Genomic DNA, 144,179 nt, shown 5'->3' with positions numbered 1-144,179 from the left:
CCAACCCTAGGGTTAGACAGTTTTGGGTGCCTAACACCTTCCCAAAACTATACATAAACTTTGAGCCCATACTATGGTAGTAAGATCAAAAGGTCCTTCCTTAAGAGGATGCTATATTCATGGTTCTTAGACCATTATAAAACTAGGTGGTGACTCCCCCCCATTGTGTCCATAGTGGCGACTTCACTGGGGATTATGAGTTAATTCCTATGTGTCCTATGTCTTAACCTTAATAAAGGCTTATTTAATACTTTTTTGCACACACATCACTTGTTCTATTGTCCCTTTTGCCTCGATTGGTGATGAGTGGGAAGATGGAAAGCTCTATATGGGCCCAAGTCTTTCAAAGTTCATCCCACCAACTCACGATCTGTTCCATTACCTATGATGGGCTATGAGTATGTTAAAGGTTTGTCACCAATCCATAAAGGTCCACTTAGGCCCTCGGTTGGAATCAAGGCCCACTTAGTTGTGAGTGACCTACTTATCTATCCTTGTAGCTCTAAGGAGCCTACCTACACTTAAAGAGATCGTAGATCCTATCAAAAGAAGGTACCTTTTTATATCTCTTGTTTGTTCAACCATATATCTTGTGTTCAACCATAATTCTAAAGGACAAATAAAAGATGTAAAAAAGGGAAGGATAACCCTAAAGTTATGGCATACCCTAAGACAATTAGGATAAAAGAAAGGAAGTTCTCTTATGTAAGAGACTTATCCCTAAGTACAAAGGTATATCTTAACTTGAAAGGTTCATAAGACCATAGCCTAATTGCTATCATAAGCCCAAATTAAAAGGCCTTTTTGAAAAAAAGGACTTTGGGCCTAAGATAACATGTATGCTATAGACTTAGCATCCAACATCCTACAAAGTCGATATGAATTTCCCTAAATCTTGGGCTTCTTTGTTGTATTCCTAGGCCCAAAATGATGAGAACTTCATGGACCTTTAGAAGAATGCTACAATATATTCTAGCTAAAAGGCTACTTCAAAAAAATGATGATATTGAAATGAAAGAGAAGAGCTCAAAGGTGATGAATACATTGTAAGTCCATGTTTGAGACAAAGGGTTGAGAATCTCTAAGTACATTCTAATGAAAGCCCATGGGAGTAAGAAGAAAGCATTATCGTAAATGGACCAAAGCCCTATGAAACAAGGGGTAAGGTTCATGAGAGGAAATTGAGTGATTTTGTAATTGGGCCTTCATTAAAATGGACTTGAAGACTTTCTAAGAACACTTAAAAGTCCAAAAGGAACCTTTTAAATGAGACATGGACTTTACGAAAATGTGACTTCTTTTCAGGCATTGTTGCACCACCAAAGTCAAAGAAACACGTCCCCACTCCAATTTGGGTTCGAGAAAAGCACAAGAGGCATTTGGTCAAGATTGAGGACACATATCAAGATGAAGAAAAGGAGGAAGTATCTCAAGAAACAATGGCTGCCCTAATTGATGACACAACGGCACAAAAGATCCTAAAGGCTTTGTCAAACATGGTGATACCCTTAAGAAAATGGGAGGACGTCTCTCTAAGCTAGAAGAGGCTAGGCTAAAAAAGGCCGCACATGTGGAGATTCCCGATGATGAAGATGGAAAAGATTGGGATGAAAGAGACAAGGCTGATTATGAAAGGAACAAACAATTTGAGAAGCTTACTGCGAAGATTGTGGCCATGAAAGAAAAGATGGAGGAAATGCAACTAGCATTTCACAAGGTATAAGGGATGGATGATTGTTTCTATAACATGGGGAATATAAGCTCCAAAACTCGCATTGCACTACCTCCAAAGTTCAAGATTTCTGATGTGAAAAAATTTGATGGGACTGGAGACCCAAAGCAACATGTTAGGAGGTATCTAAGCATTGCTAAAATGAAAGGATTGGATGAGAAACAAACTTTGCATACATCTCTTTTTTCACTCACCGGGGAGCGGGGGGGGGGGGGTGCATCAAGGTGGTACTATAGCTTGGACCCAAACAAGACTAAGGTTTGGAAGGAGCTAGTGGAGTTGTTTGTGGATCAATTCATCTTCAACACCATGATTGATGTGATTTTAAGGGATTTGGAGACCATTAAGCAAGGAGTGGGGGAGACATTTTTCGAGTATATGACTAGGTGGAAAGGAAAGTTATCAAGGATGGTCAATAGGCCAAATGAGAAAGATCAAATCAACATGATTATCAAGAATTTTCTTTCGAGATATAATAGTAGGCTCTTGTCATCACCTATTAGTTCTTTTTGAGAATTGTGTGATTGTGGAACTAGGATTGAAGATGCCATCAACAATGGGTAATTGGAGAAAGGTGAGAGCAAACCTCCAATCAAGAAGACATATGGAGGAGGAATAGCCATTTCTAAAGCATCCAATCCTATGAATGTAAGTGCCATCATACCTCAACAAACCTTAGCCTACCTAAGCTTCACAAAAAAAGGCCGCCTAGAATTTAAAAGAAGTCACATTTTCGTAAAGTCCATGTCTCATTTAAAAGGTTCCTTTTGGACTTTTAAGTGTTCTTAGAAAGTCTTCAAGTCCATTTTAATGAAGGCCCAATTACAAAATCACTCAATTTCCTCTCATGAACCTTACCCCTTGTTTCATAGGGCTTTGGTCCATTTACGATAATGCTTTCTTCTTACTCCCATGGGCTTTCATTAGAATGTACTTAGAGATTCTCAACCCTTTGTCTCAAACATGGACTTACAATGTATTCATCACCTTTGAGCTCTTCTCTTTCATTTCAATATCATCATTTTTTTGAAGTAGCCTTTTAGCTAGAATATATTGTAGCATTCTTCTAAAGGTCCATGAAGTTCTCATCATTTTGGGCCTAGGAATACAACAAAGAAGCCCAAGATTTAGGGAAATTCATATCGACTTTGTAGGATGTTGGATGCTAAGTCTATAGCATACATGTTATCTTAGGCCCAAAGTCCTTTTTTTCAAAAAGGCCTTTTAATTTGGGCTTATGATAGCAATTAGGCTATGGTCTTATGAACCTTTCAAGTTAAGATATACCTTTGTACTTAGGGATAAGTCTCTTACATAAGAGAACTTCCTTTCTTTTATCCTAATTGTCTTAGGGTATGCCATAACTTTAGGGTTATCCTTCCCTTTTTTACATCTTTTATTTGTCCTTTAGAATTATGGTTGAACACAAGATATATGGTTGAACAAACAAGAGATATAAAAAGGTACCTTCTTTTGATAGGATCTACGATCTCTTTAAGTGTAGGTAGGCTCCTTAGAGCTACAAGGATAGATAAGTAGGTCACTCACAACTAAGTGGGCCTTGATTCCAACCGAGGGCCTAAGTGGACCTTTATGGATTGGTGACAAACCTTTAACATACTCATAGCCCATCATAGGTAATGGAACAGATCATGAGTTGGTGGGATGAACTTTGAAAGACTTGGGCCCGTATAGAGCCTTCCATCTTCCCACTCATCACCAATCGAGGCAAAAGGGACAATAGAACAAGTGATGTGTGTGCAAAAAAGTATTAAATAAGCCTTTATTAAGGTTAAGACATAGGACACATAGGAATTAACTCATAATCCCCAGTGAAGTCGCCACTATGGACACAATGGGGGGGAGTCACCACCTAGTTTTATAATGGTCTAAGAACCATGAATATAGCATCCTCTTAAGGAAGGACCTTTTGATCTTACTACCATAGTATGGGCTCAAAGTTTATGTATAGTTTTGGGAAGGTGTTAGGCACCTAAAACTGTCTAACCCTAGGATTGGCTTCCACTCATTGTGTCTTATGCCTTAGCCCTATTAAAAGCATATTAAATATTGTATTTATACTCACACACACACTAACATACATCTAAGCATACAATCATAGCATCAATTATCCTAAAACCTAATCATTCATCTATCATGGCATATCATAACCCAAGCCTAGCATACATGACATCTCATATCAACCTAGCATTCATCTAGCGTCATGTCATCACATCACATCCAAGGCAGAAGCATCTAAACATTAGATTAAGGCAAGAATATGGGTAACAAACAAACCATGTTATCATTCAAAGCATTGCATATAGGCTTACATATAACCTAATTTAAACATGTGAAAGGCAAATAAACAATAAACATAAAATGGGGACTAATATCTATAAAAAGTAATCAAAACAGAGGCATAACATGTGAAATAAGCAAAGAAAACGAAGCCAAAACCCGAATTAGGGTTTTTGGGCAGCAATATGTGTGCACATGCAAGGGCTTGTGCACATGGGTCAATTGCATACGTACGCATACTTTGACCTATGCACGCATGCAGAATGCATGCGTGCATAGGTTTACTCAGAAACCCTAGCCAAAAAACGCAGTAAGCACAAAAAATAAAGCAAAGAAACAAACAAAAATAGAATTAAACTAAAGAAAATGAAAGAAAAAGCTTAGAACTAATACCTCAAAACAGAAGCTCTTCATGCTTGCTTTTTGTTTGTTCCCCTCAGTTAAATCTATTTACAATCATACATTTCACAGCCTTTTGGCTAAGATTAAGTGTAGTATCTGTTCTTATCATTTTAAAATCTATTCACAATAAATAAAAAAGTGATTAGTAATCTTAAACTCAAAGATCAAAGCCAAAAAAGGTCTCAATCAAAAAAAAAAAAAATTTAACTTGGGGATGTTTTGTGAAAAACTCCCTCTTTGATTCACTATTTCTAGTGAATCTTAGCATTTTCGCTTAGGATTTCTATGTGTTTTGAAAAGGTACCATGTATGGTTAAATATATTGTGAAAATGGGGGTTTGGAACAACTCTTAGACAATGTGAAATTCATTCCAAACCTCAGTTTTTAATGTAGAAAACTTGCCTTTCATAGTTTCTAGAACCCTACATACACACGTAGGTTTGTGCCTGCATGCGCATGCATCATGGCCGCGCACACAAGTTGATTCCTACGCATGCAAGCCAAAGGTTTCCTTGGCTTTACTTTTCCAAAAATAGATTTATTTAGTCATTAAAAGTTATATCTTCCATTGTAACATTTCTCAAATCAATTTAACATTTGATTGGACCCTAAACCAACGTTGAGTCTTAGAATTTCAACATCATTAAGGAATGGGGACCCCAGTTGTAAGGGGTAAAAAATACAGTGTCTACACTAGCACATGTTTAGAACCTAAAAATCATTTTTATCGGCTTTATAACTTTTAATCTAAAACTAACAATTAGTCACATATAAGTGATTAACCAAATTCCATATAACAAGCACAAAGCAACTAAAGACTAAAATAAGTAAATAGCAATATGGAAATGCAAAAAATAAAATGCAAACTAGAGTTAAAAACAAGGAAGCGTTTAGGAAGAGGAAACCCGAGCCTTTGGGAGGAAAAACCTCTCCTCCTACCACATCGTAGAAAAATCTCCACTAGATGAATAGTTGCAATACAATAGACACTATGAACCTTCCAAGCCTATATCCCTAATGTACTTGAACTCTCCAAGCTCCTGCTAGCAACCAACTACTTGGAGTCATTTCTCTACCAAGCTTCTTGGAGACACTATCCTTGAACCACCAATGATATTGAATTTGAGATGACACCCTAAGTTTGCATAACTTCACTCATATCTCACAATGGTCAGCTATGTACCAAGGAGATGAAGGAAATAAAAATTCTCTCAATAGGATGACAAGGTTGATAGAAATGGACAAGGGAGGATGAGAGTGTTTTAGGTTCAAGGGAAAGGCTTTCTCTTTCTCTACAATGTGGGATGGATGAAATGTGGTCTAGCTTTAAGGTTATACTCATATCGTTCTCTATAGCCAAATGCAACATGCACAAAGTGTGTGTGTGTGTGTTGGATTATATGAGGTAAGCACAAAAAGCAAATTAGAAAAAAACAGAGCAATCTGTGATCTTGTAGTGACCTGGATAGGTTACAACTTGCCTAGTCAACAGTCACTCTAGATCTTCTGCCATGAGTCACATGCAAGCTATACAAGTCACATGAGGTTGCAAGTTGGCTCAAAATCATCTTTTACCAAAATCATCAAGGTTCAAGTACTTTCTATCTCAAATACAATTAAGCTATATAAAAAAAAAAAAAAACACACACACACACACACATTAAAAATGGAAGAAAATACATAAAATTTTGTCACTAAATAAATCCAATAAAAACATGGACTTTACATTCTATTTAAAAATCTTCTAACTTTAATGTGTCCTTACCAACTAACAAAGTAGTGTTAAGTTCATATTTTCTATATAATTGGTTAATCCTTTGACAAAATGCACTTTACTTGTAATTTGGTAGATCTAAGTTGGGTTTAATGTACCAAGTAGTATGTTGTTCAAACAAACCAAGTGGTATGATGAAAGACATGACGGTTGATATAAGAAACAAGTGAAGAAAAATTGTTTCATTAAATCTCGACACAAGCTCAACAGATGTTGCTATCGAAGATTAATGGAGAAGCTCGACACAAGCTTGATCTATCGAGATTTACAATTTCAAGAATCTTAGATTTGAAATTCGGCCCATGTTGACTTGAATGATTAGGGTTTCTCTTCTTACAACCATAGTCATATATAAGACTTATTTTAAAAGTCATCAAGTATGAAAATAGAGACTTAGAACCCATATACTCTGTGAGAAGTTACTATGTTTGTATGCCTTAGGGTTTTGTAAACAAGTGCTTCCTAATCTTCATCATTTATGAAGTGAAGAACTTTGCAGCCAACAATAATTAATGAAGTTGCTAGAGTTATCACGTACTACGATCTGTGTAAAGGAGTTAATCACAGATTGGAGATTTGTGCAATAAAAGAAAGAAAGCTGCTACAATATTAAGTCCAATTGGGTATTGGAGCAAAGGTTTGACTGTAGTTTGGTATTTTGGGATAAGCCAAAGTAGTGGTAAGATTTCACATACTTGTAACCACTTGATTATTTATTAGTAGATTCTTAGGAGTGGTGGCCTTAAATTCACTAGGTGGGGTTTTTGCCTTGCAAGAGGTTTTCCCCATTCTTCAACAAATCACCAAGTTATTTATTTCCTACTGCATATTAGTTATTTAGTAATATGTTAGTGCCTCCATGATTTGCATCTAATTTAACCTAATTAATCAACTTGGGTAATTGTCTGAGGTCAATCTATTTTAAATTAACACAAAAGAAAGGGTGAGGTTAACAACAATAGAGCTTGATCTTCATCCTCAATTTTAGTTTCTATACTTAACAACTGAGTAGTCAATCTATTAGACATATTTAGATTGTCTCTAATGTTAGTATGTTCCTTCATGCACAACTGATAAAACTCTTTCTTGAAGTTGTAACCCAGGGGGTTGGCCAAGTTAGTTGGGCTCTCGGTCTCAAGGTGCTTGTACTAGGTTTGACTGGGTGTGCTCCCCAGTTCGAGTCCTGCTACTAGCACTTTGAAAAAAATTTCTTGGGCCAACGCTTTACCCCTTCATGGGCCTACTCAACGCAAACAGTGATTAGTCTCTGGTTGAAAGCCTTGATGATACACAGTGTGAGAGCAAAAAAATAAAAATAAATAAAATAAATAAAATAATAAAAAATCAATTTGTCAATGACTTTGACATATATACTTTCTTTTAAGTTTTTCCACAATTCTCGAGGACGAGTCTCATTCAACACACTATACTTTACCTCAAGGGAAGAGGTGAACAAATAGTACTCCATTGCTTTCATCTCGAGCTCTTCCCCCATCACCCTTAGACATAGTAGCAAACTTCTTTGAGTTTCCTACAATGCCTTAATCAATCGTTGCAAAGCCAACGTGTCTTTGACAATGCTTTGCCCTAGAATAAAATTACATTTCGCATCAAAGAGCTCCACCTCAAACTCTATTCTTGGCATCACCAAAAACTCGAATAAATAGCTTTAATACTAATTGTTGTGAATTACACGAAAAACAATAAAATAGCAAGCACTAACACACTCAAGAATTAATAAGGTAATGCTAACTCCAAAGCTTACCTCGGTAGGCAATGCCAATCAAAATTCACTATTAATAATAGGAATTACAACCAAACATAAACTCTCCCAAAATAATCTCTCATGCAAAAATTAACCCAAAACCCCAATACACAAAGGTGCCCTCTCACTAACTCACTAGGAAAAGCTAGTCGTTACCTCTCACAAGACAAAGCTTTATTTCTCACACACTCAAAGCTACACCATCACTCTTTTTATAAGGAGCGGCATATGTCCTTAACTTCTTCTCTTTTCATTATGGGACTGACTCTTTTAATAGAATTATACTACCTCCTTACTATTCTTCTAGCTAATGTGGAATTTCAAAACCGATAAGGAATTATAAACTTCTCCTATCATGGATTGATCTTAACAGTTTTTAACTGCGGCTTGGTGGGGGAATGGATCAACCGTTAGTCAATTCTGATTTGGCAACTTCTATCCACCCCACATCCGTTTAAAAGATGTATCTTCCATAAGCATATGACAAATTTGGACAGCTTGGAGCAAAAAGTATTTGAGGGCCAAATACTTTGATTGTATGACCTTAATGGTGAAAATAAAACCCTTATCCATTGATTTATAAACCCATTGCCAATCCAAAGAAATGGACAAAAGACTTTTTACAAAATCAAAATCACCTCCCGAAGGGGTTTTTTATTTATCTTATTTTAACTCAATACTAATGGCTCAATATTGGAGAACCCAGGACAAACTAGCGTAGGTGGTCTAATCAAAGATAACAGAGGTTTTTGGATCTGAAGCTTCTCTACGAACATTGGTTTTACAAACATCGTGATGGCCAAATTCTGGACCATTTAGAGATGGACTCAATTTAACTCTCTATTTGAACAACCAGAAAATCATTATTGAGGTGGATACGGAATCAGTTGTGGACATCTTCACATCTTGTGCTAACCTAGTTTTTAATTCTCACCGTGCAATGCCCTAATATATGGTTGCAGATTTCTTCTCTCAACAATTTAAGGAAGTTTAGCTCCATCATGCCTGCCGGAAAGGAAACCACTGTGCAGACCTCTTAGTTTAGACTTGAAATAGATGTAGAAACCACTTGTAATATATTTAAATCCATCCTAATATTATTGTAAGCCTACTCCTAGTCTAGTCTGAATCTTTTGTTCGGCTTTTTGTGTGCTAGTTTATACACTGAGTTAATCACAACTTACAACATATTAATTTTTTTTTCTTATAAAATGCCCAAAGTTTAAAATATGGAAAGAAAATTAAACACATGGAATATCACGATAAAATAGATCACAAAAAGTGGGACAAAGAATTTGCTTTCATTATAAAGCAAAAATCAGTGGATGTATAGGAATTTAGGAATACAAAAATCTTGTCTTAATTTTTGTATTCCACTTTATACTCTATGTTGAGGGTTCTTTTTACATTTCTTGTACCTTAGACACATGTCTTAATGTTATTAGACAATGTTTTGTCCAGACTTTTTCTAAGAAGGAAGTTGGGGTTGACGCTTCTGCAGGATGGGTTCTAAGATCCCATTATGCCGCTACTAGTTTGTGCGCAAACATTGAGTCCAAAGCCCTGGGCATGATGCTGCAAATGGGCTTATTTTGTTGTTGATTTTTCCGAACTTTCTTTTGTGCAGTAAAGTTTTATGCACTTTTTTGCAACGTGAGTGACTTTACTCCATCTCTACTACAAAAGGAAGCTTTTTTCGGATTCTGCTACAGAACTAACTTTCTTTAGCTTTCTACTATGCTAAAAAGTTTTTTGCTGTGCAATAAAGTTTTCTGCACTTTTTAGCAAATGTGGATGACTTTTCTCCATCTCTACTGCAAAAGGAACATTTTTCTAGCTTCTGTTACGAAACTAACTTTCCTGAACTTTCTGCTGTGCAGCAAAGCTTTCTGCACTTTTTAGCAATATGGATGACTTTTCTCCATCTCTATTACAAAAAGAACATTTTTCCAACTTTTGCTACGGGACTAACTTTCCTTAACTTTTTGCTATGCAGTAAAGTTTTTTGCTATGCAATAAAGTTTTCTACACTTTTCTACAACATGAATGACTACTCTTTCTTTTCTGCCATGGAAATACTTTTCAACTTCTTACACATAAACAAATCTAAAACTCAAAGAAAATACCCATCAAGCAAATATTAGTTTACATGGGTTAGCATATCCTCAAATACATATACATACATATATGTGTATATATACTTATACGTATTAACATATATATATATATATATTGTGTGTGTGTATATATGACAGAATAATAATTAGTTCGTATTAAAAGAAAAACACGTAATAAGAAAGAAATAAGAAAGCTTCACCAAAAAAGTTTAGCTAGCATAATAGCTAACACGGTAAATATGATAAAAAATGTGCTACAGCAAAATAATTAGCACAAGTAAAGATTCCATGGTAGAATAATAAATACAGTAGATGTAGTAAAAGATGCCATAGTAGAATGGCTAATATAAGTTCCAACGAGTGAAAATCAAATGTATTTTCCACCAACATCAGGTGTGGAATCTTTTCGTGGAAAAAGGCTTCTACCATCAAAGTTATGCATTTTAGAGAATAGGCCTAAATGGCTACTAGTTGTTACTTTTTGGAGACTTCAAAGAGTGGGTTTGTTGAGAGGGAGGAAAAAGATGGCCTACTGATGTATGCCCCTATTTCTGCTGTGTTTTCTCTCTTCTTTTTACCACTTTCTATCTTTTTTTCCTTTTCTCCATTCTTTCTTTCTAGTTTTTTTTTTTTTTTTTTTTTTACTATTTTTTTTGCTGTGGGTCTCTCTTCTCTCAGTTTTTACTACCTTCTTTCCTTGGGTCCTCCTTCTCTCCACCTTCGGTGCCTTCCCTAGGTGCTTCTCCCCTTTTCATCTATGTCTACTACCCCTCTTTATAATGGGCTAATTCCATGGGATTTCTCCCTTTACCCCTTTGGCTTCATCCACTATTTTTGGTTTGTTGTGGACATCCCTTCAAGACTGCCCACCCATCCATTGGCTGTTCGACCACTACCACTATTGGGAAATCTCAGTGCATTCTCTTTCTTCCACTACCCATTCCATGAAAAATCTCTCTATGTTTGTTCTTACTATATACCTCTACCTCTAGGTTCAAATGAATAAGGATTAAGCTACCTCACCACCTACCTCTATGTCATGCGTCGAATGGTCCTAACTTTCTACTACCTCTTTTGGGGCACGAGAAGTAAGGAACTAGCTCTAGTGTAAGATACCATCCCAGTAGAGTATATTCCCAAAAGAAGCCACAATTGAAAACCAAATATAGGCCCCTTTTCCTACCCCCCACCAAACCACACCCTTTGAATTCCATGACTGTGGGCCTACCTCCCTTGTATTGGCTAGGTATAGGTTGGTAGTGCTCCGGCCCTTGTGTGCTTGCTCCGCTATCTTCTAATTTTGTATTCTTTCATTCCCACGCCGTTTCCGCTGTAGCAAACTGGTTTTGTTTTGTTTTACTGCATGTCTTTTTCTGCCTGTGTTTGTCCTTTGTGGAGGAGGGTATGGGCTGTTGGGCTTGCCTTGTTTTCTTTTGTCTTTTCTCTAATTTTGTTTTCTTTCTCATTCACACATTTTCTGCTACTGGCTTTGTCTTACTTATTCATGTGTTTCCTGCTATGTTTGTCATTTCCTTTGATTTGGATTTTCTTTCCTTCACGTAGTTCCTACTATTGACACTTTTTGTTGTTCCTTGTTTCTTTTCATCGTGTTTCTTTATATTAGTTTTCACTCCTATCCTTTTATAAAAAAGGATTTGGGCCTTTGTGGGCCAAATAGTGTTTACTGGATCAAAGGGTATTAGACCCAGTTGGCCTTACTCTGCCAAAGTCATTCTGCTGAAGAACTATATTTTGCAGTAGATTTGTATTCTACTACAAATCACTTTCCTTGCATTTCTTTCTTAGCCTAGGCGAAAATCTAGGCTTTTGTTTCTTTTATGTTTTTCTTTGGGCCTTTCTTGCTCTTTGATCTTCTTGATGGGCCTTTGGGACTTACTTTTTATTGGGCTTTTTTTCTCACAAGCTTTTGGGTACGAATTTGTAAAAACAAGCATCAACACTCTACCAATTACAACTTGACATGTATATAATTTTGTTTTTCCTTTTTATGACTTAGTATAAAATGGAACACAAAAAGTAAAAACAAATGATTTGTAGTCATCATCCCTACTCCAGACTATTTTGTAATTAATCCCTATATTAATTAAATTAAGTTTTCCTTTTCCGGTATAACAAAAAAAAAAAAAAAAAAATACCGAACTTGATAAACAAGATTACTATCAAGGTAAAACCGTGTTACCTAGTTAGCTTTTCTGTGTGGGCCTGTATGTTCCGTATAATGCAGCTTGTAATTTTTACTTTCCCACTTCGTTGAAAACTTGCTAGGGAAAATGTAAACCAAATGATTCGAGTCCGAAGGATGACGCACTCATTTTCACAAAGAATCTGCACATTCTCAATTAATTCATAAAGGGATACTTTTCTTCTAAGTAGAGAAACCCTATTCTCTTACTTTCTGAATTTTTGAAATATAATGTTCCAATGATTTGGGCACCCCTTTTCAAAATATATATATACCACGGTCTTTTTAATTATAGGGCATTGATAACCCCCAATAGACCTCATTATTGTCTAAGCAGGAAATGTCTAGACATAAAGAACTAGAAGTGCTCCACTTGCAAAATATAAAGGGTGCCCAAGGAACAAACAAAAATGCCCCCACCTCATCACATTTTATGATATTACTCACTGTTTTAGCTTTTTATCTTTTTGACAGAAAACAATATACATGAATCTTTCAATCATGAGGAGATGTAAATGACTAGAGTCATTAAAAGCATATTAATTAGATATTAATGAATTAACTTTGCAGTGTCATTAACTTGGACGATATCTATGACTACGTTTACGAGACTCTAAGTTTCTGTTCATTGCATATAAAAACTTCTCAGTCCTTGTTTGAAATTCCACTAATTATTATTATTATTATTATTATTTGAGTTTTCCATGCAAATATTGTTAAGTAAACCCATGTGAATATGAATGATTAACTAAGACTTAGTATATTGGATAAAATCAAAAAAGTAAACGATTAAAATGGTCCTAAACCTTCTGTTTTATTTTTAGTTAAATGGTGTCTCACTATATTAGATAAGTCCTTTATTTAAAATTTCTCCCAAGTGCGTGCTTTTATATGAGGTGTATTGATGGAGGGATTTACTAACGTATGCCCTTAGAGTATACATTAGAAAAACCATTTTAGGAAAACTTTTTTATATAAAAATGAAAAAGTAATTAACTGTTTTGACAATTTTTTCAATTTTCCATAAAAATTATCCCAAAATGGATAATTAATGGTTAATATGTGCACACATTAATCGGACCCATTGATAAAAACATTCTAATATATAATATGAAGAAACACCACTTAACCCAAAAGATTCAAACCTATGAGTTTAGACCAAATTGTGTTATATCAACTACTCATTTTATTCATTATTGTTCAATGTGGGATTTAGGGATTTCAAAAACATTTATACCCAACAATCTTATAGATTTTGATACCTTTTGTTAGGGAGATAACACCTTGGACACTCTAATTGAACAATTAATATAACAAATATAAAGACATCACTTAACCTAAAAGGCTTATACTTAAGAATTTAGACCCAACTATGTTACATTTACTAATTGTTCTTTAAAAAAAATGTTATATTTACTACCCACTCTTTTTTATTATTATTTAATGTGAGACTTTACTCACACCTAACCCAACAAATAAAAGCTAGTATATTTATTAATGTTTAAAAAAAAAAATTGTATCTAAATTAAGTTCGGAATATGAATATCGATCTATCATTAATTTTGGAACCAATGTTACGTGTATCCCAAGATCAGGTTCTATATATATTGCATGAAAAGGAGTCAAAAGCAATTTGCTGAACCCACTACCAAAGACTTTCAAATCATAAGACTTCCAAGAACCTGAATTTTTGTTTTTTATTTTTTATTTTTTATTTTTTTTTATTTTATGTTTTTTTTTTAAATAATAAGTATTTTTTTATTTTTTATTTTATTTTATTTTATGTTTTTTTTTTTAAATAATAAGTATTTTAATACACACAAGGAGAAAGAAGGGAGAAGGTTCCAAGAACTTGAATTTCAATTTTGAGATAAGTGATTAAATGATAATATTTCCAATTATTAACTAAAATATTTCAAAGCACATAGTCTTGGTCAACTTTTTGTTACTAGTAGATTGTTGAGGGCCCCATTGTATTTTTGAAAATGTGAAAATATGGAGTAAAGCTTACCTAGCTAGAAGTGCATATATTTCGTGATTTTAGCATGGGGACTAATCAGATTAGGAACATCACAATTAGTTTCAGTCTAATGTTGAAAGGTTAACACATACGACATATTAGTCAGAGAATGTAAAAGGACTTCTGAATTGGCTCTTTCTTCTATAATAATAGTAATAATTAAAGGTTTAATATTGAGCTTGAGCTTGAATTTGAGGTGTTCTTTTGTTAGACTTTAGCTTCTTTACGGGAAAAAACTCAGTAATATATATATATTTGATTCGTCTCACATATTTTCATGAGCTGATTAAGTTTTGCATTGACAAATAAATTAAGGGAATCTCTTTTCATGGAACTGAGGTTATTCGTTTAAAAATTAAAACTTGAGGCTTCAGACTTCCGAGAGCTTCATTCATTTTGCATGAGCTTATTTCCCCCCTTAAAACTAAAATGTATAAATTTTTTAAAGAATGATCCCTTTTTAAGATATAATTATATTTTTACACAATAAATAAAAATAAAATAATAAAAATTAGCTCGTTCAAACACACACTAAAATTGTTAGGGATGATTAGGATGCACTCAGAGGTAGTTAATTTCATTAGCTGTGAGGATTGGAGAATCTGTATCTCACTGGAAATAAGCATGGACGTGGTCTATTAAAGTTTTTACCAGCAGAATTTGTCCTTAGTAAATGGACTATGAAGGTATAAATGCCAAGAAGAAAAGATAAAATAAATGCAACTGGACAAAGTGCGGTTAAAGATGAGATGAAAGTAGTCAAAAAAGTCACTTACTGAAAGTCCATTATTAAACTTATGCAGAGCATGTTTTTTGGTCTACTAAAATGACAAACCATGATACTACACAAGTCCTACATAGACAAAGATGAGATGTGAACACAATCTTAGTCCATTACAACACTATATTTCCGATTTACCTCCTTTATTTGGTAACTAGAAAAAGTTATTAAGTGGGTTGTTGGAAGTGATATGGGTTTAAGACAAAAGGTCATTGCAATTTGCGCATCAAGAGAGAGAGAAAAAGAGGGTCAGAAAAAGAGCCAATAATGCTATGTAGGATAGCAGACAGAGGGTTGCTTTTTGGGTACTTGGGGAATAAAATGCTGTCTCTCTACGAGGATTGGCGTGAAGAGAGAGACTCCCTTTTTATCCCTCGACAAACAATCCAATATTGTTGTGTATATCTAATATCTATATATACATATATATATATATATATAAAAGATCAAATGATAAACATGAGGAAGGAAAAATTTTGAGACTTTCTTTTTCATCTCTCATCTCATTCTGCCTTTCCCCTTTAGTACTTTTTTTGAATTTCTGCTGGCCTTGTCTGTCCATTCAAAGGGTGATGTATAAAAAGGAGGGAACCTCTCTCTATGTATGTGTAAAGAAATTTTGAATTATGGGTCCCATTTGTGGACCCCCCCTTTTGCATAAAAATAACACATCGGAAATAAGAATCATATCGTTTTGGTTTCTGTTATATTATATCAAAAAAATACAGTACATGCATATTGCTATTGTTATTGCATTTTCAGTAGATTAAAAAAGTGTAGGAGTAGATCGAAATCTTCTTTTTCAGCTTTTCATTATCATGGGGAAAATTTATCTGATAGGTGCATCATGCCATCAAAGCCCTACTTGTTTATTTTGATTTTTCCAAGTTCCAACAAATGAAAATGATTATTCAAAGTGACCTCTTTTTATTCTTAATTGTCAATCAAACAAAAACCAATTGAAACATTAGAGAGTGCCCTTTATTAGAGGAACATTAGTTGGTACAAAAGATGGTGCAGAGTTAACTGTATACAGAAGAGAGAGAAAAAGCAATGAACTGTAAATAAAAAGTTGACAAACAAAAAAGACTATCTACAATTTCTTTAAAATTAAAAAAGAAAATGAAAAAGATTATTTTTTTTCTTTTCTTATAAAAAAATTTAAAAAGCCCAACAATAAGATGTATAAAGAAGGTAGTATGTTGTAGTCTGGTTCTTCTAAAGCTCAACTAATTAGCTAGCTCTTCTTTCAAAAACCAGACTGTCTCTCTTTCCATTTGAGGTAGTGTGATATCATTCAAGCCTTCAAACCCAAGTGGGTAGTTTCTGATTCCTCTAAGCACAAGAGAGGAGGTAAACCAGCTTTTCCAAAGCATCACAGTTTAGAAAGACTTGGGTTGGGGTGGTGTTGAGGGAGAGAGAAAAAAGATAAGAGAAGAAAGAAGAAGTTTAGTCCTCAGAAAAGAAAGTGTGTTTCAAAAAGGGGGTGGTGGGGGGGGTTGGTTTTAGCCAAGTGATGCGATCAGGAGCTTGTGCAGCGCAGCAGACCCTCACAGCGGAGGCTGCTTCAGTATTGAAGCACTCTGTCAGCTTGGCAAGGAGGAGGGGCCATGCTCAGGTCACTCCTCTTCATGTGGCTGCCACTTTATTAAGTGCAAGGGCCAGTGTTTTGAGAAGGGCTTGTCTCAAATCTCAACCACACCACACTTCACATCCTCTCCAATGCAGAGCTCTTGAGCTTTGCTTCAATGTGGCTCTTAATAGGCTTCCAACAACACCTGGTCCTTTGCTTCATGGTCAGCCTTCTCTCTCTAATGCTCTAATTGCTGCACTCAAAAGAGCACAAGCACACCAGAGAAGAGGTTGCATTGAACAACAGCAACAACAGCCACTTTTAACCATAAAGGTTGAGTTAGAACAGCTTATTATATCTATTTTAGATGACCCTAGTGTGAGCAGGGTTATGAGAGAGGCTGGTTTCTCTAGCACTGCTGTCAAGAACAACATTGAGGACTGTTCAGCCACTTCTGTGTTTCAGTGTTACAACAGTTCTGGTGGGGTTTTTTCTTCACCTTGTTCGCCTTCTCATACTGAATCACAAAGAGACATCATCAACCCTAGCACGTTCTGGAACACCCCTTTCTTGGCTTACTCTTCTGAGCAAAACCCAGTTCTCTTTTCCCCTCCAAAGAAACTTCCAACCAATAACCCTATCACAGGCTTCATAGCTGGTTCATCACCATCTGTGAAGGAAGATATCAAGTTGGTCTTTGACGTTTTGTCTAGGAAGAATAATAATAAGAGAAAGAACACTGTGATAGTGGGTGACTCAGTGCCCATAACTGAAGGCCTAGTGTCAGAGTTAATGTCAAGGCTTGAGAGAGGAGAGGTTCCTGAGGAGCTGAAATCAACCCATGTAATCAGATTTCAGTTCGCACCAGTTTCTTTAAGATTCATGAAGAAGGAAGATGTGGAAATGAAACTTTCAGAGCTGAAAAGGAAGGTGGATTATTCTCTTGCATCAGCTGGAGGAGCCATTATTTACACTGGTGACTTAAAATGGACGGTGAATGATGAGAAAGAAGAAGTTTCAGTCTCAGTCTCATCAACTTATAACCCAGTTGATCATCTTGTTGCAGAGATAGGAAGGTTAGTCTCAGACTTTGGCAGCTCAAACTCAAACGCAAAGGTATGGTTAATGGGAACTGCAAGTTACCAGACATACATGAGGTGCCAAATAAGGCAACCCCCTCTTGAGCTTCAATGGGCTCTTCAAGCTGTTTCTGTTCCATCAGGTGGACTTGGTTTAAGCCTCCAGGGTTCCAGGTTATTAATTATCGCTTCCTCTATATGTTGAATGTTGAATGTTCATGTCTAGCGTCTACAATCATTTACAGTATAGATCCGTAAAGCCTTAATTATACTCATTCCTTTAATTAAGCTTTATGCTATGTACTTTTTTCTTTTTTTTACTTTGGCTCTCTTTAGTCTATACTAGGCCAGAACCACTGACCAAAAGCATGTTTGGTGAAACGGACATCAACCAGTGTCCTTTGTTTTCCCCATGTTTTGTCTGCATATATAGCCACGGGACATCTACAAACCGATACCACCACCCCCCCAAACCCCCCCCAAAAAAAAAAAATCAAAGTTGGCTATTTTATTTTATTTTATATTTTTAATTTTAGTTTGAATTTTTTTTCCTTCTTTTTGGTGGTCTTTTATATATATTCTTATATTTTTTTCTCTTTTTAGAAGAGAACCTAACTTCCATATTTCATGACTTATTTCTAGCATATTTAACTTATGTACACTTTATTAAAGTTTTCTTTTTCTTTTTTTAGTATAACTGTACTTTTACTCACTTTATTTTGTAAAGCCAATAAACGGATGAAAATAAAATTTTTCAAATTAGCACCGAGTAAATAGCTTTTTTTTTTTTTTTTTTTTTTTTTTTTTTTTTTTAATTTTATTCCAATTTTTTCTTTTTAGAAATGGTTTTTTAGAGGGTGCCTTTAATTTCTTCATCCCTAATTTTTTTTTTTTTTCCCTTTTGTGTTACATCTTTTGTCTCTTTAAGAGTATTAGGATGGACAACTTAACCACATGAAATTAAATCTTATGTTCCAACAACCGATTTCTGCATTTAGAAAAGTTTCATAAAGTAGATATTAACAATACAACTTTATAAATTGAACTAACTCACCAAAGGCCTTGTAGCTAAATTCGCACATCCTCATGCACAAAGTGCTTGAGAGTCTAAAAGGAAAAGGGTTCAAACTATGGGATTAGCAGCATGTTGTAATTATTTCTTAAAAAATAAATAAAAAATAAAAACTCCACCACACCATAATGATAATAATAATCTTTTGCATATTTTGAATTATTCTCAATAGATTGTGACAAAAAAAAGACCTTTATAACTACAACAATTCATTTATAGTTGATTTCAAATGGCATAATTCGATCAAGTAAAGAGATCGAGGACAACCATTTTAGGTGTGGTGGCCTAGACAAATTCATTTGCATGTTTTGCATTGGTGTTTCCACTTTATTCTAATTGAATAGCTGATTCCTTAATCTTAGTACTAACACTAAAAATGAGGTGACTATGATGACAATTTATTACAAAATTAGTTTGTGAAATGAAATTTCTTTTTGAATATTTCCTTCAAAACTTTTTTTATTTTTTTTATTTTTTTCAATATGATTACTAATTTCAAGTTTTGCACTCATAATTTGCAGTGTGCTTGATTCAAAGCTAACTTTCTCTCTGAACCCATCTCAATTGCTGGAAACAAAGCCATTTAGTTGTAAAGAGGAACGAGATAAGCTCAGTTGCTGCTCTGAATGTGCCTCCAGTTATGAAAAAGAAGCTCAGTTGTTCAAATCTGGCGAACTAAATCTCTTGCCTCCCTGGCTGCAACCTCATGGAACTGAAGCCTCTCATAAGGTAACAATACTCATTGTTTTTCCAAACCACATCAGGTTGCTTTTAATTGCTTTCTGAAACGCTAGTTGTGGGTTTAATAAAGATAAGAGTAATGTTGCAAACAACATTTATCACAATTGCTCATATGATATACCACTGACATTAATATACCATTAATAACTTGTCATTTTAACAGTTTATATAAAAAATAAAACTTCTTTTCTTTTTTAAAGAGATTGACAGTTTGGATATCCCTTGTATTTGAAATTTTTTATTTTTACACTCATCTGCACATTTTCATGGTCAGGATGAATTGGTTGAGCTGCAGAGAAAGTGGAACGGGCTCTGCCACAGCCTCCACCAAGGCAGGCATGGTCAGAACCATATGAACTCCACTTTGTACAGCAGTCAAAGCTTATTTGGAAAGAACAAGAGCTACTCTTATGTTTCATCCTATCCATGGTGGCCAAGTCAGAACAGTGTCTTCCCTGAAGCCAATTCGATATCCTTTGCCGATTCAGCTTTGAAGTGCACCCACAGCTCCAATCTCGTGTCTCGACTCAGACGACAGCAATCCTGCACTATTGAATTCAATTTCACTGGTGATAACCAGAAACACCAATCAGCAGAACCGAGCTTGGGTTTTCTTAAAGACAATGATGGTCAGGAAGTGAAAATCACTCTTGCTCTAGGTAATTCTTGTCTGTCTGATTCAGAGAAACTGGTGGAAAGGAAAAGTGAACGAACAATAAAACGAGCTGATACATGTAAGGTACTACAAGAGAATGTGCCATGGCAATCTGAAACCATTCCTTCAATAGCAGAAGCTTTGATCGATTCCAAATTTTCAAAGCAAGAGACTTGGTTACTGATTCAGGGGAATGACTCAATAGGGAAAAGAAGGTTGGCACTAGCAATTGCAGAGTCAATTTTCGGCTCTGCCGATTTGCTCCTTCACTTAAACATGAGGAAAAGAGATAATGCAGAGACCCCATGTCCTCAAATCCTGGCCAATGCCATGAAAACCCATGGAAAGCTTGTTATCTTAGTTGAAGATGTTGATCTAGCTGATACCCAGTTCATGAAATTCCTAGCTGATGTATATGAAAGCGGAAAATTTGGAGAATCAAGCAAAAGAGAGGAGGGAAGTACTATAGGCCAAGTAATATTCATATTGACAAAGGGTGGTTCCACAAGCTATGAAAATAAGAATAAGAAAGATTGTGTGATCAAGTTGAACTTGCAAGTCAATGAAACAAAGCCCAGCTTGGGAACATTTAACTTTGATCACAAGCGCAAAGCTGAGTGGGATTTGTTAGCCAAGACTAAGAAAACTCCGAGAATGGAAGCAAAGGAAGATGCATCTTGTGTCGCTGGGGAGAATGGGAATATTAAGAAAGACTTCTCAAGGCAATCAAGCTTCAATAGTACTCTTGATCTCAACATTAGAGCCGATGAGGAGGTTGAAAGTGAGGGAAAACCAGGGGAGTATAGCCCCATTTCAAGTGATTTGACTCGCGAAACCACAACCGATCCTCAAAACCAACATGGGTTTCTAGAAATGATAGAAAACCGATTCATTTTTGATCGGAGCCCGGCTCGGGATAGAGAGATGATAGATCTTTTCTTGTCCAAGATCAAAAGTTCATTCGAGGAGATCTATGTGAAGCAAATTGTGGACAATTTTAGTGTGGAAGAGAGGGTGTTAGAGGAGGTGTTAGTTGGTTCTGCTTCTTTTCCCAACAGCTTGTTTGAAAAATGGCTGAAAGACATTTTTCAAACGAGTTTGCAAACGTTCAAAGTTGGTGGGAAGGAGGGTATAGAAGTTAGGCTATGTTTAGAGGGCAAAGGAGAGGGGTTCTTGGAGGACGGCTTCATGGGTTCATGTCTGCCTAAGAAAATCTATGTTTCTTTCATCGACTACTGATCTAATGGTTTTTCTTGTTTTTTTGGGGGTGGGTGTAAAATCTTCACAATTGAAATGGAAAATTAATGGCCACACTATCTCATGTAACTGCTCATTTTCATAATAGGATGTGCTTTTTGGCTTTTTATTATTTACGCTGTCATTATAGTTATATATTTTCTCTGAGGACTAACGTAAGGTTAAGCTTTAAAAAAAAATACAAAAAACAAAACAAACAATCAAACAAAGCATAAAACTAAAGTTGAGCTTTGGTTTACTGCTCAAGTGCAAAGCGCAATTAGCATGCAAGCTTAATCCTTTGAGCTTTGCTATAGACATCAAGTTTCATAAATAAAATTTCACACTCACAACTATGTTAAATTATTTGTGTAAATTTCCATGGTTCTATAGAATTTCTAAGCAGTTCTAGTGTCACAACTTGTGCTACAACTCGCTCATATGGCAAGTTGTGGTTGGTAGAAGGGTGTGCCCACATGGACCCACTATCACTCCTCCACCAACTACAACTCGCCACATATGTTGAGCCACAAGTTGTAGCACCAAAATTTTTCAGACTTTCTCTAAGAGAAATACTACATTTATAAACTATTTTACAATATTTTTATGAACTGTTAATGTGGTAAATTCTTACTAGTTCTCACCAGAGCTCACCTCTAACATCTTCTTCTTCTTTTTTCATTTAATAATAATAATAACTCATCACATCAGCATTTTGTAAAAAAATATTCTAAAATAGTTTGAATCTCTAAGATTTTCCTTCCTCTAATCCTTCACATAATATTGGGCTTGAACATATTCAAAATCTCTCTAGAGAATCGGTTTTCCTATAAACACTACAAGCCTGAAAGCATTAGAAAATTGAAACCCACAACATTCTAATAAACTAAACATATATAATTTAAGGAGTGATGGTTAAAAACTCATATTATTGGATGACTGGCAACAAATCCAAGCTTGGATGATGACTTATATATATATATATATATATAGGATTGGGTTCAAGTTACACCTGGTGTAACTCTAAGTAATGTTACACTACTCAATATTTTTTAATTGGATGCATTACAGTTATCATAATATATCAGAGTTCAAGTGCAAAGTGCAATGAGCATGCAAGCATAATCCTTCAAGCTCTGCTATAGACGTCGAGTTTCATAAAAAAATTTCACACTCACAACTATGTGAAATTTTTTGTATAAATTTTGGTGGTTCTAGACTTTCTCTAAGAGTATTACTACACCTTTCTCTAATCCTTCACATGGGCTAGGACATATTCAAAATCTCTCTAGAGAATTAGTTTTCCTTAGGCCTGTCCACGGGTCGGTCCGGGTCGGGTTTGTGCCCAACCCGGAACCGACCCGACCAGATCGGGTCTTCCAAATTTTAACCCGCCGCCGACCGGAGGGTTGATCGGATCGGATGGGTCGGAGCTTCCACAGAGTTCGAGCGGATCGGTCGGGGTTGATTATTTGGAAAACGGCGAGAATCCGGCGAAAAAAAGATGAAAAACGGCAGAACTCCGGCGAATTTTTTTTGAAAAATGGTAGAAATCCGGCCGATCTCTCCAGATCTAGCGAGATCTTGGTCATTTTCAGCAAGATCTTGGCTAGATCTAGCAAAATCTCGCCGGATCTAGCTTAAATCTTCCCAAAAAAATCTCAAATCTCGCTGAAAAAATGATAGGCGGTCGGATCGGGTTTCTCGGATTTGAGAGAAGGAGATCCGACCTCCGAACCGTTGATCTTGGATTTCGGAGAATCAAATCCGTCCCCGACCGCCGGAGTAGTCGGTTTGGTCGGCGGTGGGTCGGGTTCCGGTCGGCGGCAGCGGATTGGTCGGTCCGGCGGGTCCTTGGACAGCCCTAGTTTTCCTATAAAAACTACACGCCTGAAAGTATTAGAAAATTGAAACCCACAACATTCTAATAAACTAAACATATATAATTTAACGAGTGATTGTTAAAAACTCATATAGTTGGATGACTGCGCAAATCCAAGCTTGTATGATGACTTAAAAAACTAATCTATATATATATATATATAAAGAAAAATGTTAACGGATTCCCTTAGAACAATAGTTAACAATCCATTTAAAGAAAGTTTTTAGGGGGGAAAAAAAAAACAATTAATATTTTAACAGATTTTTTCATTTCTCATAAAAGTTGTGTCAAAAATTTCTTAAAATTGATTGTTAACTATTGCCTTAAGGGCACCCGTTAGCATAACCCATATTAATAGGTAAAGTTTAGAGAAAATCCAATTAGATTCTACAATTGAAGTTCAATTTTAAGTCATGTGTCCTAAATTATTTATTTTTAGAAAAAGTTTTATTTCTTAATTTTGGAGTCAAATGTGGGACTACATCATAAATATCCATCCAAGTGAGTTATTGTGTACAAAACCCAAAGAGTCTAGAATTAAAGAACATAAAAAAAATAAAAATTAACAATTTACATTTTCTACCTAATAATATTCTTACAAGACTTTTTAAAGAGTTAAAAAATATATATAAAAATGACTATCAATAATATTTAAATTATATATGTAAGAATTATATTATACATCTTAATGTATATTTTTTAAGTACATTCATGCATATGTATAGGGTTACAAGCTAGTATATTACAATGATAACAATGACCACAACATTATGCATGCAGTTATCAAAATATTCAGAGTTCAAATGATAATCCAATAAGAATAATGGCATCTTTTGTAATTCTTATGTCTATAATTTGAACCCAATATCCCTTCCACTGACTACCTATTATAAAATAATATAATAATAATAATAAATGATCATAATATTCGGACTTTCATACTTAAGAAATCACCCAACTAGAAAGGTTTCAGTGATCCGTTCCTCTAATAATAGGGTCCCATATGCTAACCGCATTTAAAACTTTATGTAAGAGCTTCTTTGTCCTCACGAGCATTTGAGTCACAAAATATGCGCAAACTGGTTATATGTAAACTTTTTCACTTTCAAGTATTATATATATTTTAGATGTCTTCTTATTGCTATTATTTTGTGTGATCCACTCTCATTATATTCCTAGGCATAGCCAACCTGAGCATAATTCCATTCTTTACTGTAAAGAGAGAGATTTTTTTTTTTTTTTCCTTTTTCTTTTCTAGTTCATTAATTTGAATTAAATCCATAACTCTTTACTTGCCCCCCAACTTGGTATGAGTACCCCCACTTTGCTAGGACAACTTTGCTCTCTAAGAAATTAATTGATAGTGTGTGAACGCACTTAGCAAGAATTTAATCTAAAATCTATGTATGATCCATCCATAACCATTAAAGTAAACTGATAATCCGAGAGTACCCACCTTTCTATACAGAATCTAATCCCTGCTTAGGTCATTGAGGCCCAAATAACATCTTTAATGGACATTAACAAACTTAACAATTTTAAACTATTTTTTTTTTATTCGTTCTAATATAAAGTAATGATGGAGTAGAACGAGAATCATTCATCTATTGATCATTGCACCATTTATTATTTAATGGTACTTAATTTAGATTAAATGGAAAACGAATTGAAAGAATAAGAAAGATATACTTTTATTCTCCTAACAATGATTAGTATTTGACACATTATACCGAAGCAAATTTCCTAACAATTAAAAAGTATAAAATATTGAGTGAAAAAACCAATACGATTTTAGCATAGAGAGGAGGTGGAACTCACACAAGACAAAGGTTTCTTAAAAAACTTTTTCTAAATAATGTTATCCCCGTTATTGTTTATCAGTCACAAACTTTTGACTGTAATCTAAGGCCATTCATATATTGGTCATTATTACCAAGAAAATTAAAAGAGCAATCACATATAATTCATTTTGCTTGCATACAGAGTCACTGATAATGAAACACAGCCTCCCATCCACTAAAGCCAGTGAAACTTTTCGGTTCAAATGTCATTTTTAAAATTTCTGTATGATTACTTTGACCTAAAAGACTTCATAATAGCAAAAGATATAATTGTATCGAACGGCGGACGTGGGGCCTGTCTTCCTATGATAGAACACTATCATGATTTCTATCTTTGTGTATTAGATTAAGATATGATAATCGAATTCTTGCACCACTTTAATAAAGTTCTCAAGTGTCCCAGTAATTTATTAGAAAAGTTTCGTTTATGATAGAGGAATGATGGACGTACTGTCAATGCCATTGTATTATGATATTATCAACTTATATACTCAATGCCCCATATAATTCCTTTTTCGGGCCCATTCAATTGGAAGATCTCAATTATTACATAAAACTAATATGCGATCTTGTGCATATGTACAAGTATAATTAAAAACAATCATAATTATACAGTTCAAATTATACATTTAATGAGAAAATGTTCAAAATATACTTAATATTAGCATACACCATACATTTCTAAAATATATAATGGTTTCTCATTATATATGATGATGCATAAAAATCGTTAGTGAGTTGATCGTCCACACACGCGCCAATGGGTGTACCTGAAGAACAAAAGAGAAGAACCAAACACAGAGCACTGGCATAGTGCCTGCCAAAGACCCTCCAATTATTAAGTCAGTGATAGAAGAATCTCCAAAAACTCAAGAGTGCAAGAGTTAGGGAGAATACATGTACCTCAAGAAGGTTAGGGTTTGTGGTTTATATAGTAGTGGAGAGCTGACCTAAATCCCTTGATACGGGGGGAATTTCCTTTATAGAGAAAAGGATCCCAAGATCTCGAGGACCCTCTTCCCATATACGGAGGATCTAATTGTGCGATAGGATCTTTGGTTGTTGTGTGCAAGTTATTTCCATATAGGGATATATAAATGGGTTCCACGTGAATCCCACATGGAATCCTAAGGCATTGGATCGTCAGGAAAAGGGTTGGATCATCATCTTACCTAACCCGAAAATCCTTGGGATAGGTGATTCCCTTGGGATTAGTTTGTAGGCATAAGGCCGACGATCAAGCTAGGATCGTTAGGCACCCCATGTCAATTGATCAAAAATTATCCTCATCAGTTGCCCCCTACTCCGTGAGTCGTCAGGTAGCCGAAGGGTCATGGAGTACACTATCATAAATGCCTTGTCTTAATGTCATGCATCATAAATAAGGGTAATTATGTCTTTTGCACTAGGCTAGGGATGCTTTCTGATTCAAGGCATTAAGCATAACAATGCTTCGTCTTCCATGTCAACCTGCCTTATAAATAATTCAATGTTGTTATTGTCCTCATTATTCGAATATTATCCATTTTTGATCCCAGAGCCCGTTCGTTGGTTTTCACTTCTTGTGCACACCGTAAGCGAGACCGCTGGGCTGGGCTAGGACTCGCTTAGGCTGACAACTTATTTGTATAGTGGGCTTGGATTTCTTACACTAGGTGGTTCTCAACACTGAGACCCAATGAGATCATTTTTTCTCTTTTCCACTGTCTAAATTACCCTACTCTTTGCCCTCTCCCCTTTTCTCTTGTTCTCTCCCTTTTTTTATCTTTCTCTTAGTGAACCCTCAACAACCTTTTACGTTCCTGTGTTCCTTATATTTATAGCTCAAATTTCGTGGAAAGGCTATGATTATCTTTAGGTTTAGTGCCACAAGCGGTCCAATGTCGTCACTCATAAATGGGTGGTTAAGTGGGAGTGAGAGGTGGTGTGAGCGGCCTTGGAACTTGTTTCCCCCCACTTGTAAGTATCCTCGACAGTGGCGCTTTCTGCAGCACTGCTGAATATGTAAAGGACGGGGTGTTTAAATGTTGATCCTTCATTACTGCTTGAGGCACTGATTTGCCGAACAATGATGAAGCGGTAGAGTTTGGGCCCGCAACTTGTGTGGCTTTGGGATGGGCTGCTGGGTAGAAAGAGATCAATTTTATGGGTCATACATCCATATCAGAGTCCCAGGCCCAAATAGGCCCTGTTGCGGGGTACCGTACACTTCTTCTTCGATTTTTGTTACCCCGTTGCTTTCGTCTGCTTTAGGTATGCTTCATCAGTCTTGTTGTGTATTTTTGTTTTGCCTTTTCTTTTTAATTTTTTTTTCCATTGTTTAGTTTCACACTTAAGAGGTAAAAGTAGAATCGTAGTTTTCATTCGTCGCTTGTTGGTAAGAATTGTCTGGAGATAGTGAGGCAACGAGTAAGCGTACATCGTCAGTCCACATGGGTTCGAATGACGACCAAACTAGTTATTCTACGGTTGAGTATTTGTTTGATGGCTCATCGGTCTTTGAGAGGGAGTAGGTGTCTGATCCTTCCCTTGAGGAAGCTGGTCCTTCTGGGCGATGTCCTAGAGAGATTGTTCTTATCGACGATTGGTCAATCCAAGACTTCCCAGTTGACATAAGCAACGAGGGTTTTAGTAGGTTGAGGCCTCGTTTTCAAATACTTGACAATGTGCTTATTCAGAAAGGCCATGGAGGGGAGAAGTGCTATTCGAAAAGGCCTTGTTTTTAGGTATTAAAACACTATAGCTTGTTTAGACCTCCAATTCTTAATTACAACTTGATTAATTTTAATCTAAACACACTTGATGCAAATATATGTGATTAGAAAATTAATTGATTGAAGCACTCAACAATTGCATTGATAAGCAAATAAGTACAATGCTAAAATGGCAAGGGCAGTGGGAAAGAGAATAGCAAACCCAAGATTACACGGCAATGTGTTATCGAAAAGGAAACTAAAGAACTCAATGAAAAACCACTCCGTGACCCTCCAAGTTGAAATGATCCACTAATGAATAAGTTGGAGTATAAGGATACCAAAGTATAATCTACCCAAAGTACTTGAGCCCTCCAAGCATAATCTACCCAAAGTACTTGAGCCTCCAAGCTCCAGCTACTAATGGATTTCTCGGAGTCTTGTCTTCACTAACTTCCGGATCTCGCAATACTGCCTGATTATATCTGCCAAGCCTCACCGGCTTATTTTGGCAAATACCTAATGCTTCCCAAGCTTCAAAATACTCGCTACACTTTGAATAGGTGTGAGTTATGTTTGGGTACAAATCTCCTCTCAATGTATAACAATAGGAGAATGGAAAGAGAAGAGACTACAAGGATTTCTCTCTTGAGGATGAGTAGCTCTTTCTAACAAGGTGGGTGTGTTATGGGTAATGAGCATATATAGTATAGGTAAAAGGTATATAAGAGTTGTTGATACCGTATTTTGTCCTCCCTCGATTTGCATGCTGGACACCGAAAAATCCAAAAATATTATTTTCCCTCCATGGGGCCTCGAGAACATCTAGAATAACGTGGCACAACCCATTCGAACATCGGAGCACCGAAGGTGCCTTTTTCAGCTAAAATGACCAAAATGCCCCGAATCAACCCTGGGTCGACTGAAGGTTAAATAAGGTCAAAATCCTCACAAAACAACACCTTTCATGTTTTTTTTTTTTTTTTTATCAAACCCAAGTTTCTTAGAGATTTTTGGCCACTTTGACCAAGTTTGACCCTAAATTGACTTCGGGTGAGCCCAAAAACCTTAATTTTGATCCGACTGTCAAAACAAGTTGAAACCAATGCTGTTGAAATATTATCAAATTCTCATTCCAACGATTATTCATGGGTCGAAATCGGAGTTAGAACGACTGAGATATCACGAAAACCGAGATAACGCATCGATCGATGCACCATTAACTTCTGAGAGCCATAACTTTTTATCCGACCATTGGATTTTCAAGTTCCATACCTTTTTAGAAACAGGAAGTCAAGATCATTCCAGTGGCATCAAGATCAACATGATCAAACACCATTTGAAGGGGGCGACCCTTAAAGGGCCGTTGCCTCGAGAATCATGTTAGGGTTATAAAAAGCCCAGGCACCTTTCAAACCTAAAAAAAGACCATTTTTTCTAAGTTTTGCTCTTTACCTGGACGTTTTCTACATGTTTTTGCTCTCTTCCAAACACAAAAAAAAAAAAAAAAAAAAAAAAATCCAAAAACACATCAAAACTTGTTGATTCTTCTCTCTTCACCAAAAATACAAGGTATTGTTCTTATATCCAATCTTCTTCTCCTTGGTTCTACATCTTGGATTTAGGGTATAGGGGTGCGGATGTAGCTTTCTAGCTACCATCCACTCCCCCTAACCTTCTAAATCTTTTTCTAGTATTTATCTTCTCTTTTTGTTTGAATGACATGATTCATTGTTTTCTTTAGCATGTTGCTTGCTTTATTTGTGTTTCTAGCCTAAATCTCCTTGCTTTTATGCTTTTTGCCATGTTTCATGCTTAGATCTACATCCTTACATGTCTATATGTTTAGATCTACATGCTTTGTACCCTATGCCATGTTTTCCTTTTCTTTGTTCCTAAAGTTGTTCTAGGTTGATGTTAGGTTACATGCTCACATGCTTGTATGATGTTGTTGGCTATGCCTTGCTTGGATCTATGTGTTTATGTGTTTATTTCCATGCTATATGGTTAGATCCGTGTCATTACATGCTTATATGCTTGGATTCATGTTCTTTCACATTTATGTGCTAAGTTTCCACATGTTTACATGCATATTTCTATGCCTATATACCTAGATCTATGTTTCACATGCTTGTGTGCTTGGATCTATGTTCCCTACATGCTTTATTCCATCTTCCATGTGCTTGTGTGCTCCATGCTATGTTTGTGTGCATAGACCTAGGCTATGTTTGTCATGTCATATGTTATTGTAGCCCTTTTTGTCGCTTAATCTTTCTTTCTAATGTTTTGGTCTAATGGTTAGGACCCGATCTAGACCCTATGGTCTTTGTCATGTCTATACACCAAGGCCCATATCAAAGGGCTTGGATCAACCTATTTTCCTGTATATGCTTGCTCGCTCCTATGCTTATGCTTGTTGTAAAGTTGTTATTTACAACTATGTGTTTTGTTAGCTTTTATTCCGTGCCAAATTTAATTGTAATTATTGTTCAATCTATTGTACCCTGTATTTATTGTGGGATTTGATTGTAAGGGTTGTGTGATAGAGAGAGAGAGAGAGTGTGAAGACTCAAGCAATTGAAGACTGAAGAGTTTACGCGAGTAGCTAGCAACTAAGCATCCCGCGAAGTGACTCATGTGCCTTGCACATGTTGGAATGCGAAACGTCAGGCTAGGATGGAAACAGCTATGTCTCGCAAGTATCTCACGGGTAAGCCTTCTCACGAGACAACCGCGAGACATTCTGTTCTACTAGCCTATCCATTCTAATACACACTTTCTGTGCCTACACTATATATACCTACATTACCCACAAATGTTGATGAGTGCTTCTGAGATAAAACTCTAGCCAAACACCTTGAGAGTTAAAGATTGTTATACCCACAGTCCTCTACACATTTGTTTGTGAAATTTCCTAAACTCCTACCTCTCTATTTCCATACAATTGAGAGGTTGATAGCTCAAACACTTACCATACCCTTTCAGAATGTCAAGTGAAGTTTTGATACCGCTGGGAAGTATTGGAAGAAGCCAAGGATGGCAGATGCAATATGAACCTTGTTGCAAGATCCGGAGAACTAGACAAGACACAGTTCCGAGAAACCTTGTTGGAGTAGGAGCTTGGAGGGTTTAGGTACATCGGGTAGATTAGGCTTAGAGGGTCTCTTACTAACCCATGTATCCCAACTGATTGTCTAGTGGAACCATTACCGCTTAGAGGGCGGCGGTGAGATTTTTCACCGAGTTCTTCGGTTTCCTTTTCAATAACACATTGGCGTGTTATCTTGTATTTGCATCTTTCTCCCCTACTCTTTTATTTCCATTTTACTGCTTTTTTGTTTTGATTATGGATTAGAGTAGCTTGTTTGTTTATCCACTCACTTTTACACTATTCTGCACTTAGTATTAAGTTAGTGTAAAATCAATCAAGTCATAACTTTAATTTGGGGGTCTAAATAGCTCTTATGTTTTCAATATATTTTCGAGTTTTCACTTGTATTAGCCTCTCTAGTTCTAAGCTTCGCCACACTTGACTCCCTTAGTGGGTTTGTGGTTGTGTGGTTACATTCGACGCCCTTGAGGCCTTGTTTGGATGTAACCACTTGGAATGCATCGCCATGATGTCGGTTGCTTCGTGCATACCTTTCCCCTTTTTCACTTCGTGCGATGATGTGCTTACCATGTTTGTTTGTGCCACCCATTGGCTTTCTATGCATCTTTACATGCTTACTTACATGTCCATGCATGAGTCTTTCTTACTAGTGTGTCATCCATGCTTCAACACAATAAAATTATGGACATTCGATCCAAACCTACATTTGTCCCTTGCAGACACCACCTTTTGTTTGCTTGCTTGCTTGTTTGCCTTCTCGCTTATTTTCTTGCTTTTCTTGTTCTTTGCTTGTCATGTCTATCGTGCTTATCTACTTTATACTTCCTTCGTATGCATTTTGCATCTTTTCCTTCCATTGCTTGTTTGCTAGTTTCTTGTCTTTCCCTTTGCATGTACACACATGAAGCAAGGATGTATAGAGCTAGGGCACGGTCTCCCAAGTGCAAGCTAAAAGGGTGTGGATGCAAGCATGTAGAGATAAGCCAAGTGGCTACGTTCAGTTAGGTTTAAGAGGTCTAGCCTCTCCCTTTTGGTCATGTACTCTTTTAAAACCCCTTCCTCCTTCCTCCCTTTCTCTTTTAGATGGGTTGTATTAGGTATATCATGCCATGTACCATTCGTCCTCATCTCTAGAGTATGGCAACCCTTGTTTACTTTCCTGCACCTATATTTTAGGTCATGCTCTAGAGATGTAGACATTTACTTTTCTGCTCTGCGTGCTTGCATTATGCATGATGCATGTATATATATATATATATATATATACTTGTTCACCCCTTCTAGTGTGATTTTCATAGTCCATGTCACCTAAGGTTTTATCAAAACAAAGGACTGTCCTTGGACAGGCGTTGTGGGGTGCCTAACACCTTCCCCACACATAACCAAACTTTCGGACTTAAGAATCAAGATTTTTTGCCATCCACATTAGATTAGGAAAAATGCCCTTTTTCTTAGCCTAGGATTGGTAATTAAATCAACTAGAAATAGGTGATCAATCATACCTTAGAAAAACCCAATGATTGGTGGTAACTCCATTTAACTTTGGTAATCCCTTAAAATTTAGCTCAATTCTTGCCACAACGCCAAAGGTATACCTACCTTCCTCCACCAAGAGACAAAGAGCACCCAAAGCCTCGTACAGACCACGCCACACACGCTACACATGCATACACCCATCCTTCATCTAAGATGGGCCTCCAATGGGCCCCGCAAAATGAAAAAAAGAAAAAAAAATTCCTAATCTCAGAACCTATCAAATCCAAGCATCCATCACAAGATCCGGCAAAATTTAACCTAACACCACTCCACCAACCACCCAAACCACCACCAGATCGGAACCCACAAACCTAGCCACCACTGTGACCCATCCACGAACCCAACCACCATTGCAACTCACAAAAAATCCCAACCACCCACTACAACCCACAAACCCAGACACCACCATAACCCACAAAACCTAGATCGGTAAACCTAAGTAGCGGTAAAAAATAAAATAAAATAAAATAAAAAACTAAGAATTGGTAAGTGAGTTGACGATGGAGGATAATGAACTGAATGATCAAACCAAAAGAAGAAGAAGAAGAAGAAGAAAACTTAGGAAGGTTGAAATAAGAATCAATGAGTGGAGCAAACGATGGTGGAGGTGGAGTCGACAATGAGTTGCACTGACGAAAGGATTGGTGGCTGATGATGAGTGGCTCGGTGGTCCAGTTTATGGGAAGAGCAAACCTGAGAGCAGGATAGGGGAGAGAGTGGAGAGTTGTCATGAGAGAAAGTGTAAAATATTTTACCCTTGATATAGGCATACAATTTTTTACATGTGACAAGCTTAGTTTTAAAGTTTAACTGCATAATATTGTATAGTTGATCAGATTTTACACACAAATAAACAAGGTGAAATGCATAAAATATTTTCAAAAAATTATATTACTTTGAAACAAACAAAGTTATTAATGTATCAATAACATGAAGTGAAAACTATTTTATATAAAAATACTTTTTTTAGTAAGAAGAAATAGTCTTGAGTGTGTAAAATAAAAGGACGAGTGGTAATTCACACAGCATAAGGAAAAACAAATGGAAAAAGAATATAAGAGAAAAATATTTTAACAATAATTATCTCCCAAAAAAAAAAAAAAAAGACCCTTTCCATCATAAGACTTAACTTTGTAATTACTTGACTTCGCTTGATCCAGTGGTAAGTAACAATAATTTTTTTCTTTTTCAAATTTTCCATTTATATTTTCGTGTGTACCGGAGTCATTTTCTTGCTGATCTACCATCCACCATTCCGAAAGCTGTGCAAAAGTTCTGCTGAAGAATTTCTTCGGTTAGGTCACATCATGATAAGCTCCCTTCTCTTTTCCTTTTAAGACTAATTTTCCGAGTTGGGGCCCTCGGTGCTAATAAAAGATCAATCAATCAATAGGGACTAGAATCCTTGAAGATTATAAAATATAAGTTTAATAAATTGTTTCAGCCAAGCAAAACAAAAAAGAAAGTGTTTAAGGTTGCAATTAGAGCTCCGTTGTTTTAAAGTAAAATATTTTTAAATGTAAAATATTTTACACGCGGAATATTTTATTAAAAATATTTTTGTTTTATTGTGTTTGATTGCCGATTTGAAAATAACAAGAAATTGTTTGCAAGTGTTTGTTTAATGGTAAAATGATAAAAAAGTTCTTAATCTCACAATCAATCAAATGCAAGCAACCACCACCAAATTAGCAAAAACCAACTCACCACCAATCTACCGACCACCCAAACCACCACCATATTGCCACAATCCCACATCTACTGACCACTCAAACCCACAACACAGCCATCCACCACCACAACCCACAACATAGCCACCACCACAACACAACCACCATCACAACCCACAAACCATTTCAGCTACCCACCACAACCCACAAACTATTTGAGCTACCCACAGTAACCCAACCACCACCATGACCCACAAACCATCCTAGCCATCCATTGCCACCCACAAAGCCAACCACCCATGACCCATAAACCATAAGAAAACCCATATTTGTAAACCACACAACAATAAAAAATTAAAAATTAAAAATTAAAAATAAAAAAAAATAAAAAATAAAAAAATAAAAAAAAAAACGAAAACTAAGAACCTATGGATGAGCCGACGATGGTGGAGGTGGCCAACAATCAGTGGAGCTGACAACAACGATTAAGAATAACCAAACAAAAAACAAAAAATCAGGTGGAACCAATGATGGGTGGCGCTGACAAAGGGTTAAGCCGGTGATAGGTGGTGTTGAAGAAGATGGAGCCAGAGATGGGTAGAAGAGAAGGATTAATGGTGGACTGGTCTGTGGGCAGGGGCGTAGCCAGGATTTTCACTTATGGGGCGGGCGGAGGGGGGGGGTAAATCATGTATTTATAGGTTAGTCATAACTCATAACCAATAACCATATTTTATTATTGAAATATAACTATAACTATGATGATAATGTGAGAAAAAAAAAAATATATATATATATATATATAATAGAGGAAAACAAATTGGTGATATGAGAAAAATATCAAATTTTGTGAGAAAAAAAAAATGATGATTGTGGTGATAATGATGAGAAAAATAAATATATTAAATTTGAAAACCAAGAATGAAAAAGAAAAAAAACACCAATTCGAGCAATGCACATTGCATTTCACAATTGTAAACAATTTGTATTCTTAGAAAAAATAAAAAGAAAGGCACCTAGAGGCTAGGGTTTTATTTGGTTTTGGTAAAAGTGTGTGTTTTGTTTGGGTGTACACTTGAGAAACTAACTAAATATTGGAATTTTAAATAGCTAAACACAGTCATTACTAGATTTTAAATGAAAAAAAAAATGAAGAAGAAGAAACTAACATTGGACTAACATTTGTGACATTTTTTAAGGAAAGTCATAAGTTTTCATTATTCAAAAACAAAGCAAAACAATAGTAAAAAATGAGCATGAGATGGGGGGCATGGCCCCCCCAAGGCTATATGTCCCTCCACCCTTGTTTATGGGTGCAAAACTGAGAGAGCAAGAAAGGGAGGGAGAGGCAGTTGTATTAGGTGGATAGAGAGAATGCAAATGTAAAATATTTTATCAATATTTCAATGTAAAACATTTTACACTTGTTTGCCTTGGTTGTTTTAGTTGACTGAAATATTTTACTTTTGACCAAGTTTTTTACTTTAAAACAAACACTATAAAATGTGAAAATATTTTCCTAAAAATATTTTACATCAAAACAAACAGAGCGACAACTAAGAGCAATAAAACCACTAAGAACTTGCATTTTACCCTCTAAACTATACTCATTTTACAATTATCCTCCAAAATTATGAGAATACACATTTACTTTTTAAACTATTACCCACGTAAGGGCAAGGCATTATGAGGCCTAAGGCAACTACTTTAAGTGATGCATATTCTTATATTTTGAATACTAATAAAAGATTTATTTAACTTTAGGCTTTTTTTTCATTTAACTTTTTTTAGACGCAAAATTACAAATTAAAATGAATCCATCTTATTATTCAATGACTCTACAACAAAAATAAACACTATTTATTGTGTGAAGCAACCAAATACTAAAAACTTATGATTGAAAATTTTAATAACAATAACTTATGTTTTGTACCCTATGTTCCCCTCTTAAAATTTGGCCAGGTGGGTAGTTAAAATTTTCACTTAACAACATTAAAGGCCTTCTGTTTCCCATTAGAAAACCCATCTAAAGTTTTGAAGAAAAAACCTCATCCAATCACACATCTGAAACTAATCTATGCAAAACCCAAACATAAACCCATTGAATTATTGAAACCCAAACATAGAGCTATTTAATTATTTAAGATTTAGCACACACACACACACACACATAGAGAGAGAGAGAGAGAGAGAGAGAGAGAGAGAGAGAGGAGGGTTCGAATCTAAGATAGTCACCGTTGCTAGTGAGTGGTAGTAGGTGGAGAGATGCTTAAGAAGCTGGCCATTTCTTTATTTTATTGTTTGCATTGTCTTGTTGCTTGCTTGTGTTTTCATATTACAGATGGAGCACCCATAGGACTTTCAAGTAGCAGGAAATGGCACTTGGGATTTTTTTGGCATTTAATATAATTTTCGAAATTATTTAGTTAGTTTTCAAGTTTGCAAAACTATTTTGTAAAATAGCATCTCAAGACTCTAAAACTCAAGTTCAGTGAAGGAACTTGAGTCTTTAAGCATTGAGTTCCAAGAGACGACAATTTGACGTGGAAGAAAAAGTCAACGTGGAACTCGAGTCTCCCATCGTTGGATATGGGTTTGTGCGTGTTGGAGTTGTGAGTCTTCTTCTTCTTCTTTAGATCATGTTCATCTTCTTCTTCTTCTTCTTCTTCTTCTTCCTATTCTTTAGATAGTGTTGGGGTTGTAGGTCTTCTTCTTTTGATCGTGTTGGGTTGTAGGTTCTTCTTTTTCTTCTTCTTCTCTCTATGGAACTCGAGTCTGGGAGACTCGAGTTACACGTGGATTATTTATCCACATCAGCTTGGAACACGAGTCTCTAAGACTTGAGTTTCTTCGCTTAACTCAAGCCTCTAAAGCTCGAGATGCTAGTTTGCTAAAATGTTTCAAAAACACGACAACTAATGAAATAGTTGCTAAAATCATATTAAATGGCAAAATTCCCCATGGCACTTGATCTAAAACCTTAAGGGCTTTTCCCCTCAATGAGGTTTACTTTTTTATTTTAGTCTTTTTATTAGAATCCATGCCTATTAGCTTTCCAATCTTATATTCTTGCTTTTATATCTTCTTTACGTGCCTATATGTTGTTTGATATATGATAAAAACACAAGGTGAATTATGTACTTTGGATGATGGCTGTTCATGATCAAGTTTGATAAAGATCTCATTGTTTGTGCCATGATGCACCTAATCTGAAACTCTACTGGATTTTCATCAGGAAAATAACAAAAAATTCTACTAGATTTTCATCACATAAATTTGATTGAGGTCACACACCTTTCCAAAACAACATTCAAAGTGCAAAAACATTAATCCTTTAAAGCTATTGCCAATAGCTAAAATTGACCTTTGCTCACTATATAAATCATAACTTTTGAACTACAAAGCATTTTTGAATGGGGTTTGTTTCATTAGAAAGTATACTTCTTGGACTTCAATTTAAACACAAATTGTTTCTAACTTAGATTTAAAATGAATGAGTTATGTTTGTTTGAGGTTGGGGCACTAGTGTAGTCAAAATTAGGGTTTCTAGTAAGTCTGCATATGCAACTTTGGACCTGCACGCTCACACTAATGAGGCTCCGCGGACAGTATCACTTCCAAAACCCTATTGTCACATATTTAGCATCCCAAAACTTCAATCTTTGATGGGTGGCAGCCCCAAGACTCTTAGGAAGCCCTAAAACCCTCTAAATGACCCTAAAAACCTTAGTTTGAGCACGTAGATATCATTTTATGCCTCCAACTCCAAATCGAGATAGAGAGAGTGCCTCCATATTTTATTATACCATATTTTTAAGTTTTTATTAACAAAAAACTATTGATCCATAAGCCTTTTCTAGAGTCTCTTTAAACTTGTGATCCATTAGTAAGGTAAGTCTCTCTCCATGGCTCTTCCTTAATATGAGTTTTATGATTTGTGTTGTTATTCTTATGTAAATTTAGATTTAATACATGTTAAGGATTTCTATTTGATGTGTTTAGTTTCCATTTTTTTATAATCTTCTCTAATTAGAGAGTTAAATGAATGATTGTTCATGCTTTACTCATTCAGTTACTTCCCTTCTCATGCTTTCTCTTATTCTAACACACTTCTTTTCTTGGAATTATAGCTTGCCCGTGTTGAGTGTGAGGAGCTGATCTTGTTGGTCAGGAATCTCAAGCTAGAGGTGGCCAATTATTCATAGAGGATCTGTGGCACTGACAGCTACTTTTGGAGGGCCAGTGGCAGTGGTAGTGGCGAAGGCAGAGGCCATGATAATGATAGAGGTGAGAGCACTAAGGCTACACCTTCCAGGAGAGACAGAGTACCTACACAACAACAACAAACAAATCTTGCTTTTTCTTCCTTTTAATTATTTGGCTTTTACTTTATGCACTTTTCTTTTATTTGAGACATAGGTTTGTACTTAATAATTTCTTTTATACTCATGCTTTTATTTTGGAATATGTACTTATTTATAGTAATTAAACAAGGATTTCTATTTGATATGTGTGCTTGTATATGTATGCTTGAACATGCCCCAATCTTCATCTTGTTCTTTCTTTTGCACTTGTATCTTGAATGAATGCCCTAGCATGAGGGCTTAAGTTCAAAACCATCTTAAAAACAAGAGAAATTTGCTTGTTTTAGTGAAATTCAAAGGAGTGAAAACCCAACAAAAATTTCCAAATCCGGTCAAGGGTGCGTACATAGGCTTGAGGTTGCGTACACATCATTAATTCATGCATACACAAGGGGCTGAAATATGTATGTCTATCTACAGGATCATCGATGGCGTCACCTCCACCTCTAGCCAGCCCTCGAAGTAGTGTCTAAATCTCCTCCATCATCACCCTGACCTTAGGCATAGCCACTAGGACCATAAAGCAGCTGTGAATACTCAGTCACCTCCAGCTTGAGGTTCCCATCTACCCAAACAAGCTCCTTGTGTTCAGATACAATAGGTTGATTTTGGCTAAAGATACCATGTTATGATGACCTTAGAGAAATACAAAGAAGAAAGTGCGAACGGTGAGATTGAATGTGTCACTAGAGAGAGTGTATAAAGCTTTTGGTGCCATTTGTTCTCAAGAGGATTTTGGAAGAGAAAGAAAGAGATTTTTGGATTTGGATGCAGAATTGGAGTAGTGAAGAAATGAGAAAGAGGCAGTGGGTTTTTGAAGAGAAAGAGAGGAAGTTGAGGAGTTAGAGAGAATGTGAAGAAATGAAGAAGATGAATAGTTATAGAAGAAGAAGAAATGGTTGGTAACATGGTTACTCTCCAGTGGGTCAGTGAATGTTGATTTGCACATAGATTTCTCAAAAAACCACAAGACATAATATTACTCCCCAGTGAGTCAAAAAGGTTAGAATTCACATGGAAACCCTCAAGAAAGGTAGAAATTACAGAGAAATCCCCATTGAACTAAGGTTTACACAGGAACCCCCTTGAAGATTAGAAATTACAAGAAAGCACCAAAATATTTGGAAAGCCCCTTGAGTGAGTTTTTCACCAAGATTACAAAAAGATTACCTTCACCACAAGAAGACATCAGACTTTGTGGACATATCCTTCTTCAAATTGAACATGTAGGCACAAGTCCTCAGAGACTTATAGATATTAGAACAAAAGATGCCAGATTTTGAGTACATATCCTTCTTAAAATTGAACATGTACGCTTAGACTTTTAGAAAAGAGATTGAGATAGGAGAAAGCCACCCGAAAATTTTTGAGGCAAGAGCCACAAATGGACACCACAAATACTTTCCCTTTCTAACTCAAAAGAGCACCTTGTTTGTTTAATTGATGTTTAAGGCCATTGGCCATATTTGTTTTTTTTTTCTTTTTTAGTGATTCTAGGATAGTGAATCACTCACCTTTTGCTTGACAATTCGCAAACTAGGCTCTTGGATAGTGAGCCTGTCTTTACTTGTTTCCCGAGTAACACCCGTGGGACTTCGGACATATGAATCCCATGATACTATTCGGAGTTGCACCCCACCCCACGCATGTATGTTGTTTTTCATGTGAGTGGATTGGGCTAGACTCGTATGTTGAAAAAAAATGTTCTGCCTCTTTCTCTTTTGATTTTGTTAGCGAAGCTCACAAATCAAAAGAGGGGCAACTATAAACCCCTCATTTTGTACACCTTACGATTTGATCCCCCGTTCCCCAATGATGAAATCACTCGGAGTCCTAGGGTTGATTTAGGGTTCAACCTTGTAAATCTTTAGCTTGAAAGATGTTTTAGTGAGGAAAGCCTATAGGAAAACGCACGTATACTAAAAGCATGCGCACGCATACCCCTTGTATGTGTACGCATGTATGGTTTCAAAATACCTATATGGAAATCTTTTTGATGTAAAATCGTGTAGAGTGAATCCCACATTGGTTGGGAGTTGCCCTACACCCCTCCACGATCACTATAAAAGGCCTTGAAGGCTCTTTTTCCAAAACATGCCAAATTTACCAGAAAAAAAAAAAAAAAAAAATAGTGAATCAAAGAGGGAATTTTAATTCTAAAACATCATCATGTTAAAATTTTGCTTGGTTAGGACCTATTTTAGTCTTGACCTTCATTGGGACCTATTCTAAAACATCCTTAAGGAGGACTCACTAAAAATAAAAAATAAAAAGAAAATTCACAATTAGAAAAGGAAAATTGTTGAGACAAAAAAGGAGAATGTGAAAGAGGAAGGAATAGAGAATGAATTCGGTAATGAAATTTCAAAAAAAAAGGGGGGGGGGGTGGGGAAGTGAAAGTGTAATATTCAAGAAAGTTGAGAAGATAAATCAAATGTCATATACTCAAAAGAAATTGTCTCTCTAATTATTCTTGGGAACACTTTTCATTTTTACCTATACCGTTTGTTCTTAATTCCTCCCTTTTGATCTTAAGGATGGTATAGTTTGGAGATTGACATAACTAATCAATGTGTGTGGTGTATTATTCTTAGTGTTTGTCATCCTTTCATGAGACTATACATATTCTTTATTTTGCTTCACCATTCTTCATCTTATTTATATGTGAGATATTTATCTTTGTTTTACAATATTCCGCTCACATATGTTTGAGAGTGTTACACCATTTTCGGAGTGATTTTTATTTGTTGAGTGTTAACACCAATGAGATTTGAGTTGAAGCATAATTTTAGAAAGAAATTCAAGCTATATTTTATCTTAAGACTAAGGTTGTGTTTGTATTAGCTAATTTATTCACGCACTGAGTATTGATGGCACGTGGAATATATTTGGTAGTTTTTAGTGTTTGACCTTTGATTAATTATTTCTACTAAATTATTAAAATTTTGTTCTTGTATGTCCTTGTTTCGAGTAGCTTAAATTGCTAGAGACTAGCAATGAGCTGGTTAGGGGGTGTGAGAATAGCTTAATTTTTCTTATTTATATCATTATTGGAAAGAATTATCATACTTATTTTAAGTTAATTTATGCAATTTATGTTAGGTTTTGGAATAATGTTGAATAATTAATTTTATGCTTAAATGAATTTTAATGCATGAATATATCTTTTTATAAAAGAATGAAAATATATGAGCAGATTTGTGCAAAGAAGAAGGATAATGGACATTACTTTTACAACGGCCATAATGAAGTCAAAGAAGGACAACCCAATTAAATTTGAGTCCAATTGGAGTAAGGAATCAAATGAAATTTGCACCAAATCCAAGTTCAATTTAGATTGTGATTAGAATTCCTGTACAATTCAAATTAGGATATCCAATCGAGATGATTCAAGTTATGCTGGAATGCTAACTCAAAGGACTACAACTTTGTGGTTTACCAAAAGTCCTAACTCTGACTTTAAATGGGCCTTAAACATCTGTTAAGTGAAGCTTGAAAACCTAGGATTTTCTCCAAACAATGATTCAACTTGTAATTGGATTCACTGACCTATTTAAAGGCTCTTGGAGGGAAAAATTCAAGGGGGAGTTGCTATAAAATGAAATTTAGGGTTTCTTAAAGTTTCTTTACAGTTTTCAGAGTTTTATTTGGTGTTATAACTTGCTAGAAGCCTTGCTAAGGCAAAGGGTGAAACCCAACCATTTATTGGTATGTTCTTAACAATTATTTTGTGGTTTTTATGCTTATGTTCTTGTGTTTTTGATTGATTTACTCATCTAGAAAATTGTTTAGTTCTGTATAATTTTTTTATTTATCGTAGACTCCTAGCACGTTAAATGCTTGATATTCCCTACAAACTAATTTTACTAGTTTTGTTTTGCCTTTAATCAATCAATACTATGAAAATGCCTAAGACAATTAATTTTTGAGTTCTTATTGTTAAATCATCTTACTAAGAACATCCTTTCTATGAATTTAGTTGAGTTGTAAAATTAATATTATTAAGACTACCAATAGATGTGCTGTGCGTGGATCCCTAAACCTTAGTTCCTTAATATATTGTTATTCTATCTCAATCTAAAATACCTTCACCAAACTATCAAAATTTCTCTTCAATATGATTTTATTGTTTTAGTTTTATTCTCTTATGGTTTGCTAACAAATTCCCTTTTCCCTATAGATCCAACCTCAGACTCACCGAGTTATTTCTTTGCGACAATCCTACACTTGGGAGCATTATTTAAGTCACAGCAAATTGTTAACTAGCCTACACCTTCTAATGTGTGTGACTTGAGAAGTTTCAATGGCCTTGCTACCTTCTATAGAAGGTTTATTAGCAATTCTAGCACCTCTCACCAATTTTGCCTTCTAAAAGTCCTTTGTTTGGACTGATGAAGCCCAAGATTGTTTCCAACTTTTGAAGAGAAAGTTAACTGAATCACCTAATTTTGCCTTCTCCAATTTTGACAAGACATTTGAGCTCAATTGTGATGCTGCATTAGGAGTGGGAATTGGTGGTGTCCTTAGCTAAGAAGGGTAGTTCATTGTATTTGCCTTCTTGAGTGAGAATTTAATTAGGCAAAAATTTAGGTATTTTACCTATCACAGGGAGTTGTATGCTATTATTTAAGCCATCAGCCATTAGAGTTACTAAATCAACGTGACATGACATGGTTATATGCCAAGAGCATAATGGCCACACGCCTAGTGCATTTTCATGTTGTAAGCACCCTATTTTGCACCCATAATTAAATCTTGGAAGAAGGCAAGATGTTCATTTTATGTACCCAAATATCATGGTTGCCTTTTAGTCACTAACTTATTCATCACATGTCATAAAAATTATCTTAAAGTTTTAATAATCACAACGATACGTTTAGTTTCCTAATCGAACGGTCGAATCTGAAGACATCGCAAGATCAAGTTTTGATGGTTTGCGTGCATTCAATTGAGTGAAACCTATCACGCATGATTAATTGGAATTTATTTTAGTTGGTTACTAATTAAAATTAATTAAATGATTTTTTTTGTGATTGGTTAGGTCTTTTTCTTAAAATGTGTTTTGATGTATGAGATTAAAATAAACAAGCTGACAAGTATTAATTTTGGATAAATAATTTGGTTTTTAAAGTAATTACCCTAAAGATAATTATTTTAAAAGCCTAATTATCACTTGGAAATTAGGTTTATCATGAAAATAAGCTCAAAACATGTCTAAATACTTTTTCAAACTCAGAAAACCGCTAAAAAATGTCAAAATCGGACAAATAAAATAAAATTTGGAGAAAAGAGCCGAAGTGCCAAATCGGCACATCAAGAGTACCTATTGGCACAAACTCAGCATATTCCCTAGTTGCGTTTTCTCTATTCCAAAGCTCATGCAAATCCCTTTTCTTTTAAGATAAATCTACCCATTTCATGATAGCTGACTTTTTAAGCTAAATTAGCTTATTTTTCACGTCAAAATCTCTATAAATAAAGGAGGACATTCATTATTCAAGAACCCTTCTTTTTCCTTTTAACGTTGAAGAACTTATTGAAACTCTATTAAAATTATAATCTTCACTAGACTAGATTTGAGCAGTCAAATTGAGAGAACGGAGTGATTGAAGTTTACTAATGGGTTGGTACGACACGTGACCATCTCACTCTAGTCACTTATTCAAAATTTGACCATTGTCTTGGAAGAGTGGGTTGAAGTATGGTTGTAGATGAAACATGGGCACAATTGGATGATCGGATAGCGAGAATGGAGTGGGTCAAAGTGTGAGAAAATCGGTCAAGATCACTATGAAGGGAGGGTTTTTTTTTTTTTTTTTTTTTTTTTTTTGAGAAATAAGAACCCTGAAACAACCTATGGTAGATTCATCAATTTCACCCAACCAGGCCCAGGATAGAGCTATTTTGTCCATGATCCCGAGTCATAAATGTAGCACGCTCGAACGAAATAATATAAACAATATATATTAAAGATTGTTTTCAATTTTTCTTCCTCAAATACGTCTATTCTGTCCATATTTAGACAGTTCCTTTTAGCTGCATTTTGTAGGCTCCTGGTAAATTATGAAACATTATAATTGTGTCCGCCTATTTCCTGCCATCACGCACCCACAGTTATCAATTTGTAGAATACGTTTTGACAAAAGAGAAAGTGCACAAAAAGCTGCACTATGGGATCGCCTCAAATATACAAATGTTTTTACACAGCTTACGAACAAGGGAAAGAAGAGAGAGCCTAAGGTTAGAGCTGCTAAAGAATGAGAGCAAAAAGGCTTAATATACATTTCTTTTTTTGAGGGGGGTGGGAGGGGCAGAGGAAACCTAGTATACAAAGAATGGAACTAAATTTCTTGTGCTAATCTACAATTCCGGGTATATCTAAGATTTGCCTGAACACATATACACAAGGGTGGCTGGATATGTTGCCACCCCATGAGCAGAAGCAAACTATTATTGGAGGGGTCCCGTTACTATATGCCCGCACACATTAATCATTCATTCTAGGAAACTTTTTATAGGAAATTGAAAAAGCTGTCAAAAAAGTTGGTAACTTTTTCATTTTTCCATAAAAAATTTTCTAAAATGGTTTTACTAATGTATGACCTAAGGATATACGTTAGTAAAACTCTTATTGGAAAACTTACATTAGGGGACCTAAAACAAATTGGATGGTGTTATATATGAAGATGAGGCCTTGGGAGGACTGACAGAAGGGTTTGAAGATTCTACAGGTTTTTCAAGGTCAAATAAAGGTTTCAGTCGTCTTTCCACCTCATTACTTTGTAATTTAGCCTCCTCAAGAATCATAGACAAAGCAGACTTGCAAGATTCCTCATCACGAAATGCCATGGTCCATCTCCCATCAACAAGAGCTTTTGTCTTCACTTTTCCGTAAGCACCAGATTTAGCAGGATCCAGAAAGGGTAAAGTGGATGGTCGGATACGCACGTGTAACCATCTTGAATGCTTGTCATCGATTCTGGGCTGATGGCAGAAAACAAGATTGAAATGTTTGCAGTAATATAATCTTGATAAAGCTCAATATTATGGGTGTATCAACAGAGTGCATGGTTACTGTTCTATGCACAGAAAAGTTACATCTGTGATGGAAGCCCATCTACACACAAAAATAAAAGATGAGATAAATAGCATGGAAACGTTAAAGGTATACATACATTAGAGCCAGCCAACGGTGCAGCAACACGAACAACTCCAAATTGCTGCTTCAAGGGTAATACTTCTGCAAGCACAAGCCACCCAGATGTTCCCATAGAGATTGCTAGAAAGGAGAAATGACGTTCTTTACCCCTTTCAAATGCAATTCTACAAGGCACAGCATCAACTACGAAATACAGAAACCAGAAGATTTAACCACGAAGTACTCAATTGTTTAATTTTGACATAAAATAGCATGCCAAAAAGATACACTAATATAAAAATCATCTTCCACTATTTTGAAGAGAATGGGATATAGAAAATGAAAACATTCATTCATATAGCCATTGGTATAGGAAAATCTATCAATTTGATGCCACTCTAGAGCCTTCCACTTTGTACATCGATCGACTGAATCATTTATAAACCAAAATCAATCAGAAAAATATACACATGCCTAAGCATGAAAATCTTCCAAATTTTGCAAGGATAAATGATGTAATACACTTTAAATCTTGGCTTTAATTTGAACATTAAATAGCATTAAGTGTAGAAGGGGGTAAAAAACAACTATGTTCACTATTTATGACAAGCATCACTTTATTCATAAATTTTACTTTGTTGACACTTATAAAATAGGTTCTCAATTTATCCAAGCGCTTATAATGTTCTATGAGCCCACCATTTTATAAATTTAGGAAGGGTTATAAATCCTGTTGTGTTGCCTCCCAATCAATCCAAACTGTCCATACAACAACGATCAAGCCATAATTCCAAAGTCTTGTACTATGACCGCATAAGCATGTAAAGAGTACATTTTTTTTTTAATAAGTAATAAGAAATATATTAAAAAAAGAAGGGTGTCACCTGAGTATATAGGAAGTATCCATCAGGGACAAAGTACAAATCAAGAGCATAAAGTACAAAAGTCCATGAAACCATGAATTGGAAAAAAAAAAAAAAAAAAACGAGAGCCCTAACACTGCAACCCAATCCAAAAGAATCTTAAAAAAGAAGAGTTTAAGATCAGAAACTATTTTCTCTAAATCCTCAAAATGTCAGTTATTCATCTCCTGCCATATGCACCACATCAAACAACGAGGGATAACCATCCAAATAGCATTATGCCCCCAAACTTTCCTTGCCAACAAGCCAACAACTCCACCACTGTCTTCAGCGTCTTTGGCATAACCCAATAAATGCCAAACAAGGTAAACACCATAGACCACAAATCAGAAGCAAGGGGAAAAAGGATAAGGACGTGGTCTATTGATTCCCCATTTCTTTTACACATACAACACCAATCTAAAATCAAAATCTTTTGTTTTCGAAGATTATTAATAGTCATAATATTCCCCAAAGCTGCAGTCCNTTTTTTTTTTTTTTTTTTTTTTTGAGAAAGAAGACTTCAAAATTTGTATTAAGAAATAGGCAAATCTACCTGATAAGCAACTAAAGTATGTGATGGGACATCTTCCATGCAAAAAAACTAATGACATGACGTATGTGCCTAGCTAGATTGTGAACTATTTAATTACCAAGAATAGAGGTTTTGAGTGAGTGCTGGGGTTGAAATTAAAGTTTCCTTAATTTTCATGCACTTGTGTGTGTATGTATATATATGTATATATATGTGTGTGTATATGTGTGCATGGTACTATCAGATAGGCACCTCCCAAAATATAAACCAAATATTTTAATTTATTTGTTACTAAGTAGTCATTTTTTTTAGAGATAGTCAAATAAGGTAAAATGAGTATCATGAGGTGCCTAACACATTTTTCATGTATAAATGAATTCTTGAATTTTTTTTTCTTATATTTTATTTTACTCATATAAGCTTTTACTAGTAGGTTAGAAGACTCTAAAACCTTCAAAACTTCGGTTTAGTGATAAAATTTATTAAGACATAAGTGACAAATACACGATCGAATATATATATATATATATATCAAAGGTTAATTAGAATCTTGATAATTGGTAGTGGTTCTCTTTTTAATTCATTTATGCTCTACTAAGGGTGTTCGTGGTGCAATGCAGTGCAGTTTTTGGTCATTTTTAGTACCGCACTTTGCGATGCGATTTAGCTAAAATCATAACTGCACTGCACCTTATTTTTGTAGTCACATGTGCAGTGTAATGCAGTTTAGAATTTAGCCAAAATCATAACCATATCGCACCTCATTTTTGCAATCACATGCGTGGTGTAGTGTATAAGATGCGGTTTGAATGGCTTGAAGTTTGTGTATTTTTCAAATTTTGAGCTTTTCCTACCCATCCCAAAACTAATTTTTCCATTTGTTTTGGGAAAAGTTTTAAACTACTAAGCTAGTTTTTCTTTATTTTGGACTAGCTTTCTTAGTCAACATTTGCTATGATTATCAAACTTTTTTTTTTTTTTTTTTAAACTAAGGTTTTATTTATTTATTTATTTATTTTAATTTATACAAGATTGTTTAAAACTAGGGCTATTAAACTATTAATAATATATTTAATATTAAAAATAAATTAAAATATTAATATATAAAGAGTGTGCGATGCAGTGCAGTTTATGTGATTTTCTTATTATAAAATTACAAACTACACTACACCATGCGATGTACTGTTACTTGCGGTGTGATACGGTTATGTCATTTTACGAGCGATTTTGGTGCGATTTTTGCGGTTTCTACGATTTGGTGAACACCCCTACTCTACACTATCCTTTGCCTTGCACATGCATCACTAGTGTGGAGATTAGATTGAAATCCAATATTGGCAGGATGTTCAAATTAAGATAACTGTTATTAAACATATGTTATGGGGTGCTTAACATCTTTTTCATAACCAAATGCACAATTTCAGTCAGCACATATTTTATTACTAATTAGGGTAAGAAAATCTAAGCACTCACGACCATATATAATAAAATAAATTGAAAAATAGAGTGGTCAATTAGACCAAAGAGAAAAATAAAATCATGTTAATGGTGACAATTGACAAATCCACATTTGTTCCCATAGCCCCAGCTACACGAGCATGGATCATGACATAGTGGTCAGCCTGGATCCTATTAATAATTAATGGCATTTTCATAATTATCATAACTTTAACTGCATTCAATTTTTTTCATAATTATCATAGCTTTAACTGCATTCAATTTTTTTACTTGAAAAATGTAATTTTTCCTTCAATGCACTTTACCCACAAAACTTCATTGTAGAAATTTACTACAAATTTATTCGTTTATACTTCAATAGTAATCATTTCTATAAAAACATACAATAAAAAAACATTTTAGTAAAATCTATTTAATTAGCAACATATTAGTTATAGAAAGAATAATTTTTAGCATTTGTGAACATCTTGAGTTGAACTTGGGATAGTTCAACAGTTCAAACTTGGTTCATTTCGTAATTGAGTTCAATGGTTTGTTTAGTTAATGAAAAAGTTGAAACAAGAATCTTAAATAGTCAGAAGTCAAATTCTTCACAAGTAGCTCAATTTACTTATTATACCCTTTGCTAATAGAATGCAATGGTAGATCGACCATCCTTAGTAGGCTGATGCCACTAATGTGACGTCTGATACGGAATGATGTTTAAAAATTCTCATGTTTGGTTGCAAATTACACTAGAGAATCTGATGCTAGAGAAATCTAAATTCCCCCTTTAACCCCCTTTTAATAAGAATGTGAATTCTCTTTAAAACAAATGAATATCTAGATTCCCAAACTTAAAAGAAATTGCATTTTTTATAAATTGACAATTTTAATCCTGTTTCTTTATCATTTAAGTAATTGAGATAAAATATAAAACAAATCATCAATATCTTCTCCTGTCATTATCTCTTCTTGCCAAAACAACATAAACAAGATAAACATCTCTGTTGATACATTCATCTTTTCTTTTTTTAGACTATAATTTTAATGAATTTATCATAATTTATATTTTGTTTTTCATTATTTATTTAGAGGATTTTTTTTTTTTTTAACTTATATTGGATTTACAAATCTAAGAATAGAATGTGAAAAATAAATAATTCAGTTAAGATTCTTTAGAATAAACCAAACATTATAATCTCACATTCTTAAGAATCTTATTAGATTCCCAATTAAACTAAACATAAGAATGGTTACATTCTTAAGCATAGTTCTCAGAACCGGACCAGACCGGAAAGTCGGACCTTGAAAACTGTAAACTGTGATGAAAACCAATTTTTTAAGCATAAAGAACCAAGTATATGTGGCAATTCCGTGAGGTCCAACTGGTCAAGAACCGTGCGGTCCAACCCCTTAGCAATTTTTTTTTTTTTAAAAAAAACAACTTAATATAATTTTATTCTACTTAATTAAATTATCCATCTCTTACAAGGAATAAAAAAAATTATAATTAAAATCCTTCAAAGATATTCAACTTTACTTCAAAAATTAATCATAAATTTTTTATAAATTTAATATCTATATTTAAGCTTTAATTAATTATTAAATTAATTATGACGTCATCACGGTTCGACCCCGGTTCAACTTCGGTTCGACCTCAAAAACCTTGAACCTCTCCTTTTTACGGTTCAATGAACGGTCCGAATCTGAAAACCTTGTTCTTAAGCACCCAAATTGCAAGGTATCACATTCCTAAGAATCTAAACGCTAGGAGTAATATGAATTCTCTCGTACCAAACGCCATCTAAAGGTTGTGATAATCATGAACTGTCATTGCCCAAAATTGTCATGATAAAATTAGTTACTGGTTTATGACACAAAGCATGGACTTTATGCCTAATGATCAGGTGGTAATTATGAATACATGGGCAAACTTGAGACCAAGCAAGTTGATTGTCAGTAATGACTGAGCAAAAATGCAAGACACCTAGGGCTTCAATAATTTAGGGGGAAGAAAAACTTAACATATAAGTATAATAGAACCCTGAAACAACCTATGGTAGATTCATCAATTTCACCCAACCAGGCCCAGGATAGAGCTATTTTGTCCATGATCCCGAGTCATAAATGTAGCACGCTCGAACGAAATAATATAAACAATATATATTAAAGATTGTTTTCAATTTTTCTTCCTCAAATACGTCTATTCTGTCCATATTTAGACAGTTCCTTTTAGCTGCATTTTGTAGGCTCCTGGTAAATTATGAAACATTATAATTGTGTCCGCCTATTTCCTGCCATCACGCACCCACAGTTATCAATTTGTAGAATACGTTTTGACAAAAGAGAAAGTGCACAAAAAGCTGCACTATGGGATCGCCTCAAATATACAAATGTTTTTACACAGCTTACGAACAAGGGAAAGAAGAGAGAGCCTAAGGTTAGAGCTGCTAAAGAATGAGAGCAAAAAGGCTTAATATACATTTCTTTTTTTGAGGGGGGTGGGAGGGGCAGAGGAAACCTAGTATACAAAGAATGGAACTAAATTTCTTGTGCTAATCTACAATTCCGGGTATATCTAAGATTTGCCTGAACACATATACACAAGGGTGGCTGGATATGTTGCCACCCCATGAGCAGAAGCAAACTATTATTGGAGGGGTCCCGTTACTATATGCCCGCACACATTAATCATTCATTCTAGGAAACTTTTTATAGGAAATTGAAAAAGCTGTCAAAAAAGTTGGTAACTTTTTCATTTTTCCATAAAAAATTTTCTAAAATGGTTTTACTAATGTATGACCTAAGGATATACGTTAGTAAAACTCTTATTGGAAAACTTACATTAGGGGACCTAAAACAAATTGGATGGTGTTATATATGAAGATGAGGCCTTGGGAGGACTGACAGAAGGGTTTGAAGATTCTACAGGTTTTTCAAGGTCAAATAAAGGTTTCAGTCGTCTTTCCACCTCATTACTTTGTAATTTAGCCTCCTCAAGAATCATAGACAAAGCAGACTTGCAAGATTCCTCATCACGAAATGCCATGGTCCATCTCCCATCAACAAGAGCTTTTGTCTTCACTTTTCCGTAAGCACCAGATTTAGCAGGATCCAGAAAGGGTAAAGTGGATGGTCGGATACGCACGTGTAACCATCTTGAATGCTTGTCATCGATTCTGGGCTGATGGCAGAAAACAAGATTGAAATGTTTGCAGTAATATAATCTTGATAAAGCTCAATATTATGGGTGTATCAACAGAGTGCATGGTTACTGTTCTATGCACAGAAAAGTTACATCTGTGATGGAAGCCCATCTACACACAAAAATAAAAGATGAGATAAATAGCATGGAAACGTTAAAGGTATACATACATTAGAGCCAGCCAACGGTGCAGCAACACGAACAACTCCAAATTGCTGCTTCAAGGGTAATACTTCTGCAAGCACAAGCCACCCAGATGTTCCCATAGAGATTGCTAGAAAGGAGAAATGACTTTCTTAAAAAAAAAAAAAAAAAAAAAAAAAAAAAAAAAAAAAGCAACTCTAGAAGGATTCCAACAAATCTTATCGTCCCTAACTCCCCTCAAAGAAATTCCATAAATACTATACAGAAAATTACATAAGAATTCCATCTCCCAATCTTGAATGGCTCTTACAAAATTTAAATCCTAGAAGAGAACACCATTTAGGAACTTCATCAAATTAGCCACATAAGCCTCCTTATTTCAACTTATAGCAAATAATTCCAGATAGCTCAATCTCAAAGGAGTGTCCCCACACCAAATGTCCAACTAGAATCTAACAGTAAACCCAGCTCCAGCCTCAAACTGGAGTGACGAGCAAAAGATGGCCAGTCATGACTAATAGATTTCCACAAACTCACCCTAGTGTTGGCCTTTCGAATTCTTTCAAACCATTCTCAGGCCCAAGTGTCTTTGAGGTGGAGGAGAATTCTTCAAAGTCTGGCCCAAGCATCACTACGAGAACTCTGTTTCTCAAGTAGAGCCAACGGGCCCGATGTGCAAAGGCATCGATGGACCTCCTCCTCCCATGGTGGTAGATTGTATGGCTTCACAACAACACCGGGTTTGCCGGGTATGTCCAATATGGTGGTTTCACAGCCAATATATTCCAGGTTTGTGTTGCAGCTGATTGGGACTTTCTTTTCCGATCTTCTCTTAGGTTTGTCAAGAGCTGGGCTCGTGAGTTTGGGGTTAAGGATGGAGATGAGGTTGGATATGAAAGTCTTACTAGGGATGGATTAATTGGGCAATGGGTTGAATGTTGTTGTTGAGCTTGATCAACCCAAACTCGCAATGGTCCCACTAAGGCAGATTGTGTCTTTTCTGGGGACTGCGTTTTGAATGGGGATGTAGTGGGCACTTTAGAATTGGTTTTGGGTGAGGAGGATATTTGTAATCCTCTAGAGATTGCCGCTCTTGGGCTGGCCTTCTCGACTGAGATGGACAGAGGTATTAAAGTGTTGAGTTTTGATGATACACTGGCTATTTCTAACTGGGTGAAATACGGAATCCCTGGTTTCAGTAAATTGGTTATGCTTCCTGTAAACCAATATGAGAAGTTATGCATTACTTTATTAGAGAGGCTAGAATATGAGATTGAGGCTGCCAACTTGTTGCATAGGGAAGATACTGTCGAAAAAGTGTGAAATCTACAAGTAAATGGAAGAGAGTGTTGTGGAATTTGATATCCTCGGTTAATTATGATGGCAGGTAGAATGTTGGTTGCTCAACTGTGTTCAAGGGTTTATGGCCCAAATGATAATACTGCAAGGGGGCAGATGTGGGATGAGTTGGTTGGTATTCAGCATTATTGGAATGTTCCATTATGCTGCATGCGGGAGTTCAACATCGTTCGTTTTCCAAGTGAACGGATGAGTGGTTCATGTCTCACTCTGGCTATGGAAAAATTTTCTGAGTTTATTAGGGATCTTAACTTGATAGATTTTCCATTAGAGGGAGGAAGCTTTTACCTGGTCTAGTGGTTCTGATCAGCCTTCGATGTCTAGGATAGATAGAGCTTTGGTTTCTCCTGATTGAGAGGAACGTTTTCCAGATGTGATCCAATAGATTTTACCTCACCCTATTTCAAACCACTTCCCAATTCTTTTGGAGGCTGGGGGAATTGTGAGGGGAAAGAGTCCTTTCAGGTTTGAGAATATGTGGCTTAAAATGGAGGGGTTTGTAGATAAAGTACACTCACGGCAGAACCAGCATTCTCTCTCTGGTGCACTAAGTTTTGTTTTTGCCAAGAAGTTGAAGGCTTTGAAAGAAGACATTATTCAATAGAACCGCAGAGAGTTTGGTAATGTTGGTCGTCAAAAGAAAGAATTGTTGAAGGCCTTCAATGATGCAGGGCATTTCAAGTTGTTGCATCCTAATCCTCTTGTGAATAGTCAATCAGTTAGTTAGATGATTGCTTAAGCAATAGCCAATAGGATTTAGACACTAGTCAAGCATCTAGAAGGCTCCAATGCCAAAACAAATAGTATAAGTACCACATTGTAGTTACTTTGTGATTAGTTTTTGAATACAATTACATAGATTAGCCTAGTGCTATTTTCAAGAGATGGATTTCTCTTAAGAAGGTTTTGTCACACCTTGTTCACTGTTCTAAGCAACTCTCATTTCCCTTTAATCAATTCTAAGCCAAAACAGAAGCCCCCTTAGAATCCCTGCATCAAATTGGTATCAGAGCTCGAGATCCTTAGGATTTAAGTTCTTGTATTGTTTCTCATTCTGTCATCAAGAACCTGTCAAGATCCTATCTTGATTTCATTCCCAGCCTTAATACCTTACCTTTATCAAAATAAAAGCCTTCAATTGTGCTGGCAAGATTCTGCAGTAGTGAAAGATGGTGTTTGAGAAGGAAAGGAAGGACAAAGGGATGAAAGTAGTGGTTCAAGAGGCAGCCTTGGAGACTCATGCAGCCAATGATCCAGGAGTTTTGGAGCAGCACTTTGCCTTAGAACATGAAGTGGAAGCGTTGAGGAGGCAAATCCATGCCTTGACAGAGCAGGTTCGAAGAAATGAAATACAGAAGCCAAACAACCACGATTATCATGGAAGTGAGGCATCAAATGAAGAAAGCTATGAGGATCCTTTTGCCTACAACCCAAGGATAAGACATGGAAGGCAAATTCTTGTTCTGCAACCAAGGGATCATGAGCAAAAGTGGGAATCCAACTTCAAGATTGAGTTAACTGAGTTCTATAGTAGCTTTAATCATGAAGAATTCATGGACTGGCTCAACCAAGTGGAAAGAATCTTTGATTTCCATGAGGTACCAGACTACAAGAAGGTGAAATTGGTAGCAAATAAACTCAAGGGCAGGGCATTTGTTTGGTGGAGGCAGTTGCAGGTCCAAAGGGTGAGAATGGGAAAAGGAAAGATGCAAGAATGGTTCAAAACAAAGAGACAATTACAAAAGCAATTCCTGCCTTTCAACTACTTGAAAAGTATCTTCCAAAATTTGCATAGGAAGTCATTGCAAACTGAAGCCTCAAGAAACCAAGTACCAGCAAGTGCAAGTCCTTGGCAGCAATCTTGGCCAACCATAGTGATTACTGGCAGACCATGAAGGACAAAGGAAATGCAACAGAGTGTTTTTCTGTTAATGCAGTACCTGGTCTATCAAAGGCAGCCATTGCATGCAAGCACAGCACAAGCAATGGAATTTTCAAGTGTTACAATTGTGGCGGACAAATCTATGAAGTCCCTAACAAATGGTAGTCAGCCATGAAGTTGGAAGGAAAATCCTTGATGGCGGAAGGGATTAAAGAAGAAGGTATAACATTGATCCTTGATAAATACCTTGCAAGCACCCAAGGAAGATATGCTAATGAATGCAGCCGTGTATGAAGAAGAAGAAGAAGAAGAGGAAGTCAATGATAGCATATTGCCAATCGAAAACAATAAAGTGAAAGAATGCATTCTAGAAATCGTACATGATCCATTTGTGGAAGAAGTAGATGCTAATATAGAGCAAGAAGGAGGTGAAGTTAGAGCTTCAAGAGGGTGCTTGGGGTTCTTATCAATCAATAGCTTTCAAGATTGTGTTCTTTATGATAAGAAGACCATGAATGTTTGTCATCTCTTACTTGCAAGTGGAAGGCCACATCAACATGATAGGAAAACCATCCATGGTAGAAGGTGTAGCGCACACATTATGTACAAGATGGTACACCCCTACCATTTGCAAACAAAGAAGAGGAAAGTGAACCCCAAGCCAATGGTCAAGATGAAGGTTGGTTCAGTTGTGTGGGACTTCGCTGTGCAGAAGCAGCAGCCTTTCGTGTGCTGCCAAGAGTAGAAAAATCATTACACAATGCAACTACATCATCCTAGAAGGCTAGAAATTCATACAAATCTTGTGGCAATCAAGAGCACTTGAGGTCAAGTGCTTCTTAAGAGGGATAGTCTTGATGCAGGGCATTTCAAGTTGTTGCATCCTAATCCTCTTGTGAATAGTTAGTTAGTTAGTTAGTTAGATGATTGCTTAAGCAGTAGCCAATAGGATTTAGACACTTGTCAAGCATCTAGAAGGCTCCAATGCCAAACAAATAGCATAAGTACCACATTGTAGGTACTTTGTGATTAGTTTTTTGAATGCAATTACATAGATTAGCCTAGCGCTATTTTCAAGAGATGGATTTCTCTTAAGAAGGTTTTGTCACACCTTGTTCACTGTTCTAAGCAACTCTCATTTCCCTTAATCAATTCTTAGCCTAAATAGCAGCCCCCTTAGAATCCCTGCATCATTGAATCTTTTGAATGCTAAGGAAGGGATGGTTGGACTTTTTGCTTTGGAAAAATAGGAAAGGGATGCAGTGAGGTCTCAAGTAGAGCATCATCTCTTCGTGGAAGAAATCTCTTGGAGACAAAAAACTAGGATGTTATGCATTAAGGAGGGTGATAATAATACTAAATTCTTCCATAAGGTGGCTAATTCCCATAAACGGCATAATATTATAACTGAGTTGTTTGGAGGTGTATAGGGTGATATATAAGGAGGAATCCGAGGTGGTTGCTCAGGTAGTACAATTCTATAAAACTTTGTATCAAAAGACAAAGGAGTGGAGGCCTTTTGTGGAAGATTTGGAGTTTGATCAACTTGGGGGGTTAGACAAGGGCTGGCTTGAAAGGAGGTTTGAGAAGGAGGAGATTCTTCTAGATATTAGAGATTTGGAAGGGGATAAAGCTCTAAGTCCGGATGGTTTTTCTATGGCATTGTACCATCATTGTTGAAGAGTGGTGGAAAGAGATGTTTTAGCAGTCTTTGAAGAGTTTTATCAACATGGTAAGTTTGAAAAATCTCTCAATGCTACTTTCATAACTCTAAGAGCATTAGAATTGGGGAATGCAAATGCCAAATCAAAGAATTCTAAACTTAAGTATTGCAAATTTTTTTGCAATACTGCTACAGTGCAATTCAATCTTTAGAATTGCACTGTAGCGCAATTGTAAAACCAAAAACAATATTTTATTCTCTCACTTATCCTCTCTCATTCTGACTCTCACTTCCTCTCTATCTCTCACAAGTCACAACTCCTCCCTCCTCACACCCTCTCTCACATCTCTCTTGTTCAAAGCTTGCACAGGTGCTGGGTTTTGGATTTTGGAGGTTGGATCAACATGGATTGGCGAGCTAGGTTTGGATCAGTGGGCTAGGATCGGTTGATGGTGGGTTTGGATCAGTTGATCGGTGGGTTTGAAACGGTGGATCTATTGATCGGTGGGTGGATCTGTTGGGTTGATCATCGGTAGCTTCGATGATGACTCCGGTGATTTTTTTGAATGGGTTTGCTTCGGTGGCATTGCTTTAGTTTTGGTTTGGTTTTGGTTTTGGTTTCTATTTTCTCATCTACCCTCTCTCACACTCTGGCTTGCTGTTGGCCGAAGGCGTGGCAATGATGGCGTTTGCTGATCAGTGATGGCATTTCTCACGACAGTGATGGTGTTTTTCTGGGTATTTTTGACGACCTAGGTTTCAAATCAGCGGCGTGAGTTTCTAATCGATGGCTTGGGTTTGCTGATTAGTGGCTTGGGTGGTGGGTGTGGTGGCCGTTGTTGGCTCCACTGGCTTGATGGTTTGTGTGCGTGTGGCTCTGTTGATGGTTTGATGGTTTGTGTTTGTGGGTGTGTGGCTTTGTTGATGGTTTGTGTTTGTGTGTGTGTGTGGCTCTATGTGTGTGGTGATGGGTACGGATTGGTTGATCAGTGTATCATGGGTCTCTCTGTGTGTGTGGCTCTGTGTATTGAACCGGTGCTAGAGGTTGAGGGAGAAAGAGAGGAAAAAAAATGACTGTTGGAAAGCCCAGGAAAATGTGACGAATTATGCCAAGTTTGAAAAAAAGTGACGGTTGGAAAGAAATAATAAAGAAAGATTAAAAAATAATATTTTAATAAAAATAGAGTTCTAGGATGCTGGAGGTATTGTAAAATGGTATGGTATAATGATAAAGTGGCTTTTTGGAATGGTAAAATAGAGTAGAATTGGAATTTTCCAATGCTAATGCTCTAATCCCTAAAAAGAATGGTGCTTCCAACATTTGAGACTTTAGACCTATTAGTTTGGTGGGCAGTATGTAAGGTTTTGGCAAATCGTTTGAAAGTGGTTTTAGATAAGTTGATATCCGAGTCTCAAAATAGTTTTGTGGGTGATAGACAAATCCTTGACTCAGTTCTTATTGCCAATGAGTGCGCAGACAACCAAGTAAAGAGTAAGATTCTGGGGGTTATCTGTAAGTTAGATATTGAGAAAGCCTATGATCATATGAATTGGGAGGCCCCACAAGATCTATTGAAGAGAATGGGTTTTGGGGAAAAGTGGTGTAGATGGATCCAGAATTGTATATCCACAGTCCAATTTTCTGTCTTAGTCAATGGCTCTCCAACTGACTTTTTTGGTAGCACTAGGGGATTGAGACAAGGGGACCCGCTATCTCCTATGCTGTTTTTTATTCTAATGGAGGTAATTAGAAGGATGTTGAAAAGAATGGAGGGTGTTGGCTTACTTTGTAGTTTCAAGGTTGAGGGTAAGCATGGTGGTGGGGAATGTGTATCACATTTCCTATTTGTAGATGATACAATTTTGTTTTATGATGCAGATGTAGAGCAAATCCTTCATATTCAATGTTATTACTTTGTTATCGGGTTGTGATAGGCTTGAAGGTCAATGTGCAGAAAAGTGAAATGGTTCCACTAGGGAAGGTAAATAATGTGCACGCTTTGGCAAAGATTTTGGGTTGTAGGGTTGGGACTTTGCCTATGTCTTATCTTGGTATGCCGTTAGGGTCTTCTCATAAGTCACCTTAAATTTGGAATCTTATTCTAGAGAAAATTGAGTGGAAGTTGGCTGGGTGGAAGAAGCTGTATTTGTCAAAGGGTAATAGATTAACGCTAATTAAGAGTACGTTATCTAGTCTACCTACTTATTTTCTATCGTTGTTCACCATTCCTACTCGTGGCTAATAGAATTGAAAAGTTGCAAAGAGACTTCTTTTGGGGTGATAACAAGACTCATTTGGTAGGATGGAATAAAGTGTGTGCGCCTATGGCTAATGGTGGTTTGGGTATAAGGAAACTAACTACATTCAATAAAGCTTTAGTAGGGAATTGGCTTTGGTGATTTGGGATTGAGGAGTCATGACTATGGTGGAGGGTGGTAGCTTCGAAGTTTGGGGAAGAGTGGGGTGATGGACTTCCAATTTGGATAGGGGTGCTCATGGGTGTGGTTTATGGAGAGGTATCCATATGGGTTGGGAGGACTTAAAAAAAAATACTCAATTTGTTGTTTGGGTGGAGAATAGAGCGAGATTTTGGCAAGATAGGTGGTGTGGGGATCAACCCCCCCCAATTGGCTTTCCTGTGGCTGTATAGTATTGCCAGTAATAGGGAGGCTTCAGTTGAGTCTTCCTTGGCAAGGTTGGGGGCGGGGGAAAGGCAGAGTTGGAATGTTTGCATGTTTGCTTCATTTGGGATCTAAGTGATTGGGAGATGGATACATGGGCGGTTTTCACTCATATCTTGGAATCCAATATTCCTTCAATGGATTATGGGGTCCAGATGAGATGGAAATTGGAGAGAAATGGAGATTTTGACATTCGCTTGTTTTATAATAAGTGCAAGGTTCTTTTTCCATTGTCTTTTCTTGGAAAGATATTTGGAAAGTCAAGGCCCCTTGGCATGGTTCCTTCTTTGTTTGGACTGTAGCTTGGAATAGGATTCTTACAGGTGATAATTTGAGACTTAGGGGCTTTGATTTTGTTGACAAGTGTATTATGTGTCGTTGTTGTGGGAAGACTCTGGATCACTTATTGCTTCATTGTGAGATGGCTCATCAATTGTGGAGTTTCATTTTCAAATCTTTTGGGATCTCATGGGTCCATCCTAGCACAGTTCCAAATTTTCTTTTTGGTTGTTGGAATTGGTTAGGGAAGCACTCCGCTAAAATCTGGAACTTGGTTCCTTTGTGCTTAGTGTGGTGTCTTTGGAGGAAGCATAATCAACGGACCTTTGAAAACTTAGACAGTTTTGGAGACCAGTTGCTTAGTTCTTTTAGTGGATCTTTGTTTGACTGGTCTCGAGCTTGGGGACTCACATCTAGTGATTCTCTCCCCTTAATCCTAAACTCTCTTATCCTTTGTAATTAATTTTTGTTTTATTTTTTCTTTCTCTTTGTTCTTTTTGGTTTTCTTTGTGCATTTCATGCATAAAGCAGCTTCATGAATATACATCTTTCTTACTTATGAAAAAAAAAAAACAAGGTTCTGAAACTTGGACCAAGTTCTTCAAGCATCAAGTAGCAAGAATGGGTGTCAACTAGTTGAATAAATAGGTAAAGAGTACAAATGTTGAGCTACCAAGGATGAAGTAATAACCTCTAAAGAGGCTAGAGCAAGAAATAGCTTCCAAAACTTTAGGGTCAACTAAACATCCTCAACAGAGTAATCAAAAAATGGTCACATGTATTCTTCTCCACTATTCTATTATAAGCAAAATAATACTCTTGTCACCTCCTTAATTGGCACGTTCTTTTTTACTACTTCTAATAAGGTTATTTTGTGTTATCCTCTACGTTTTTTCATTCCTCACTGGTGCATTAATTGCTACCCTCTACACATGATCAAACCACCTTAAGCAACTCTACCTCATCTTTTCATCAATAGGGGTCACCCCTATTTTTAAGCAAATTACTTCATTTCAAATCCTTCTTCCTTTTTTCCACTTAACTTATCTATCTAAACATTCTCAACTACACTCATTTTATGAATATGTTGCTTCTTAATAACTCAACATTCAATACCATAGAGCAAATTTGGTCTTATAACAGTTGTATAAAATTTCTCCTTAACTCAATAGCTATTCTACAATCACACAATCTTCCTAGTACACTTCTTCACTTCATTCATATCCTATGATTTACATCCTTTCCAGACTCTTCATCCTTATGAATTCTTAGTATCGTTTTTAGTATCAAGTATTACAAACCCTTCATCTTTGTTTCTAAAGGTGTATATATATATATATATATGTATAGTAAAAAAAATAACATCATTTATAGAATATCAATAAGTACAGGATAGAAAACTGACCAATTCTTAATTCGGTTCCAGGCTTTGGACCTGAGGTATCTAGTCCAGAAGTTCTCGCTCGGAAGCTTTCAGGAACATCAGCAGGAGCACAAATAGGAGGTTGGTCAGGCAATACTCTACCAAGGGAGAATATTTGAAGTTGATGTAGGAGTACAAATACCTAAATTTTGAAAGGGTGACAAATATTAGCAAAAGAAATAATGCATTATGATTTACCATAAAGCTCTAACAAAAGCAAATGCATAATATGTACAAATGTGTTTTACGTTTAACTACAATATAAGCTTCTTACTTTTCCAAAGGATTTAAATGTCATTGATGAAACCAGAAAGTGTCAAGTCTATCTGAAACTTCTAAAGCTCAATAAGAAGAGATATGACAAAAAGTACAAACTCAAACCTTAACCAACTCGCACATTCTCTCACCAGCAGTAAATGATGATTCAGCTGGAATAATATCTGTAAGTGCACCAATTTATCAATAAATAAAATAAATAAAAAATAAGGGAACAAATCCAATGAAGAAACAGTAATCTATTCAGGAAAGCATCTAATAAAAATAAACTATATTATGACAGTTTTCAATATACCATCAGAATAGGACCTCTGTGATGGCAAGAGGATGCACTTGGGCTCTTTCCGAGGAGCTGAAGCCTCAATTGCTACAGGTAGAAAATTTGTAGTACAAACTCATTACTCAAAACATTTAACATCAACTCAACAGTCACAACATCAAACTCCACAATGAATACCTCTTTTACACATTTTCCACTCATCACAAAGGAATGCTAAAAGTAGATCAACCCAGATTCCTCTAATTTCTTGTTGAATAGCAATAGTACAGTTCCTGTATGAATCCTGTGCATGAGAAAACCATTTGAAGTAAATTGCATAGTATAACATGTAACTGCAACAATAGAATATTTGAAACTGTAGAAATGTTACATGGATGGCAGTAGAAACCAACACAATTTTCTTATGCTATTGTCTTTACATTGTTAGTTTATTATTTTCAGGTCCTAGCATTAGTTTTCATATTGTCTTCCCATACAAGTCTCCCTTTCTCTAAGAAAATGATAAGAATGTGAGAATGCTTTGTGTATATCCTATTGCTCTCATTTGGCACGAGTAAGCGAGTTTTATTTACCCAAAAAAAAAAAATCAAGCTGGTTGAACTCAAATCTTATGTTGTTTAATTATCTATCCTACACCATATATTTTGTTGATTATTGGTTATTGGTTATTACTAATTTTATGGTATAATATATCATACTAAGTCTTATTGTTACATAAAATATGGCAAGGCAGATTATGTGTATTAGACCATTGATGGAATTAGACAATCACAACCTACTTCGACTCATTATGGACATGCAACTCCTGGTTCTTGTTTCCATGATGCTCCCACTACTCAACCTAACAAGCTCATTCGGCGATTGCAGAGTGCACTTCCTTCTTCTTCAACTACTAATTTAGTTGATTCAGGTAATGCTGCATGCATGACTAATACATCCTTGTCTTGGGTCATTGACTCCCACACTAGCAAACATATATCAAGTATATTATTTTTCTTTTTTGATTTGACTCATGTTAAATACCAAATTGTTTTAGCTAATAGTCATTCTCAGCCAATCCTTGAAAAAGGTGTTCTTCATCCTATAAATTCATTATCTTTATCCTCCAGCCTCTATGTCCCTAATTTTCCTTTGATTTGATTTATGCTAATCAATTGACTAAATCTTTACAATGTGAAATTCTTTTTTCCTCTTATTTCTTGTATCTTTCAAAACTTCAAGACCAAGAAGATGATTGGTTCAGGGCATGAAAAGGATAGCCTATATTATCTGGATCTGGATGGCTCTTTCTTTCTCATTTCATTAGTCTTGAGTGCTACCATCTCTCCTCTCCAGTGGCATTTACGTCCTTGGCCATACTCAAGTCAACAATTCCTGCATTGAGCCATTTGTGTAGTTTAGAGAGTGAAGCATGCCTGTTAGGGAAGCATCATTGTAGTTCCTTTTCGAGCAGTCATAAACATCAATCTCAGTCCTTTGATACAATTACTTTAGGATGCCATGGTTTTTTTTTTTAAAGAAATGATGTAACCATGGGCGAATAATTTTCTTTTTCGTCACAAATTCATCTATTCAAGACTAATTTTATGGGCCCACATGTTACATCCAACCAAAGTAAAAGTCATGTGGTTTTAAAGGTCTATTTATGTGTCCTAAGGTTAAGAAAAATTTTAATTTGGGTTTTTATTTAACAATTTACGGTCAATTTTGTATTAAACGGAAAAATTGTAATGTCTGCAACCCTCGCAAATTTTCTATATATTTAAGTTAATGTTCTATTATTTATATCCTCATTGGGTTTTTTAGTTTACTAGACAAATTAGGAATTCTAATACCACTAGTACAAAAAAAAGTGCTTATAGTTATATATAATTATGCTTAATGAGTCCTAATACCACTAGCACATAGTACTCTTCTCTTTCTTTTTTTCTTCTTCTCGTTCTTGTTTGATAAACTACCACTTATCCCAAAAGCTTAAACTATTAGAAAATTGTGAATTTAATCATTTAAACATTATTCCAACACTCCCCCTCATGTGTGAGGTCAAACTCTCCCAAAATAACTAACATGTGGGATTTTTATTTTTTATTTTTAAATGGGAGATGGGGTTCATACTCAAGGCTATCTGCTCTAACATCATTATCAACTATGAATTATCCTAGATATTAACCCCGTTAGGAAATGATTAATTAAATCATTTGAACACTATTTTAACATATGTTACTATTCATGGGTACTATTCATACAACCGATGAGTACCATATATTTCTCTTTTTTCCCTTCTTTATAACCCTAAATCAAGCTTGTACTCTTTCCTATCAAAACCCCTAAATCCACCACAACCACAAATAAACAAATTCCCCAACTTGTCCTGCATTGTGAAAGAGAGATCTAACTTAACTCATATAGTTTCTAAATTCTATAATGAAATTCTTGTTGAGTTTAATAACTGTATTAAGTTTCTCCAATCTAATAATGAAATAGAACTTTCTTAGTCTGTTCTGATTATTTTTGTGTTATTATTCATTAAACTAGTTGAGCACACACCTCTCAACAAAATGGCATTGCTTCCAACAAACCCCACCCACCCCGAGCATGGTCAGTTGCTGGCATCTTGCTGTTCAGTACAGAGGTACCAAAACACTTTTGCTGTTCAGTATTGTTTCACCACTTGCCATCTCATTAATCTTATGCCCTTCACTGTCCTGAATCAAAAGTTTTTGTTTTCTCTTTTATTTCCTAATTGCTCACCTTTTCCCCTACTCATACATTTGTTTGTCATCTTTCTTGTCTTAGATCCTAGCCCAGATAAGTTATCCATTCGGCCTCATAAATGTGTTTTCCTTGAGCATTCTCATAAAGGGTTATCAATATTTTAGTCTTGAGTCTCACAATTACTTCAGGAGTGATGATATTACCTTTTCTAAATCCACCTTTTTTTTCCTTGCCACATCAGAATTTGTCTTCTAACCGCATCTCTCTCCTATGCATATGTATTGTTACAATTCAGGAAACTATCTTTATTAGTACAATCATGTTTTCCATGAAATTACCAAACATATCAAGGTTGATTGTCACTTTATTCAAGATTTATTGATGAAGAAACAAATTGTCACTCCTCATATTTGCTCAGATGATCAGCTAGGTAATCTTCTGACCAAGTCATTAGCTCATGCCTCCTTTTAGAGGTTATCCTTCAAGCTATAACATGTAGATCAATGAGGGAGAAGTATTGGAATCATTTCTTGTTATTTTTATATTAGCTTGTTATTCTTATGTTAGCATAAAGGGTATTCCTACAATCATGTCATATCACTCTAATATATATATATATATATATGCTGCAGTGAATGGACTAATTAATTAATCCTTAAACCTATTTTAAATATTTCTTTCCATTACTTCTTCTCTCCCTTTTCTTCTCACCAAACCTAACCTTCCATATTTTACAACTCAACTACTGTTAACTAAAAATAATGGCCTGAGATTAATTAATTGATAACTCAAGGCACTCACTCTACATTAACTTCAACGTCTATTACCCCACAAAATTTGCATTGGAGCAATAGAAGAATAATGTAAAATTTATATCAAAGCTTCAACCACAATTACAATTAATTATAATTACTATACCCAAATATGGTACACAAAAGAATAACAATTTTGGAATTGTACTATCTCAAAATATTACTTATAGGCAAGGTTTTAAAAACTGGACCGGTCAAAGAGCTAGAAAAGATAGTGGTTTCCGATTTTATGGTTCGACCATGGTCGGACCGATGGTCAAACTGGTGATGTCATTAATATTTAATTAATAATTTTAAAATTATTAAAATAAATACATAAAACTAATTATGTTTAGTTAAAAAAATATAAATAATTTTATGTAATTTTTCACATATTATTAAGAATATTTAAAAAATAACAAATTGTAACTAAATATTAACATTTTAAAGTAATTATTCTTAAACCATTGAGATAATATTCCTCCAATACAAACAAAAGTAGGTTCATAATTTCATTATATCCAGAACTAAATGTTTTAAATAAAGAAATTTTAATATTCATTTGGTAATATCATAAGGATTAAGAATGAATAAATGGATTTAATAAATCTTTTCCAAAAATTAACAGGATTTATGGTTTTTCCTTTAATAAAGATGAATGTAGCATCTTCATAAAAAGAAAGAAAAGAGGCAATGTGGAATTGTAAAAGACATTCAGCTATCCAACTATTAAAACCTAGCTCACCCAACTTTATTACACCACAAATACATACATATAGTCCATTGACTCCACCATGATATGCATTCCCAAAAAAAAGTCTCAATGTAATTTATTATATGCTCTATCAACAATCCTTGATTCTCTCCCATATTAATGTTTAGTATTTGGATATTACTCCCCCATATTAATGTTTGGTATTTTGGAATTTGGATATTACTCAAAAGTTAAGGAAGACCAAAAGGAGGGTATTTATTAAAAAATTCCTTTTAATTTTATTTGACCAATGAGATTGGTTTTACTTGTGCAAAATTTTTAATTGGCATCAGCCAAATTAAAGAGATGAAGGAGGTTCACTACCCAACAAAACAAATAGTCAAATACAACAACAAAAATATCTCAGCAACCTAACATTTCTACTCTCTAGTCTCCACCTCTCTGGCTCTCTCAGTCCCTCTACCTAGCCTACGCTCTCTCCTTCTCTCTAAAAGACTAAAACACCGCATCCCTGAAACTGAAACATCCCCATAAAAAATTTCCCAAAGCATTACTAAGTTTCAGATCTAGAAAAAAAAGCAACATTTTGCTGCCCTCCCTTCATTGCTGCCCTAAGTTCCAGATCTGAGAAAAATAAATAAATAAATAAAAAACATTTTGCTGCAAAATAACTCCATTGTAGAGCATCTTCACAAAAATCTGAAAAAACCAGTTCAACCGTACCAGTTTCCAGTTATTCCGGTTAAACCGGCAGTTACCAGTTAAATACAATTTTTCTAAGATTTCCGGTTTTAAGAGAACCGGACTGGATCAGCTCCCGGTTCCAAGTTGAACCGGTCCAACTGGCCAGTCCGGTCCAGTTTTTAAAACCATGCTTATAGGTGCTCTTTTATTTGCCAAACTCAAGTTTCATTTAACAATAAACCAAATAATGCATAGTTCAAGATTCATATATCTAACAGTATAGACAATGCATAGTTCAAGATTCATATATCTAACAAGTATAGACACTACGTCTTACATCTATAGGCCTATGAAGTTGGCTGAGAAAATAAAGATGATAGATATCAATTAGTACTGCAATGCTATCAACAAACATTGAATTTGTATATCCAAAAAAAAAAAAACTATTGAATCATCAGAAGTTTTAACTTACTTTCAGCAATTTAAGATGATGGCCATTAAATTCAACCTCACTATATGGGAGCAACTGCCGCAAAAGCCAACCGCCATCCCATAATGTCTCTGCAGAAATATTTGAACGGCAAAAGAGGTTGACCAGTGCATCAAGTACCTAAAATAGATATCGCAATAAAAAAATGTTACAAGTTCCAGACTAACAAAAATTTGGAATCTCTCAACTTTCCCTTCGACAAAAAATACATCCAAATCAATTGTAATAATAATAACAAAGTGAAGAAAAATATCAGAAGTAAGCAGTCTCCATCCATATTATAAAAGGAGCTTCTATGGACAAAATAAAATTCGATGGCAGACTTGTATCATGCAGATTTCTTGCCCTATACGTGCACCTTAGTCTAGGTGAAAGCTAGGGATGGAAATGGGGCAGGTAGGGTAGGTTTCTCCATCTTTATCCTCATTACCCAGCTCTGCAACTTAAAGCCTCCCTCTATACCAACTCCAAATCTGAAGTAGAACATAATATCAATCACCAAACTCCTTAACTAGTGAAATCTCTTGTCATCAAATAAGAAATTTAGAATTGAATCCGCCTACACTAAGGAAAAGGTGTTTAAAGGAAGTAAGAGAGCTGCGGCTACCACTCGTTGCATAGCTCAAAGTCTGATGGCTTTTCACCAGACCAAAACATAAAACAAAACCAATGTCCACCTAATAAAATTCTCAACAGCCATTCCCAACCCACCCCACCTCATTAATCATAAAAGATAAGTAATTTTAAGAGAAAATGAGTTTAAATCAATCAAACTTAGCAAATTAAAAAATATAATAAAATAACAGGAGAAAATATTTTATGAGTAAAACTAACTGAATTAATAGAACAATAACATGATACAAAAGCTCCAAGGAAACAACATAAGAGTACAAGTTAAATGCTCAAGTTTCCCAAAAAGTCAAAAATACAGTTATCCAAGAAGGCCATCAGATTAAGGGTCTACACTAATCTAATGACATACAAAAATATAGGGAGCAGGAATGTTCACTCAGATATCTCAAAAGAAAGCCTTTGCCACTCAAAAGTCCTCTTCCTTCTTTCCATATATCCTCTTATTTCCTTCATTCCATAAACTCCACTTTACACATGATGGAACTAATATTCCATACTCTATTCTAAATGAAGTAGGTCCCCTCTCCCCAGAAGCATGGATAGGATATAAAGAAAGGAAATAAGTAGGTAAATTTTATAGAGTGCTTTTAATTAAAGGGACTCTACCTCACATGGATAAGTACAAACATTTCCATCCCACAAATCTCCTCTCCATCTTCTCTAGAATCGAATTCCATATTGTCTTATCCTTGAATTTAGCACTCAAAGGAAGACCCAAATATAGGATATAAAGAAAGGAAATAAGTAGGTAAATTAGATAGAGTGCTTTTAATTAAAGGGACTCTACCTCACTTGGATAAGTACAAACATTTCCATCCTGCTAATCTCCTCTCCATCTTCTCTAGAATCGGATTCCATATTGTCTTATCCTTGAATTTAGCACTCAAAGGAAAACCCAAATATTTCATTGGAAGAGTACCTTGATTGCAGCCAAGTACATTCAACAATAACCCAATATTATAAACCACTCCCACAAGAACCAATTCTAACTTTCCCATATTTATTTTTAGACCAGAAACTGCCTCAAACCAAATAAGAATCATATCATCAGAATCTGATCAAGGTCGGCATCACAAAAAATTAGTGTCATCAGCAAAGAGGAGTTGAGACACCAACAAAGATCTTCCCTCCAAACTACCAACACAAAAACCTGACATGCGGCCTTCCTGGACAGCTTTATCCAACATTCTTCCAAGAGCTTCCATGAGCAAGACAAATAGCAAAGGAAACAAAGGATCACCTTGTCTCAACCCTCTAGAACTCTCAAAAAAACCAAAGCAAGAACCATTAATCAAAATAGAGAAACAAACAGTAGATAGACAGAAGAAAATCCACTATCTCCACTTATCAAAGAACCCACTACACTCTAGCAACTTCATAAGAAAACCCCAACTAACATGATCAAAAGCCTTCTCAACATCTAGTTTACAAAGTAACCCTGGTAGACCGGTCTTCAATCTACTATCAAGGCATTCATTAGCAATATGATGCAGGGATTCTAAGGGGGCCGCTGTTTAGGCTTAGAATTGATTAAGGGAAATGAGAGTTGCTTAGAACAGTGAACAAGGTGTGACAAAACCTTCTTAAGAGAACTCCATCTCTTGAAAATAGCACTAGGCTAATCTATAAATTGCATTGAAAAACTAATCACAAAGTAACTACAATGTGGTACTTATACTATTTGTTCGGCATTGGAGCCTTCTAGATGCTTGACAAGTGTCTAAATCCTATTGGCTATTGCTTAAGCAATCATCTAACTAACTAACTATTCACAAGAGGATTAGGATGTAATAACTTGAAATGCCCTGCATCAGGACTCTCCCTCTTAAGAAGCACTTGACCTCAAGTGCTCTTGATTGCCACAAGATTTGTATCAATTTCTAGCCTTCTAGGATGATGTAGTTGCATTGTGTAACGAGTTTTCTACTCTTGGCAGCACACCAAAGGCTGCTGCTTCTGCACAGCGAAGTCCCACACAACTGAACCAACCTTCATCTCAACCATTGGCTTGGGGTTCACTTTCCTCGTCTTTGGTTGCAAATAGTAGGGGTGTACCATCTTGTACATAATGTGTGTGCTACACCTTCTACCATGGATGGTTTTGCTATCATGTTGACATGGCCTTCCACTTGCAAGTAAGAGATGACAAACATTCGTGGTCTTCTTATCATAAAGAACACAATCTTGAAAGCTATTGATTGATAATAATCCCAAGCACCCTCTTGAAACTCTAACTTCACCTCCTTCTTGCTCTATATTAGCATCTACTTCTTCCACAAATGGATCATATATGGGTTCTAGAATGCATTCCTTCACATTATTGTTTTCAATCGGCAAATGCCATCACTGACTTCCTCTTCTTCTTCTTCTTCTTCTTCTTCATACACAGGTGCATTCATTAGCATATCTTCCTTGGGTGCTTGCAAGGTATTATCAAGGATCAAAGTTATACCTTCTTCTTTAATCCCTTCTGCCATCAAGGATTTTCCTTCCAACATCATGGCTGACTTCCATTTGTTAGGGGCTTCATAGATTTGTCCTCCACAATTGTAACACTTGAAAATTCCATTGCTTGCACCATGCTTGCATGCAATGGCTGCCTTTGATAGACCAGGTACTGCATTAACAGAAAAACACTCTGCTGCATTTCCCTTGTCCTTCTGGGTCTGCCAATAATCATTCTTGGTTGGCCAAGATTGCTGCCAAGGACTTGCACTTGCTGGTACTTCGTTTCTAGAGGCTTCAGATTGCAAGGACTTCCTATGCAAATTTTGGAAGATAGTTTTCAAGTTGTTGAAAGGCAGGAATTGCTTTTGAAATTGTCTCTTCATTTTGAACCATTCATGCACCTTTCCTTTTCCCATTCTCACTCTTTGGACCTGCAACTGCCTCCACCAAACAAATGCACTGCCCTTGAGTTTATTTGCTACCAATTTCACCTTCTTGTAGTCTGGTACCTCATGGAAATCAAAGATTCTTTCCACTTGGTTGAGCCAGTCCATGAATTCTTCATGATTAAAGCTACCATAGAACTCAGATAACTCAATCTTGAAGTTGGATTCCCACTTTTGCTCATGATCCCTTGGTTGCAGAACAGGAATTTGCCTTCCATGTCTTATCCTTGGGTTGTTGTAGGCAAAAGGATCCTCATAGCTTTCTTCATTTGATGCCTCACTGCCATGATAATTGTGGTTGTTTGGCTTCTGTATTTCGTCTCTTCGAAGCTGCTCAGTCAAGGCATGGATTTGCCTCCTCAACGCTTCCACTTCATGTTCTAAGGCAAAGTGGTGCTCCAAAACTACTGGATCATTGGCTGCATGAGTTTCCAAGGCTGCCTCTTGAACCACTACTTTCATCCATTTGTCCTTCCTTTCCTTCTCAAACACCATCTTTCACTACTGCAGAATCTTGCCAGCACAATTGAAGGCTTCTATTTTGATAAAGGTAAGGTATTAAGGCTGGGAATGAAATCAAGATAGGATCTTGACAGGTTCTTGATGACAGAAAATGAGAAACAATACAAGAACTTAAATCCTAAGGATCTCAATCTCTGATACCAATTTGATGCAGGGAATCTAAGGGGGCTGCTGTTTAGGCTTAGAATTGATTAAGGGAAATGAGAGTTGCTTAGAACAGTGAACAAGGTGTGACAAAACCTTCTTAAGAGAAATCCATCTCTTGAAAATAGCACTAGGCTAATCTATGTAATTGCATTGAAAAACTAATCACAAAGTAACTACAATGTGGTACTTATACTATTTGTTTGGCATTGGAGCCTTCTAGATGCTTGACAAGTGTCTAAATCCTATTGGGTATTGCTTAAGCAATCATCTAACTAACTAACTATTCACAAGAGGATTAGGATGCAACAACTTGAAATGCCCTGCATCACAATAAGTACTGGGTCACGGGTCAAGAATCTGCCTGGTCAGAACAAAAGCATTCTGAGAAGCTGAAATAATATCTCCCATGACCATGCATAATCGAGTAGCCAATACTTTAGCAATAATTTTATACCCCCCCCCCCCGGGCGGCCCCAAAAAGAGGACTATTCAGGCAAAAGTCCCTAACTTCAACTACTGCAATTTTTTTGGGATAAGTGTAATGAAGGTTGCATTCAAACTTTTCTCAAACTGACCTCCAGCATAAAAATGATGAAAACCAGCCATAAGATCAAGTTTGAGAATCTTCCAGCAAGCTTGGAAGCATGCCACGGGAAAAATATCTGGCCCAGGCGATTTATCACCATTGAAATCTTCATCAAATATCTTTGCCTCCTCAAAAGGTCACTCTAACCAATCAGCTTTATCTCCAAATATCATTGGAAAATCCAACACATTTGGAAATGGTCGATCAACTTGTTGCTTTGTGTATAAATCCATGAAAAATTGAGAAATACAATTCGAAATCATATCCTGATTGGAAGACAAAATAACATTAACCATAAGACTCAAACTATTATTTCTTCTGTTAAAATTGGCCATCCTATGAAAAATTCTTGTATTGGAATCACCCTCCCTCAAGTGTAGTACCCTAGACTTTTGTCTCCAACTAATCTCTTCTAATAAAGTGAACTTCTCAATTGATGTGTAGAGATTAACCTGTTCTAATTTTTCCTAAGCTATTAGAGGGTGAGTCTCCCCTCTAGCATCTAGAGCATTAATTTACTCCAAAAATGTTGCTTCTTAATAGTGACATTGCCAAACTCCATTTCTTTACACTTTTTTTTTATCCAATTTCAAAGCTGCCAACTTCTTGGCCAATATATAACTAGGAATTCCTTGAAACAAATAGGATGCCCACTAGAATACAAGTTTTTTTTTTTTTTTTTTTTTTGGATAAGTTCTGAATAGAAAGATAGATAGTGGAAATTCTAAAAAAAAAAAAAACACATTGGTATCGATAGTTACCAAATATTTAGTTTCCCTTACCAAACTGAAATGGTTACCAATACAATTTTATTCATTAATTTCAACACATCTTAAAGCCTCATGGTAAGAACAAATAGTAAAAGCACCATTTTGCTTAATTTTCAACACTTTTTTTCCACCATTCGTACTCAATTCTGAACCAAATACAATATAAACATAGAAGAAATTAACCAATCCAACTCCCAATCTTGAACCAACTTCAAAAACATAGGGTTCCACTAAACCCGGTAACACCACATGATCAAACACTATACCAATCATGGAATTCTCTATGAAATCTCATGCTATAGATCTAGCCTTCCCCACCCATCAGCTATCCATGACAGAATTAATTGAGGCATTCTGATCAAGTGAGTAAGCAAACAAGTCTGGATAGAACTCCTTAAGAGGTTGATTTCCACACCAAAATCATGAGGTATGCTAACTAAACCCGAAGTCTAACCACCCCATTCCTCCCCAAATCTCCATAAACACTTTCCCAATAGGGCCTAAAGAGAACTTAAAGTCCACAACTAAGGTGCCCCACAAAATGTTTCTCTGAAACGTCTCCAACCGATTGTCCATGCTAGTAGGAATAGTAAAACATGAAAGGCTTATGTTGGTAAGCTCACAAATGTACTTTTCAGAAGTATTAGTCTCCCACCCTTAGAAAGCTTCTTCCCCAAAGACAACCTACATTCCATTTTCTCCAAAATATGATTTCACATTGATGTCACCTTAAAGGAAACTCCAAAAGGCATCCCTAGATAAGTCATTGGTAAGTTCCCAACTTTACAACCAAGGATACCAGTTAAATCTGCCATATTATCCACGTTGCATATTGGGACCACCTTGCTTTTACACAAATTAACTTTCAAACCTATAACAGCCTCAACGCATGTCAAATCCATTTGAAAATACAATAACTATTCAATATTGGGATCACAAATATCGTCTGCAAGTAACAAATGGAAAAATACATAACTTAGCAACTGTGGAATTTTCTGCCTTGAACCCTTTGATTAAACATCCCACCTCCTCCATTTTCTTCGACATCCTACTCAATACCTCTGTGGCAGCCACATGGTGGTTTTGTAATTAACTCAGTAACTTGCTTATGTAACTATAAATAAGCAAGGTTGCCCTCATTGTAACTCGTTGAATTCCAAATCCAAGAAATCTCTACCTATGAGGTATTATTCCAAAAGCAAATCTCTTGAAGAGCTAGTTCATTCTTTCTTTTCTCTAAGCAACTTAGCTTTCTAAAGTAGCTTTCCTTCTCACCATTTTTCTCCATCATAATTTGGTATCAGAGCTTGAGATCCATTGAGGAATTCAAGTTCTTTCTTGTCCTTTCTATTCTACAGCATAGCCTATTCAAGATTCCATCCTTGCACTCATTTTCTTACCCTGAACTCGTGAGCCAAAGGATATATGTAGATGGCACCAGTAGTATACAATAGAAGGAACACGAAAGCTTCTGCAACACATGAACCTAAGATGCATGTTCATCCTAGGCAGCAGCTGCAACCAAAACAAGGAGAACCCCAGGTGACATAGGAGCAGACTGTGGAGCTGCTAAAGGGGCAGCTTGCTGCCTTGACCGAGGAAGTGAGAAGAAACTAGTGTCATTGTCCTCAAAATGATGGTGAACCTACTGAAGATGCTGAAACTGACAGCCACAGCAACTGCAAACCCAATTGGTCAGCCTAGAGGAGGTGTTCCAAGGCAAGTGCCTGGTCCTCAAAGGGGAGAACCAAAATGGGAATCCAACTTCAAGATTGAGTTACATGAGTTCTATGATAGCTTAAATCATGAAGAATTTGTCAATTGGCTTAACCAAGTTAAAAGAATCTTTGATTTCCATGAGGTACCAGATTTCAAGAAGGTGAAGTTGATCTCTATCAAGTTAAGAGGGAAAGCTTCAACCTAGTGGGAACAACTCCAAGTTCAGATAGTTAGGTGGGGTAAAAGGGAGATCCAAGACTGGTCCAAGATGAAGCAGAAAATGAGAAACCAGTTTCTGCCGTTCAATTATATGTAGTCCTTGTACAAACAACTGCATAATATGAAGCAACATGGCAGTACGAAAGAGTATATAGAGGGAATTTATCAATTGGTAGATCGAGTAGACCTGAATGAGAATGAAGAACGGATGCTTGCAAGGTTCTTGAGCGGTCTAAACCACCAATTCAAGATGCCTTATCTTTGCACCAACTGTGGTCTGTTTCTTAAGCTTGCAATAGAGCCTTGATGTTTGAGAAGCAACTTGCAAGAAAGCTTTTTGCAGTTCCAAGCTTATGGTGGTAGCAAAAGTACCCCAATTAGCACTCAAGAAATGCCAACTACTAACAATGCACAGCCTTTCAAGAATTGCAGTGCAAGCCTACCTTCAATTTCTAATGAAGTCAAAACCAACCTCTAAAGCATCACAGAGCTTTACATTTAAGTGCTACAAGTATGGAGAAGTTGGGCACAAGGCCACAGATTGCAAGAAAGGGGGAGTTAATTCTTAAGGCGAGGGTAAAACTTTAATGATTGAAGGTTGTGAATACCAAGAAGATGAAGAATTTCCAAAGTATGAAGAAGAAATTGTTATAGGGACTCAAATGAGGAAGGCGGCTTGGCTTTGTATGAAGAAGACATTGTTAGCACCAAAACGGGAGGAGCAAGAGGACTGGTTGATGAGCAACATTTTTCACACCACCTGCAATATTGGCGGCGGGATTTGCAGCTTGGTTATTGATGGGGGAAGCTAAAAAAATGTGGTTTCTGAAGAAGTTGCTAAACTTGGTTTAAAGATTGAAGATCATCCTCACCCTACAAACTAACATGGCTTAAGACGGGCAATGATATAAGAGTCTCCAAGAGATGCATGGTCTCCTTTTCAATTAGAAAAAAGTTCCAAGATTCAGTTTGCTGTGATATAGTGAAGATCGATGCAAGCCATTTGCTGTTGGGAAGACCTTGGCAATATGATAGGCACACCAACACACACCAACCATGACGGAAGGAAGAATGCCTATAGCCTATACAAGGATGGGCAGCAGTACACCCTACTGCCCATGAAAGAAAAGGTGATTTTTAAAACTCCAACTACTATGCAGCCTAATTATTTGCTGCTTGTCCAGAAATTTGAGCAAGAAACTCTAGCAACTGGTGTGGTTTACATGTTATTGACTGCATTAGAGTTAGATGCTATGGTAGTGACTCAATCTATTAAGGAATTGATCAAGTCATTTGAGGATGTCTTCCCTAATGAATTACCAACTGAATTGCCTCCAATGAGAGACATACAGCATGCCATTGATTTCATTCCAGGTTCTGCATTACCTAATATGGCTGCCTATAGAATGATACCAATGGAAAGGATGAACTTAATAGGCAAGTGCAAGAACTATTGGACAAGGGATAAACTAGGCCAGGAATTAGTCCATGTGCCATACCAACCCTTTTAACCCCTAAGAAGGATGGCAGTTGAAAGGTGTGTTGACAGCAGAGCCATTAACAAGATCACAATCAAATATAGGTTTCCTATACCTAGGATAGATGATATGCTTGAATTTCTAGCTAGTTCTAAAATCTTTTCCAAGATAGATCTTAGACGTGGCTATCATTAAATTAGGATTAAACCAGGGATGAGTGGAAGGCTGCCTTTAAGACTCATAGTGCGCTATATGAGCGGTTTGTCATGCCCTTTGGTCTTACTAATGCACCTGCTACTTTCATAAGGGTAATGACTCAAATGTTGCAGTCTTTGCTTGGTGTATTTGTTGTAGTTTACTTTGCTTATCAAAAGTTTACTTTGATGATGCATTGGTACATAGCAAGACTTTGAATCGTGTGAATCATTTGCAATCTGTGTTTGAGTTACTAAGAAGGGATAAGTTCTATGCAAATACTAAGAAATGTACCTTTGCAATAAGTAAGGTAGATTTTCTTGGGTATGTCATATGTGGTGACTGATAAGGGAATTGTAATGGATGAAGGGAAGCTCAAGGCCATTCTTGACTGGCCTGTTCCAAGATCAGTGGCTGAGGTAAGAAGAAGCTTCCATGGGTTAGCAACATTTTATAGGAGATTTATCAAAGGGTTCAACACAATTGCAACACCACTCATTGACTGTCTCAAGTTGTCTACTATTGCGTGGGATGATGCCAAGCAGCAGAGTTTTGAGTCCTTGAAAGCTGCCCTTACACACTATTATAGGCTCCTAACTTTGAAAGGATCTTTGAATTGGATTGTGATGCTTTTGGAGTTGGCATAGGGGGTGTTCTCAGTCAAGAGGGAAAACCAGTGGCCTATTTCAATGAAAAAATCAACTCAGCCAAGCTCAACAACTGCACCTATGATGAGGAATTCTATGCCATAGTACAAGCAATAAAACATTGGGAATACTATTTTGCTTACAAGGAATTTATACTCCATATTGACCATGAGGCTCTTAAACACCACAACAGCCAAGCAACCCTCAACAAAAGGCATGCCAAATGGGCTATCTACCTAAAAGAATTCAACTTTAACTTAAGGCACAAAGCTGGAGTCTTTAATAGAGTTGCAAATGGTCTTAGCAGGAGGTCTTCCTTACTAATGCAGATGCACAACATAGTTGAGGGCTTTGAGGTACTTAGGGAGCATTATAAAGAAGATTCCAAGCTATTTCAGATTATGCAGAATTTGCAACAAGGCTGTGCTGCTTGTCCTAGATACAACCTGCAAGATGGCTATTTGTTCAAAGGCCTACTCCTTTGTATTCCAAAATGTTCTCTCCGGCACAAGATTCTTCTTGAAGTGCATAACCAAGGCCATTTTGGGAGAGAGAAGACAATGCAGCTCCTACAACAACAATTCTATTGGCTGGGCATGCTTAAGGATGTGGGAAGACTAGTTCAAAGATGCATGATATGTCAGCAAAACAAAGGGACAGCACCAATGCTAGATTGTATCTGCCTCTTCCAGTGCCTAACAAGCCTGGGACTCGCATTAGCATGGACTTTGTGCTTGGATTACCCCCTACTATTGGATGATCATGATCAGACTCCATTCTAGTGGTAGTGGACAGATTCTCCAAGATGGCTCATTTTCTGGCATGCAAGAAAACTAATGATGCCTCCAATATTGCTAGTATATTTTCACGGAGATCTATAAGTTACATGGAGTTCCAACCAGCATTGTGTCTAATAGGGACGCCAAGCTCCTTGTCCATTTCTAGAGACCTTGTCAAGGAAAATTGGTACTAACTTGCAAAACAACACCAATTTCCATCCTCAAATAGGTGAACAGACTAAGGTGATCAATAGGAGCTTGGCAAACCTCCTAAGTTGTTTTGTAAGGGACAAACCTAAGGAATGGGAGAATGCCTTACCTATAGCAGGAGTTTGCCTACAACTCATCTTCCAATAGAACAACTCAACACTCTCCCTTTGAGATTGTTTATGGGATGCAACCAGCCAGTGTTCTTGACTTGTCAAGATTACCATTATCCAAGGAGGAGCATCCGAAAGCCACTGAATTAGCTAACTTCATTCAACAGCTACATGCAGATAGTAAGAAGGAAATAGAGGCCAACAATGCTAAGTACAAGGCACAAGCTAACAAGAAGAAAAGGCAAGTGATTTTTAAAGAAGGTGACCTAGTATGGGTGATCCTTATCAAGGAGAGGAACACTGCTGGACCTTATACTAAGTTACAACAAAAGAAGATTGGTCCTTGTCCTATACTACATAAGATCAATGACAATGTGATGCAGGGGATGTGATGGGCTATTTGTGTATGGTTTAGAAACAATGAAAGGGTTGAGTTTCTTAGAACAAATTGATAGGTGGATAAGTACCTCTACAAAACACTTGTTCCAAATAGCACACAATAGGCTAACAATTCATTGCAATTAAAAATCTTACAAAGACTACAATGTTTACTTATACTATTGTTTGGCATTGGAGCCTTCTAGATGGTTGAAAAGTGTCTAAATCCTATGGCTAATGCTTAAGAATCATCTAACTAACTAACTATTATTAAAGGGATTAGGATTAATAACTTGAAATGCCCTGCATCAGGACTCTCCCTCTTAAGAAGCACTTGACCTCAAGTGCTCTTGGTTGCCACAAGATTTGTATAAGTTTAGATGATGATAGTTGCCTTGTATGATGAGTTTCTTTGTTGAGCACACAAAGGCTGCTGCTTCTCACAGCCAAGTCCCACACAAATGAAACACCAATGTAGATGCATCTACATTAAGAGGACTCCCTTTCTTGAAAGCAAACTTGTTCTCAAGTTTGGTTGACTTTTCAATTGTAAAACATGTACAACAAATTGAACATTAAGTGTTTTGCCTCGCAAATGATCAATCATGCATATTTTGACACTACTAGGCTTTATTCTTCACTGGTGACTCAACCTTCTTCATCTTAACCATTGGCTTGGGGCTTGCCTTCCCTTTCTTTGGTTGCATGGAGTGTGGATGCACAAATTTCTACACGTTGTGTGTGTTGCACTTTCTACCATGATAGCTTCATATGATTTTTCACATCTATGTAAAAGATGAAACCCATTCATGGCTACCTCCTCACAAAGAACATATCCTTTATGCTGTCTATCATCCTCCGCTTCTTGTTTTAGAGCTTGCATAACCATTGTAGCTAATGGACAGTCATTTTCTTCCTTAACAACAGCATTTGCTCATTCTTCCACATACTAACCATGCACAGATTCAACCATACTTATTATGCATTTAGTCAATTCTTGTCCTCCCTCACTAACCTGTTCTTCAATGTAGCTATTAGAAACAAGATGTCCAATGTCTTGGTCTTCAAACGCTTTAACCAGAAAGTCTCGATCTTCTATCTCTTCAACAACCAAGGTTTCACCCTTTGACAAAACAGGTTGGTTCTTGGCTGGTACCTTGGAAGCCTTACTTGATTTAGCAACATTTGATCCATTTTCAACCTTCTTGGTGAAGTTGGATGTTGCATCACAACTTCGAGCACTGATTTTAGAACTGAAAGGAACTGATTGTGCCCCCTTGACTTGATGATTCTCAATCAGCACTGCCCTATTGAAAGCTTCTAAAACAGTCCAGCCATTTTAGAGGAAATGGACATCTTGGATTTGCATTTTGCTGTAAAGGGAGTGGCTGTAGTTGTAAGCCAAGAATTGCTCTCTAAGCTTCTGTTTCATCTTCTCCCAAGTATGAATCTTGGTTTTTCCTTTCCTCAATCTTTGAATCTTCAACTGCTCCCATCAAGATCTTGCCTTGCCTCTCAAATTAGTTGCTGCCAATTTAACTTTCTTGGATTCTGGAATAGCATAACAAGCAAAGATCTCTTCAACTTGGCTAAGCCAATCCACAAAATCCTCATGATCCAAGCTGCCATCAAATTCAGGGAATCCAATCTCAAATCTTGATTCCCAATTCTAGTTTGGCATCTTTGGTTTAACCATCACGAGATTGCGGTTATGCCACTCTAGTTTTTGCTTAGGAACATGAACAAAGAACTGCTCATAATCCCCCCCATTTGAAGTTGCACTTCCAGCAACATCATGCTGATTGTGTCATTGTTTCCTATCTCTTCTCTAATCAAGGCTTGTAATTGCCTCCTCAACAATTCCAATTTAGCTTCTAAGCCATTTTGAACCCTTCTACACCTTGGTCCATTGGCTGCAATATCATCTTCCTCTACTAGAAGAACAGCTTGCTTCTTGCCCTTATCCTTCCTTGTCTTCTTAAACAACATAGCTTCTTGCTACTACAAACTAATTGCTAGCACATATGAAGGCTTTGGTTTAAGTAAGAGAGGTATTTTAGGCTAGGAAAAGCAATCAAGACTGAATCTTGATAGGTTCTTGGACAAAAAATGAAGAAACAAATTGCAAATAAACTTGATTCCTAAGGATCTCAAGCTCTGATACCAATTTGATGCAGGGGATGTGATGAGCTGTTTATGTATGGTTTAGAAACAATGAAAGGGTTGAGTTACTTAGAAAAAATTGATAGGTGGATAAGTACCTCTGCAAGAACACTTAGCTCCAAATAGCACACAAAAACTAACAATTCATTCAATTACCAAAACTCCTTTACAAAGAGCTTACATTCTCCTACTTATACTAGTTGTTTATTGGCAGCCTCTAGATGGTTGACAAGTGTCTAAATCCTATAGGCTAATTCTTAAGAAATCTTCTAACTAACTAACTAACTAACTAACTAATTAGTTACAAGTGGATTAGGATATAGTCATATAGTTGCTTGAAATGCCCTACATCACAATGCCTACCAAGTCAAGCTACTTGATCATCTACACATTTCTAACAGTTTCAATGTACATCACTTGCTGCCCCATCATGCACCAGATCAGCTTACAATAAGCCACACTTGAGGACAAGTGTATTCCAAAGGGGACAGTCCTAATGCTGTTTATTTTTAAAGCTAGCTTACTAGTGCTTATGTTGTATGATAAGTAGTTCCTTTTACTTGTAATAGCCTTTATCACTTGTAGCAGAAAGTTAGCTGATAGGTTGTTAATGATAAGTACAATAGCCTATCAATTAGTTAGAGAAGTTTGTTAGGCTTTGGCCAATTACATGACAGCCACATGGTGGATTTTTGTAACTAACTCAGCAACTTGCTTATGCAACTATAAATAGGAAAAGTTTCCCTCATTGCAACTAGTTGAATTTGAATCCAAGAAATCTCATAGGCTGAATTTGAATCCAAAAAATTTCTACCTATGAGGTATTATTCCAAGAGCGTCTTTCTTGAATAGCTAGTTCATTCTTTCTTTTCTCTAACCAAATTAGCATTCCTTTTCACCATTTTCCTCCATCAATGGGTACCCTATCTGGATCCCCATGAGCTAAAACCAACGGGGGGATCCAAAAAATTCTTAAAGAAAATCCCACTCAACAACTCTAGTTGCCTTCAAAATGCTCACTCGATATAAATTGTGAACCGAACTCAAAGGCTAGCTACCCTCGCCCCCATATTTCATTATCTCTAATTATTTGCACAAATGATCATCCTCCTGAGAAATTTACAACCATTTACCCACCAAAACGTGCTTGAAAGTACATAGCTTTTTTATACCAATCCTCTTATGCTAAGGAGTGAGCAAGCTAACTTCCAATCAACCAAGTGAATCCTCTTCACCCCAATTCCTTCCCAAAGAAAATCCAAGTCTAATTTCTCAAATTTGTTATCTCCACTCACCATCATAGTATAAAGAAGAAAATAATTAGGTAAATAAGAGGGTACTTTTGGTGAGAGTATGTCTTCGTCCTTTTGAAAGTTGTATATAACTTCAAAAGTTATTTTGAAAGATACAACTTCAGAAATCCTACCAACTTAATCAAGTGGTATTTGAGCCATAAGATATATGTGAGGTATTCTAATTTCTGATTCCTGTTATGTTTTCCAAGGTAGATTTCACTACTCTAATTTTATGAAAAATTAAGTTAACAATTGCGCCAAAAAAAAAAAAAAAAAAAAGAAAAAGAGTATTCTTAACCTGAAATATATTGTCTTTGATAAAAATAAAAATTAAATACAAAATATACAAAGTCAATGTAAATATAAAAAGTACCTGAAATCTATGTGCACGAGGGCTTGCTCCCTCTTCCAGAAAAGAATACAAAACTCCATACTGCTCCTATTAAATATAGAATAAAAGAAAAGGATTAACCAACTAATCAAGCAGAGAAAACATAAGCAATAAGGACACTTGCAACTAGCTAAAAACTTGCCTAACAACAATATCAAGATGCAATGAAATAATTGAAGTTCTAAATCTTTAATCTTGAACAACAACCATCCAGAAGTTTTTTCCAATCTAAAGATATGATGACTTCATCAATCAATATTATGCACCCCACAATCATCAATCTAAGAATTATCAAAGAAAATAGTAGAATAATTGTTACAATTCCATGCACACTTCAGTAGTTTTATTTCCAGTTGGATTTCTCTTCTCACAATCTAGCAAGAAAGGACTGTTTATGTTAAAAATATGCCCCCCGCGGGGGGGGTGTGGTGGTTGTAGAGAGTGAAAGAGATGACAAAGTAGATAAAGCTTCTCCTCATACTATCCATCTAAAAAAGAAAGCAAAAGCAAAAAAAAAAAAAAAAAAGGCATTTTTCTTAAAGATTTGTAGAATTCAAGCTCAGCCTTAAGTCTGATTTCCCTTCTATTATAACTTTATCTATATATTTATACATCTACTTTAAAAGGTGCTTTCCTTCTGTGCTTAGGATTTCCTTAGTAATCAAAATCGATAAAAGTTCCCCAACATTGTAAAAGGACTTTTATGGATGGTTGGAGAGACCGAGAGAGAGAGAGAGAGAGAGAAATTTTGTCATTACCTTAAGCTTTTGTAGATAACTATCAAGCTCACAACAGATACCTTCAGACGAAAACAGTTGCTCTTCACCTGCGTCCTCACCAACTAAAGCTTGCTACAGGAATAGGACAAAGAAAGCATGATATTTCAATTAATCCAAAAATGAACATGACAATCTTTTTCTAAAGCTTATAAACAAGAAAATTGCTACCATTCAGTTGATAATAGGACTTGTGAATATCATATTATCATCATCTGATAGCTGACATTTTGATATTAATTTATAACTACGCAATAGATGACCACTAATTCACTAGGAAGGGGAAATAAATAACGAATAGGAAAGAAATATAAGATTAAAAGAACAAGAACATAACATAAGTGAAAATATATAAGTACAAATTTTCAGAGTCGTTGATCCGTGCATGACCAAAACTTCTTTTTTTTTTAATAAGTAAGACACAAACTTCTTGACAGCAGCATACAAACAGAGTCTACATGGAACTGACAGGCAAGTATCGAAGTAATCTTTCAGGAAAACTTACATTTCAAAAATGAATATATCTAATTAGAAAAACCAGCTAGGAAACTGATTTTTTTTTTTTTGGGGTGTAAGTTAAAAAGGTAGTATAATAACAAACAAAACCAAACACTATTTGAATTACTGCTACATAGCACTACCTAAAAACTTTTAACCTGTTTCATTTTGAAAACAATTTCAACAGCAGGAATTCCTATTCGTCTAACAATGATTAAAAGTTGGAAACACATAAGGTAAGAATGCATCAAGTCCAATCTAGATTATAGGAAAATATACATTACAAATTTATGTTTCCAGTCTAGATCATCAGAAACAAATTTACTTTTGCAAGTTATAACTGAAATTTACACTGTTACATAATGGGGATTACTTCTCATCAGTAGAGACACACATCAAGATTCAAGAGTCTATTATCTAGGGGGGGAAAAAAAGGAAATGTAAAGGGAATATCATCCAGGGGGTCCTCTCTGTAATTTCGGGAGACTTCAAACTCCCTTAAAAAGTTTTTCCATTTTAAAAAAGTCCCGAGTTCCAAATCTGCAGCAAACTTCAATGCTTACATATCAGTATTTGAAAAAGTTGACTGAAGTGCCCTAATTTTCCCAACAACTAAAGCAGGATAAAATCAGTCCTCATAATTCATATATGATCACTTAAAGATAAACCCTGTTTGGCTAGTGGGTTTAAATTTTCATCTCTTTTTACGGTCTTTTGTCATCCATTCAGTGTAATACATTAGCATAAATCATGGCGTCCGAATATGAGGTGCCTCCCAATTATAAGGCAGGTTACTCTCAGTATGGAAACAAAGAGACCCTCAGAAATCTAGACTAATCTTATTGTTAGTACAGACTTGGCAGCTTGAACTCCTCAGAAAACCTCATAGGGAATTTGAAGCATATGGGAGTATTTCTTTTTTTTGATAAGTAATAAGTTATATTGATATAAAAAAGGAACACCCTAGTACACAAAGAGTGAACAAGGGAAAAGAAATCAAATACAAAAATTGCAAGAGTCTAGGAAATCAATAAAAGAAGGGAATGATTGTTGTTGCAAAGCAAACAACCAATCCCTTAAAGTTCTAAAAAAGAGAAGCTTGAGGTCCGGAATAGATCTCTCAATATCGTCAAAACATCTACTATTTCTCTCCCTCCAAAGACACCACATTAAGCAATGAGGAATGATGGACCAAATGTAACCATTTCGATGACAACCAAAGCTGCCTTGCCAACACCCTAACAGCCCCAAAACAGTGTGCGGTATAACCCAAGTTACTCCAAATACACCCAAAACCATAGACCACAGATCCATAGCAAAAGGACCATATTTCTGTATTCCAGTTAAGAGAAATGAAATTGTAGTACATTTGCATTTCATCTTTAGGTGCTGAGCCAGTAGCCTCCATGAGGGTTAAGTGAACAACTCCTTAGTGATGCTTCATACTACATTCACCCCCTCAATGTCCTTTGTCAGTACCTCCCAGCTGCTTAGCTGCTGCTTGCTTACTTGACCTTTTAGTACATTCCATCAAGAGGTAACCTCCTTAAATTTTGCATATAAAGTGCTGTAGTTCAGTGCTTGTGACAGGTCAGATGCCTCTTATATATCATATGCCCATTTGTGGTGAAATGCCATACGCCCCTTTGCTGGGAGATGCCACAAGACCTTCAGATAATGAAGTCAAATGCTTCTTGCATACAATGTGTTATGCTTCTTTATCTTTCCTCTCTTGTAACCTTTCAGCTATTGCTCTTTTTATTATTTTTGGTTGTTTCTTTCAACCTCATTTAGTTGAAGACAGTCAAAATTTCATGATAAAGGAGCAAAGCTTTAGTTGTGGTGCGGTTCTGATAAAAGTGACAACATCAGTTCATCAGTCTTGATTACAGGGGCTGACTTAGCAATCCTGAATCAATTGACTTTCCCATTCTGCTGTTTGTCTGATAATTACAGCATTAATGCCACACAAAGTCAATAAATGGATTGGTCTTTACAGGCATTCCTCATGGTACTCTCTTTTTAGGGAGCTCACTAATAAAGCTTTGAATGGGATAAAGCATACATCTCCAAAAAAAAAAAGGTATTAACAAGGTTTGCATATTCCCCAGTTGTCCAAAAATAAAAAGAAATTTTTTTGATCCTATAAATCTCTAAACTCTTTTGGCTTCTTTCATCTTTTCACATCCCCCCCCTAAAAAAAAAAAAAAAAAAAAAAGAGTATCCTCACAAAGTTATTCATAGAACACCACATCACACGAGTGTTCATGAAAGTACTTGAATATTAGTAACAAAGGTTATGGTATGTGTAAGGTCCAAGTGAGAAACAGAATTTAAGCAGTATCTCAAATTCAAATTTAGAGCTTTGCAGCATACAAACACAAAATAATATCTAATTCACAAAGATAAAGGTATAACACAACAATACTAATGAGAGTTTTTCTATTTCAATTTTTTATAGAACTTAGATACCAGTAAGAGTTTCTTATGTTGTTTGCGCTGAGGAAGAATTCCAAGAGCATCTAGCATTGATTCATCCAATTCTACAGGAGGAAATACTCAGTAAGTAAACAGAAATAGAAGCAGTGGTGAAGTAAGCCAAATGTCAGCAAGATAACCTTTTGTTTGCAGCAAGGTGGCCAGCACACCTAAAGAACCCAATACCAGTACATCATCCCCACTTGTCAGGAAAGAAAGTAAAGCCTCCCTACACATATCACCACTATCATAATGAAAAGAATACAAAATAAAATGCAAAATGAGATGGTCTCTAAATAACTTACCAATGATAGAAACAAGAAAGCAAGTAGGCTGAAAATAATAATTCTAGTCATGACTGAGAGAAATGTAAATAAGTGGTAGTAAGGTAGAGGCAAAGCTAAGAGAAGCCACATTGCCCATGCCCCATCTTTTTTAATCAATATGTAAGTTACACAAGCACAGAGTGGGTCTTAAATCCACGATCTCACCCAAGGCTATGAACGACCCGAGCTTTGCTGAGTAACAAATGTTTAAGCTTGACTTGACAACAAAAGTAAATTGTTCAAGCTTAGTTCGAGCTTGAACTAAGCCTACAATAATTTTCAAGCTCGGGCTCACCAAAAACTCTAAAAACTTGAGCTTGGCTTGGCTCAGCTTGATTCATTAGTCAAGCCAAGCTTAAACTCAAGCTCAATGTCAAGCTTAAACTCAAGCTCAATGTCAAGCTTTTGAGCTTGAGATCCAACAAAAGAACATTATCAAGCCTATTTGGTTTGGGCAAGTGATTCCAACTCCCAATTAATTAAAGTCTAAGTACTATATGGGATTATTTGCCACGCTCATATCAAGCTTATTACCTAGCCCAAAAATGAGCCTAGACTCCGCTTGTTTTTTTTTATCAAGCCCTAATGTTCACAAGCTTGTTCATGAACATTTTTTTTCTTGGGCTCAGCTTGTTTATTAAACAAGCCTAAAATAATGCTCAAGCTTTGTTTGTTTATAAACAAACAAACATGAACAAGCTTTTTATTAAGTCAAACCCAAGTTTTTTTATGATCAACTTAGTTCATTTATAGCCCTTCACCCTCCACCTTGTTCTTACAAAGCGAGGAGGTGGCATTGCTTTACATGAAAAGAAATATTTTTTTTTATAAGTAATAAAGATTTATTGATATCAAAAATGAGACACTCAAGTCAACAGGGAGTATACATGGGTGTATAGATCAAATAAAAAAATTACATAAATCAAATAAATCCAAAATTGAAGAAAATGGTTGGTTTCTCCACACTGACAACTAGTCCAAAAAGGTTTTTAAAAAAAATAACTTGAAATCAGGCATAGAACGCTCACTATCTTCAAAGCACCTACTATTTCTTTCATTTCAAAGACACCACATCAAACAATGAGGAACAATGATCCATATATATCCATCACGATGGCGACCAAATCGACCTTGCCAGCAAGCAAGAAGCTCAACAACAGACTTTGGCATAACCCAACATACTCCAAATAAACCAAAAACCATAGCCCACAAATCCATAGCAACCGGACAATGAAGGAAGAGATGGTCAACAGTTTCATTATTACACTTACACATACAACACCAATCCAAAATACATACCTTTCTTTTCCTTAAATTGTCAATTGCCAAACATTTCCCAAGGCAACGGTCCATACAAAGAAAGCCACTCTAAAAGGAATTTTCTGCTTCCAAATACTCTTCCAAGGGAAAAATTGATCATTATGGCTAGCTAGAAGATGGTAATTAGCACTAACCATAAAAACCTTACTCTTATTAGGTAGCCAGCACCTCTTATCCTCCCCAATCCCCCTTATAGGATTGCCATAAATGGTATCCATAAAACTCCGGAAGGCTTCCAATTTCCGATTATGCACGTCCCTAAAGAAATGTATATCCCAATGAAGAACTCCATTAGTGTACCACATTAGATCAGCCACACTTGCCTCCTTGTTTCGACAAATCCTAAATAATTCAGGATAGCATTCAGCAAGAATAGTCATTCCACACCACCGGTTTAGCTAGAATTGCACTTTTGATCCATCTCCAATTTCATACAAGATAAACCGAGACAAAGAGGACCACCCCCGTCTAATATTTTTCCACAAACTAACTCCATAGGGACCAGAGATTGAGCTAGAACACCAACCATCCCATTCACATCCATTCTTCACCTCTATCACTTGACACCATAAGGCATCCCTTTCTTACCCAAATCTCCACAACCACTTCCCTAACAAAGCCACATTAAAGTCTCAGATTCCGAATCCCTAAACCACCTGAAGAAAGTGGAGCACGAATAGTAGCCCATTTAACAAGATGAAATTTGGGTTCATCCCCTAGGCCACCCCATAAAAAGTTCCACTGAAATCTTGCAATTCAATTAGCCACTAAAGCCAGAGTAGGAAACAAAGAAAGAAAATAAGTAGGTAAATTTGAGAGTGCTTTTAATTAAAGTGACTCTACCTCCCTTGGATAAATATAATTTTTTCTAATTTCCTTTTCACCTTCTCCATAACTGGGTTCCAAATTGTCTTGTCCTTGAATTTTGCACCATTAAAATCCCTGATGACTTCAAAAAATTCATTTTCCTCAAAAGTTCTCTCTAACCATTCCACTTTCTCCCCTGAAATCCTTGGGAAATCCAACACATCCGGGAAAGGCCAATGAACTTGCTACTTAGAGTATAAGTTCATATAGAATTGCGTAATATAGTCGGAAATCATATCCTGGTTGAAAGTCAAAACCCCAACAAACATAAGATTCTCAATACAGTTATATCTTCTATTGAAGTTGGCCATCCTGTGAAAAAACCTCGTATTGGAGTTCCCCTCCTTTAACTACAGCACTCTACACTTTTGTCTCCAGCTAATCTCTTCTAACAAAGTGGTCTTCTTAAGTTCAAAGTGAAGGCTAGCTTTTTCCAATTTTTCCTCATCTATTAGAGGTTGAATCTCCTCTTGAACATCTAAGGCATTCAATTTACTCCATAGCTGCTGTTTCTTGGCTATGACATTGCCAAAATTTGTTTTATTCCACTTTTTTAGATCCAATTTCAAAGTTGTCAACTTCTTGGCAAATATGTAACTAGGAGACCCTTGAAAATGGTAATTCTCCCACCATGACTTCACCTTGTCCAAAAACCCCTCCGCTTTCAGCCACATATTCTGAAAGCGAAAGGGGATTCGCCCTCTCTAATGACTCCCACCCTCCAACAAAATAGGAAAGTGATCTAATAACACTCTAGGTAGCCTTTTTTGGGAGAAATGTGTGAAATACTCTGCCAAAACAGGAGAGAAGAGAAACCAGTCTACTCTAGATGCTAAAGTAGAGTTAGACCATGTGTAAAGGCCTCCTCCAAAGGAGTATCCATCAGACCGTGAAGAGAAATAAAGTCTGAAAATTATACATGGAATGAGTAAATATTTCCGCCTATAACCTCTCTTATGGAAAACGGATAACATTAAAATCACCTCCCAAACACCATGGCAAATTCCACCATTCAAGCCTACCAATTCCTCTCACATACATTGACACTTCCTGTTCAGATTTGGACCATATATACCTATGAAAGTCCACTCAAACTGATCAATGTCATTTTCAAACCTGCATGAAACTGAAAAATGCCCCACCACTTCTTCTACTTTTTCAACCACCCTTTGATCCCACATGAGCAAAATTCCACTAGAAGCGCCTTCTAAACCCAGATATAACCAATCTATGTAAGAACAACTCCATATACTTCTAACAAGTCTTCTTGTGATCCACTCCAATTTTATCTCCTGCAAACAAACGATATTAGCCCTCCAAGCACGTGATAAACTACGTATTTGAAGCCGCTTTTCCTTCTCCATCCAAGCCTCTCACATTCTAGGATAAAATCTTCAAATTCATTGAGAAACAATCAGAGCCCTTTCCCTACTATTACCACTGCGCCTTGCTGATGTTGAACCATAATTGACACAGCTAAATAGACCCCTCAACTCCCTTATTCCTTTCCTCCCTAGAATCTTCACTATTCTTTAAATTTTTTCCTCAGTCACCCTCAGCTGTAACTCAACTTCAATAGCCAACAAAAACTCGATTGCTGGCTTTTCCAAACCATTGAGAGATGTCCCCAAAAAAGCATCAAACTCATTGAATTTACTTTGGAACCACTCTGAGTAATTGTCCTTACCCATCAATATCCCCACACCCAAAGCTGCTGGCCCTTCACAATTATCCCTAACACCCCCTAGAGAAAGCCAGTGGTTTAACAATTAAAGGCAACGAACACCCCTCAATAGACTGAAAAGCAACCTCGGAACAGACATCCGAAACCCAATCCTCCACGACAACATCATCCCCTTCTACATGTCCTAATATTATTTCCTTTTCAATGACACCACAGGTACCATCCCCAACTTATTCGATTCATCAAAACCATCAACAGCATCTCTTGGTGGCAAAGAGATTTGAATCAAATTTGCAACCCTCCTCCTATCTCTTAATTCAAGAACCCACTGCTCAAAATTCCCCCATTTCTTGATGACATTGTCTGTATGCTCTTGGATGATCCTTTGGATGTCCCAAAAAAAAAAGTTCCAAATTGACCATTGCCTCACATAAAGATGACCTTCAAAATCTTTTTTTTATGTAATAGAAGTTTTATTAAAGGTGAAAAATGACTCCATGTTCCCAATGATGAATAGAAAGTACCTTAAAAAATTACAAGCAAATGAACACAAAGTTCCTTAAGAAAATTTTTTGATAACTAATGTCTTTATTAATAAAAAAGCCAAGCAAGGACATGGGAGAGGGTACTTTCTCCATATGATTAGTCACCTTTGCTAGAATAAGAAAAAGAGAAAGGAAATAGGTAGGCAAACTAAAGAGGGTACTTTTAGTAAGAGTTACCTTACCCCATTAGATAAATAAAACCTCTTCCATCTCTCCACTCCATCTTCCCTAGAATTGGATTCCAAATTGTCATCTCTTTAGAAGTAGCACCCAACAGAAGACCCAAGTATTTCAGAGGAAGTCAAGTTCCCCACAACCCTAAGTCTCCATCACAATATCAACTAAAAATGGGGATAAAGGATCCCCATGACAAACTCCCCTAGAGCTCCCAAAAAAAATCAGATCGAGTACCATTGATCAAAATGGAGAATTTAATAGTTAAAATACAACACATTATACACCAACTCCATTTCTTTTAAAAATCACACCGTTGAAGCAAATACGTAAGGCAAGGCCAATCCACATGATCATACATTTTCTCCATATCCAACTTTCACAATACCCTAGACACCCCTGCCTTCAACCTAGTATCAATGCATTCAGATGTAATTATAACAGAATCCAAAATTTGATACCTTTGACAAAAGCATTCTAAGAATCTGAAATAAGACCATGCCCCACCCTTCAAAAATGATTAGCCAACACCTTAGAAAAAAACTTGTACATCCCGCCCACTAGACAAATAGATCAGAAATCCTTCCTGTCCACATCATCAGTTTTCTTGGGAATAAAAGCAATAAAAGAAGCATTAAGACTCTTTTCGAACACAACTTGAGCATGAAAAATATGAAATACATTCATAATATATGATTTCAAAATGCTCCAACAAGACAAAGAAAATAAAAAGCCATAGAGAGAAATCATCTGAACTTGGCAACTTATCTAGATCGAAACCATTAATCACCTCAAACACCTCATCCTCATCAAAAGTTCTATCTAACCAAATAGGATCTTCTTCTGAAATTCTAGAAAACTCTACATCATCCAAAACAGGTTTGTGGACCTCATTTTCCAAGAAAAGCTACCTATAAAAATGAGTAATGCACTCCACTATGGTCCCTTGATCTAACGTAAACTCCCCATCCACCATAAGCCTATCAATGGTATTAAATCTTCTATGAGAGTTTGCAACATGGTGAAAGAATTTTGTGTTCCTATAATACAAAGAACTCTAGATTTCTACCTCCAACAAATTTCTTCCAAGAGTGTCATTTTTTCTAACTCTCCTCGAATTCTTTGCTTTTCTTATTTTTCCTCAACAGTAAGATCATGACTATCCTTAACAGCCTTCAACTCACTAAGATCCTTTTGCAACTTTTTCCCCCTTTCTTCTACATTGCCAAAAACATCCACATTCCATCTCTTCAAATCAAGTTTCAAAGCCTTTAGTTTGTTTGCTAGAATGTAACTAGGAGTTCCTTGGAATTGATAAGACTCCCACTAAGAACGTACCCTTTCCATTAAACCCTCACCCTTTAGTCACATGTTCTCAAATCTAAAGGGCCTCCTACCTCTTTGGAAATTACCACCCTCTAGAAGAATCAAAAATGATTTGATAGCAACGTAGACATCCGTCGTTGACAAATAGAAACTTATCCTCCCAATCTGCTGACAAAAGAAATATGTCCAACCTAGACCTTGAAACAACCTCTCTAGAATTAGACCAAGTAAATTCCCCCCATCCAAAGGTAGATCAAATAGAACTTGTTCTGTAATAAAGTCAAAGAACTAATGCATAGCCGTATTAAAATAAACAGATCCAGAGCGTTCAGAGGGAAACCACACCACATCAAAATCACCTCTCACACACCAAGGAACATTCCACCAGCACAACCCAGATAACACCTCCCATAAAAGTCGTCTATCTCTATTAGAATTAAGCCCATAAACTCTAGTAAATGCCCATTCAAAACAATCTATCACATTTTTGAATTTATAAGAAACTAAAAAAACGTCCCATTGCTTCCTCCACTTTGTCCATAGCCCTCCTATCCCACATCACTAAAACCCCACCAAAAGCACCCACAGAGCCTAAGTATACCCAATCCACATGCTAACCGCCCCACAAACTACAAATGACTCCTCTTGTTATTAACTCCAATTTGGTTTCTTGGAGACAAACAATATCTGCTTTCCAATTCCTGATCAAGTATCTAACCCGTAGCCTTTTTTCCTACTCATTCAGCCCCCTAATGTTCAATGAGATAACTCTCAAGTTCATTGATGTATCAAAACAGCCTGATCCCTACTAACACTTCCCCTAGAAAAATCATTCTCACCAGTCCAGGAACTCATCAAATTCTCTAATTCCTAGTGACCTTCCTGCCCTACCTTGACCACTTTTTTTTTTTTTTTTGAGAACCTTCTACAAGCATCACTTATTTTCTCCTAGCCTCTAAGGCTAAAAACAAACCCGTTACTTGCTCTTCAAGACCCTCTGAAGAAGTCCCCACAAATTTTCTGAATGCTTTAATCCTTTTAGTTACCCGTTGTGATAACAGATTGCTATCTATATTTTCCTTGCATCCACTAACCCCACTTGAGGACTCACAAGATCCACTAGATTTTACACTGCCAAAGGTACCACAGCTAACGACTCTCCAATCCATTCCCAAGTCAAAAGCCCCTCATCAGTGTCCAAAATCTCACACTCTGATCCCATATCAACAGAAACAGTATCCAACACATCACCACACTCATCAGCCCAATTAATAATATGCCCATCACTAGTTATAGAATCCATACCTGGGACAACCTTCTCCCTCCAAAACTGAGTAATCTGACCGACTCTCAAGAGACAAGTATAGAGAGAGTGGAATTATAATTTGTCTCCCATCACAAAGCTCAAGCACCCAATCTTTTGAATTACCCCAAGTTTTTTTCCAGATCTTCAACAAAATCCCTAATAGTAGGACGAAGATTATGTAACCCAACAAAGGAAATAGGCTCTAAAAGCTCTGAACTCACTGGACTTTGCAGTGGAGCTACCTAGACAACCTCTTCTTTAGACCCCATAGTTGTCTCAAGAAGAGATGGGTTGAAAACAACTACCTCTTCCACATTTGCACTAGCGAATGATTGGACTGGCTGATGCTTGTACTCGCCTAAAGACACACTGGAGGTATGTCGCTTACGATGGAGGAAACAGAGGAAGTCAACACACAGCTTGGTTGAAGTTGAATCAGAGTGGTACAAGATGTATCAGATGAAACCAAGACACTCGGCTTGTCTGGAACTAAATCAAACTGGGGAGAGGTAATGCCACTTTTAACTAGAGCAAAACGTTGCATTTTAGGCTTATGAAAATGCCCAAAAGCTTGTGGCCTAAATTGAACTCTATGATTTAGGCCTTGGCCCATTATCTTTAGACAGCACAGATTTATAAGTTTATTCCTCCTTCCCTCCACTGGGCTTAGGAATGGATGAACCCACCTCACTAACCACAGGAAAAAGCATGCCCCACCTCCCCTCATCCCCACGCCCCACACGCAAAGAGATATCCAAAGTCAGCGTATCTTTGATTCTGTTACTCACAATACCATTAATGATAGACGTAACTTCTGCCCCAAATTGAGCCTTCTCATTCCCAAGCTTACCTTCGCAATCTCCACTGGAAGTGATAGTGTGATACAATTCGAATTTTGAAAATCTGATATTTTCTCCTTTCCTTTATTTACTACACAACCATTGTCTATCATGGTTCCTCCACCACCACCGCAAGTGCTTTGGAAACCCTCTTTTGATTGACTAAAATACTCCGTCTAACCAGGACTACTGTCTTCCTCATATGGAATCCAAAGCCACTCCCTCCACCACCCATCCTCCCCTCTAGTATTACTATGGATCCCTTACGTTTGCCTTTGGCTAATTCAGGGATCAACAGAAAGGTACCATGGGTGTCAGACCCTAGCTAGAGAATAAGAACTCTATCACCCTCCCTAAAAGTTCTCACAAACTGACCCAGAGATTGCTTAGATATCAATTCCTCAAAATGAAACAAAACTCTCTTAGCACTCTCCTTCCCTATACAAAATGAGCATAAACAATTCCGACCTCTTTCATAAATACATAACAAGTAAACTCAAAAGTTTTGATTCAATGAAAACAGACATAGAACCCCTATAACGAATAGGGAAAAAAAAAAAAAAATATATATATATATATATATGGCTTTACAGACATAGAACCCCTATAACGAATAGGGAAAAAAAAAAAAAAATATATATATATATATATGGCTTATTCAAGGTAGCGAGGCCTCATGAACAAAAACTTTTTAATTTCCTTCTTATTACCATTCCTCGTTACATGTACTATCTTTGCACATAATTTCAGCCATTAAGTACCTTAATCAATTACAAGCAAATAAAATTGAAAATCTTGCAGTGTTGGAATTCAAAAATGGAAGTTCAATGTATAAAACCCCATGACCGAGACCAATCAAACAAAGTGTGAAGAAGATGACCTTCAAAATCATAAATGCAAGTAAAGAAAAATCTCAGTATACTAGATTGAAAAACTAGACGCAATATTTGGCAGGCAAGCATAATGTTCATTCTTTTTAGGTAACCAGAATTACTATGAAATTGGTCTATTACAATATTCAGAGGAAATCTTGGTGAATAATAGTGTCCACCAGAAACAATCCTAAGAAACATTGTATCTAATTATTCCACAAAATTCATCATATAACAGAAATCAGAAGAGAAAATGAATATTTTACCTCAAAGCCAAATTGGAACCAGTACTATCACTTTGGCAAATTACAACTTCCGGATGAATATGTGAAGAACTAGATGAGTTTGGTACATTAACTCTCAAGCGCACACCATCCACACCAGTTAGATTGTCACTTCCTTGAGGATGGCTATCTTGTATAGAACCATGACCAAGCATATATCCATTAAGTTTAACTTCAGAAATTTGTCTGAAGGCCTCAAGCGGAAAGAAAAGAGCAGCAGCAATGGTATTTGCTAAATCTTTGATTTTGACGATTCGCAAGATGCAGCAGATTAAATATAGAGAAGCCACAGCACCAATTTGTATTTCCTGGGTTTACAATCCACCAATGTTAAATAGGAATAAGATGCATTTATACAACAAAAAGGTGTGCTAAAAAACTTATTAAAGCCAACCTGTGTGTGTGTGTGTGTATGTGTGTGTGTGTGTAAACAAACAAGCGGGGAAAAAAAGGAAAAGTGAAGACAAATAGTTACTTACATTAACAGCTTCTATCCTTAAAGAAGGAAGAAGCAATGGAAATATCAAAAGCTGCAAAAGGTTATCTGTTATTAACTTTCCAACATCAGGAATCCCAGCAGAAATAACGTCACTAAAATAGTAGAGATTGTCCTCAATTTCATCTACAGCAGCAAGAATTGTAGAGACTGAGTCGGACCCTGGGTTTCTGTCTCAGTAGCCAAAAGATACTTTTTAGGAATTAAGCATATTCTGCTCAATGTTATAATCAGAAAAACTATTAATATTCTTACTTCAAAGCATCAGAGACCAATCCATTTAAACTGATACACTGCTTCCGGAAAAACATAACCAAGTTTGAAAAATAATCCGCATGAGGGGCACTGGTGACATATCTATTTACACAATCATCTCCAACTGAAAATGACAACCAGCATATTAGATATTAAACTTTTTCCCCCAACACCTAACCACATAGAGGGATAAGAAGACAAAAAATTGATCAGAAAAAGAATAAAAGAAACTCACCATGATAAACATTAAGTGTCAGAGCACGTACCGCAGTACGGACCATGGTCTCCTCATGAAAAGCAAATCGTATTGCCTCAACATAGAGTGGAAATGAAGCAACTTCATCCTAGACAAACAAAAGAGAACAGAAAAATCAAATTACTATAAAATACAGCTGTTTTCTCCTATTCCATCCTAAAAAGGAATGGCAAGCTGATGTTGTTGGACCAACAAGTAGGAAAAGTATAACTTTTTTTTATTTTTCTTTGATAATGAAAAGAGGTGTCAAGAAAGGTTTCAATTCCTTGATCAAGATAAGATGTTTTGATTAATTATTATCAAACATGCGCACGGGAAGAAAGAAAGCTTATGAAAGAAATAATTCATATCCACAATCTAAGTACTTACAGCTCATAAGTACAGAGAGCTCTAGAAAGAATGTTAAAGGGTGAACAGAAAAAAGCTGTTAGGTTATCACATACCTCTAAAGACCATCTAACTTCCTGGATTATTATAGGGTGAATGACCCTAGCAAGAGAGTTGTAGTTCAGAACATGTTGAAGAAATGGAGCGGGGACATTGTATTCTTGCAATAAACAAAAATAGAGAAAGTGAGTAAGTTTGTAGCTACAAGCCTGTGCCCGCCTTTTGTAGATTAAGTTAGTGAAAAGGTTGGTAGAGAAGCTTAAAGTTTGTATTGAAAGTCATTGACGACTGTTTTATTTTGCAATAGGAAAACTTCATTAACTAGATGTTTTCAGGTGTTTATGGGCCAAAAGAAGACAGCCTAAGCAAACAGGTAAGTGTGGAAGGAATTCCAACATTTATGAGAGAGGGAGAGAGGCTTAGTTATAGTGGGGTAATTCAGTGTAGAGGTTGGGTTGTAACGGATTTTCTTCTGCTGTGTTGGAGTTCTAGGACTTTATCTTAGGTAATTGATCTCCCACTGCAAAGAGGAACCTACAGGTGGTTGACCATGATTGCCCCTTTATGCATTGAATACAGAGGTTCCTTCAACATCCAGTGTGGGATCACTTCCCTATCTGTTCCACAATTGCAACATAAGGAGGGGAAATGCTCATTCATATTCAAAAACCTGTATCTGAAGGTGGAAAGTTTCGCAGAGTAAAGGTTCATGAGATGGTTATCACTTCCAAAGGCAGCTGAGTTTCGTTTTAAATAACATGCTAAAAGCATTTAATGAGGATTTGAAGAAGTGAAATAAGCACAAATTTGGAGATGTGGTAGTAACCAAAAATAGGCTTATGGGCTGACAAATTCATACTTGATGCCGTAGAAGGGAGTGAAAGCTTATCGCATGAAGAAAAGAAACTGAACAGCAGCTGAAAGATTCACAAGAAGTGTCCTCTAACAACCTCAACCTGATGAACATGTTCACAAAGCTAATGTAGAGATGACCAATGTTACACACGACTGCAATTAATTAATTACCGGCTATTAAAAGGAAGTTATCAATTTTTCAAAGAGAATACCTAGTCAAAAAGGAATGGTACAAATTAACAAGACGAAACTACACTATTGGGCCCCAAAGTTTACCTACAGAGCACAAGTAGTCTCTTAAGTTTGAATTCAGCTTTATTGGTCTCTCAAGTTTATAAAATAAGCGAAATTGGTCCATCCGTTAACATCTGTTAGTCTTACTGCTTACATGGCTAATGGAGCTATGATATGTCAAATTTTAAGTTACATGGTATCAAATTTAATATTAAAAAATCAAGATTCAAAATCTGACATTAAAAAAATATATTAACCCAGTAGAAGAACCAATCTAATCAGTGACCTGTTTAGAAATGCATATTCCCATTTTCAAATGACATGGCCCAGATCTGAAATTAGAGGAGGAGGTTCCTAACAACGCCGTTGTCCATTGCTCTCACTACCATCCTCTTCCATCTCGACCCATCTCTCTGATACACACAACCACTGGTGCAACAAACAACTCACCTACATATTAGTACTTTTAAAATCAAAACTAAGCATGATTATAATATCTGCTGTTTTTTGTGGCGGATCTAAGAGAATGATGAATGGTAACCACTACGGCACTACTTTTGGGTTTAGGTCAAGATGAAAAGAAAAATATAGAAGAGCAAGTAATTTACACCAAAGAGTTTTATATAGTCTGTGAATGAAGTTGGCACTAGTAGAGGCTTGTAGGCTAGTAGCTAACTCATAAAGCTCAAGAAAATAACATATGTTTTTCAACGTGAAAAGATATGTGGCACCAGTGGCTTTGCGTGTCAAAGGAATATGTCTCGAGGGAGGAGGCGTTAAGCAGTGGACGATGGTGTTGTTAGGGATATCTCATCTGGGTAATGAAATTTGGAATTGGGAATACCTGTTTCTAAACAGGTCACCCGAATTAAGCTGGGTTCTAATAGATTAATGGCTTCTTTTTTTTTTTTTTTTTTTTTTTTTTTTTTTTTTTGAGAAGAGATTAATGGTTTTTTAATGAGTCAGATTTTGGATATTAATTTTTAATGGTATGTCACTTAAAATTTGCCACATCATAACTCTATTAGCCACATAGGCACTAAGACTAACTATTGTTAGTAGAATGACCAATTGGGCTCATTTTTTAAACTTAAGGGATCAATAGTGTTCATTTCAAACTTAAGGGACTAATAGCACTTAGAAAGTAAACTTAAGGGACCAATAGTGTACTTTCGCCAATTAACAAACTAAAAAGTAAAAAGAGCAGAAAACTTACATTTTGAGTCTTCACAAGCAAAGAAATTGTATTCTTGTCCAGCTTTCCACTTATTGCTCTTGAAAAACAACAGTACATGCAGTTGAAATACCATATTCAACAAAGAAATTTCAAGTAATTCAATAGGTTCAGATAAACAATATGGATCAAGGAAAATCAACAATTTATTTTTATAAGTAGAAAAACAAACCTTAAGAAGGATATGTAGTAAGACAACAACTCTTCATGGCGGAAGTCAAATGAATAAGTAATTAGGTAGTTCATGTATTCATTACTGAACATATAGTCTGCAACAATAGGGTAGAGCATTAAATTTATCCAAAATTCATATAACTTGCGGAGAAACTAAAGTGCAAACTAAGTTCTTTCTTCAAGAACAAACTTACATATTGCATGTTCGCTTTTTAGATTCTGGATCATAATACTCATTGTCTGCAGTAGCTGAAGTGAAACGATCATAGTTCTGCTAATCTTTAGTATACGTACAAATTGTCCCATGACTTGCTTCTCCATGAAAAACCTGCCAAGAGCCAGAATTACTAAAATTGCTGGCAGAAAAACATATGTACATCAAGGAACACTATGCATTGAGAAGTCTCACTCAAAAAAGCTTGAGTCATTTTGGTCACCATATGTTATCAACTCCGCAATTGATCTCAGTGCCTCAATAACAAAATCCTTCATGAGGGAACACCATTTGTAACATTGGTAAATCGACAAAAACAATAGCAGTGAGAGCATTCAGTGAAAGTAGTGCAAAGAAAATAGATATCAGTTACCTTGTTAACTTCATTCACAATTTGAATTTTTGTCAGCTGCTCAGTGAGATACCTGCATTAGACAATAATTAGTCAAAGAAATATTCACTATAACCATCAGATATCATATGTTAATTTCTTTAAGACACCAAACCAGCCCAGGAATAACCCAGTACTCCTGAGGCACAAAGAATTGTGCTCAGGGCAGCTTGCAGGGAAAAGAATAAAGCACCAACTATGAATTGAAGAGAATTAATTTAAGGGAAAATCCATACTATACCAATGCACAGCATGCATATTTCCTTTGCTAAATAGAATTGGTTCATATATCATATGATTTTTTCTATGAATAAAATAATTTATTAAAATATAGAACTATTACATTACACAAGAAGTTTTAAACTACTAACCCTAACTGATTAGAATCTAAAGATCAACATATAAGAAATCTGTAAAAGAAACAATAGGTATGTTGCCTAATGCAATCATCCAATCATACAATGGATGTAACATGGAATAGGACATTTAACACCACCAAAAGTCCTGTTATTCCTTTCTCACCGTATGGTCAACAAGATACATAAAGGAGCAGCCTTCCAAATTCTTACACCCCTGTGATTATGGAACCTGCCTTGCCAACAAGCCAGCATTTGAACCATCATCTTTGGGCTTCAGCATAACCCAAATAACGCAAACACAAGAGACAGCGGGATTTCTAAAGTCATTATATGACTAGTCTTCGCCTTCTCTTTCGTTCTCTATTGCAAGGTTCCTAGAATTACTATATTTCTTCAGCTTTCACTAGTTTTGTATTCTACTACTTTTCCTTTCCTTTCTAAGTTTCTTGCTGTTCTGTTCTGTTCTGTGTTTTACTCTATGTATACAACCCACATACTTGGGTAGCACCATTTTTTTAAATCAATGAATGATTTACTTATCAAAAAAAAAAAAAAAAAAAAAAAAAAAAAAAGGAAGAAGACAGCAGGTAGCCATAAACATTGAAGCAAAAGATGACCCACCATCTCTCCGCTATTCTCACATACAGCAGCAATCCAAAATCATAATGGGTCGCTTTTGCAAATTATCAATAGCCAAGATACCCAGGGCTGTTGTCCATGTGAAAAATGCAACCTCACGAAGCACTCTAGCTCCCCATATGCTTTGCCATGGAAAAGAAAGCTTCTCAAAACATCATAATACAATTTGAGATCAAATTTTCCGCTCATAGTTCAAGTCTAGGAAATCCGATCCTCACCTAAGTAGATGGGAACCCTTCAACCTCGAGATTCAACTCAGATATTCATAATTTTTTTTGTTGAATGTGAGGGGACATTAAAGACAAATAGCATAAATAATGTACATACATTTATACAATGTGATGACAAACCATATCCTCGTCCTACTGTAAAGATTTTCTATTTCAAAGTGATATGTTCTTTCTTTTGTTCAGTGTCAATGTCTTTGCTTCTTAGAAAAATAACTCTCATAATCAGAAAAATTCATATTGTATTACAAATTAGGCAATGCTTGACATTCCACAATTCCTTCCCTCACAAGACGTGGTTTATATCAATCTTGCTACTGCAGAAAAATCAAGAACGGCTCAGGATTTCCTAATAACTGATAAATAAGAACACACTCTTGCTAATCTGCAAAGGGATAAACACATATCTGTCTAACAAACGTAGAAAGAAGAGACCAAGGAGGCAGAGGGTACAAAAAGAAGATGCAGCAGCAATAATACAAAGAACTTTTTTTTTTCGCTATTTTTAAGTCACACCCACAACCTCACCCTCCATACAAGAGTTTGATTACAAGAGCCTACCCCACGTTTAGACAGAGGGAGATTAGGGGAAGAGAAGGGCGCCTACCCCTATCCCTATAGAACTATAGCTCATTGTGACATTACCTTAAATCCGAATTGGTGTCCAAAAACTGAAGCCACTTGGTTAAAGGTCAACACACAACGCAAATGCTAGCGCTGAAAACTCAAGGTATTATCAATATCATCACTTACTTTTGCAGACACCAAAAAGCAATAATGATACAATATACACGTCGGCTACTTGTTCACACACACTTATAGGCAGTGAAAGTGTACCATACTAAGTTAGTTCAAAATTCTAATTTTTTTTCTATCAAAAAAAAAAAAAAATTGAACAAATTGAGAAATTACTAAGTTAGTTCAAAATTCTAATTTTTTTTCTATCAAAAAAAAAAAAAATTGAACAAATTGAGAAATATTGTCACCATCACTGATACACATAATCATATACACAAAAGGAAACAAAATTGACCTTAATAGCTATTAAAAAGAAACGAAATTGACTATTTGGTCGATTCTTAAACTTATGCACAAATTGAGTGCATAAGTTTGAAACTCAAAATTTGTAGTCAGTCATAAAAATAAAAATAAAAATGAAAATAAAAAAGCATAATTACAAAATATAATTTGAGCTTAACCAAGATTAATGTATATAACAATTAAGAAGAAAAATAGAGGAAGCAGACCTGAGTTCGTCTATGGAGAAGCGATCCCTAGATTTCCAGAAGGAAAACCACATGATTATTGGCAAATCAGAACTCTCAACTGGAATTCATTCTTAGCCCAAACAATCGGATGTCATTTCGAATTCCAATTCAATCGGAAAAGAGAAGCTGAAGCACGTGAAAAAAGAAAGTAGTTTTTGTCTGCTTGTTTGGTTGTTTTTATGAAAACAGAGAGAAAAAAATTTCATTTCCAGAAACAGAAAGGCAGAGAGAGAGAGAGAGAGAGAGAGAGATGGGCATAAAGGCGTTGTGGAGCTGGCGATGTACGGATTCGTGGGTCGGGTTAAATTGAATTCACTTCCGGTCTTGGGTTGGGCCTCACTTCTTCCATTGGTATAGCCGTATTTATCTATAATATCTAACTTTTCTGAACGAGACTTTTATATGATTTAAAAATACTCACGTTAATGAAGAATAACTTCAGAATCATAATCCATCTATATTTATACTATATATAAGAGGTTTTTTTTTCTTAAACTAAACTTTTATATAATTCAAAAATACCCTAATTAATGAAATGTAATTTTTTTTAAAAATAGGGTCATAAATGTCAAATAACAAATTTTATTTTAAATTGAAAAAGAGAACTCTTAAAATTTAGAATTTTTTTCCTTCACGTTCATATTTTTATTCCCTAAAACTTAGTCTTTTTTATTCCTTTTTCATTTGAATAAAAGTAAAACACCTCCAATTTAAAAAATTAAGAGAACTCCAAAATTTTAGTCTTCTTTCCCTACACGCTCATCTTATTTTTTCTACTATTGACATCTCGCAACGGTCGAGCACCATACATGGCGACATTCGCGCCTTTCACGAAGCTCGAGTGCTGTGAAAGAAGGATTGAACCTCTGGTGTGTGACTAGATTAAGTCAATTTTAATCTACTATTACCAAAAATAGTGAAGTCACCACCAATCATTGGGTTTTTTTAAGGTGTTGTTGATCGTTGGACTTTATTTGATTTTATTACCAATCCTAGGTTAAGAAAAATTGTCGTTTTTCCTAATGTAATATGGATGGTAAAAAAATATTGATTCTTGAGTTCAGAAGTTTGATTACGTGTGGGGGAATGTGTTAGGCACCCCATAAGTTGGCAGTTAAAAAACAAGATATTGGCATTGTAGATACCATATTTTGTCTACCTTCAATTTGCATGCCGAACCCTGAAAATTCCAAAAATATTAACTTTTCTCCATGGGGCCATAGAAACACCTAGATTGACATGGTACAACCTATTTGAACATTGGAGCACTCGAAATGCCATTTTAGGTCAAAATTTTCAAAATGCCCCTAGTCAACCCTTGGTTAACTGAAGGTCAAAGTTCATCAAAATTATTCCAAAATAATATTTTTCATGCGTCTACATCAAACCTAAGCTACTCAAAGATTTTCGTCAATTTTGACCAAGTTTGACTCAAGGTGGACTCGTGAAGGCACTGAAAACCCTAATGTTGATCCGACCACCTGAATGGGTTAAAGCTAGTTTCATTGCAAAGAGCATCAAATTTGCTTTCCAACGACTATTCATGGGTCGAAATTGGAGTTAAAATGGTTAAGATATCTTGAAAACCGTGTTAGGCATGTCAACTTGCCTCTCAAGGCCACACCTTTTGATTTAATTGTTGGATTTTCAATTTCTTTAGTGTTCTAGAAACTAGACATCTATACCTTTCCAAAGACACTAAGATCAACTTAATTAGAGTTTGGGAAGGCCTTCAAATATGTGATCTAAGCCAGAACCGAAAAGCTATTGGAAAAAGACGAAATTGTTAATGTCAACATACCTGACTCGGTGGCCATTAAAGGGCTGCCAGCCTCGAAACGAGTGCCAAATGGTTATAAATACCCCTTAGACCCTAGATTTCAAAAAAAAAAAAAAAGATTGATTAAGTCAATTTTAATCTACTATTACCAAAAATAGTGAAGTCACCACCAATCATTGGGTTTTTTTAAGGTGTTGTTGATCGTTGGACTTTATTTGATTTTATTACCAATCCTAGGTTAAGAAAAATTGTCGTTTTTCCTAATGTAATATGGATGGTAAAAAAATATTGATTCTTGAGTTCAGAAGTTTGATTACGTGTGGGGGAATGTGTTAGGCACCCCATAAGTTGGCAGTTAAAAAACAAGATATTGGCATTGTAGATACCATATTTTGTCTACCTTCAATTTGCATGCCGAACCCTGAAAATTCCAAAAATATTAACTTTTCTCCATGGGGCCATAGAAACACCTAGATTGACATGGTACAACCTATTTGAACATTGGAGCACTCGAAATGCCATTTTAGGTCAAATTTTTCAAAATGCCCCTAGTCAACCCTTGGTTAACTGAAGGTCAAAGTTCATCAAAATTATTCCAAAATAATATTTTTCATGCGTCTACATCAAACCTAAGCTACTCGAAGATTTTCGTCAATTTTGACCAAGTTTGACTCAAGGTGGACTCGCGAAGGCACTGAAAACCCTAATGTTGATCCGACCACCTGAATGGGTTAAAGCTAGTTTCATTGCAAAGAGCATCAAATTTGCTTTCCAACGACTATTCATGGGTCGAAATTGGAGTTAAAATGGTTAAGATATCTTGAAAACCGTGTTAGGCATGTCAACTTGCTTCTCAAGGCCACACCTTTTGATTTAATTGTTGGATTTTCAATTTCTTTAGTGTTCTAGAAACTAGACATCTATACCTTTCCAAAGACACTAAGATCAACTTAATTAGAGTTTGGGAAGGCCTTCAAATATGTGATCTAAGCCAGAACCGAAAAGCTATTGGAAAAAGACGAAATTGTTAATGTCAACATACCTGACTCGGTGGCCATTAAAGGGCTGCCAGCCTCGAAACGAGTGCCAAATGGTTATAAATACCCCTCAGACCCTAGATTTCAAAAAAAAAAAAAAGATTTTGGGCATTTTCGAGCACTTTTCTAGGTAAATTCTCTCTTTTTTCCTCTCTAAATTCTCTCTCAAACGCATCCAAAAACATTTGATTCCTCTCTTTTCTCAACAATCAAAAGGTAGTGTTCTTGCACTCTTTTTCCTCTCATTGGTCTTAGAACCTTGGATTGGAGGTTCTTAGGGAGTAGATGTGGCTTTTTAGCTACAATCTACACCCTTTGCTTTATCTTGCTTCATAATATGTTTTATTACTTTTCATAATATATCCTTGCTTTATCTTTCTTTCTAGCATGTTTCATAGCTTTTCTAGCATGTCTCCTTGCTTTCTATCATATTTTATTACTTTGATGATGTTGACCTAGCCTTATTGGGTTATGATATGTCTAAATAATGTGTTTGTGCTTAGATTCACATGTTTATGTGCTCTTTGTTTTGTTTATGCTTAGATATACATGTTTATGTTCTCCTTGCCATGTTCATATGTCTAGGTCTACATGTTGGTTGCTATGCCATGTACCTCTATAGCCTTTTTGTCTCTTGATGTACCTTTTTCTTGTGTTTTGGCCCTTTAGGTAGGGTGTAGATCTAGATCATGTGGTCTAGGTCTACATCCATACACCTAGACCTATATCAAAAGGTTTGGATCATTTCTTTTATGCATGTGTATGCTTGCTTGTTTCCATGCTTTATATCCATGTTTGCTTGTCTAGATCTAGTCTTTGCCATGCTTTTTGCCTTTCGTGGGCTTATGCTTGTCAGTATTTAGGGTCACTTACTTATGTGGTTGCATTTGTCCCTCTTGTGGCTTGTTTGGATGTAACCGCTTGTAAGACACATCTTCGTGATGTTGGTGTGCTTGATACACACCTTTCTCCACTCTGTGCAATGATTTTATGCTTGCCTTGCTTGTTTTGTGCCACCTATTTGGCTTTCTTTGCTTCTTTGCATCTTTGCATGCTAGGCTACATGTTCATGCATGAGTCCTTTCTTGCTTGTGTCATCCAGCTTAATTCCTATTATCTCATACGGGTTCACACCCGTCTTTGATACACAAGACCTCGAGTCCCTTTAGGAATTTTACTTGATGGCGCGTGTGTTATTCATACTCCAATCTCATGGAATTATGGACACCCAATCCAAACCTACATTTATCCTCTTAGGACACCCTCTTTTTTCTAATAACATGTTTGTATGCCTCCATTTGGCTCTCTTTGCTAGTATGTCTTTTTGCATGCTCTCTTTACCTCTTTGTTATCTCATTTGCTTGTCTATTGGCTGCTTTCCTTATTTTTTGCACTTATATGCTTGGAGTGAGAACGCTTACAGCAAGGGCAGAACTCCGTAGGTGTGAGCAAAAAAGACAAGGATGCAAGCAAGAAGACGCAAGCCCAAAAAGGGCAAGGTTCAGTAGATTAGGAGGCCTAACCTCCCCAGGTGGTTCTTTCTCTCTCTCTCTCTCTCTCTCTCTCTCTCCAAGCTTTTTCCCTAGAAGCATGTATTAGGGTTTCCTCCCCATGTATCCTTTATCATTCTTGCACTTTGCTTGGGCCGTATTCCTTGGGTATGGCATATGTCTATTTTACATTTCCTATACCTTGATGGGCCATACCCTTGGAATGTTAGCAAAGTCTGCTTTACTTTCCTACTCTGTGTGATAGCATTGTGCATGATGTATATATATCTATGTATGCTTGTATGTGGGTGATCGTGCACTTGTATAATGGACCATCATGGCTATATAAGAACCACTCTTTAACCATGAGTGCTTTTGACCTTGTAGGGTGGGTATGTGCTTAAGTCAATTGTTGTAGGTGCATATTTACATTATATTATATGCATAATCATCACGATGTGATTGTCCTGATCCATGTCACCAAGTGACATTGATTTCCTTGTGTATGCGACACACATCAATATGTTTGATGCTTTGAGGGGCTCCAACTTATCCTAGCACAAGCATGTTGGCGCTCGTTGTTTGCACAAGCATGAAACCCTACTAATGCGTGATAAGAATGCAAAATGTCATATTTTTCTCCCTTAATGTTTAGTCTTTTATATTTATTTGGTACCTAAATGTACTCATTATTTTTATATTTTGATTTAGAATGCAAATGGAGGCATTAAGTGTAAAACATAGTTATTTTGGACAGCTTTGACATTGCTTCGTAATATGGACATAACTCTCTCATCCAAACTCCAATTGAGATGATTCAAGATTTTGTGGAACGCCAAGACAAAGCTCTACAACTTTCATGTTTTGAGTTTTGAGAGATATGAGCCGTCTCAAGGTCGAAATCGGGTTTAAAGTTGCTGCATCTGCATTGTTGACGTTCTGGAATGTTCCTTTGCTTGAAATTCTAATATGCAAATCTGATGTGGTTTATTTTTGGAAACTTTCAAATCTGATGCACGAAATTTCTAGTTGAAAAACATCACTTTTCTAGTTATATTAGGACTTTGTTTTATTTTTAATATTTTTTCTTAATTAGTCAAATTTGGATATTATTATTTAAAATATTTTTAGGAGATTTTGTAGGCTTGGGAAAGGGGGAATTAATGTGTAAAAGGGGGAGGAGAAATCAGATTGGACACACACACGCCTCTCTCTCCCCTTTTCTCTGATATTTTTCCTTTGAGTTTTCTGTCATGACTCTACATGACAAAAACTTTTATACTTGGTCGAAGGAAACTGAAGCCTTAGAATCAATAAAACTGTGAGATCTAATTTGTTTTTATTGTTCAATTTATGCTTTGAATAACAGATGTTCTTTTGTGCCTATTTTCATGATTGTCTCATTTAATTACTAGTAGGCCTACTAGTTTATTATTCGTTGCAATCTACTGCTAGGTTAGATATCAAATCCATAATTGTTTGATCTCTCTAATTTGTGAAGCAACTAAATTTAATGATTTGCTGCATCAGAAATTATTAGATTTTAGGAAGAATGCTTGACTAAATTAAATGTAACCGCTTGTGTTTGTGTTGTTTAGCTTCATCGATCTCTCTAGTTCTTAAGGCTACTACTAAATTAAACATTTAGCGCTTGTCTTGGGTTGTTTAGTAGTTAGGGTTAATTAGATCGCTTATTTTCTAATTAACTACAACTAACGAGAGATAGGAAAATAGTTCCAACGGTGAATATTCAAAGTGTAAATTGACATATACTTGCATCGATGATCAGTTGTAAAATTCCGATGGTGGATGTTGACTTAGACCAAGGTTTGTTCTCTTGATTGATTTTGATACTTTAATTTGAATTGTTCCTTAGTTGTTTTTTCTTAAAATTGTTTTCATTATACTCAAAACCCCACATCCTTGCTCACGGAGCATAAAATTAGGGTAGATACTCTCCATGGGAACGATTCTTACTCACACTACTACATATATTTTTAGGAGTATAGGTTTTATTTTTGGACACCAATACGCCATAGCACACCAAATGCGAAGCTTTGCTAAATTTTCGCTGTGAAAATGGGGCACCTCTATCGCCATATTCTCACAGCGAAAGCTTTGTGAGAATAGTGTTTTGTGTGCTATGATGCACCTGAGGAGAAGTGCTGCCAGATTTCTGCCACGAAAATAAAGAGAAATGCTACCAGATTTTGGTCATGGAAATTTGGCACTAATTCCCAAACACAATAGGGAAGCCTCAATTGAGACCACACATTTCCCAAAACCAAACCCCAAAGCCCAATTCGTTTAAAGCCCCCAAAAGCTAATGTCAATTGCTTGTTTTCAATTGCCAACGTGCTTAAATTAATATTTTACCAAAATACATGACTGTCTACAAATAGGCGTTGTGGGGGTAGATAGGCATTGTGGGGTGCTTAATACCTTCACCATACCTAACCAAACTTCCGAACTCAAGAATCAAGATTTTTTATTCGTCCGTATTGATGGCAACTTCACTTTCCTTTGGTTACTCAATTAAAATTGACTCATTTTCCAATCACACACTAGAGTATAACCTTCCTCCACAACACCTGAGCTCCCAAGCCTGGACTCTTTAGGCACGCACGAGCGTCGCTGCGATGGGTGGTTGAACCACCACGAGGCATCGATAGACATTAGCTCTCAAGGCTTTTAAAAGAATTAGGTTTTGAGGCTTAATTTTGGAGAAAGGTGTGGCCTTTATCAATACTTTTCTGGCACATTTGAAATCGTTACCACATTTCCACCATGAAAATTCGACAGCATTTTGCCTTATTTTCATGGCGAAAATTCGGCAGCGTTTCGCCTCATGTGCATTATAGCACACAAAACACTATTCTTACCAAACTTTTGCTATGAGAATATGACAAAAAGATGCCCCATTTTCACAATGAAATTTTCATGGAGTTTTGCGTTTGGTGCGCCAACAATGTTTCATACCTATGTATACAGCATGCATTAGTATGTTCAAACTAAGGCAAGCCAAGGCTCACAAAAGCATTAAACACACAAACGTGTGTCACATAAACGGAAAAATCAATGTCACTAGCTGACATGGATCGAAGCAATCACACTGTGACAATCATGCACACAATGTAGTATGAATATGCATCTACGACAGTCACCTTGAATACATACACACGCTCCAATGTCAAGAGCACCCATGATCATAAGGGGAGTACCCTCCTAACCATATGAGTTTATCATACACAATGCAGGATCATCTTAAAACAAACAAACAAACAAACACACACACACACACACACACACACACACACACACACATATATAAAGCATGCAAAATGCAAGCACACAAAGTAGGAAAATAAAGTAGACATTATCAACATTCCAAGGGTATGGCCCAACAAGGTACAAGAAAAGGTAAATCAAACATTGCCACACCTAAGGAACGTGGCCCAAGCAAGCTACAGGAAATGTTATTCAAACATTGCCTACATCCAGAAAGTATGACCCAACAAGGTATAGGAAAGGTAAATCAAATATTGTCATTTCCTAAGAATGCGGCCCAAGCAAGGTACAAGGAAAGAAAGTCCTAGTCTAGAAAGCTATAGACATAGTTCTACAAAAAGGGCTAAGAGAGAGAGAGAGAGAGAGAGAGAGAGAGGAGAGAGAAGCACATGGGGAAGCTAAGCAACACAAAACCTAAGAAAACATCGTTTTCCAACACATAAAAACCAATATAGTGGAAGCAACACAAAACCTACTCCATTTATGAGAGATAACATTCAATCTTTAATTCTAGAAAAAAGAATAGTAGACATCTCAGTTTATACCCCTTACAACTCAAGCTCGCGTTCTCCAATGATAATATCACTACTTATAACTAGTGAATGGCCTTGCCAAAAGAGCTATTTAAGCAATGTAGATATCGTATTTTTTTCACCCTCGATTTGAGTGCCGGATCCCTAAAATTCTAAAAATATTAACTTCTCACCATAGGACTATAAGAAAATCTAGATTGACGTGGCACAACTCATTCAAGTATTGGAATACTCAAAGTTTCTTTTAAAGTCAAATTAACCAAAATGCCCCTGGTCAACCTTGGGTTGACCAAAAGTTTAAGTTGTCAAAATCACCCCAAAACTACATTTTTCATGTTCTAAAATCAAACCTAACCTATTCAGAGAATTTTGTCACCTTTGACCAACTTCGACAAAGTTAGACCTGAGGTTAATTCCCGAGGGCACTAGAAATCCTAATTTTGATCCAACCTTCAAAACAGATTGAAACTAATGCCATTGTGAAGATTATTGAATTCCATTTCCAAAGACTATTCATGGGTCAAAATCGAAGTTAAAACAGTTGAGATATCTTGAAAACCGTGCTAGGCGCATCAACTCGTTTCCCAAGGCCATAACGTATGATCCGACCATTGGATTTTCGTTATGTTAGGTGTTCTAGAAACTAGGGGGTGTTTGGTACATGAGTTTGAAAGCATATGTTTTGTTTTTTGAAAACATGTGTCAAAATTCGTGTGAATAAAAAAGTGTATAAAAATGCGTGTAATGTTGTTTAAAAACTGAAAATGTGTGTTTGAGTGGATGTACCAAACACCCTCTAGACATCCATACCTTTCTAAGGACACCAAGATCAACTCAATCAGAGTTTGGGAAGGCCATTAAATGGGTGATTGAAATCAGAATCGAAAAAGATGGAACAGCTGATGTCAGCAGTAAGCCCCAGCGCATCCTAAAGGGCCACTGAAGCTGACAGGCGGTCCTTCAAGGGCCATCGAAAGTTGAACAGTCACAAAAGCTCCTTAAATACCCCCAAACACCCCATAACCAAAAAAAAAAAAAAAAAGGCATTTTGGAGCATTTTCTAGGAAGATTCTCTCTCTCTCTCTCTCTCTCTCTCTCTCTCTCTCTCCAAAATACACAAAAACCTTTGATTTCTTACTTTTCCCAACAATCAAGAGGTAGTGTTCTCGCTCTCATTTTCCTCTCCTTGCTCTTGGTACCTTAGATTTGAGGTTTAGGGGTGTAGATGTAGCTTTTTAGCTACTATTTACACCCATTTAATTTCATAGCATTTTTATTGCTTTTTATTGTTTTCTAACTTGTTTTATAGCTTTTTCTAGCATTTATTTTGATTTATCTTGCTTCTTAGCATGTTTTATAGTTTTCCTAGCATGTTTACTTGTTTTATAACATGTTTTATTGCTTTGATGTTGTTGGCCTAGTCTTCTTGGACTAGGATATGTCTAATTTTCATGCTTGTGCTCTTTACCGTGTTTATGTGCTTCTTGCCATGTTTATGTGTTTGGATCTACATGTTCATGTTCTTAAATCTTCATTTGGATGCTATGCCTAGTGCTTTATAGTTTTGTATCTCTTGATTATGCCTCTTTCTTGTGTTTGGCTTTTGGGTAGAATGTAGATCTAAATCTAGTGGTCAAGGCCTACATCCATACACCCAAGCTTCAATAAAGGGTTTGGATTAGTTACTCTATGCATGTTTATGCTTTGTTTGCTCTTTTCCATGCTAGTTTGCTTAGATCTAAGCCTTTGCCATGTTTTTGCTTGTTTTCCCTTTTGGGTTTGTGCTTGTTTGTCTTTAGGGCCACTTACTTATTTGGTTGCATCCATTCCCCTTTGGTAGCTTGTTTGGATGCAATCATGTGTGAGGGTACATCTTCGTGATGTTTGGCTTGCTTACCACTTATCTTTCTCTCCTTTGCTTAGATTTGCATGTTAGGGTTTCACATGTTAGCCCTTCTATATTCCTTATAACATGTTTACCCTTTCCCTTTGTGTGAGCACATGCTTTGCTTCCTTTGTGCTTGCTATGCTTGTTTTGTGCCATCTTGTTTAGCTTTTTCTTTGTTTTGCTTACATCGTTGCATCCTTGTTTATGTCTTCATACATGTGTTTCTGTGTGCTTGTTTTTGTCATCAAGCCTAGTTCCTACCTAGGATTTCGTGTAGGTTCACACCTATCTTTGTATAAGAAATCCTGAGTCCTTTTTAGGAATTTTTCTTGATGGCACAAGTGTTTTTCGTACTCTAATATGATGGAATTATGGACACCAAATCCAAACCTACATTTGTCCTTCTACGACACCCTTTTTTGCTTGGTAACATGTTCATTCAATAACATGCTTATTTGTGCCTTTGTGTGCTTTCCTTTGTTTGTTTACCCTTTTATGTGCTTTCCTTATTTCTTTGTTATCTCTTTTGCTTGTTTGCTAGTTTTGTGTTTTTCTCTGTTGTTGCATGTACACCCTTGGAGTATGGGTGCAACTTCCAAATGTAAGTTTAAAATGACAAAATGCAAGTAAGAAAACACAAGCCCAAAAAGGGCAATGTTTAGTAGATTAGGAGGTTAGCTTCCCCCGAGTGGTTTCTTTCTCTCTCTTAGCCTTTTTTTTAGAACCTTGTATCTAGATTAGGCTTTCATTCCTTGTATCCTGCTTTGGGCTGCATTCTTAGGGTATAACAATGTTTGTTTTACAATTCTTGTACCTTGTTAGTTCATACCCTTTGGATGTAGATGATGTCAGCTTTATCTTTCATGTACCTTGCTTGGGCCGCGTTCATTGGGTATAGCAATGTCTGATTTACTTTTCATGTACCTTGTTAGGCCCTACCCTTGGAACATTGGCGATGTCTGGTTTATTTTCCTGCTATGTGCTTGCATTGTACATGATATACATATATATATATATATATATGCATGCATGCATGCCTGTGGATGGTCATGCACTTTGTCTGATGGACTCCTATGGTTAGGAGGGCAACCCTCTCGTGATCATGGGTGCTCTTGACCTTATAGTGTGAGTATGCATTCAAGGCGACTGTTATAGGTGTATATTCATGCTACATTGTGTGCATGGTCATTGCAGTGTGTTTATCTTGATCCATGTCAGCTAATGACATGTCTCCCTATGTATGCGACATGAATCAGCATGTTTGATGCTTTGGAGAGCTTTGGATTGCCTTAGTATGAACATTTTAATACACACCATATATACAGACATAAAACCCTGCTAGTGCGCCATAGCACAACAAATGCGAAACTCTGCCGGATTTTCACCGTGAAAATGGGGCACCTTTGTTGCCATATTTTCACTGTGAAAGCTTGGTGAGAATAGTGTATTGTGTGTTATGACACACTAGAGGCGAAATGCTATCGGATTTTTACTATGAAAGTAAGACAAAATGCTACCAAATTTTCATCATGGGAATTTGGTAACAATTCCAAATGTGCTAGCAAAGTATTGATAGAGACCACACATCTTCCAAATTCAAACCTAAAACCCATTTCTTTTAAAGCCTCGAAAGCTAATGCCAATAGCTTGTTTTTAACTACCAATGTCCAAAAATTAAGGTTTTACCAAAATAAAAGGACTGTCTTTGAACAGGCACTATGGGGTGCCTAACACATTCCTCGCACATAACCAGACTTCCGAACTCAAGAATCAAGATTTTTTGACGTTCGCATTAGATTAGGAAAAACAACCTTTTTTTTCTTAACCTAGGATTGTTAATAAAATCAAATAGATTTAGGTTACTAATCATAGAAAAAACCCAGTGATTAGTGGTGACTTCACGTACCTTTGGTAAATATAGGTTAAAATTGACTTAATTCAAGTCACACACCAGAGGTCCTTTCACCCTCAACTCATAGCACCCAAGCTCAAGCTGCTAAGGCGCGAGCATCACTGCAATGAATGGTCGGCCGCTGCGAGGCATCGACAAGTGGAAGGATCTTTTTGTGCTTTAAAAACCTATATGAACCCTAGTCTTGTGTATGCAGGAACAATAGCTTGCGTACATATGAGCCTGTATATGTAGGATGAGTTAGCAAAGCTTTATAAGGAAATTTTTTGACAAAAATTGGTGCAAAGCTAATCCTACATTTCTTGGAAATGGTCCTGTGGTTAGGCCCGTTTTCACCTTACCTACCGTGGTTCAAAACTTGACACTTTGCCCACCTAAGATTACCTTTATTTGTCTCCCATAACCCATCACAGTTATAAATAGGGGTTAATATGTATTTTTGCTTATATTTTATTTCTCTCCTAAAACAAACATTAAAAAAATATAAAAATACAAAGAAACAAGTTTAAATAGGTTATTTAGCAAAGAAACAAGCTATATGCAAAACTAAATAGATAGAGCCAGGTATCAATTTTCATATGTCTCATCGTCTCTTTATCTCAAACTCACATTGCCTTTCTCTCTTAAACTCAAATCTATGATTTCTCTGTCTTATCTCTTCTCTCTCTGATGGTGGCTTTGAGAAGGTTGATCGGCTTTAGCCCATTTGCTATCATAAGCCCAAATCAAGGCCTTTTGACGAACAAAGTCTTAGGCCTAAGGTAACGAATATGCTATGGGCCTAGCATCCAAATCCTTCAAAGTCAAATGAACCTCTCTAGTCTTAGGCTTCCTTGTTGCATGTAAAGGCCAAGATGATGTGAGACTTATGGACCTTGAGAGGAAGGTCATAATCTATTCTAGCTAGAAGGTTACTTCAAAAAAAAAAAAAATGAAATGAATGAAAGATGAAGAGACCAAAGGTGATGAATACATTATTGGCTAATATTTGAGACAAAGGGCTGGAAATCTATGAGCACATTCTAATGAATGCCCATGAGTGTAAGATGAAAGCATATTGTAAGTGGACCAAGCCCTATGAAACTAGGGGCAAGGCCCATGAGAGAAAAGTGAGTGATTTCATAATTGGGCCTTCATTAAAATGGACTTAAAGATTTTCTTAAGGACGTCTAAATAAAAGAAGCTTTTAATTTGGGAGAAGGTGCAAAAGCGGCTCAAAACTGGCTGCATTCGCTAAGGCTTTGGTCTCGTTTATCAAAGTCTGATGCCATTCGAATAGGGTTTTGGAATTACCCTTACTTGTGTATTCTCATAGACCCTAAAAATGACAAAAACAAGTGCATAAAGATCATATTGGATAGAAATAAGTGAAAGAAAATCATTATAGCATGTTTTGGGCATAAAACTGCGACTGTAGGGCCAAGCATGCATGCACATATTTTGAGTGTGCTTGCGCATGCTGGAAGCTTATGTATGCATGTCTTTTGAACAAGCATGCGTATGCATGTACGTTGTAAGCACACACATGGCCCAAGCATATGGATGCATAGATGAAACTAGAACATGTTCATCACCATTCTCGACCCCCCTTGGATCAAAACTGAATAAACATGTTTTTACCCATCCTAAGCCATTATATTTTCATCTAAACCCTTCCCACAACAAAACCCAAGCATTTACAAGTCTAAAAATGAATTAAAACTGTAGATCAGAGAAAAACATAAAAATGAGGAACAGTTTTAAAAACTTACCAATCCGAGCCATGCATTACTTGATAGATGTTCCTCTAGCTTGTAGAGTAGTGTATGAGACTCATTCAACCTTGTAGCACCAATCTAGCGGGTGGAATTGAAGATATCGCCGAAAACTGTGTATGAAGTATTTGGAGCCATGGGTTTTAGAGAGGGTTTTGGAGAGAGTTTTTGAGAAAGATGGGGATTTCAGTTTTGGAGTTATATGAGAGAAGTGTAGAAATAAGGGAGAGGCAATGGATTTTTGTAGAGAAAGAGTGGGACTTGAAGAGTTAGAGAGAAATGAATAAATGAAGGAGAAGATGAATAGTTGTAAGAAAAAGAAACAGTTGGTAATAGTTGAGAAAATGAAGAAGCAGGAAAGACACCTGGTGGCTAAACTACATGTAATAGGCCACATTACTAAATTACGTGTATTTTAGTCACATGAAAAAATCCAGAACTTAGAATTTATAGAAAATTCCCCAAAAGTCTAGGAAATCATAAGGATATCCCCAATAGGTCTCAAAAGAATAAAGAAACCAAAAAAATCCTGAACTGCATCAAGAATTACAAAAATGCCCCTCAGTGGGTTGAGGAAGTTGGAAATTACATGGACACCTTGAAAGGTCCAAAAATGATGAGCCCGCTCTCTAGTGAGTCAATGAATTTCTAGAAAACTCCTAGTGAGTAGAGAAAGAACAAAATTTGCATAGAAACCCTCATGAAATCCAGAAAACCATAAGGAAACTGCTAGGAACCAAGATTTGCATGAGATTTGCCCCTTGGAGATTAGAAACTACAAGAAAACCCTAGAATGGTTGGAAAACCCCTTAAGTGAGTTTTCACCAAGGTTACAAGAAGACTACCATCACCATGAGAAGACATCAAACTTTATGCATATATCCCTCGGGAATTGAACATGCAGACACAAGTCTTTAGGAACTTTTGGTCCCAAGATGGAAGACAACAAAACTTGAGTACATATCCGTCTTGGAAATTGAACATGTACACCTAAACACGTAGAATACAAAATAGATTGAGATAGAGGAACTTGCCACCAAGAGTAGAACAGATTAAGACAAAGACAAAAGCCACTCAAAGAAGTATGAGGTAAGATATGTATCATTACTAGCTCGTAAGAGCACCTTGTTTATTTGATTGGCCTTTTTTTTTTTTTGGTGAATCTAGGATAGTGAGTCACTCGTCTTTTTCTTAACAATTGGCAAACCATGTTCTTGGATAGTGAACCTATCATTGCTCATTTCCTAAGTAACACATGTGCAATTTCGAACATACGAATCCCAAACAATTCTTTTGGATTACACCCCGCCCCATGTATGCATGTTGTTTGTCATATGTGTTGGTTAGGCTTAAGCCATACAATGACATTTTTTTTTTTTTTTTTTTGTCTCTTTTTTCTTTTGATTTTGTTAATGGAACTCACAGATCAAAAAAAGGGGCAACTGTAGACCCTCATTTTATACCCTTTACGACTTAAGCCCTTATTCCCCAATAATGACATCACTCGAAGGCCTAGGATTGATTTGGGGCCTGATCTTTTGAAACTTTGACTTGAAGGATGCTTTTGGTAAAGAAAATGTGCAAGGTAAACCCTAAGTATGTACAGGCATACATATGTATGCACACGCAAAAAAAGGGGCAACTGTAGACCCTCATTTTATGCCCTTTACGACTTGAGCCCTTATTCCTTATTGGGGCCTGATCTTTTGAAACTTTGACTTGAAGGATGCTTTTGGTAAAGAAAATGTGCAAGGTAAACCCTAAGTATGTACAGGCATACATATGTATGCACACGCAAAAAAAGGGGCAACTGTAGACCCTCATTTTATGCCCTTTACGACTTGAGCCCTTATTCCTTAATAATGACATCACTCGAAGGCTTAGGATTGATTTGGGGCCTGATCTTTTGAAACTTTGACTTGAAGGATGCTTTTGGTAAAGAAAATGTGCAAGGTAAACCCTAAGTATGTACAGGCATACATATGTATGCACACGCATACATTGAGCATGTGCAAACATGCCCTGTGTATGCGTACACATGTAGGGTTTCCAAATATCTATAAGGAAAGCTTTTGGACATTAAAATCATGTACAGTGAATCCCACGTCATCTGAGAGCTACCCTTTACCGCTCTATGATCATTATAAAATGGCTCCAAAGGCTCTTTTACCAAAAAAAGCTGGATTCACTAGAAAATAGTGAATTAAAAAAGGAGTTTTTATTTTAAAACATCCTTAGGTTAAAGTTTACTTAGTTGGGACCTATTTTAGTCTTGACTTTCGAGTTTAGGCTTAATAACCTTCTTGGTTTTGTTCTTGTTTAGATTGATTGAGGGGAATGGTCAAGTTAAAACTCTAAGGAGTTCTAGTGTTTGAGGTAACAATCTAACTTTGTCTCTTTCATTCTTGTTTGTTTGTTTATTTTTCTTTATATTTTAATGCTTTGATACATCTATTGTTAGCTTAGGATTGTTTTGTGTTCATATAAGTATGGGTGTAAGTGCCTTGCAACGAGCTTTTTGGGTTCCTGCTCGTGGAAATTATGCCTTGGCCTAGGGTGGACCATGGCGGAGAGAGTAAATGGAATCGCCACCAAGATTAGGTTTAGGAACCATAAATATAACACTCTTGTGGAAGGACTGATCTTTACCAGAGCATGTGTCCGCAGTTTAGGTATGGAGATAGGAAGGTGTTAAAGGCACCCAACCCGTAGGTCAGCCTCCACTCATTGTGTTTCAAATCTTAATCTCATTAAAGAGTCTTGTAGATACCGTATTTTGTCTACCCTCAATTTGCGTGTTAAACCCCAAAAATTCCAAAATACTAAATTTTCTCCATGGGGCCACAGAAATACTTAGATTGACGTGGCGCAACTTGCTTGGGCATTGGGGTAATCGAAGTGCCATTTTAGGTCAAATTGACCAAAATGCCCCTAGTCAACTTTTGGTTAGCTGAAAGTTAAAGTTGGTCAAAATCATCCCAAAACAACATTTTTCATGCTTTTACATCAAACTCAAGCTATTCGAAGATTTTGATTAACTTTGACCAAGTTTAACCTAAGGTTGACTCTTAGAGGCACCAAAAACCCTAATTTTGATCAAACCCTCAAAATGGGTTGAAACTAGTGTCATTGTAAATATTATTGAATTCCCTTTCCAATGACTATTCATGGGCTGAAATCGGAATTAAAACGGTTGAGATATCTCGAAAATCAGGAAGAGCGTGTCAAAGCGTTTCTTGAGGCCATAACGTTTGATTGGACCGTTGGAATTTCAACTTCTTTAGTGTTCTGGAAACTAGACATAGAGATCTTTCTAGAGACACTAAGATCAACTTAATCAAAGTTCGGGAAGACCTTCAAATAGGCATTCAAATTTGAACTGGGGAAGAAGCTGAGATTGCTGATGTTAGCATCAGACTCAGCAGTCACTAAAGGGAAGCCGAAAGGTCTTTTTTTCGGCTATTTAACCCCTAGACCCCTCTTAGAAAAAAAAAAAATGATTTTGGGCATTTTTGGACACCTTGCTAGGCAAATTCTCTCTTTTCCTCTCTAAAGTCTCTCCTAAACACATCCAAAAACCTGTGATTTCTCTCTTTTCTTAACAATCAAGAAATGGTGTTTTTATACTCTTTTGCCTCTCCTTGGTCTTAGGACCTTGGATTTGAGGTTTTAAGGGTGTAGATGTATCTTTTTAGGTACAATCTACACCCTTTGCTTTATCTTGCATTATAACATGCTTTATCGCTTTCCTTAGTATGTCTCTTGCTCTAGCTTTATTTGACTTCCTAGCATATTTTATAGCTTTTCTAGCATGTATCCTTACTTTCTAACATTTTTTTTCTTTGATGATATTGGCCTAGCCTTCTTGGGCTAGGATATGCCTAAATACCTTGTTTGTGATTAGATCTACATGTTTAGGTGATTTTTACCATGTTTGTGCTTAGATCTTCCTGTCTATGTGCTTTCTGCCTTTTCGATGTGCTTTTTGCCATGTTCATGCCTAGATATATATGTTCATGTGCTCTTTGCCATGTTTGTGTTTAGATCTACATGTTGGATGCTATTTCTTGTGCTTCTATAGCCTTTTATCTCTTGTTATGTCTTTTTCTTGTGTTTTGGCCCTTAGGTAGGGTGTAGATCTAGATCTTGTGGTCTAGGCCTACATCCATACACCTAGGCCTACATCAAAGAGCTTGGATTATTTCCTATATGCATGTGTTTGCTTGTTTGCTTGTTTGCTTGCTTCTATACTTTATGTATGTTTGCTTGTCTAGATCTAGGTTTTGCCATGCTTTGTGCCCTCTGTGGGCTTGTGCTTGTTGGTCTTTAGGGCCACTTGCTTGTGTGGTTGTGTTCGTCCTTCTTGTGTCTTGTTTGGATGTAACCGCTTGTGAGAACACATCTCTGTGATGTCAGTTTGCTTAATGCATACCTATTCTCCATTTCGTGTGATGTTATGGTTGCTTTGTGCCCCTGTTTGGCTCTATTTGTCTCTTTTTATCTTTGCACGCTTGCCTACATGTTCATGCATGAGTCCTTGTGCGTGCCCGTGTCATCAAGCCTAGTTCCTATGATCTCGTGTGGATTCACACTTGTTTTTGATACATAAGACCTTAAGTCCCTTTAGGAATTTTGCTTGATGGCACGTGCATCATCCATACTCCAATTTAATGGAACTATGGACACCTGATCCGAACCTACTTTTGTCCCCCTAGGGCACCCTATTGTGCTTGATAACATGCTTGTTTGCCCCCATTTAGCTCTCCTTGATAGTTCATCCCTTTGCTTGCTTTATTTCTAGTTGTTTCTTTGCTTGTCTATTGGCTTGTTTCCTTTGTCATTGCATGTACACTATTAGAGCAAGGGTGTTACTTCCTAGGCACGAGCAAAAAGGCAAGGATGCAAACAATAAGACACAAGCTTAAAAAAGGGAAATGTTCAATAGATTAGGAGGTTTAGCTTCCCTATGTGGTTATCTCTTTCTCTCTTTCTTAGCCATTCTTTAGAACCTTGTTTTAGGATTGTTATCCTTGTATCTAGTTTTAGGCCGCATTCCTAAGGTATGACATATGTTTCCCGCTCTGTGTGACAGCATTGTGCATGATGTATGTATTTATATATATATATATATATATGTGCTTGAATGTGGTGTAATCGCGCATTTTGTATGATGGACTCTCGTGGCTAAGAGAGCTACTTTCTCTAGTCATGAGTGCCCTTGACCTTGTAATGTGGGTATGCGCTCAAGGCAATTGTTGTAGGTGCTTATTCATGCTATATTGTGTGCATGATCATCACAGTGTGATTTTCTCGATCCATGTCACTTAAGTGACATTGGTTTCCTTGTGTATGTGACATGCATCAATGTGTTTAAAGTTTTGAAGGGCTTCAACTCATCTCAACACAAGCATGCTAGCACATAGGCATGAAACCTAGCTGGTGCACCATATTATACCAAACGCGAAACTCTGCTGGGTTTTCTTCGTGAAAACGGGGCACCTCTGTTGCCATATTCTCATAGCAAAAGCTTGAGAATAGCGTTTTATGTACTATAATGCACTTGAAGTGAAGCGCTGCCAGATTTTTACCACGAAAATAAGGCGAAATGCTGTAGGATTTTTGTCATGGAAATTTGGTAATGATCCCAAACACACTAGGGAAGCATCGATCAAGACCACACTCCTTTTTGAAACCAAACCATAAAGCCCAATTCACTCAAAGCCCCAAAAGCTAATGCCAATAGCTTGATTTTTAATTGCCAATGTCCTTAAATTCAGATTTTAGGAAAACAAAGGACTGTACAGGGACAGGCGTTGTGGGGTGCCTAACACCTTTCCTACAAGTAACCAAACTTTTGAACTTAGGAATCAAGATTTTTTATTTGTCCGTATTAGATTAGGAAAAATGCTATTTTTCTTAGCCTAGGATTGGCAATAAAATCAAATAGAGTTAGGTGACCAATCACACCTTACAAAAAACCCAATGATTGGTGGCCACTTTAGTTACCTTTGGTAACTTCTTCAAAATTCATAACACCCAAGCTCCTGAGCTTATAAATAGCGTGCACAAGTGTTGCTGCGATGGGTGGTCGACCACCGCGAGGCATCAACAGGTCTTTTAACATGTTATTCTAGACTCATACAAACTCTAACATGCATCTAACACAATCAACATGGCACCATCCCTAAGCCTAGCATTCATCTATCATGTCACAAAACACAAAAGGGGCAACAACAATACAAGGCAGATTAAACAAGCATATCTAGACATTCAAGCAATAAACCAAAACTCATGTCATTTAACCAAGCAATTCAAGCAACTCATACTTAAACACCCAAATGCATGTCCATGTGATTTATGCATGACTTACCTCACTGCAACACAACACCTATGTATCAATACATGTTTAAGTTCATATGCATGTTCATGGTATTTAATGAGGACACAAACCCTAATAAAATATTTAATTAAAAAAAAAAACATATTAATCTACTGACCTAGGACCCAAACATATGAAAAACAGGTTAAGCAGAGGTTAAACATGTGAAATAAAACAAATAAAAAGCATGGAAACGAAATCTGGGTTTCTAGGCAAGACTTTTACATATGCATACATAAGGTATGCGTACGCATCCTTACTGTATGCGTACACACACTTCGAGTATGCGTAAGCATGCATGTGCACACATACACGCCCAAAAACCTAAACCCAGCAACTAGAGCAGAAAACTAAACAAAAACAAGAAAATCTAACAACCTATCATGCTTCTAATATGAACACAAGGTAAACCTAAACTAACATGAGCATATAAAAAGAAATAAAAACATATAAACCAACAATAAAACAAACAAAAGTGAAGAGCCAAAGTTAGAACATTTACCTTAACACAAGAACTCTCTAGAACTTGATTTGATCGTTCCCCATAGTCAATCTAATCAACAACAAAACCAGCAAGTTAGTAAACCTTAGAACTTAAAGGTCAAGACCAAAATAGGTCCTAACCAAGTAAAATTTAACTTGAGGATGTTTTATTAAAAAAAAAAAAAAAACCTCCCTCTTTGATTCACTATTTTCTAGTGAATCTTGTATATTTCCCCTCCTTTTGAAAAAGTCATTTTATGGCTTTTTTATCAAGAGAGTCAATACTGTACTGGAAGCTATACCGGTTTGACTAGCGGTACGATATATTTTTTTAGATACCGGACAATATTGGTGTACCATTTCAAGTTTACCACTATTTTTTATATCTATAAATAAATATGTGTGTGTGTGTGTGTGTGTGTGTGTGTATTATAATAAATATAAAAGTTTACCATAAAACATTTCCTCAATTCAGAACTAATTATTCATGGTTTTAGACTTTAGTATCAAATAAAAGAAAAAAAAAACACAATATAAAAAATAGAAAACTTAAAAGTTACCATTGCCTACTAAGAAAACAAATAATACTAATAAGTTAATGCAAATAAGTTACCATTCTGCCCTAACAAATATTCAAAAATTACAAAACTTTAAAAAAAAAAAAATTCCTGTATTGGATGGTATTGCCCGAAATTGACCGATATGGCCGGTATTTAAACCAATACGAAACGTTGATGTTTCGATACTGGTATACATACTGGTCAGAATGGCCGGTACTGGTACAGTATTGACTACCTTGCTTTTTGTAGTTGTAAAATAGGGGTGTGTGGCAGCTCCTAGACAATGTGGAATTCGTTCCACACAAAATTATGTGCAAAAAGATTTCCTTTCATAGTTTATGGAACTCTATATGGTGCACACACTCGGGGTATGCGTGCATACCCTAAGTATGAGTGCACATGGTTTGAGCATGCGTGCGCATACATGTGTATGCATATGCATACTAAGGGTTTCTTGTGCTTTTTTTTTTTCCCCCAAAAATAAGTCTATTTTTTTTACATAAATAATTCCTCAAGTCAAGATTCTACGAGATTGGACCCCAAATCAACCTTGGGCCTTAGAGTAGTGTCGTCACTAGGGAATAGGGGCCCAAGTCGTAAGAGATACAAAATGAGGTGTCTACAATAAGAAGCATGATTGGTTACTAGAAGTGTGTTTTATTTGTTGTTTGTCCGCTATATTTTAGGTTAGTTATTCTGGTTATGAATGCATTATGGGTGTAACGCGCGGTTGGCCTTTCAGGGAATACATCTCGGGCGAGTGGACTAGGGCAGAGAAACAAGGAGTCGCCAACTAGTTTTATGGTTTAAGAACCATAAATATAGCACCCTTAAGTGGAAGGACTGATCTTACTACCAGAGTATGGGTTCAGAGTTTAGGTACGATTTTGGGAAGGTGTTAGGCATCCAAAACCGCTTGACCTGTGGATCGACTTCCATTCATTGTGTCTTATGTCTTAATCTTATTAAAGGCATATTAAATACTGCATCTTAAAACTCTGACACACACTATAAAATTCAAAAATTACAAAACTTAAAAAAAAAAAAAATTCCTGTATTGGATGGTATTGCTCGAAATTGACCGATATGGCCGGTATTTAAACCAATACGAAACGTTGATGTTTCGATACCGGTATACATACTGGTCAGAATGGCCGGTACTGGTACGGTATTGACTACCTTGCTTTTTGTAGTTGTAAAATAGGGGTGTGTGGCAGCTCCTAGACAATGTGGAATTCGTTCCACATAAAATTATGTGCAAAAAGATTTCCTTTCATAGTTTATGGAACTCTATATGGTGCACACACTCGGGGTATGCGTGCATACCCTAAGTATGAGTGCACATGGTTTGAGCATGCGTGCACATACATGTGTATGCATATGCATACTAAGGGTTTCTTGTGCTTTTTTTTTCCCCAAAAATAAGTCTATTTTTTTTACATAAATAATTCCTCAAGTCAAGATTCTACGAGATTGGACCCCAAATCAACCTTGGGCCTTAGAGTAGTGTCGTCACTAGGGAATAGGGGCCCAAGTCGTAAGAGATACAAAATGAGGTGTCTACAATAAGAAGCATGATTGCTTACTAGAAGTGTGTTTTATTTGTTGTTTGTCCACTATATTTTAGGTTAGTTATTCTGGTTATGAATGCATTGTGGGTGTAACGCGCGGTTGGCCTTTCAGGGAATACATCTCGGGCGAGTGGACTAGGGCAGAGAAACAAGGAGTCGCCAACTAGTTTTATGGTTTAAGAACCATAAATATAGCACCCTTAAGTGGAAGGACTGATCTTACTACCAGAGTATGGGTTCAGAGTTTAGGTACGATTTTGGGAAGGTGTTAGGCATCCAAAACCGCTTGACCTGTGGATCGACTTCCATTCATTGTGTCTTATGTCTTAATCTTATTAAAGGCATATTAAATACTGCATCTTAAAACTCTGACACACACTAGCACACACCTAGGTATACAACATGGCATTTCATCCCAATCCTAACACATACATCTATCATGCTTCACAACCATCACAAAACCTAACATGTTCTTATCAAAGCATCTCATCACATATGGCATCATGTCATCACATCATAAACCTTAGCATACTTTAACCATACATGTCATATTATTCAATCCAAGGCAGCAAACAAATCATGGCAGAAAGGTAGGCAACAAGGTATTAATCATCAAATACATCCTAAACATCTAGGCATGAATTCAAGCATCAAACGAACATATTCATTATTAAAATGCATGTTCATATCAATGCATGTGTTACCTCACTTACCTCACTGCATCACTGCACCTCAAAACAAAAGCCTTTTAGCTTGATTTTGACTATTTTCCTCAATCAAATCTATTCACAACCAAACAAAAATGATTAGTAAACTTCAAAACTCAAGGATCAAGACTAGAAAAGGTCCCAATCAAAATAAAATTTACTTTAGGATGTTTTGTGAAAATCTCCCTTTTTGATTCACTATTTCTAATGAATCTTAGGTTTTCCCTTTCGATTTTTTTGTGTATTTTTGAAATATACCATGTAAGGCTTTATATATTTGAAAATGGGTGTTTGGAATGGCTCCCAAATGATGTGGGATTCATTCCAAACCTTAGTCTTTTATGTAGAAAACTTGCCTTTCATAGGTTTTTGAAACCCTAGCTATGTGTGGAGGTTCGTGCCTGCGTACACAGGCTGAGGGTTTCCTTGGCCTTTTATTTTCCAAAAATAGATTTATTTATTCATAAAATGTTACATTTTTCCATTTTAATACCTCTTAAGTCAATTCGTAATCTGATTAGGCCCTAAACCAACCTTGGACCTTAGAATTTTGACATCATTGGGGAATTGGGGCCCAAGTCGTAAGGGGTACAAAATGCATTCTTTACAACTTCCCCTCTTTCGATTTGTGAGCTTCGTTAACTGTGGACACAACAAATGGAGTCGCCACCTAGTTTTTGCAATGGTCTAGGAACCATGCATAGAACGTCCTTTCGATGAAGGACCATTATTCTTACTACCAGAAATATGGATTCAAAGTTTAGGTAAGTTCTTGGGAAGGTGTTAGGCATCCAAGACCACCCAACCCTAAAGTTGGGCGCCTATCATTGTGTCTTACGTCTTAACCGTAATAAAATCATGTTCAATACTTGTATTCTAAACTCACACACACACATACACTAGCATACATCTAAGCATACAACATAGTATCATTCATCCCAAAACACATATATATCCGTCCATAAAGCAACAAGAAACTAAGCCATACACATATACAAACCCTAGCATTCATCTAGCATGTGAAAATCCTATCATATCATACATCTAAAACAAGGCAGCACGGTATCATGGCAATAACAAGATTATATAAAGCATGTAATTGGAATTAAAAGACATAAAACAAATATTCAAACAATATACATCATTAAATGCATGTTCATACCAATGCATGACTTACCTTTACTTACCTTTCAACAACACATCACCTATGGCATCATGTATGAGCATGTGAATGCATGTACATAGCATCGTAAACAAGAAAACCCTAATCTAACAAGTTGAAAAGCAAACATGCAAATAAAACATGTGAAACAGGAACTCAGCTATAGATATGTATGTAAAAAGGACTTAAACAAAGGCAAAATATGTAAAACAAGCAAACCAAACAAAGTAGAAATCTAAATTAGGGTTTCTAGGTAAATGCCTGCGTATGCAGGCCAAATCCCACGTACGCAAGATTTGACCTCTGTATGCATGCTCATGACATGCGTGCACTGGGTTGTTTAAAAACCCTAACCTAGAAATACGAAACAGAAAAACAAAGCATAAAGGAAAAACATAAATCTAACAACCTAGCATGCTTATAAACGACAAACAAACATAAAGTTAAGCTAAACAAACAAATATAAACATAAACTAAACAAGAAGAACATATTAAAATGACAAAAGAAGGACAAAAATGAAAAAAAAAAAGCTAGCAAACAAGGAAATAAAACATGTGAAACAGGAACTTAGCTATAGATATGTATGTAAAAAGGGCTTAAACAAAGGCAAAATATGTAAAACAAGCAAACCAAACAAAGCAGAAATCTAAATTAGGGTTTCTAGGCAAATGCCTATGTACGCAAGCCAAATCCCACGTACGCAAGATTTGACTTGTGTACGCATGCTCATGACATGCGTGCACTTGGTTGTTTAAAAACCTTAACCTAGAAATACAAAACAGAAAAACAGAGCATAAAAGAAAAATATAAATCTAACAACCTAGCATGCTTGTAAACGTCAAACAAACATAAAGTTAAGCTAAACAAGCAAATATAAACATAAACTAAACAAAAAATACATATTAAAATGACAAGAAGGACAAAAATGAAAAGAAAGCTAGAATGAATACCTTAAAGAAAAAAACTCCTACGTTTGATTTTTGACTGTTCCCTTCAGTCAAATCTATCACAGTCAATAAACACGTGATTAGCAATGTTAAACTAAAAGGATTGGGGCCAGAAAAGATCCTAATTAAAAAAAATTGACTTGAGGGTGTTTTGTGAAAAACTCCTTTTTGATTAATTATTTTATAGTGAATCTTTTATTTTTCCTGTGGGATTTCTCTGTGTGTTTTCAAAATATACCATGTAAGGCTTTATATAGTAGAAAAAGTGGGGTTTGGAATGACTCCAAGATGATGTGGAATTTATTCCAAACCTCAACTATTATTGTAGAAAACTTGCCCTTTTTATGTTTTTAAGGCTGAATGGAGCATTCATTCCAAACCTTAGCATTCAACCTCATGTGTTATAATGGAGCAATGAGGCTGAATGAATCCCCTTTGTTGGATCGGATCAGTAAGTTTTTCTAACTTTTCTCATTTTTGAGGTTTTTTCTTTTCTTTGATCTTTCGTCTTGATCCATTTTTGGATATGTAAATGCTTGGGTTTTGTTGTGGAATGAGTTTAGATGGAACCTGATACCTTAGGAAGGGTAGGAACTAGTTTAAGATGAGTTTTGATTAAAGCATGCTTGAAAATGCTGACAAACGACCCACTGTCTATGTTCATACTTACCCGGATTCAAGCCTACGTACATGGCTTGAGTTCATGTGTGCATAGCTAGGCTTTATGTATATACGGACCTGTTCATGTGTACGTATAACCATTCTTGAGTTCACACGTACACAATTTACAACCTACATACACATGCCTAGTGCTTGCGTATGTAGACATAGGGTTACATGCACATGTCTTCAATCAGGAACCTTATTTTAACTCTTGTTTCATCTGTTTCTTATCCAAATGCAAATCTAACACCCTCTTTTCATCCTTTTGCAGACTTTGTCCCCATTTTTAGGTAGAGGAATCACTAACCACGTGGCGGCATGGTTTAGGGTCCTTACTACAGAAACAAAGGCCCACATTTGTGTAGCGGGCTTTGAGTTGATCATCTGCTTACTACCGGAGAGGTCTACCAGTGTCATCCTGGTGCTGTCCTTGGATGAGAGATGGTGAAACACTACCCATACCTTCCACATCGTTGATAGGGAGGTGAATATGACTCCCCACGGTTTCCATCGCATAATTGGCCTTAGGTGTTATGGGGCTATCATAAACTTGGAGGTTGAGTTAGGAACTTAGCTAGGCATAGACTTGCTTGGGATGAGGTACACCATAGAGAAGATCAGCTATTTCCACATCAAGGCAGATTACAGGCCTTTCCCACAGGTGACGGCCGATGACTGTGCCAAGATGGCAAGGGCCTTCTTGCTGTACCTTCTAGGGGCATATCTCTTCACCAATAGAGGCAAACAGTGTCTTTGAGGTGGCCAGCCCTCTTCTGCGACTTTGGGGAGGCTTAGGAGGCCAATTGGCGCAAGCGTGTCTTGCCTAGTTGTATTCTTTGAGCTAGTGCCCCTACTGTTGTGGGCCCAAAACATGAAGGCAATTACCATTATCATTTTTGGGAATACTCAACCCTTCGAAGGTGTTGGCTTGAGGGTGCTCTAACTGGCGGAGAGGGTGCATTGCTAATTGGTGGGTGGGGATGCCCCTCCGATGTTTATGCTTGCCTCGCTTTCCATGATTGACGCTGAGTATTAGTTGTGGAGGAGTGGCATTCCCTATACTCATTAGGTCTGTAAACTGTATCCATTAATCTTGCAAACTATATCTCATTCTTTCCTTTCTAGCGTTGGGTTGTATAATACGGTCTCATTGCTTGTGGTGTGTATGTAGATCTGAAGAGCTTCTTTTCAGTTAGGGCTTATTTTGAAGGGCTATCTTCAGATGAGGTGAATTAGGAATTTAATGCCTCTCATTATTTCTCCTGCATGTCTCTTAGGGTTTTTCTTATTTAACAACGTGTACTTATAGGTCATTTGGAGTCTTTGAGGTGGTGCCCCTGTTGTTGCAAACCCAAACTTAGAGGTAGTTGCCATTATCATTTTTGGGATTACTTAACCCTTTGAGGATGCTGGCTTGAGGGTGCTATACCTAGCGAATAAGGTACATTGCCAATTGGTGGGTGGGGATGCCCCTCCAGTGTTTATGCTTGCCTTACTTTCCATGACGGACATTGAGTATTAGTTGTAGAGGAGTGGCATTCCCTATACTCGACGAGTTTCAAATGAGCTGGACTATAAGGAGTTTAATGACACTCGCCTCATGCCTTCCCTCACTCCTACGGTATGTGCTCTCCTTTCTCATTTATTTCCTTTTTTTTTTCTTTGCATTACTTTGCACAATAATGTTCACATGGGATACTCATGTTAAGTTGGCTTTATGGTCCTGACGGTTTTGCCCGTGAGTGTGCAGTGGGCTGGAACACAAATGCCATGGGCTATCCTTTTCTAGAGGGTATACGAGTGGCGTGTTCTCCTACATTCTTGTCTCTTTTTTTCCATTCTTGTATTTCAATACTTGTTTTGACATCTTTTTCTTTTGAAATTCAACCTACTAACACAGGAGCATGAGGAGTTGGTTTAGCTTGCAAGGAACCTTAAGTTGGAGATGATCAATTATTCCAGGCAGATCTATGGTCCTGAAGGGTTTACCTACCCAGGTGATGATGATGATGATGATGATGATGATGCTGATGATGGTGATGGTGGTGGCGATTCAAAGGCGACTCCTAGCTACCAGCCAAGAAAAGGGCGCTTCCGATGATCCTGCAGATAGACACAGACACACAACACTTTCTTTTTGCTTTTTTTTTTCTTCTTTTTTTTAGCATGTGTTTCTTTTTTTTCTTTTTTTAATTTACAACTCATGGAGATAACTGTATGCAACTTTATTTTCTTTGGCCCTTGATGCTTGAAAATCTGAGATTAAGTGTGCCTTAAGTAGTCCTGTAGGCTATAGAATTCATGGTGGTCTTAGTGGAAGAATCACATTCCAAGTAGGAAAAGGAACTTGGCTCTACCTTCCTTTATGCATACGTATACGCGCACCTGCGTACATAGGTCTTGACCATGCATACGCAGCTTTAACTTTGCGTACGTGTGCCACGAGTAAGAAAAACCTTAGTCGCCCCATTCAAGTATAAAATAGCCGTTAGGGGCCTTCAAACCCTCACCAAATGTATTTTAAGCTAAGAAAACACTCTTTAAGGCTTTCCAATGGCAAAATTCTCTCCTTTAGAAGTCTTGGCATGGATCAAGAAGCTTGGCCCTAGTTTCATAGAGGCTCTCATTCTTTTCGGTGTTTCTTGCATCTTTCCATATCACCAAATCAAGGTGGATGAACCTCTCTTTCATGCTGTTGCCAACTTTGGGATTCCTACTCAACATGTCTTTCACTTTAATGATGTGGAGATATGCCCCACTCTTGAAGAATTTAGTGCAATCATAGGCAAACCCGAAACTAGCACTCTTATTCTCCATACTAGTGGCAAGGACTTCGCTAACTTAGCTGATGACCTTTAAGGGATTTCTCTAGTTATGGCACAGCAATGGTGTACGCTTGACCATTTAAACACTCGCATGGTTTTTGCATACTTCTCTTAGTTGGTTGTTCTTGTGACTGGTAAGAGATGCTCTCATTATCCCAATGCCTTCTGTTTATGCCTCCTTGTGAGGTATTTCTTGGCGTATGAAACATATCGAGTAGACCAAAGGATGTGCTTGGTGGTCAACAATCTAGACAAAGGGAAGCCCTGTTGGTATGATCTTGGCTAAAACTCTTAATGGCTTAGACAGCATTCATCGGGAGGAAGCAAACTTCTTTGCGAGGAGCCCTCTCCTTCTTCAGATATAATCCCTAATTTTTTCCTAGATTCTCAACCTAGAGGGATTCTTCTAATTTTTGCATAGGTTACCTTTTGGTTTTCATCCCATCGAGGCTCCTTATATCGTCTTTGTTATCATTTTCTTTTCTTTTTATCTCTTCTTTTTCCACTCATGCTTTCTTTCCATTTTCTTCCCTTTCCTTTTTCAGATATGGTATATGAAAGGCTTTAATTGCTTCATCCCCCCACTGTTCCTCCAAGTCAATATCTCCCTAAGCACTATCATAACCGTAGGCCTAAGCATGCTGAGATGAGTTTTGATGAGTTCATTGAGTTCATGAAGCACATTAATGTCACAGATATTCAATGGGTAGTGGAATTGTGGCACATTCCAAGCATGGTCAACCACAACATTAAGGATAGCTATGTTCTTTTGGTTGGGCTTCACTGTTGCTCTTACAACTCTACATGTCTCATTGCAAGGCAATTTGGTGACCACCAAGGAGCTCCTAGTGATGATGGCTCCTTCCATACCTTGGCATTTACTGATAGGATCTTGGGTAGAATCCGTGAGTCTTGGCTGCAGTGGAGGGTGACCAAAGACATCTATTTTCCTTAATTCCTTCATCCAACTTAGGGGTACAAGAAATGGCTAGAGGCTGACATGAAATCGATTCCCATAGATGACAAAGCTTACAAGAGGTCCAACAAAAGAAAAAAGACTGACTGACTACCTTGATATGCCCCAAATTTTACTTTTCCGCACTCTATGATTCTCATGTTTTTTCTTTTGAATTTAATAAAGGATTGGAATGTTCCAAATCCCCTATAAAAAAAAATTATTATATTTTAATTTGAGCAATAAGAGAATCATCCATTTATTATCTTTGCTTATTGTCATTATTTTTCTTCTCTTTTTTCTTTTTGTTTTCTTTTTTCATGTCATGTAATTTTTGCTCATGACATCCTTATAAGAATTTTCGCCATGCCCATGGTCTTTTCCCCAATATTTTGCCCGCCGAAATCACTCTTTCGGGTTTTCAATCTAGTGGGGTTCTTTTATCCTAACTTTTGCTTAGCCCGCCCTTTTGGGTTTTCAAACTAGCATGCTTTTTCTTTTTTTCTTTTAAATGTTATATCTTCGGAGCCTATCCATGTTGACTAGGCGAAGCATTTCTTCTCCATCCAAATCTGTAATTCTTGTAGCACCTCTTGACATGATTTTCTTGATAATAAAAGGTCCTGGCCATCTTCGCTTCATCTTCCCTCTTGGATCAAAAGTTTTGTCTCTAAGCACTTTTAGGACTAAGTACCCCTCTTTAAGGTTTCTAGATTTCACTATTTTATTAAATGCTCTAGCAATCCTCTTCTGGTACCCTTATGCATGGTATTGTGCCCTAGCTCTCTTTTCATCTATCAAAGCAAATTGCTCAAACCTCCCTTCATCCAATCTATTTCTAGGAACTTGGTTTCCACTATCATTCTCAAAGATTGTATCTCTACCTCAATGGAAAGGACCGCCTCACTTCCATAAACCAAAGAGTAAGTGGTTGCCCTAGTCGATGCTTGGATAGAAGTTCTATAACCCCATAAAGCAAATTGATGTTTTTCGGCCCAATCCTTGTATGTCACCACCATTTTGGCTAGGATGTTCTTGATGTTCTTATTAGTTGCTTCTACGACCCCATTAGTCTGTGGTTAGTATAGTGAAGACTTGTGATGCTCAATGTTGTACAACTCTGTGATCTTTCAAACCTCTCTCTTGAAGTGGGAGCCATTATCTGAGATGATCTCTTGTGGTACCCCTATCGGCAAATGATGTTATTTTCTATGAAAATCAAGCCACATGCTTGGCTTTCAATACGGAGTAGGAGGCCGCTTCCACCCATTTGGTGAAGTAGTCAATCACTACTAGGATGTACTCGTGTCCATTCGAAGCCTTTAGAGCTATCCTTCCAATCACATCTATGCCCCAAATAGAGAAAGGCCAAGGAGAGGTCATGTTGTATAGCTTGCTAGGTGGCACATGATTCATGTTTGCATATGTTTGGCAGTCATGGCAACTCTTTTCAAAGTCTACATAATTAGTCTCTATCATATTTCAATAGTATCCCATCCTTAGGATGTTTTTGGCTAACATTCTCTCATTCATGTGAGGACCACAAATCTCTTGATGAACTTCTTCTGTAACTCTTTCGGTTTCTTCCTTTTCTCAACAACGGAGATGTATGCCATCATAAGCTCTCCTATAGAGCTATCCTCCACATAGGATACATTGCTTAGCCATCATCCTTATTGAACAACGTTCTCTCTTATCAACGCTGTTAGGATACACTCCCAATTTCAAGAATTTCATGATGTTATAATACCAAGGAACCCCTTTTTCTTTTATAGCCAAGACAGAAGACTTGGTTTTCCCCTTGTGCACTAGTTCATAACTTTGCCCAATCTTTAGGGGTCGTGTCTATACTCCTTCGGGTATTTCAACCATGGAGGCTAAGGTAGCCAAGGCATTTGCAAACTGATTTTGAGCCTCAAGGTTGATAGTGTATTCATTCCTATCAAAGGTTTTGGTCAAGTCCTCTAAATATTGTTGATAGGGCTTCAAATGTTCTTCCTTTACTTTCCACAATTTTTGTGCGGTTGAATCTCCAAATACCTCTGCTTCTTTTACCCCTAACCCTTAAAGAGCTTCCATTCTAGCAATACAAGCTTCATATTCTGCCATGTTATTAGTCGCCTCAAAGTCAACTTGACTGCCAAAGGCATATGAGATTCGTCGGGGGTGATCAAAAGTACTCCTATCCCATTCCCATATTAGTTCACAGCTCCATCGAAGTACATGTTCCATACCCCTAGTTCAATATCCAAAATATCCTCATCTAGAAAATCTTCTTTTCCATTATCTCTTTCTATGGGGTTCTCAGCATAAAAATCTTACACTATGATTGATAGTTTTTCTTGCCACATACTTCAAATCTAATTCTACTAATAGGATTAACCATCTAGTTAATCTCCCACTCAAAGCAGGTTTCTTAAATAGGTACTTCAATGGGTCAATTCTGGCTACTATCCATATTTGGAATGGTAGAATGATGTGTCTCAACTTTTGCAAAGCCCACACGAGTGCAAAACATGACTTTTCTATAGACGTGTATCTAGTCTCATAATCATGGAATCTTTTGCTCAAATAGTACACCGCTCTCTCATTCTTATTATCGTCTTCTTGTCCAATCATGCTTCTAACCGCATCTTTTATGGTAGATAGGTATATGAGTAGTGGCTTTCCCTACCTTGAAGGTACTAGGATGGGGAAATAGAGGAGGTATTCTTTGATAAGTTTAAAGGCTTTCTGACATTAATTGTTCCATGCATGAGGTTCATTCTTTCTTGAAAGCTTGAAGATGGGCTTACAAGTGAAAGTGAGTTTGGCAATGAATCAGTTGATATACTATAGTCAACCTAGGAATCCCTTTATTTCTTTCTCACTCTTGGGTGGAGGCATCTCCAATATGGCTTTGATCTTGGAGGGATCAACTTCTATCCCTCTATCACTTACTAAAATCCTAGCAATTTCCCAACTATTTCTTTGAATGTACACTTTTGGTGATTCAACCTCAATCTATACTCCTTGATCCTTTCGAAGAACTTTCTCAAGTATATGATGTGACCATCTCTATCCTTGGATTTGACAATCATGTCATCTGCATATACCTCAACCTTGTTGTGCATCATGTCATGCAACAAAGCTGTGTCCATCCTTTGGTAAGTCGCTCCACATTCTTGAGCCTAAATGACATTACCATGTAGCAATAGATTCCCTATTCTATGGTGAAGTTAGTCTTAGTCATATCCCTAGGAGCCATCTTGATTTGGTTATATCCCAAGAAACCATCTATAAAAGACATCAAGGCACTACCGGCTGTATTATCCACTAGGACATCTATGCGGCGAAGAGGGAAATCATCTTTAGGGCAAGCTTTGTTTGAATCCCTGAAATCCACACATATCCTTACTTTTCCATCCTTATTTGGTATGAGCACGACATTGGCTATCTATTCAGCTTAGTGCACGGGTTTGGTGAGCCCTACTTTCAATTGCTTAGTGACCTCATTTTAATCTTTAGAAGCCATTAGGTTCTCATATGCCTCAACTTTTGCTTAACGGGTACCATATGTGCATAAGTATCAATGTGGTGTTGAGCTATCTCAAGATTGATGCTGGGCATATCTTCGTAGGACCATGCAAACACTTCTTTAAATTTTGTGAAAAGCTTTTTGAGATCTTTTTCAGTGAAGGTTGAGCCAATTTTAATTAAGCATGGATTCTCATCATTGCCCAAATCAATAGTTTTAAAAGTTGGTTTCATAGGTTCAATTTTCTTTTCTAATTGTTTATTAATTTCATTTTCAAATTCATTAGAATCATCTAAGTACAAAATTTCAATATTATGGGACACATAAAAATAAGCCAAATCAGAATTCATCTTATTGAAAATTTTGAAAAGTACATTGGAACTTGCATTACAAAATTTCTTTCCCTCATTCTTAGAAAACCCAACCTAAGTCTAATTATTGAGGTGCCCCATAATGAATTCTGTCATTCTTTCTCTTTTAGGGCACGCCTCTTTTCTTCTTATCCTCCTCTTCAAACAAAGTCTTCAGCTCAGTGGACCAATCCTCATCTTTTAGAGGCCCCCACACATGTATAGCTTCGGTTATGTCATATCACCCTTGTTAGGGAAATCTCTATTGATCTCGTCAAAAAACCAATCGCCATCATCTTCATTCCAATAGCTAATCACTCCATCATCTCCTTCCTTCTCCTCATCTTGGGTTAGCACAAGGTGTTGATCATCGTCGAAAGAAGAGTTCATGTCGCGTTCAAGCATGAAGCGGGCTGGGGTGACTTGAGTTCTCCCTGCCGTCGAGGCCCATTCTGGCTAGTCATAATCCTCCCATGATCCTACATTTCTTGTTTCAGAGAAATTGTTGACATGGGCCCTCTTAAAAGTCCATGGTGTAGAAGCGTTCCTTAGTTACAGAAGGAATTCTATTAGGAGAAGGCGAACTTTCCCTTCAGCCATCATTCGATTGATACCCTCTTAAGTCAAGTTATCAGACATCGTGGCATGTGGAAAACTAGGAAGGTTCAACAAAATTTTAATAAGTACATGTCCCAATTAAAAAAATTCACTTTTTTATCTTTTAGATGTTCTTAAAAAGTCTTTAAGTTTATTTTAATGAAGGCCTAATTACAAAATCACTCCCTTTCCTCTCATGAACCTTGCCCCTTGTTTCATTTAGGCTTTAGTCCATTTACAATAATACTCTCATCTTACTCTCATGGGCTTTCATTAGAATGTACTTAGAGATTTTCAACCCTTTGTCTCAAACATGGGCCTACAATGTATTCATCACCTTTGGGGTCTTCTTTCTAATTTTATTATCATCATTATTTTTTAAAGTTGCCTTCTAGCTATAATATATTGTAGGCCCCAAAGTCCATGAATTTCTCATCATTTTGGGCCTAAGCATGCAACAAAAAGGCCCAAAATTAGGGAATTTCATGTTGACTTGTAGAATGTTGGATGCTAAGTTTATAGCATACTTGTTACCTTAAGTCCAAGGTCCATTTTTTCAAAAAGCCTTTTAATTTGGGCTTATGATAGCAATTAGGCTGTGGTCTTATGAACCTTTCATGTTAAGATATACCTTTGGACTTTGGGATAAGTCTCTTATATGTGAGAACTTTTATTTTATCCTAAAACATCTTAGGGTATGCCATAACTTTTGGGTCATCCTTCAATTTTATACCTTTGATTTTTCCTTTAGAGTTAGGTGAACACAAGATACATGGTTGAACAAACAAGAGATATATTGGGTAACCTCTTTTTGATGGGATCTAGGACCTCTTTGAGTGTAGGTAAGCTCCCTATAGCTAAAAGGATAGATAAGTAAGTCACTCACAATTAGGTGGGCCATGATTCTAATCAAGAGCCTGAGTGGAACTTTGTGAATTGGTGGCAAACCATTAATGTACTCAAAGCCCATCATAGGCAATGGCACACATTGTGAGTTTGTGGGATGAACTTCGAAAGATTTTGGCTTGAATGGAGCATACTCATCTTCCTGCTCATCACCAACCGAGGTAAGGGGACAAAAGAACCAAGTGAAGAGTGTGTAAACAAGTATTGAACAAGACTCTTTTAAGATTAAGAAATAGGACATATTGGAATCAAACTCTTTATCCCTAGTGGAGTCGCCATTGTGGGCGCAACACATAGTTAGCCTTTTGGCGAGTACACCTCGGCCGAGTGGACCGAGGCAAAGAAACAAGGAGTCGCCATCTAGTTTTTTGGTTTAGGAACCATGAATATAGCGCCCTTATGTGGAATGATTGATCTAACTCCTAAAGAATAGGTTTGAAGTTTAGGTGCGATTTTGGGAAGGTGTTGGCACCCAAAATTGCCCGACTCGTAAGCCGGCTTCTACTCATTGTATCTTACATCTTAATCTTTTTAAAGGCATATTCAATATTGCATCTTAAAACTCACTCACACACTAGCATACATCTAAGAATACAACATGACATTTCATCCCAAAGCCAGCATACATCTATCATGCTTCACAACCATCATAAGCCCTAACATGTTCTTGTTAGAGCGTCTCATCTCATATGGCATCATGTCATCACATCATAAACCTTAGCATACTTTAACCATACATGTCATATTATTCAATCCAAGGCAGCAAACAAATCATGGCAAAAAGGTAGGCAACAAGGTATTAATCATCAAATATATCCTAAACATATAGGCATGAAATCAAGCATCAAACAAACATATTCATTATTAAAATGCATGTTCATATCAATGCATGTCTTACCTCACTTACCTCATTGCATCACCGCACCCCAAAACAAAAGCTCTTTTAGCTTAATTTTGATTGTTCCCCTCCGAAAAATCTATTCACAACCAAACAAAAATGATTAGTAAATTTCAAAACTTCAAAACTCCAGGATCAAGACCAAAAAAGGTCCCAATCAAAATAAAATTAACTAGAGAATGTTTTGTGAAAAACTCCCTCTTTGATTCACTATTTCTAGTAAATCTTAAGTTTTCCCTTTGGATTTTCCGTGTACTTTTGAAATATACCGTGTCAGGCTTTATATAGTTGAAAAATGGGGGTTTGGAATGGCTCCTAGACGATGTGGGATTCATTCCAAACCTCAATTTTTAATGTACAAAACTTGTCTTTCATAGGTTTCTAAAACCCTAGCTGCATGTGCAAGTCCTAGCCTGTGTGTGGGATTCATTTCAAACCTCAATCTTTAATGTACAAAACTTGTCTTTCATAGGTTTCTGAAACCCTAGCTGCATGTGCAAGTCCTAGCTTGCGTACGCATTCATCAAACCTGCGTACGCAGGCCGAGGGTTTCCTTGGCCTTTTATTTTCCAAAAATAGATTTATTTGTTCATAAAAAGTTACATTATCCATTTTGACACCACTCAAGTCAATTTGTAATCTGATTAGGCCCTAAACCAACCTTAGGCTTTAGAATTTTAGCATCATTAGGGAACGGGGGCCCGAGTCATTTGGGGTACAAAATGCGATGTTTACATACATACATATACTAGCTTGCATATGCACACATTCACATAGGATGCGCATGCATACCCCGTGCATGTGCACGTATGCTTGCTCCTAGAATCCCAAATTTGGGGTTTTTCATATTCTATTTGTTTTATTCAACTTTTATCACATTCTTAGTCTCTGTTTAGTTCAATTCTTGCATATTTAGAGTTTAGGTTAGTAGGATAATATGCTTTACTTTCTTAATTTTTAGATGACTTATTAGGGTTTATATGCTTTGAATGAACCACATGAACATGCACAAGAATATAAACATGCATTGATGCAAATGTGTTGTAATGTAATGAGGTAACTTATGCATATAAATATGGACATGCATTTGATATGATTGACAAACATGACGAATATGCTTGATGTTAAATGCCTTGTTGATGTTACTACCTTATGATATACTTGCTTCCTTTAGAAATAATGCATGAACTGATTAGATGAATGGTAAGAACTTATGCCATGTGTTACAATGGGATGATATGCCATGTTGAATGTTAGATGCATGTTAGAGTGTGTGTAAGTGTTGAATAACATTCCTTAGTATAGATGGGATTAGGATTTTGAACACAATGAGTGGAGGCCGACCTACGGGTCTAGTGAGGTTAGGTGCCTAATACCTTCCCATCCCCATACCTAAACTTTGAATATGTGCTCTAGTAAAGATCAGTCCTTTTACAAGGGTACTATATATATAGTTTCTAAACCTAATCTAGGTGACGAGTCCATTTACACATTCCACCCAGTCCACCCTAGGCCGAGTTGTACTTTCTACAAGGAAACCACTATCGTCCACTATTACACGATAGGGGCGCTTGCACCCACAAATATGCGTGTAGAGTCCTATGGAAGAGGAAGATTGGTCTATAGAGCTGAAGACCTTGTTTAGAGAAGGAAATAAGGGTGGTGCTACCAACTTTTAGGAGGAAGAGGAGTAAAATAAAGAGCCAAGTGATTTGTCTATATTCATCATGTCTACCGATGGGAAACTTAATATTTGGACTTGGGTCAGTTTTTCTAAAGGTATAGGGAAAATGTCCTATAACATAAGTTCTAATGTACTTTTCAACATTTTTGATAAGATGAACTATTTGGCTTATTTTGACGTGTCCCATAATATTGAAATTATGCACTTAAATGATTCCAATGAATTTGAAAATTACATTAATAAACAATTGAAACAAAAAAAAAATTGAACCTATGGAACCAATGTATGAATCTCTTAATTTGGGCAATGATGAGAATCCACATTTGATTAAAATTGGTTGCACTTTAAAAGAACCAAAAAAGAAAGATCTCAAAGAACTCCTTACTGTCAAGCAGAAGTTGAGAAGCGTGAGAACCAAGTGGCTCCTTAAGATCAAAAGAGAGGTTACCACGCAATTGAAGATAGGGTTCACTAAACCTATACACCATGTAGACACCTCATTTTGTATCCGGTTAATAAACTTTAGTCCCCGGTCCCAGTGATGAGATTGACATGTTTACAAAAGGTAATTGAAGTTATTTTGATAGTTTAGAAGTAATCACAACTCAAAAGTACTCAAATTGCTTTGAAAAAGATGCTAAAAAAAATATTTTCTCACTGTTTTAACCATAACTTTGGATCCACAAAGAATTTTTTTAGTGAGTTTTGTTTCGTTGGAAAGTAAACATCCTATGCTTTAATTTGAACACAAATTTTTCCTAATTTGGATTAATATTGAGTGAGTTATCCATTTGAAGTTGGGCCATTAAAGCTGTTAAAATTAGGGTTTCTAAGGACGCATATGCGCGCAGCCCCAAACTTGCATATACAAGCCAAATTTTAGAAGCCCAGAACTTCATTTTTTTTTAGGGCCCAAAGCCTCCCTCTTTGATGGGCCCCATCCCCTATACCCTTTAGAATGTCCAAAACCCTCTAAATGAGTCTGAAAACCCTAGTTTAAACAAATAAATATAACCTTATGCTTCCAAACTCAAACCCTAGCTAGAGAGAGAGTTGATTTTCCACTTAAACTTCTCCAAAACTTTTTTCTAACTCAAAAGCTTTCTGCCCTCACAAGCTTATCAATGTTTTTGAGTTCTTCAAATCCTCTCTCTAGTAGTATTAAGGCAGAAACTATTTTCTAATCTCTTTCAAAACCTTTTTCAAATAATCTTTTCAAGAACATCTTTTTATTTTTGAATTGTGATTACTAATGCAATATTGATATATTTGATTCCTTTAATTATCATTTGATCTTGTTGTGTAGGTACTGAGGGGCCGGTTAAAATATCAATCAAGTTGTGTTCCATAAGCAAGGTAAGTCTTTCTTCATGGTTTTTCCTTGATTTGGATTATTTCTGTGTTCTTGTTGTTCTTAATTTTATTTATATGTTATGAATGCTTAGAAATATGTTTTGCTTTGTTTAATTTTATTTTGTTGTGTCTTATCATGTTTTGATTGGATAATTGAATGATTGGATATATTGATGAACATGTTGTGATGCGTTAAGTGTTGTTCTTGTTCGTTGTTATATCTAATGCATGTTTAGGAATAGTTTATTTTTTGTTTATCTTTGATATCTTTGTTGATAGTTTAGGTTGTTTATGTTAGGACATATGTGTTTTCACTTGTTAAGAACATATGTCATTTGTTTATGTAAATTGGCTAATCCATTGACAAAACGCACTCTACTTGTAATTGGGTAGTTCTAGGTGTTTTTAATACTTCATGAAACAATGTTTCAAGATCAAGTGTTGAAGTCATCAAGTCTGTCCAAGAAAAAAAGCTAAAATCCAAATTCATTAAAACTCGACACCTACTCGATAGCTCCTCAACACCTTACTATCTGTCAAGATTTATAAAATTAGATTTTCTGATCTGATTTCTTGGGATCCGTGAATGTGTCTTTAGGTCTTCTTTTCTCCTAACCTTAGACATATAAAAGGATTATTTTAAGAACCGTCAAATTGTACACAAGTTGCATAAGTATATAGCAAACTCTGTTCAAGCAATTTGTGATCAAAGACAAAGTTCTTGACCTAGTTCATCCTTTCTGAAGAAGTTGCTGTGTATTTGTACCAAAGAGTTTTGTGACCAAGCATCTTCTTGATCTTTACCATGTAGGATGAACTAAAGAACTTTACAACCAACCTCTCTTTCAAAGTTGGTGTTGAAGTCGCGTACTGGGATCCGTGTATTGGTCAGTCACGTACTTGGGAGCCGTGCATCAAATGTGGGAACTATCACTACAAAACAAGTCCAATTGGGTATTGGGGTAAGAGTTCAACTATAAGTTGGTAAAGTACTTGGGATTCCTTTACTTGTAACCGCTTATTGTAATAATAGTGGAGTTTCGAGAATGGTGATCTGAAAATCACTCGGTGGAGCTTTTGCTGTCAGGTTTTTCCCCATTCATAAACAAATCACCGTGTCATTTAATTTTCGCTGTATATTTAGTTATTTAGTGATTTGTTTGTGCTACCACGCGTTTGCATGATAAATTGATTAATTAATAACTTGGCTAATTAATTAATTAATTTCTATCACAAGTGGTTAATTCAGTTTGTGGCCTATCAAGTGGTATCAGAGTAAGCACACACTGATTAGGTTTAATCTTTGCTGTGTTAATCTATTGACCCCTACTTGTCATGGATAAAGGACAGTCATTAATCATACCTCCTTTATTTGATGACATTAAATATGCATACTGAAAAGTACACATGAGAGCTTTCTTGCAGTCTTTAGATGAGAATGTGTAGCAAGCTGTAGAGACTGGCTGGACCAAGCCAAAAGAAGCGTCGACCGATTGGGATGAAGCTGAGATTAAGCCGGCAAATTTTAACAGCAGAGCGTTGAATGCCCTATTTATCGCTGTCACCAATGAGGAGTTCAAGAAGATATCCTCTACTGAAGCTGCAAAGGAAGCAGGAACCATCCTCCAGACAACCTATAAGGGTACAAAGGCTGTCAAGGATTCAAAACTTCAAAGGCTCACTACAAGTTTTGAAGAAATAAAGATAGAGGAGGATAAGTCGTTTGATGAGTTCTATACCAAGTGACATAGTGAACTCAGCCTTTAATCTTGGAGAAACCATCCTTGAACCCAAGATTGTGAGGAAAGTCCTCAGATCTCTACTCGAGAGATTCCATGCCAAGATTACGGCGATAGAAAAATCAAAGGAAATTGACAAGATTCCTTTGACTGAATTGGTTGGAAACCTGCAAACCTATGAGCTAGGGCTGACTAGAATTGGCAAGATGGGGCCTTGAAGGCAAAGAGCAATGATATAGATAAGTCTTCCGATGATGAAGATTCCAAGATGAAGTCCTACATTACAAGACAGTTTAAGAAGTTTGTGAAAAATGCTAATGGGAGAAGCTTCGACAAGGACCGCGGACAATCTAGTTCTTTTTAGTCTAAGGGGCAAGACAAAGGAAAAAAGAATGCTAAGGATGGCAGTCAATACACTGTACCTGCAGGACCAAAGTGTTTTGGATGTCATGGATTCAGTCACATGAAACATGAATGCCCTATATATCTCAAGAGCATTGGAAAGAGTAAGGCACTTGCTACAACCTTGAGTGACATTGAGCCTGAAAATGATTCCGACAATGACGATGACGGAATCTTAAATTCCTTCACTGCCACAGTCAATCCTACTGAAGGGATTGTTGAAGA

General features: G+C 36.5%; 2 protein-coding genes, 1 long non-coding RNA gene and 1 pseudogene across 5 annotated transcripts; 2 read left to right on the top strand and 2 right to left on the bottom strand.

The window, feature by feature from the left end:
• The first annotated feature begins 4,491 nt into the window (after nt 1–4,491).
• On the top strand, nt 4,492–4,589 carry LOC136061954 (U2 spliceosomal RNA; annotated as a pseudogene).
• An 11,698-nt stretch (nt 4,590–16,287) lies between these two features.
• Nucleotides 16,288–21,585, top strand: LOC112006888 (protein SMAX1-LIKE 4). Its single transcript, XM_024039184.2, has 3 exons — nt 16,288–17,922; nt 19,342–19,549; nt 19,836–21,585. The coding sequence occupies exons 1-3, from the start codon at nt 16,613–16,615 to the stop codon at nt 21,453–21,455; spliced, it is 3,138 nt and encodes a 1,045-aa protein (XP_023894952.2). The 5' UTR covers nt 16,288–16,612; the 3' UTR covers nt 21,456–21,585.
• Nucleotides 21,586–44,495: 22,910 nt separating this feature from the next.
• LOC112006887 (protein TRANSPARENT TESTA 9) lies at nt 44,496–102,845 on the bottom strand. 3 transcript variants are annotated; one of them, XM_065760087.1, is made up of 21 exons: nt 102,553–102,845; nt 100,063–100,114; nt 99,885–99,961; nt 99,670–99,803; nt 99,474–99,570; nt 99,284–99,341; nt 96,571–96,679; nt 96,336–96,459; nt 96,064–96,250; nt 95,567–95,892; nt 86,182–86,270; nt 86,036–86,106; nt 83,048–83,140; nt 82,272–82,337; nt 67,136–67,273; nt 61,936–62,041; nt 61,774–61,845; nt 61,584–61,642; nt 61,185–61,344; nt 45,726–45,892; nt 44,496–45,534 (listed from the first exon to the last, which is right to left on the bottom strand). In XM_065760087.1, exons 1-21 carry the CDS (start codon nt 102,603–102,605, stop codon nt 45,205–45,207), a joined length of 2,568 nt encoding a protein of 855 aa, XP_065616159.1. In that variant the 5' UTR covers nt 102,606–102,845; the 3' UTR covers nt 44,496–45,204. The 3 variants fall into 3 exon arrangements, with proteins under 3 accessions (XP_065616159.1, XP_065616165.1, XP_065616168.1); XM_065760093.1 differs by lacking the exon at nt 99,885–99,961; XM_065760096.1 differs by lacking the exons at nt 99,284–99,341; nt 99,474–99,570; nt 99,670–99,803; ... (1 more) ...; nt 100,063–100,114; nt 102,553–102,845 and adding an exon at nt 98,354–98,481.
• Nucleotides 50,711–52,062, bottom strand: LOC136061794 (uncharacterized). The gene is made up of 2 exons (XR_010623664.1): nt 51,941–52,062; nt 50,711–51,749 (listed from the first exon to the last, which is right to left on the bottom strand). It is a non-coding gene; the product is annotated as an uncharacterized LOC136061794 (long non-coding RNA).
• Nucleotides 102,846–144,179: the final 41,334 nt, after the last annotated feature.

This window comes from Quercus suber, unplaced genomic scaffold (assembly GCF_002906115.3).
Source record: "Quercus suber isolate HL8 unplaced genomic scaffold, Cork oak 2.0 scaffold_17, whole genome shotgun sequence".
NCBI lineage: Eukaryota > Viridiplantae > Streptophyta > Magnoliopsida > Fagales > Fagaceae > Quercus > Quercus suber.
This window is presented reverse-complemented; position numbering and strand designations above follow the sequence as displayed.

Coding starts and splice junctions, on each gene's coding strand:
- LOC112006888 (XM_024039184.2), top strand. CDS start 16,613: ATGCGATCAGGAGCTTGTGCAGCGCAGCAGACCCTCACAGCGGAGGCT. Junction 17,923..19,341: donor TTAAGCCTCCAGGGTTCCAG/GTTATTAATTAT, acceptor CATAATTTGCAG/TGTGCTTGATTCAAAGCTAA. Junction 19,550..19,835: donor GAACTGAAGCCTCTCATAAG/GTAACAATACTC, acceptor TTTCATGGTCAG/GATGAATTGGTTGAGCTGCA.
- LOC112006887 (XM_065760087.1), bottom strand. CDS start 102,605: ATGTGGTTTTCCTTCTGGAAATCTAGGGATCGCTTCTCCATAGACGAA. Junction 96,460..96,570: donor GACACTTAATGTTTATCATG/GTGAGTTTCTTT, acceptor TGTCATTTTCAG/TTGGAGATGATTGTGTAAAT. Junction 86,271..95,566: donor GGTTCCAATTTGGCTTTGAG/GTAAAATATTCA, acceptor TGATATGTGTAG/GGAGGCTTTACTTTCTTTCC.